This window comes from Taudactylus pleione, unplaced genomic scaffold (genome assembly GCF_031769625.1).
Source record: "Taudactylus pleione unplaced genomic scaffold, aTauple2 ptg000380l, whole genome shotgun sequence".
NCBI classification, from domain to species: domain Eukaryota; kingdom Metazoa; phylum Chordata; class Amphibia; order Anura; family Myobatrachidae; genus Taudactylus; species Taudactylus pleione.
In genome coordinates, this window is record NW_028284781.1 from 261034 (window position 1) to 405212 (window position 144179).

The 144179-nt window shown below is 43.0% G+C and overlaps 1 protein-coding gene and 1 long non-coding RNA gene across 3 annotated transcripts; one reads left to right on the forward strand and one right to left on the reverse strand.

The window, feature by feature from the left end:
• Positions 1–2554: 2554 nt before the first annotated feature.
• Positions 2555–89858, forward strand: DNAJB6 (DnaJ heat shock protein family (Hsp40) member B6). Of its 2 annotated transcripts, none has more exons than XM_088445424.1 (10): positions 2555–2730; positions 40105–40195; positions 40988–41097; positions 43901–43966; positions 44175–44285; positions 45299–45433; positions 45564–45708; positions 47707–47777; positions 82390–82587; positions 89197–89858. In XM_088445424.1, exons 2-10 carry the CDS (start codon positions 40131–40133, stop codon positions 89277–89279), a joined length of 984 nt encoding a protein of 327 aa, XP_088301550.1. In that variant the 5' UTR covers positions 2555–2730; positions 40105–40130; the 3' UTR covers positions 89280–89858. The 2 variants fall into 2 exon arrangements, with proteins under 2 accessions (XP_088301550.1, XP_088301549.1); XM_088445423.1 differs by having other exon boundaries at positions 2560–2730; positions 45296–45433.
• LOC148507875 (uncharacterized) lies at positions 73789–109439 on the reverse strand. Its single transcript, XR_015869656.1, has 3 exons — positions 109170–109439; positions 108511–108580; positions 73789–77263 (listed from the first exon to the last, which is right to left on the reverse strand). It is a non-coding gene; the product is annotated as an uncharacterized LOC148507875 (long non-coding RNA).
• Between the last annotated feature and the right edge of the window lie 34740 nt (positions 109440–144179).

Genomic DNA, 144179 nt, shown 5'->3' on the forward strand with positions numbered 1-144179 from the left:
CCAGTATACAGTCATCAATCCAGACGTCTGCAGTTGCAAGAAGATACCTTTACACTGAGGTCAGGACACAGCCTATATACCTTACAGGTTTCACAGTTGGTTCTTGCTTCTGGTCAATCTGGTCATTGGTCGGTTCATATGCTATCATCAGGGGTATGCCTCAATCATCCAACGGTCACATTGTGTAGTTTCCCGCCGAACAACTGGTTAAAACTGTCTACAACACTGCATGCAAGTTATAACATTCTATTCAATAACTCCCCATCATCCATAACTAGCAGACACATGATGCAACTTCTTTGCCGATAGAAACGGATGTATGCAAATAAACAGGGATTTAGTATGATTCCAAACATGACATGTCCACTATATTCTGAACCTTAGATCTCTTTTAAGTACATCTTACATCATAATTATTAGCTAACAAAACCTTTAATAAATCTGGTTATTAACTATAATGTGTGGGAACCATTTTATACATATGCGTTCGCATATGTGCGTCTGTGTATTGAAATAGAAAATAGTATGTGACTATACAGATGAGCGTCCATGTGTAAGTATGTGAATACGCATATGAGCGTGTGTGTATATATATATGTGTGCATTATGAGCATCAGCGTATGTGTTGTGAATACGCAGTTTAGCGCATCGGATTGCATGTTTGTTATTGAGAAATTCAGAAAAAAATGTAGTAAAAAAGTGAAATTATACTTACCTGTCATCCTTAGATTCAGTTATGTGGTGGTGGACAGGTTTGCGCTTCTGTTTGTCCACTTATTTACATTACATTGACCATAAATAATTCTATTTTGTGCTAGACCACCAACGTGAGGCACCCCAGGGTGCCTATGCACACAGTTTGGGAACCACTGCACTAGGGTTTACTGTTTTATCTCAACAGCAAATTTGGGGGTCTATTCATGTAGATGCAATATATAGTGATGTTTTGTAGCAGTTCATGTAATCTTACCTATCTGGTGTCTTCCTGCTGTTAACAGCCACTCTGCGATCCTTGAAAGCAGTGGAAAGACAGACATATCGGGAGCCCGATATGTCTGCTTCCCACTTCGCATACGATGGCCTTTGAGAGTAGCAGGTCACGTCATACCTGCTGCAAAGGACATTGGGTAACAGAGGGCAGAGCCAGTGCCAGGCAGAGAGCAGGTAAGTATTCAACTTCCCTGCTCCTTTGTTTCTCATGTACAGATTACGCCAATCAGAGATAGCGTAATCTGTACACTGCAGAGGAACGGAAAGCTGAGCGTTCAGTTCTTCTATGAATTGCACTCACCATACAATAGCAAGGTGATGCGATTCATCCACGGAGCAGGGGTGCAGCTGGAGAGGTAATGAACTTCTCTACATAAATCCGTTCTGGGAATAGGTGTAAGCAGAGAAAAGCCCTGTTTGCCACAAAACAGGGCTATTATCTGATCTAAGAATAGACCCCCAAGCCATTTACCACCTACAGCAGACTAGCTGTGTCCCTAGCAGAGCCTGGTATATTGTAACACTGTAGTAAGCTTTGGGGCGTATTGCTGCTGTACCATAGGAGATGTCAGAGATAATAAAGGTGCCTACAGACATAGCGATGTGCTCACGATCAGCCGATGTGTACGATTTCCCTTGAAACTCTCCCCGGCAGCTCTGCACATGATTTGGTGTCCAATCTTCATACAATCTCTCCTGCATCCAGACTTTTTACAGACCATCGCATCTTAGATTGTCAGATCTGCCCTACAGCACGGCAGATCTGACGATGCAATGTGCGACCAGCGGGTAAGCGCATCGCATCGTGAGTGGGGACTCACGATTTGGGCAGTTTTTACACGATCTGTCATTCTGATGCATTGGAATCGGCCAGATCGGTTAAAAAAGTCAGTGTGTAGGCACCTTTACAACTACACTATATTCTGCCTCACTTAGGGGAATATTCATAATCTGAGTCGTATGGCCCCCAATGATTAAGTATCCACCTCGCCACGGGGGGGGATACTTATTACCTGAGCAGTGAACATTTCATCATTGCTCCGGAGTGGGGACAGCTGCTCCAAAAAGCAGCTATAGCGATTAGTAGCGTAGCTACAGAAGTAACGTTATTTACCTCTTCCCATTGCCGACTTCGACTTGGGGGTCATGCATGCGCAAAGCCACCGAACAGGAAGAGAGGAGGCGGCTGAGGTATCTGCTTGGATCCCTCTTCGTATCCTCGAAACTCCGTCCCATAGGAAGGAGCGGGGCTACAAGAACAAGCGCATTTGTTCTATCAGGCAAACTCCAAAAACTTTGGTGAATATCAGGTGAATTGCCCGTTACCTTAAATAGAGTATTCGCATGGTTAACGGGCCATTTTAGTTATGAAGCATAGGCCTCTCTGGGTTTATTCCAGATACACCCAGCACATGATATCTTATAGGGCAATATCAGTGTGATATATCAGAGGACACTCGGGGGAGATTCCTCCTGTGAAGAGCGCGGTGACAGACAGGGACTCGGAGGCGCTATCACGCCTGCCGGAGCCCGATCCAGCTCACAGCGCCCCGGGGACAGACCTTTCCAGAAACTTCCCCCCTCCGTCACCCGGGGCAACTGCACAGGCCGGAAGTGACGTGTCCCCAGACATCGCGTTAGTACGGGACGCTTCCGCTTAGCACTGGGCTGTAAGCTGCGTCGCAGAAACAGCAGAAGAATCAGACAAGCAGCAGAGAGAGATAGCAGCCGCCGGGCGAGGTAAGGAGCGTCCCTGGGGCACCGTGTGATCTAATAGCCGCGGCCTTATGCCCATAGATGCCGGGGGCAGGGAGCGCATTGCGGGATCAGTGATGTGGTGGAAGCTGCGTCTGCCTGGTGCGGACATCTTAGCGCTGCTCTGTGTCTGATCACCATTGTGTGTGCAGCAGCCTGTGGCCTTCCTGCAGGTGGGGTGGGATCGTAGGGAGCAGGGTGCTGGCATTGTAAATTGGGGTGTAATGGAGACACATATGGTCTCCTCTCACTGCTGCTCCATATATAATTACTGCTGCTCCATATATAATTACTGCTGCTATAAAATATATATATAATCTGATTAGTGGCAGAACTAGAAGATAATGGTGGGCCAGGTACAACAATATAAAGCTTTGTCCTCTGATATCTGTGTGTTCCAGTGACTGACACACAATACCAAGCACATTCTAATGAAAACTGTACAAAACAAATACCCTACAAATTGCCATACAGTATAGGAAACATATATAGGGAATGCGGTACCATGCAGAAATAATAAGTGACATGTAATGCAAAGTAATTGTGCTGGAACATCCCCCAGCACCACAGATTGGCCATGGATGAAAATTCCCATTGGAGCCCATCTGCCCCTTGTGGGTATGTGAAACAACTTGAACTATTACAAATAACATATACAGCAGAGCTGGGTGCATTTGCATATTCAAACCTTGTAGTCTGTTAAGGAAAAGACGAGAAGAATATGCCAGTCTATAGATGAATAACCTATGATGATAAATATATTTAGTGAATACTTACAGTCAAACATGTCGTCATAATGTACATAACACAAAAATCTATATATTGCATAGTCGCATTATGGCTGTAGCGTACACATACGAATTGGTGGTGCCCATGCAGAAAAAGTAGCATCCTTTCCTGTACCTCTTTGTGAATAGTTGTTAGTGCCTTTATAGAGCGTTGGTGTTTTGACTTGGAGGACAGATTATTGCCAGCGCCTGCACTCGGACCATTGCTAAAGCCATTTTGTCCATGTCTGCTAGCAAGCTGTAAGTCGCCACCAGCTCAGTTCTCTACCTGCAAACATCTCGATAGACTAATGCATTCAGCACAGTCCGAAAATTTCATTTGACCTAACTACAGTACAGATGCCGTATATAGGCACCCAGATACCAGAGGAGAATGCTGCTTTCGGCTTCCCTCAGCACCACACAGTGGTTTGCCAGCTCCGTTTGTGAAGGTCGGCAGCAAGTGAGGGAGGGATGTGCGGGACCCAGTATAGCTGCAATGTATTGTGAGGCTATAGAGAATCCTGATGCTCTGTCCCTCTTGTATGGAATTTGGCAGGTCGGTAACAACCCTATCAACTAATTATTGACTTGGTGTGCATGGGAGTAACTTCAGTCAGTTTAAAACTCTAAAGCTTGGTACACACTGGCAGATATATTGGCCAATCAACGGCCAATATATTGTATGTGTGCTTCGACCAATGTTTACCAACGATATGTCTGTGAACTACTTTGTTCACAGACATATTGGGTTGGTTGTGCTGCACAGCTGATGGCAGATATGTCTGCTAATCGTGCTGCGTGTGTACACCCGCAGCAGTGGCCGCGAGGAGGGGGGTGCGGCGTAATCCCCGGGCAGCAGAACTGCGGGCAGATGACAGATGATAGTAGTTCATTGTGTGTGAACAATCATCAGTCGATCTGCAGATATATATATTTTAGGTGTGTACCCAGCTTAAGATTGTGAATGACGTCGTTCACCGACATATCGCATTGGCTGTGCTGCATAGCTGATAGACAGATATTTCTGCAGACATATCTGTCCATCGGCAATTGTGCTGCCCGTACACATGCAGCTGCGGGGAGGGGGACGACACGCCCCCGACCCACCCCCGGCAGGCTGGACCCGCCCCCTCTTACACACTAAACACAGATGATGGTTGCTCAGTGTGTACAAACAATCATCATCTGCAGATCACTCGATCTGCAGATATATCTGTCTAGTGTGTACCCAGCATTACTCCACCACGCGCCCGCTACTGACAGCTGCCAATGCTAACAATTGAATCGCCCCCTTAGAGTTGTGTTGATGATCTGCAGCACCTTCACCAATGTCTGTATAGTGCTGAGCATTTCCTGTGATACAGCTGCCTTTGTTTTTGTCTTGTGATAAATCGGTGCATAATATGTCAGCAACATTAATTATCAGGTTATATTTGCATCTTGGCACGCAGCACAGCATTTGTCACTGATACCTTTTTGTCTGATCTACTTTGTTAAATATGCAAAAGCGCTTTCAAATGTTCCTGGTTGCTTTCTGCTGTAAATTTTAGTGGACATACCAATTTTCTGTTAGACCTCTTTAAAGGGCCCCATGCATCTGTCTGCCGTTTCCCTGATCCACGGGTTGGAAATACCGATCGGCGGCCATTAATGTTTGCCGATCCTTTGAGGAATCGGTGAAATTCTTCATGTTAAAAATCCCTTATTAGCTGATCCCAATCATATTTTAGTAAGGATTGGTATACCAGGGAAATCTGACTGGGGAATTGCTCCAATACATTGCAGATGTATGGGGGCATTTTGTTGTTCAAACATTCCTATTTGTTTACTGATTGTTTTAATGGGTGTTCTCATAACTGTGTGTTTGTGTAATAATTATGCCAGAAATTATTGCTACCAAGCTGCAAGGCAATGCTGCCCATCCACTAGAAGACAGGCAAAAGACTGCACGATTACGACATTGTAATCGTGCAGTCGTTTGTCAGTCTGTGATGAGCCTACACTGAACCAGCAGTCGTTCAGTGTAGGAACATCAATCATCTGCAAACATGCTGAACCTGACGTTATCGTCAGGTTGTCCAGTATGTTTGCCCGATGATAGATGTCTAAACGACCAGCGGGACTGCGCATCGCTGGTTGTATTAGACATTTTTGCAAGCAATTGAACAATAACGATATTGTTATCGTTCAATCGCTCAATTAAATCTTCTAGTGGATGGGCACCATTAGTCTGAAATATGAGTGATTCTTGGGGATGGTTTGGCCTAAGCATCGGTGACCATGGCAGCTTAACGTGCTAATATTTCAGGAGCAACGCTGGGTGCTGTCAAGAGTGGGCTGCCAAGGGAAACGAGCATCTGTAAAGGTGGAAGCAAACACTTGAGGAATGCCAAATCTGCATTCATTTGAAAAACAAGACAAAACCAGTGACCTGTATATCAGTTGAAGGGGCAGATTTCAACATTGAGCAATCACTGTTAAAAATGGTTAGAGAGCCACAGGAAATGGGTACTGAGCCATGGTGGAAGGTGATATAGGCAGATTAATTATTCTTGTTCTTGACAAATTGAAGTGTTAATGGACCATAGTAAGTACAACTACAGCACTGAATGTTTGTTTACAACAGGACATGTTTCTGGTGGTTCCATAATTTCATGGAGCACATTTTCCTGGCATGGTTTGGGTGCAGTCATTCTCTAGAAGCGGTCTTCATTATCCCATATTGCAGCATTTCTTTCATAATGAGAGCAGTCTATTCCAGGATAATGCCCACATCCACAGAGCCAATTTGCTAACCCAATGATTTTGGCATGACACTGTTGTACAGCATATATCATGGCCTTCTCAGATCTGTCACAAGTTTCAGGAATGTAGTGATGTTTTACATATAATGGGTACAAAGTCGTTGGTTATGTAAAGTTACTAGATGCCTTTTGAATGGATTTTGTGGGCACTTTTTGAATTAAATCATGAACATTATTGGGCTACTACTCTAATAAATACTGAAACATTCATGCTTTTCTAATTTTATATTAATAGCCTGTTGTTCAGTGTATTTATAATATTTGTGTGTGTGGCTGGCTGCTTTAGTGTCCATCCTATCTGATTACTTATTGCTGGTGGAGTGTATGACATTCCTGGACACTCTAACTCCTAGGCTACTGTATGTTTTGTGTGGATTATATGACACTATTTATTATTTCCTCGTACCATGGGAGTGGGAGAATCCAGTCAGCTGGTTCATGGCTCATTCTGCATTCTTATTGGCACAGAAGGCTCTTGCTACTATCTGCATCAAGAAGGGAATTTTACTTAATTCAAATTGGAATCTCACCCAGTGTTTTGCCTGTCTTCCTGTCTCTGCTTACTACAGTGTCTTGTTGTCAGCGGTAAATGGCAGTAGTTGATACCTGGTATGTTTATGCAGAATATTACCCCTTTTACACCAGAGCTAAAACCCGGGTTATTGGGGGGTTGCTTCTAGATGTAAAAGGGGCCAGGGATGGATTCCCAGGTAACTTGCGGGGTAGTGAACGACCCGTGAAACCCTGCAGTGTAAACTGGTAACCTGGGTCGTCTGACAGCATGGAGAGAAGTGTTCCACTGTACCTATGTGCAGTGTGAATGGAGCAACCGGGAATAACCCATAGTGAAAAAGGAGTATGTCCAAGGTCTGACCCGTTTTGGCACTGTGTTCCAAATCTCGATTCAGACCCTGGACTTGGGTGGAAAAGCAGTATTAGTAAGTTAAAACGTGTGTGTAATAAACACTGATAATTAGGGGACCGCTTTGGAGCTGGTTGCGTGTGCCTGGTGCAACAGAATTGCAGCCCGCCCGGCACTTAGTATGGGAAAAGCTGCTCAACGTGGTTAATCCCATTCATTAGGGCACGAAAAAGGGGGCATCACAGGAAAGGGGGTAATTCAATTGGTTGCGCAAAACAATTGAATAGCTTCCGGGCTCTTTAGATGTGAGCTGTAATGTCCACAAATGATTGAATCGCTATAATCATAGTAAGACAAACACAAATGTATTAATGGTGTCGTTTTAATAAACAGACTTTGACTTTCTTTGGCCATAACCGAGGTGGACAAAATAATGTAGAAATTCATAGGGGTATATCGCTAACCTTGTTCCTGATCCCCGCATACACTACACTACCCCTAACCCTGCTCCCTAACCCTTGTCACACTACACCTTACTACCCCTAACTCTGCTCCCGCACACTCTACTACACTACACTATCCCTAGCCTGCTCTCGCTACCTGCACACACTATACTCCACTACCACTAACCCTGCTCCAGCTCCCTGCACACACTACTACACTACCACTAACCCTGCTCCAGCTCCCTGCACACACTACTACACTACCACTAACCCTGCTCTCGCTACCTGCACACACTACTACACTACCACTAACCCTGCTCTCGCTACCTGCACACACTACTACACTACCACTAACCCTGCTCTCGCTACCTGCACACACTACTACACTACCACTAACCCTGCTCCAGCTCTCTGCACAGACTATACTACACTACCACTAACCCTGCTCTCGCTACCTGCACAGACTATACTACACTACCACTAACCCTGCTCCAGCTACCTGCACACACTATACTACACTACCACTAACCCTGCTCCAGCTCCCTGCACAAACTATACTACACTACCACTAACCCTGCTCCAGCTCCCTCCACACACTATACTACACTACCACTAACCCTGCTCTCGCTACCTACACTCACTATACTACACTACCACTAACCCTGCTCCAGCTCTCTGCACAGACTATACTACACTACCACTAACCCTGCTCTCGCTACCTGCACAGACTATACTACACTACCACTAACCCTGCTCCAGCTCTCTGCACACACTATACTACACTACCACTAACCCTGCTCTCGCTACCTACACTCACTATACTACACTACCACTAACCCTGCTCCAGCTCCCTGCACACAGTATACTACACTACCACTAACCCTGCTCTCGCTACCTGCACAGACTATACTACACTACCACTAACCCTGCTCCAGCTCCCTGCACACACTACTACACTACCACTAACCCTGCTCTCGCTACCTGCACAGACTATACTACACTACCACTAACCCTGCTCCAGCTCCTTGCACACACTATACTACACTACCACTAACCCTGCTCCAGCTCCCTCCACACACTATACTACACTACCACTAACCCTGCTCCAGCTCCCTCCACACACTATACTACACTACCACTAACCCTGCTCCAGCTCTCTGCACAGACTATACTACACTACCACTAACCCTGCTCCAGCTACCTGCACACACTATACTACACTACCACTAACCCTGCTCCAGCTCCCTGCACAAACTATACTACACTACCACTAACCCTGCTCCAGCTCCCTCCACACACTATACTACACTACCACTAACCCTGCTCTCGCTACCTACACTCACTATACTACACTACCACTAACCCTGCTCCAGCTCTCTGCACAGACTATACTACACTACCACTAACCCTGCTCTCGCTACCTGCACAGACTATACTACACTACCACTAACCCTGCTCCAGCTCTCTGCACACACTATACTACACTACCACTAACCCTGCTCTCGCTACCTACACTCACTATACTACACTACCACTAACCCTGCTCCAGCTCCCTGCACACAGTATACTACACTACCACTAACCCTGCTCTCGCTACCTGCACAGACTATACTACACTACCACTAACCCTGCTCCAGCTCCCTGCACACACTACTACACTACCACTAACCCTGCTCTCGCTACCTGCACAGACTATACTACACTACCACTAACCCTGCTCCAGCTCCCTGCACACACTACTACACTACCACTAACCCTGCTCTCGCTACCTGCACAGACTATACTACACTACCACTAACCCTGCTCCAGCTCCTTGCACACACTATACTACACTACCACTAACCCTGCTCCAGCTCCCTCCACACACTATACTACACTACCACTAACCCTGCTCCAGCTCCCTCCACACACTATACTACACTACCACTAACCCTGCTCCAGCTCTCTGCACAGACTATACTACACTACCACTAACCCTGCTCCAGCTCTCTGCACAGACTATACTACACTACCACTAACCCTGCTCCAGCTCCCTGCACACACTATACTACACTACCACTAACCCTGCTCCAGCTCCCTGCACACACTACTACACTACCACTAACCCTGCTCCAGCTCTCTGCACAGACTATACTACACTACCACTAACCCTGCTCCAGCTCTCTGCACAGACTATACTACACTACCACTAACCCTGCTCCAGCTCCCTGCACACACTACTACACTACCACTAACCCTGCTCTCGCTACCTGCACAGACTATACTACACTACCACTAACCCTGCTCCAGCTCCCTGCACACACTATACTACACTACCACTAACCCTGCTCCAGCTCCCTCCACACACTATACTACACTACCACTAACCCTGCTCCAGCTCCCTCCACACACTATACTACACTACCACTAACCCTGCTCCAGCTCCCTCCACACACTATACTACACTACCACTAACCCTGCTCCAGCTCTCTGCACAGACTATACTACACTACCACTAACCCTGCTCTCGCTACCTGCACAGACTATACTACACTACCACTAACCCTGCTCTCGCTACCTGCACAGACTATAGTACACTACCACTAACTCTGCTCTCGCTACCTGCACACACTATACTACACTACTACTAATCCTGTTCTCACTACCTGTACACACTATACTACACTACCACTAACCCTGCTCCCTGCACGCAGCCTCAGCAGCTGTGGAAATTATTTTTTTTTCCCTCCCTCAGGATTTTGCCCGCAAACCATTTCTTTTAATTGTATACCACAGATATCGGGAGAGCACATACCCACGGTAATCCAGAATTGGTCACGAAGTCCGCATAATTTTTTGCAGGCAAAACCTCATAGCCAGTTGGATATGCCCCGTAAGCTAGTAAGTGTAAATTCATAGACAATAGTATGTTGCATATTTAGTTTATGGTCTCCTGAGAACTATTTACCAGTAATTTTAACCATGGTGTAATGTAGTGTTTTTACAATGGGTTTGGTTACTTTTTTCTTCCACCAACCCCAGTGAACAAGATGCTATATTTTTACACTTTCACTTTACAAAGGTCAATTAAGACATCCCTTTTTTTTTTTTCTTTCTTAAAAAATATTTATTTCTTAAATATAAATTATAGATATGGCTAATGGATGGATAAGAAAAACACACCTGGTGCCGTCTCCACCTGCTGGCCACAGTGGCCCGCGGGTGGGAAAAAAATTGTGGTGCTGGGATCACTGCTGGCGAATAGATGCTGGGCGCATGCGCCTGGCATTTATTCAGAGATGGAAGAGCTTGGGCGCAGCCTGGCATGTCCGTAAGTGCTGGACATGCCCCCAAGAGGGATAAAAAGGGGGAGAGTCTTAAAGACACCCCCCCCCCCAATATTTCAGACGAACTGCACCCTTCCCTTGCGCCGGACCTAGCATGGACACTAATGGTGTCAGTGGTAAATATATCCTCTATTAGATTGGGGTCATTCCATGTCAAGTGGACCAGTGCTCCCCACCTGACCATCTCTAATTTTGATTCAATTTTACAGTTTCGTTGGCATATATATCTAACTAACTTTGGGAAACATTTAGTTCACAACATGCAAAAGTAGTAACACGATTGCCCCGGGAGTTTGGGTAGATAAAAATGTAACGGACACCGGTGCACAATTCCTAATGTTTAGGTTACTGCTGTGGCGGATCTAGAGAAGTAAAAGTTGTGTAAGATGACATGCCTGTACAACTTTTGGCGCAGATTTCCAAAAGCAAAGCCACATGACTTAATTCAGTTAACTTCTTTTCACAGCATGAAGCCAAAGTAGGCAAAAAATCTGTTGTGTAAAATAATTTTTGAGTTCAGCTGCTTATATCTCCAAGGGAAAACATTGTTTTAGTATGACATCAATACAGTGCTGGTGGGTTAACTACTTTCACATTGCAATTGGCACTCAGCGCTTTTACAGTCTTGTATTTCCTTGTTTATGATTTTCTTTTCTTTTAACTGCATTATTCTTGCAATAATTAGTTGATAGAGCTGCACAAGTTTATTTATCCTAATTGTATATTACTGTTAACCTCAGGGAAGATTAAGTAAAATGTGTATATTCTACTTTTGTTTTATTATTTGGACAACAACGCAAAAAGCCTAACATTGGGCACGATTCAATTCAACGCAAATTGAATAGCGCCACGGAAACAGCATCGCGCCGGGCAGTTCACCCGGAGAATGCCGGTTCTCGAGACTAAACACCATGTTTAAGGTGCGAGAACAGTCATTCTCTGGCGCTATTCAGTTTGCGTTAATTGAATCGTGCCAATTGTTTGCTTGTGTAGGAGAGTTTACATTTTTTCAAGATGCTGGAAAAAGTTAAAAGCCCTGTTTCAACATATGTATAACTTATGCACGCTTTTGATGTTGGGTTTATTTTATTCCTTCATACTTTGAAATAAAAGGGTTTAATGGTAATTGTCAGTGACTATGAGCAAGAATTTATTAAATGCAGGAAGGGACCAGATGTAATTTTAAAGAGGAACAATCCCTTCCACATAGCCTTAGCACAATGATCTCAGAGATCCAGTAAGTGCATATTTTGTGATTAAGAGCATGCCTCCAGGGGGGGTGAGTGTGTGTGTATGTGTATATATATAAGTCCTTCGTTTAGGCGCCCCGAACCAGGACTTTAGACGCCCAAAGCAGGATTTTAGACAGGGTTAGCTGCTTTACGCGGTTAAACACCATCCGATTGGGCGTCTGATCAGAGCAACAATTGAGTTGCTCTGATAGATGCTCATAAGTTAGACACCCAGTGCTAAGAGTTGAATTCCCCCCCCCCCCCTTTGTGTGGAGTATGAAACATAGTGGGGGCATACAAACTTGGTCATCGGACAAGCCAAATACAGTATTAGATGTCAGTTGGGAGCAATAAGTTACAAAAAGTTTCTGGGTTGTTGGTATCCAGATCTTTGTGGTGTTAGAAGCTCTGGGGTTTAATCTGTAGTCTTCATTCTAGCACCCTGTACCTGTCGCAACCCGTGCAGTTCCTCTTTCCTGCCTGGGGTGTTGCTCTTTGCTTTGGTGCATTTAGCACACAAAGCAGCAATACACTGCTGAGATACAGACAAAGGGCTCGGCTCAATTCAACGCGAATGAAATCACTCCGGGAAGGAGCTCCCCTAGCGATTCAATTCTGCGCGCTGTTAGGTCGGGGAATGTTGGTTCTCCCATCCCTCATGCCTTAAACAGGGTGTTTAGTCGCGAGAATGGGCATTCTCTGACTAAACTTTCCGCCGCGCTAAGGGCAGAAAACAACATTGCGCCTGTACTTTTGTCGGATTTCCCCAGGTGGGATGCGAGAAGAAATCCTTAGTCAGGGTTAACAGCGCACTTAATTGAATAGCTCTGGGAGCTCCTTCCCAGCGCTTTTCAATTCGCGTTTAATTTAATGGAGCCCAAAGTGTGCTAGAAGGACCAAAGCAGAGAGCTACACCCCAGGCAGGAAAGAGGAACTGCACTGGTTGTGCCGGGTGCTAGAATGAACACTAGTCTTGTGACTGCTTGCAGTAGAGATGTGCCTGATGTGTCAGTGGAAGGAATCTAACACTATCGCAGCGAGTTGCCCATTTCAGTTAGCGCATTGCAGTTCTTTTTGTGTTTGCTCTTTAGTTGTGTGTGTTTGTGTAAGTGAAGTTTGTTTTATATTTGTCTGTGTGTGGAAAACACTGAATTTGGGAGCACATAGAACTAACAAATAGCCAATCGGAGCTATTTTCCCAGAATAAAGCAATGCTATACAGGGCTGAGTTCAGTTACCTGCAGCACTTGTAGCTCCCAGGTTAAATGCCTGGCGCTTTACAATTACAGCCTGCATGCTGCACTTCACACAGATTTCTGTTTGTACCCCCATTAGGTGTGATCAGAAATTTGCGGTAAGTAGGTAATTTGGGGCTTACTTGGCTGCCCGTGGCCAGTTAAACCATAGCTCTGGGCACTTAGCCCAGAATCTATGGGTTACCATGTGAGAAAACAGGCTGCTAATTGAATAGCTCCGGGCATCAGTCTGGGAGCTGCAGCCGCAGCACGATATGTCCTATAGCTAACGGATTACCTTCCTCCATCTCCCTTATAGTTATGATGACTAAAGTGACCTGCAGACCAGGGTGTGTCCTTTTCTGCGTTCAACATTTTGGAGTTGAGCTATGAATGACTGCCCTCACTGAGGCATTTTGCGGCAGTCATTGGTGCTTGTACCTGCAGAGCTGTCATACACAGTGGCATAGTGCACTGCTTTAACATGTTTCTCCATAGTCGTGCTCCATTGGCCTGGTAACTGTTGTTCACTGTAGCAGTAAGTGCAGCTGTAGCAGCGGAGGACAGCCAGAAAGGACAATGAATCTGTGTGTAGTGTAGTGACTTTGTAAAATTTCATAAATCTAAAAACTTTATCAACCCTGTCACTACTTGTAAGTGACATGACATGTAAGTCAGATAAGGAAATGATTTCTAATACAATTCTATTTTGTGATCTTTTGAGGCGCAAGTCCCTGGTTGGTTGGTTTGTTCATTTTTTTTTTTATGCAGAATTTAGGTGCATGACCTTTCAGGAGCTAGTTGTGGTTGTAATGTACACAGCACATATGTCTATTTTACTGTCCGTTTGTCATGTTGAGAATGCTTGAAGCTTCTTATGCTTTTTGAGAGATTAGTGACACTTAATATGTACCTGGAAGAGCTTACTGCCACAGTTAAAATAGCTTCCTATGAATATCACTTAATACCGCAGAGATTTCTGGTATGTTTGTATTCTTTGGCGTAGAAGCTGCTGGATATGTTCTAGTGATCTGGTGTCGTACACTGCTCTCATAAATGGTAAATTTACTCCCCGCCCCCCCCCATTTTTTTTTCATATATATAAATCATAGTGGGGAATTAAATTCAAAGTGAATTGAATAGTGCTGGAAGGGAGCTCCCGGAGCTATTCAATTCAGCGTGCTGTTATGTTGGAGAATGCTGGTTCTCGCGACCTAACATGGGTGATTAGGCGTGGTAACCGGCATTCTCTGACTAAAGTGCCAGGCGCATGGCTGTTAGCGCCGCACCAAGCAGGAAAACAGCTGCGTGTCCGGCACATTTGTCGGATTTCTCCTTGCATCCCAAGGGGGGGGGGGGGGGGAAATTAAATTTCTCTGCGCGCCCGATTGCTCGTCTAAACTGACGGGGCAATATTCAATTGTTGCAAGTTTTCACGCAAGTCGCGCCAAAATAGAACAGGTTTAAAGTGACAAACCAGTCATAAGTCCTGCTTAGAAGCGTTTGGGCATCCGAACTTTTTTTTCCAATATTTGCTTGCCACTTCAGGAGCGTGTGAGCAGAAATCAAGCATTCGCGTCTGTTGCAAATACAATTGAATTTCCCCCCTTAGTGAGGTCACATAGTACTTAGACTCAGTTATGCACATTTTTTCATGCTTTGCTCTGTTTTATGTAACAGCACTGATCTCAGACAGCTCCCAGAAACTGATGTCATTTGTCTGACTGTTACTACTTTGGGACTTTTTACATAAGCTCTCTTAGGGCTCGATTCATTTCACCACGCTGTTTAGTCCAACTAAAGGATTTCTTCTCACACCCCCAAAAGTGCCAGCTGCGATTCTGTTTTCTGGCTTAGCACGGAAACAGCCATGCGGATGGCACTTTAGTCTGAGAATGCCCGTTCTCGCGTCTGAACACCCATGTTAAGTCGCGAGAACTGGCGCACTCCAACTTAACAGCGCACTGAATTGAATAGCCCCGGGAGCTCCCTCCTGGGGCTATTCAGCATCACGCTGAATTGAATCGAGCCCATAGAGCAACATTCCCAGTTATTCCCTAGTGAATCATGAAGAACTACAAACCCTTTTTCCTGGTGCTCCTCCATTTTAGGTACGGTTTGATCCTTGCTGTATTATAACCGCAGAGAAGGTTGCTAGTGACAGTAGTAGTGAGTAGTTGCAGCCTATCTGATAGTTTCTTATTCTGCACGAGCCCCATCTTTTGTCAGGGTTGTGACAAACTATGAAGCAGTCTGTATCCAGGTGAGGGGACCCCAGGGTAGGTTCTTTTTAAATGTATTTATTTTTCCATATTCTGCTAGGAAATGCAGATCTGGAGGTTGTGATACATCCACTTTACTTACATTGTTAAATTGATTTTGACATGTTCGAACTGGGTCGATAGTCAACTATAAAGCACATATTGATCTGTGTTTTTAAATATGTTGCAATACCTCATTATACATTATACCCTTCAATCGACCAGGGAATTTCCTGGCACTTAAGTCCCGGGAAATGACCCTGCTTATGTCTGAATGGTGCTACCTGGGAATTTACTCCCGGGCTGCACCAAGCAGCTTTTACATTGAGTTGGCAGTGCAGAGCGTCCTATAGGTCGGCTGCCTGCTGCATGATGATGACGGCAGCCGGAGAGGGGATAGGCTAGGAATGGCAGAGGAGAGGCATGTAATATTAAAAACTAAAAAACCCAGCTTATGTCTGAAAGGGTTCTATCTGGGAATTTCCCGGGTAGAAGCTGTAGTGTGAAAGGGGGGTCTCGACCAAATGCCCGGGAATTTGCACGGGAGAAATTCCCGGGTCTGAGCAGGAAATTTCACGGGTCTTATATCTGAAAGGGGTATAAGTGAATAGTGCAGTTTTAGGGATTTGGTTGTCTTGATCATTTGGGAAAACTTAAAATATATGCAGCCCTTTGTCATTGGCTGTTCTTCAGAACATGTTCCTCTGGCAAGTGCTTCATTTTGTGCCTTCCTGCTATTCAACTAAATGTTCTAGTGTCTAACAGTGTCACTACATATGGAGACATTTTTTTATATGAGGCTTTGTTATCTTGCCTTGCTTTGTCAGGACAATAATTGTACCAAAACTACCCAACCTCAGGATATACTCATTTATTGTGTGGTGTTATTTTTATTTTTTTAACACTCCACTTTTGTTCAGTATCTTACTATAGTATATTTTTGTTTTTCTCCTTTTTGAAACCTTTTTTTTTACCTGGGGGTAGATGATATAATGATTTTGTGCTTTTATACTCTCTGCATTGGATAGATATGTATACAATATCTTCCCTGTGGATACATTCTGGTCTCTGCATAGGATACATATGTATACAGGGGATGCCATGTGATACGGGACAATTCAGGTCATCTCCTTGCAATGGATACATGTATACAGGGGGTGCCCTGTGATACTGCATAGTTCTGGTCTTTGTATTGGATACATATGTATACAGGGGATGTCCTGTGATACGGGACCGTTTTGGTGGTCTCCCTGCAATGGATACATATATACAGGGGATGCTCTGTGATACTGGTCAGTTCTGGTCTCTGCATTGGATACATATACATACAGGGGATGCCCTGTGATACGGGACAGTTCTGGTCTCTGCATTGGATACATATACATACAGGGGATTCTCTGTGATACGGGACAGTTCTCGTGGTCTCTCTGTGTTGGATTTGCATGTGTACAGAGGGTATGTTATATTCCAGAGCATCAGAATATAATATTCTAAATACATTGCTTTAAAAACACAGGAGCTGGCTAGAAGGATAAAGCAATGTATTGCAGGCTATAGTTTAATTTTCCCAAAAGCAGCATATAAGTAGGAAGTTAGAAGTCCCTATAAGGACATTTATATTGGTTTTGTTTGGTCTCCCCCTTTTAATTTCCAGAGAACTTTTAACTTCTTGCAGTAAATACCTATTTAAATATGCTTATCTTGCCAAGTTAATGAACATTTCTATCTTTAGAGATTTTATATGCCCATTTTTGGATGTTGTGATGTCTGACATCTGCAGGCAGCACCTAATAAAGGGCTCTGCTCCTTTAGACATTGTTGTGGTTAACCATTCTGCTTCTTCCATGATCCGGGAAAGTCAAGCTGTGGGGCGTGAACGCTGCCCCTGTAAGGGTGACAAATCTTACACGGTCATTGCAGGTGGCATATAGCTATTGTTTATAAAACGACGTCCATGGAACTGGAGATATAATCTATTTGTGATTGATCACCGTGCTTGTTCCCATTTTAAGCCTCTGTAACCTCAAACATTTTCTTTGCTTATTAGTGTATGGGACAGATTTATCGTCTCTATTCAAACATAGGGGTCATGTCAGTCTCTTGCCTGCCTCTTACTAGTCTGCACCACTAGATTGTGGTGCTGCCAGATGATTATCACACAGGTAAGCTTATTGACAGTGCTTTGGGAAGAGAAAAGGGGAATATTTGTAAAAGGTGACTTATGATATGTTGACATTAATCATATAGACACTTATGAAATACTGACATGTTAGAATGTCAAAATATTGTCCATGTTGGCCTAGCCGTCACTTATCTGCTTCTAACTGCTGCAGCGGCATCCGGGTCCTGGAGGTCGTGTGGCCTTCACTTCTGGGTCAGACCTGTGATCCTCCAGTGTTCTGGTATCTTTTCTTCTGCTACTCCTAATCCCTACTGCTAATTCTCTCTCTAGTGCCTAACCCTATGTCGACATTTCACATGTCAACATTCTGAGACTGTCAACAATGCCGACATCATAACTGATATTTAATGGGTGCCCATTGGAGCTATTCAATTGCGTCTTTGGTCGGAGTGCCGCAGGGGCTAAGATCTCTGCTCGCACTGTCCTGAGGTGGTAAGCGGATATACCTGAAATGTCGGCAGTTTGAGCACGCTACACAGTACTTTAGTGCATTTGGGCACGGCACTCGTTCCTGATCGCAGCAACAATTCAATATCTCCTTCTGGCAATGGTAAATGTCCACTTACTGACTGCATACCCAAAGAAAAAGCTAGGTTACTCTAAGAAAGCTGAGTTGTGCTTGCACTTTTATCAACCCCATTATAGAAGCTAAACAAATTCTTGCAACAGGACCTATTATGAATAGTCATTCTGGGCCTGATTCTGAGTTGTACACTATTGGCTGTAGCGATGCTAAAATATGCTAATGATGCAGGAGGCCTCTTGTGTAACTACACGCCTCCTGCAAGCTTCTGTGATCCGCTGCTGCATCTTCAGACACTGCATCGGATGACTCTGGTCATCTGGCCAGTGTTTTCACGCAGCTGAAGCCAGTGAAGCTGCGCACAGGGACACAGCCACTGTCTTCCGTACGCCGACACACCGCTGTTTTCTGGAACTCTGCCTGACTTCGCCCCTGCTCTGCCCCCAGATGTCCTCAGCCTGTCAATCAGGTTGAGGTGTTCGTGCATGCACAGTGCAGATCCTGGGAATGCGCAGAACTTCAAACATCAGAGTTGTACGTTAACCATCGGGTTTGTGTACAACTCTGAATCAGTCCTACCGACAAAATAACGAAAAGGGTAATTGAACGGGACAACATTGTTCCCAGTACTCTTTAATTGCGCCTGAGCAGGCTTCCTCTATACTTCATAGTGCTGAGCTGTTTGGGGAAGCTTGCTAGGGGGAGAGAGAGTACATTGGATGCGTTGTGCTCTCCTGCTTTAACAACACAATAGGTAAGACAAAACAACATTGTTTTGCCTTTTAATTCATTGCCGGATTAAGCCTACAGCAGAGCTTCTGGCACTACATAGAACTTGCAACCAATTACATATGATTAGCAGCTAAAGATGTATCCAAAATATCAGACAGTGTAATTTATTTGGGTTGTAATGTGCTTCTGTCAATGGATTCAATCTGTCAGTTATAACCCAACGTTCCACTTAGAGACATGAAAAAGACTGCACGATTACGACATTGTAATCATGCTGTCGTTTGTCAGACTGTGATGTGCCTACACTGAACCAGCAGTCGTTCAGTGTAGGAACATCAATCATCTGCAAACATGCTGAACCTGATGTTATCGTCAGGTTGACCAGCATGTTTGCCCGGTGATGGATGTCTAAATGACCAGCAGGAGCGCACATCGCTGGTCGTTTTAGACATTTTTGCAAACGATTTACGAACGATTGAACGATAACAATATTGTTATAGTTCAATCGCTCAGCTTAATCGTCTAGTGGATGGGGCACCTTTAGGCGGCGTACACACCTATATCTGTCCAATCTGTCTGGTGGAAAGGAAAATCTGATAATGTATGGGAGCAAATAACAATAGAAATATGCTCCCAAACACTGATGCACATGGGGTGCAAAGGCTAGCTCGCTTAGTCCAATCTCACAGAAAAGCTACAGTAGCACAAATTGCTGAAAACCGTTAATGCTAGCTTTAATCGAAAGGTGTCAGAACACAGTACATCACAACTTGTTGCCTATGGGACAAGCTGCGTATGCCGTCGCAGTGGCTAATGTATGCACGCCCATGCAACTGCGTTCAAACTGATTGGCACGCCTGTGTTTCTCCGCTCCCCCGTCGCCACCACCAAGTGATCGTAGTGCGATCGCAATGCTAAATCGTGTAGACTCACTGCGGAGAATAAGTATGCACAGTACACACCATCAACCAATCTGCGTACGCAGTCGCAATTGCGATCCATGATGACCCTTGTCCACTGTCGAAAGGCCTACAATGGGCACGTGAGCATCAGAACTGGACCATGGATGAAATGGCCTGGTCTGCTGAATCATGTTTTCTTTTACATCATGTGAACAGACAAGTGCATGTGTGTTGTTTACCAGGATGCACTCTGGGAAGAGGGGAAGCCGAAAGGGGCAGTGTGGTGCTCGTGTCAATGTTCTGCTAGGAAACCTTGGGTCCTGGCATTCATGTGGATGTTACTTTGACATGTACCACCTACATAAACTTTGTTGCAGATCAATTGCACCCCTTCATGGCAATGGTGTTCCCTGATGGCAGTGGCCTCTTTCAGCAGGATAATGCTACACTGCAAAAATTATTCAGGAATGGGGAGAGGAACATGACAGAGTTCAAGGTGTTCACTTGGCCTCCAAATTCCCCTGATGTCAATCTGATCGAGTATCTGTGGGATGTGCTGGAGAAACAAGTCTGAGCCATACAGACGGGAATTCTATTATGACTGATGGGTGTATGCCATATCTGTAGAATGATTGTCTGGCACTACAGAATCTGTGGCACCCTATAAATAAGATGGTGATGATGAAAGCGTTAAACCCTTCAGCATACGTTTCCTGATGTTTCTATTAAACACAGTGATGTTTCCTCTATTGTGGCGTCAGCCTATTGGAGATAAAACTCTTCTTCATTTAATGGTAGCTTACTATATGCAGCTATTATATTGAAATAACACCTTGATTTATTAAGTTGGCAGTGGATTTCCACAACTATAGGGTTTCCCTAAAATGTTACTAATTACTATTTTCATTGTATCATTTTAAAATAAATATTAAAAAAAGCCCACAGGAGCAATATATGCTCTCTGCCTCCTAATGTGCTGCAGTCACTAACCCTGTACTGAGGCCCGGGGATGCAGCCATAAGTAAAATCAGCTCTCTGATGTGCACTTGGCAAGCGCCATTATATTCCCGAGGCTTAGCGCTTCTAACCAGGCTGGGGGGAACTGCACCTAACTGCCCACCACCCCCTGCTAATCAAGGGTGGTGGGAATACCTACCGCTGTCTAAGCCGTGCGGTGGGCCTGTTGGGACCCGGACACAAGCCGCAGGCTGCTGTGGCGACCCCCCAGAGCCTGATGACCCTGTGGCCAGAAACCCCATGATGCTGCGGCTTTACCACGTTGCAGATAGACTGCAGCAGCATGCAGTCTGCCTGTGACGATCATTGTAGATAGGAAAAAAAAAAGGTAAACTAAATTTGGCTGTTGACAGCCCTAACATGCATCCGGCTCATCTCTGCACTAATCTAAAACGGAGTTCGGGTGGGGTATAGAGGGGGAGGAGCCATCGACACTTGTGAAGAAATGTAAAGTGCCAAGCTCCTCTCAACAGCCGTCTATACCCCATTGTGTATCCTCCAGTGTCCCCTAGTGGATGAAGGAGAAATGTGACATTTTATGTGGTTAATCTGCTTGTAGAGTTACCATGGTATTATCTTTTGAATCGGATGGTGTTCTGCCAATCCTGTTTTAAAATTTTATCTCTACTCACCTTTTAGTTACTTTTGGCCCAAAGTATTTTGGGTAGATTTATGAAAAGGAAAACTTCCATTATATATGAAAAAAGTGTGGTAGCCTTGGGATTTAACGCCCAGGATTATTTAAATAGAGCCGCATTTTCCCATCCCGTAAGTCAACACACAGAATGCGGGATAAGTTTCCGGACCTATGTGTTAACATGATCGCGGCGCCTGAAAACAGGCTATTTATCTGGAGTTTTTTTCGAGCCAGCCCATCCTTGAAAAAAAATCCGGGCTTACTTTGGGGCTAATCCAATATCCCCGGGGGATCCATTAGCCCGGAGTAAATTACCAAGGCGAATTGAATTCCCCTCTAACCTGAAAATGTCACAGTTGAATAATACATATATAATCTTAATCCTGACCAAAGAAATGTTGCGAATCTCTCCAGTGTACAATAGACTAATTTACAAGTAACCGTATTTTACTTCCTGCATATAGTGGACAAGCCTTCGTGCTAGCTTTATTTGTGTACTGTACATAGTTTTTAGCAAATGAAAGTGCTTTATACCCCATTAATATTAGATTGTGTGTTGCTTCCTCTTGTGCCATCTAACTAGCCAGTCTTCTGCTGGCTGTTCTACCTCTGTTCCCAAGTTCCATCATGAGGCTGTAGTTCACCATGTTCTGTTCTCATAAAATGTTAAGCTAGACTTGGCTAAGGAAATGCTATTACCCATCAGGTTCCCACGATTGTTATTGTTCTGTCATCAATTTAAGCTATGATGTGTTGGAATGAAGTCTAGAGTGTGTAAGAGCAATTATCACCCATTATAAACATAGCCATCTTTCATTATGTGAAGCTCCCCAAACCTCTGAATATGCAAATAACACTCGCTCGCATTAAGACAGGAGTAATTTCTACCGATGTCAACGGACACATATTTCCCCTGGCTTCTGCAATGTGCCTGCAGGCTCCTGAATTGTCTGTCCCTGTTATATATTAATTTTTAAGATATATTTCCACTTTTATATAAAACCTAAAAACACAGGCAGAAACTAGCGTTACGATGAGGGTGATATATAAATTCAGTTAATATATATCAGAGGTTCCCAGACTCCAACGTTACAGTCCATGTTTTAAGGCTCTCTCTGCTTGAGCACAGATGACTTAATTGGTACCTAAGTCAATTTTGGTTAAACCATCTGAGCTCAAGCATGGATATCATTATAACCTGGACTCTAATTGCGGAGTTTGGAAACCTCTGATATCTATCATTTCTTACTAAGTGAATTGTATGTCTAGGGGGGAAATTAATTCAGAAAGATTTGCCCTGCTGCACTCATATCGAATTCAATTAATTTTTTGGGCCGTCTTAAGTAATGGGTGTCTATCTGAGCAATTCAATTGTTGCCCTGATCACGCGCCCATTAGTTGTGGCACGCATCTTTTTTTCTTGCAGCCTCCGGAGGTGTGAAAAAAGTGTGAAAAGTCCTTAGTTTAGATGCCCAAACGGTAGTTTGGATGCCTAAACCAGTATTTTAGACTGTTAGCCACTTTTGCGCGTCTAAATCCGGTCCTTTTGGGCGTATAAAATACAAATGGGCATCAGATCAGATCAACAATTGAATCGTTCCAATAGACGCTCAGGGCTAACAATTGAATTCCCCCCATTGACTGTAGTGCCTACGAGGGTAAACTTGCTACCCTGGCGGGTTGAATTGCATTCAGTGGTAAGTGCGTGGAACATTACAGTAACTGAAGGTATTTGAGATAAGTTAACATTGTGCAGGAGGATGTGCTCCTTTTTTTTTTTTTTTTTTTTTTTTAATACATTTCCTTATCCACACCAGATGTTTAGGGCACCTCAGTCACTTTCAGTTTATTGACCATTTAAAAAAATATATATATTTTTCAGTGTAACCAGTCCACAGAATATTACCACACTCTTTTTTAGAACATTTGTGAATTGCCATATACATTGATACCTAGAGGATAAATTGACTTACCCTGATTATTAACTTTCATACATAATCGGCTGCCTGGAAAAGCGTAGCCATTTTTGTACATAAACCTGAATCAAGAAACCGCACCTCAACAGCAAAATGATTCATCTGTAGACTATATTGAAATCCGACTTTACTGTTGCAATATTATTTTTTTAGACCAATTATTGAGTAGAGAAATATAATTTTTATACCTTTAATGATATATTGTGGGAGTGCACGTAAAACGTATTCACGAAGCTCCTGGATTATGTGCCTGATGCTATTCAGTTGACTGCATAGCATCGAGGCTTAGTTGCGGTAAACTGCATTTCCCAGACCCAATGCTGGGCATAAAACTGCTAAATCCGACCAAAGTGCTGGGCGCAATTGCGAAAAGTGCCATTTGGGCGCCCAAACAGGTCACTTTTTTGCGCATTTCAGCTCGCCACACTCATCTAGCCTCAATACACCATTCAGTGCCATAAGAGCCGCAAGATTCCAAAAATGTGTCTGCAACTAGGACGCACTAGGAGACTGTGCTGATTGATTGGGTATGCGACACTTGTATATCTGTGTACGACAATTTAGAAACTGAACTTGGTGTGGAAAAAAAAGCTGTGGCCGGTGCATCATAGCCCTTCGCATGCTGACTCAGAGACTCTGTGCCACACATCTATACAAGTGTCACATATCAATTTAGACAAGTCTCCTAGTGCGTCTTAGGTGCATGACATTGCGACTTAGACACATTTTCCCCAAAAAAGGCACTTGGCGCTAGCAGAGTCTAGTGTTCACTCTGTCTGGCGCCAGACCTAGATAAAGGGCACTTCTGTGCTCGACCGAAAAGGGGAGGTGTCTAACACACACCCCTTTTCATCACTCTTGGTGCCTGGCACTTACTGACATTTCGCCCGGCATCCATTCACTGGCGGTGATCGCTACACCACAGTTTTCCCCACCTGTTTTAGCCGGCTCCGCTAAGGAGGGCAGGGTACTTTCTGCCCTTTAGAAATGGGGCAGGGTGTGGTGCCCTGCATAAACAGCCTAGTGGAAATGTTAAGGGGTCAATCCAATTAGGGGAGAATTCGCAACTTTCCACTTGCACCTCCCTGAGGGTGATAGATGGATAGGAAAACCTTTATTTTAAGGTTAAAATGTCAGGACTCTGTGCTGAACCCCTTGGACACTCCCTCCCCCCCTCCCCCTAATGACTAGTTAGGCATTTGGAAGTTTAGAATTAGCTTAATCCAAAAATGACATGTAATTTTTTTGGAATTAAAAAAAAAAAAGTCCTCAAATTACCACAAAATCAACTTTTTCGTTAGTTTAGACACCCCAAAGTTAATTACAATATTTTTTTAGTTGAAAAATAATTGTTTTTTTAATTTTTTTTCAATGTGCCCTCAAAGTACCCTAAAATCACCCTTTTTCTTACTTTTTTTTTTTTTTTGCATTTTTCGTTAGTTTGAGATTAAACGAAAAAAGTTGTTGTTTTTTTATTTTGTTATTTTAAATCCTTTTTTTTTTATTTAAAAAATCCCCCACAAATCAGCCATTTGACATAATTTAAAAACATACAGTACCTTCCTAATACCCACAAACAGCCTTCTATACAGTCCTGCTAACAAAGTTATCCATTTTGGGGGGTCCAGGATGGTTTCCCCACATTTTCATGCATCTCTCGCAATTCTCATTTGGCAGTCAATTCACATCCCTCCGCTGCCAGTAGTGCGAATAGGTATTTTTAATTGGATTGGAGAATTCTCGGGAGCGCGCTTTGCGGCGAAGTGTGCGAGTTTAAAGAAACAAACTCGCAATTCACACCTAATTGGATTGAGCCCTTAGTGCAGGCCTGGCCAACCTGTGGCTCTCCAGCTGTTGTGAAACTACAAGTTCCAGCATGCCCTGCCACAGTTTTAGCATTCCCTAGTAGCAAAACTGTAGCAGGGCATGCTGGGAATTGTAGTTTCACAACAGCTGGAGAGCCACAGGTTGGCCAGGCCTGCCTTAGGACCTCATTTATCAACGAGTTTATAACTAAAACTAGTGATAAATATCACTTTTTATGATAAATGGTGCTCCAGCCAATCAGCTGTCAACTGTTAGAAAAATGACAGTTGGGAGCTGATTGGCTGGAGCACCATTTATCATAAAAAGTGATATTTATCACTAGTTTTAGTTATAAACTCGTTGATAAATGAGGCTTTTAGTGTCTTCCGGGACCAGGTGCCGAGAGGAGCTGTTTAACGCAACTGCAACAAAGACAAGTGAGGACACATCTGTACTGATGAATTCTGTGATCTGTGTAAATCGCTTATGTTGCCATACACTGGTGCTTTGCACAAAACTGCTTAAATTGACCTGTGCTAGCTATCTAAAGCAGAGGACAAAATGCAAGACTTATGTAACAGTATACCTCACTCAGCTGTCCAAATGTTTGCATGCAACAGAAAAATGCTTCTCTTCAATTGTCATATTTTATTCTTTATTTTTGTATGCTCACTGCATACAATAATATATGCAGTGCTTTTATATAGAGCGAATGTTAATCATTCACATCAGTCCCTGCTATGTTGGAACTTAAGCCGCCTCCTCATTATTGCTAACTGTCCTATTATGAATACTAGCATGATTTCTAAATGTGAAAGCTATGAACCATTGTTATTTTACATGCCTTTCATATGCTTATTTAGTGACGTGTGAAAAACATGGGAAGCTTTAGTACTAGAACTGAAGGCAAGAAAAATGACTCTGTATGGAAACACTACATAAAATGCTCTCTAGTGTCACACCTGTGTGTTCTCACAACCACTGTGAAAGACAAGCTAAAATAGAGGAGAGAAACATCTTCCATGGCTGTCTAGGGCTGCAGCTTTCAATCCTTTTGGGCTCCTTTTTAAAGTGGATCTATTCATGTTGCGTAACCAACCCAGCACTGGTAGTGACTGCTGCTTTCTCGAGCCCAAAATGCATGGGAATAGTCGCATAGAGTGGCTTCTCGCGTGTTAAGTGCTAGTTAAGATGCTCAAAAGCTGGGTGTGCAGCAGTTAAAAGCCCTACTTCTGAGATGCGGGCAAGAATCCGCAATGTGATTGGCACCCAAAACAATTTAATAGCTCCCTCATCACTTTAAAAGAGAGCTACAGGTGTGAGAAACAATTGAATTCTTTCATTTAAATGTAAAACTGAAAAGAGTGTTATTCCATTAGACAGCTGAATATAAATCTTTAGGACCTGCCCTAACACTAACTAATGCGGAGACTGTGGTGGTTTGCATTGGTGTGAGGTGACTGTCTCCCTATTAAATAAAGAAACAAGCAGGTTTCTTAGCAGGATAGGTTTGCAAGGCTGACCCTTTGCCTCAAAAAGAGGAGCATCTTGCTGCTAATGAGTGAAAGGCCGTATGTTGGGTGAAATGTTGTCTTGCTCAGTGTGTTAAAGCCTTGATGTACCTCAGAGTGAAACGGTGGCTTTCTTGCTTTTAGCCCTCCTTATCTCTGGAATTTCATCCATGATGGGCTTTGCTAAGCACATTGAGGCTGATGCTGAGCTTAACGTACACCTGTTTTGCAAACTGTATCTTGCATATTTTGACTCTATAGGCGAATGTGATTTACCGCCAGGCACATCGGCCATATACAGTAGGGTCAACATCGCAAGTTTTCCCTCACACCTTTATGTGCAAATGAAATCTTGTGATGCCGGCAGGTGCAATGCGCTGGTAAGGAACGGTACATCGCGTCCATTGCATTCCATTAAATTCCCCCCTTTGCATTCTCTGGCATTGTGCTCATGTATTTATATGCTATGCAACATATGCGGGCGCTCTGCCCCTCCCTTATAACTGGACAGGAGGGGCACAGTGGCTTGAGGGAGCTGAGTGGCTGAGGTGACCTGTCAAATGCATTTGCCACTGGAGCTGCAGCAATAAAACCTCTGACAGTGGATAGGGTAATGCAGCCATTCTGTAAAAGGACAGCAATTGGAAGTGATCCTTGTATCCGTGTGCTTTTTATGCTTCTAGCAGAGAGTGCAGGATCTTTATGGGAAAAGGTAGGTGTGTGTGTGTGTGTGTGTGTGTGTGTGTGTGTGTTTCTGTCTTGAATGGAGCACCTGTTTCCCTGGTGTTTAAAAATAAGTGCCAATATCTATCTGCACAAACAGATTCCTGACAACAGTAACCGCTCGCTGTAACATGACGCCATGCTGATTAGGATAAACCGTTAGACAGCAATATCTAGATTGTAGTGCCAGCATGCTTGTCCTCATTGTTTCTTTATAAATGGGAATAGTAACAGCCAAAAGTGAATGTAACAAAGATTCAAGTATTAATATTTTAATAACTAGCTCAAATAAAAGGGTTGATTTGAATTCTTACATGGGAAGTTACTTCCTGCGATTAGCCCCTTTAGCTGCACTTATCACGTATTTCTGCTTGCACCCTCCTAAGGTGCTAGCATTCACGTTTAGTAGAGTTTCTGGTCTACTCATGTGACCTGACAGCTGCATTGTGTCTGGCACTCGGCCAGTGAGCTGCAGCTTAATGAGCTAAACCCGGACATTATCGCGGGAAATGGTGGCTGGCGTGGGACTTAAGTTCATGGGGGCTAAATTCCCACGTAAGAATTGAATCGCCCCCAATGTGAGTAATGTGGGATATATTTTTTAAACCTTGGTGCCTTTCAATCACTCTAACTTTGTTTTTCTCTTTCATCCACTAGGGGACACTGGAGGTGCTTACGCTGGGGTATTGAGGCGTGGATAGCTGGAGCTGGCACTTTAAATAATTTAGAAGTGTGAAGCTCCTCCCCCTCTATTCCTCACCAGCCCTCAGTTTAGAAAATGTGCCTCATGGAGCTGGTCACAATCTGCTGTGCTCCAGCATTACATTTCATTTTTATTTTAATTTAGGTTAGTTTTTTTTACTACATCTTTTACACTATATTAGGTACCCTTCGCCACCTCTCTAAAGGTGGGGTCCGGGTACCTGGCGCCCTGTCTTTAGTAGAGCAGGAAGGAGTGCACAGTGCTTATCCTAAAAGCAACTGACACCTCCTTATCGCCACAGCACTTTTCTACACAGTGACAAGGTCACAAGAAGAAGAAGTGCTGAGCTGAACGAGAGAAGAGACCTCTGAGGGAGCGCAGTGAGTACACTCAGCTGCGCATCCCCCGTCTCCCTGCACTGCTTCCCGGCGCTGGTTTAGAGCAGCGCTACAGCGCTGCTTTTTGTCTACTAAGTCTCCCCTCTCCCCGCTAGTTTAGAACATCGCGGGCTGTAGAGGGACTGACAGGTGCTGCAGCCAGCGGTACACAGGCTCCCCTCTCCCCGCTAGTAGAGCGGCAAGTAGCGGGGAAGTTCATATATGACCAGCGTTAAGCAGCCATACTGCATGCCTCAGGTGGAGGAAGGGGGCGGAGTCTAATGAGCGGGCTCTCTCTTTATATGCGGCAAGCGGCTGTTACAACAGCGTGGCTGCCGTTTGTAACACACTACCTGCATCTCTCCACATTACAGGAGAGTGCAGAAGCCACACAGTGTGGGCAGAAGGATGATCTCCTGGCACACACCCCTTCTACAGGATCCTTTCCAAAAGGGTCTGTGAAGATAACACTGGGGTGTACAAGGTCCAGGGAATCTGAATTATTGGGAGGGAGTGGTGTGAACCTCCTCCTCTGTTTCCCACTAGCCTTCTGTCTCTGTACTGATTCTGTTTGAGTGGCTGTGTGTGTATACCAATTATCAGAAAATGTTTGGTTGTTCTAAATGTAACAACAAACTAAGCCAATTGCTGTTGACACCACACTATGTGATGCTTGTTTAGTAACACATGGGGCAGCACAGATGGTGTAATGGTTAGCATTGCTGCCTCACAGCGCTGAGATCGTGGGTCCCACTACGGCCCTTGGGTGTGGAGTTTGTATGTTCTCACTGTGCTTGCGTGGGTTTCTTCCGGGTGCTCCGGTTTCCTCCCACTATATATACCATTAAAAACCTCTGTGGCTATTACTGTATCGCCTACTCCTCCATGGGCCGCTGACATGGCAGGAGTTATGACGGCTGTAACGTCAGAATTGACGGCTAATAGGAGGGTTAACCAAATATCTGGACCGGTACAGATTGTGTACCGCTTCTACATTGTCCTCCACTGCCTATCATAAGCCAGCAGTGAGCGTCCTCTGCCGACTGTCCTCCAGTCGTAGGAGGAACCCCTCGCAGCTCCGCGCCGTCGGATTTAGAATCTGTCACTCGGGGTGGAGCCTTAAAATTCTAGCTGTCAGGCAGATCCTTAATCTAAAGTAGTTCCTGCAGCTCACACAACCGCTTCTAGACAAGCTCTCTGTGGCCTGGAAACAACTGGATAAGCGGTTCCAAATCCACATTGTTTCCCTTCTGGCTATCCATTTCCATTATCCATGATGGAACAGTGGAAAACACCTCCTCCAGTAGATGCATTTGTTTTTTGTTTTTTTTTAAGGAAACAAGGATTCCTTTGCCGGGCCACTCACGTAACCAGCGATGTGATTGGTTATAGTCTTGTGGCTGCCTATAGGCTGATTGCTGGACAAGTCGCAGCACTTCCTGCATCAGTCAGTAAAGGTTTGCAGCATTTTGACATAGTTGTGTGTGTGTGTGTGGCTGTTTGACCATATAATACTACTGTGGCTCTCCAACTCTTCTGCTCGCAGGTTGGAATAAACACCGCGATCCATTTACAGCAGCAGCCCAATTTAGGCCTACGCTTGTTAGCGCCTGGGTTAACAATGCTGTAATTGCTGGGTGGACCAGTTGATTATGGGCTTGGATACTTCCAGAGCAGAGTTACGATTACTAGCAGAACTCTCCGTGATAGACAAGATACGTTGTAGCCACCAGCGCCCCTGAACTGCTGCTCAGTCCACACTCTAGGTCACCAATCCTTTAAAGTACATATACATAAAATGAGTGGTCCACAAGCGCAAAGTTCCTCTAACACTTCCGGTCCTGATAATCCTCTTGTCTGGAATTCCTCACCGTCTCGGAAAGAGAAAAGAGAGGATGAAATAATCTATTATGTTCACATATCCTTCTAGAATATTCAATTTATGGAGGTGTTCTTCCCTTTGAAAACTCACCTCACACCAATGAGATGAGATACCCTTATGTTAACATCGATACCTGTTCCCAGGTAAGCTTTTATATAAGAGGGGTCTTGATGTATGTGGCTAATACCTATGCTGATCAGACCGGAAGGGATATAAAAGAAACCTTTATAGGCACTCATCTCATTGGTGTGAGGTGAGTTTTCAAAGGGAAGAACACCTCCATAAATTGAATATTCTAGAAGGATATGTGAACATAATAGATTATTTCATCCTCTCTTTTCTCTTTCTGAGACGGTGAGGAATTCCAGACAAGAGGATTATCAGGACCGGAAGTGTTAGAGGAACTTTGCGCTTGTGGACCACTCATTTTATGTATAAGAACTCTCCGTGAGTCAGCAGTTTACATGATATCAGTCAGATCAGTGCTCGTATGTCCGCTTCTGCTGTTTCTGCCCGCAGAGTTCTCTGCTTGCTCTCTTGGCAGGCGGATGCAGACTCCAAACGGGCTGTTGAGGGTCTATGGTTCACAGGTGATAAGCTTTTTAGTCCAGAACTGAAAAAATGGATATCCCAAGCCACTGGGGGTAAGTCTTCTTTCCTTCCTTAGAATGCTCCGTCACCCAGGAGGACTTACACTGGTCCCTTATTTCATTCCTTTCATGCATCCCTTTCGTTAAAGGGCCAGAGGTACCCCATCGCACATTAGGGGTGGCAGAGGTAGAGGTCGCCCACATACAGTTACACGTCGACCGGATCAAAGACGAGTCGACCAACAGGTGGCTGACTGTCTCCCATCCCACCTGGGATCTCCTGCGATGGGACCTTGCTTACAGACTTTTCAACAAGCTTGGAACCAGACCTCTTTAGATCTGTGGATTCGCAAGCTACTTTCCGTGCGGTTCCGAATAGATTTCGAGGTTTCCACTCCACATCTGTTCTTCTCTACGAGTCTGCCGGTGTCCACGGACAAGGCCCCTGTTAAACCTAAAGTCTTCAAACAGTATCTGAAGCTGTATCGTTTCACTATGGAGTCACTTCAGTCTGTCATTGCAAGCTTCCAACCGGCAGAGTTCCTCATTTCTCTGTATATAAAGGATGTGCATCACCATGTCCCAAATTGGGAACCGCATCAGGCTTTACTGCATTTTGCGATTTTGCAAACTCACGATCAGTTTCGAGCGTTGCCGTTCGGGTTATCCTCGGCTCCCCGTGTTTTCACTAAAATTATGTCTGTCATGTCGATCAGTTAATCAAGGCTCCATCGGACCACTTCTCTTGGACCATGCCTCACTGACATAATCAATTTCAAGAAACTTAATCCGAGTCCGTCCCAAAGACTCCAGTTCTGGGTATGATCCTAGATACAGCATTACAGAGGTTTTTCCTTTTGGAAGACTTGGCATCCGGCTGCTCTTTCAGCTAGCCCTCAGACCAAGGAGGGTGTCCTTGCTTCTTGGTCTTCGTCTGTTGGGGAAGATGGTAGCTGCTTTCAAGGCACTACAATTCGGACGATTCCACTCCCGAGTGTTCCAGCTGGCCCTGCTAACACAGGGATCAGGGTCTCACCTGCATCTAAATCAACTGATCCATTTGGCCCCGGCAACCAGGGTGGCACTCCTCTGGTGGATACGACAGACGCCAGCCTCCGAGGATGGTGAGCTATGGTCCTCGACTATTACTCTCATCGGTGGTCCCTACAGAAAAGACGGTGGCCCATAAATGTGTTGGAACTCGGAGCAGTTTCCCATGCTCGGCTAGAAGCAGCGCAGTTTCTAAGGTCTCGTCTGGTACGAGTTCTGTCAGACAACGCGACGGCTGTCGCTTACATTAACCGCCGGGCCGGCACTCGAAGTCGTGTGGCCATGTGAGAAGTATCTCATATTTTCTAGTGGGCCGAGAGTCAGTCAGTAATCCTGTCGGCAGCATTCATCCTGGGAGTGGACAACTGGGAAGCAGATTACCTAAGTCACCAGGATATCCATCCCGGGGAATGGAAGCTTCACCCACACGTGTTTCACGCACTGGGGTCGTCCTCAGGTGGACCTCATGGCATCTCGATTAAACATAAGTGACCAGGATACGTGTCAAGAACTCTGGATCCGCAGGCAGAGGCTGTCGACGCCCTAACAGTTCCATGGACTGACGACATGGTTTACCTGTTTTCTCCGATACTACTAATTCCTTGTCTACTAAATCGAATAAAACACTAGTCGGCCTTAGTCATTCTCGTGGCACCAAACTGGCCTTGGAGGAGTTGGTTCTTCGGTCCTTCTTGGCAGTCGATCCGGGTTACTTCCTCTTCATCCGGACCTTCTGCAGCAGGGTCCTTTAGTTCACCCCAACTTAGCACAACTGCGTGGAATGGGGTGATTCTTGAATCCGATATCTTAGATGGAAGGGCATCCCAGACTTGGTTATTCCCACCATGCTTCGCTCCAGGAAACTGGTTTCAGATGCACATTATCATTGCATCTGGCGCTCTTCTATCATATGGTGTTACAGTCGGGGCCTTCCGTCAAGGGTGTTTCGTTATCTCGTTTTTACTTCTCTCCGAACGGGATTAGATTCTAGTCTTCGCCTAGGATCATTAAAAGTGCAGATTTCTGCTCTTTCTATTTTATTTCAACGCAGGTTGGCCCTCCTACCTGTGACGCAGATTTTCTTCAAGGGGTGTTGCGGGTGCAGCCACCCTTTTGTACCACCTATGGCTCCTTAAGTCTTATACTTGGTACTTTTGTTTCTTCAGTCTTCCATGAACCTCCCAAGAGGTTAATATTAAGTATTTGTCTTGGAAGACTGTCCTCCTCCGGGCATTGGCTTTGGCTCGTAGGGGTTTGAATTGGGGACTCTGTTTTATAAGACTTGTGTTTCATGATGATAGGGTGGGGCTCAAGACGCAAGCTACTTTCCTTCCTATGGTTGTGTCTGTTATCTACATAAATCAGCCTATTGTGGTACCTTCTTTGGTAGGGGACTCCGGTATTTCTTCTACCCTGGATGTGGTTATAGCTCTCCACCTCTATGTTGCTTGGACGGTATCCTTACGTGAGTGAGTTTTTTTTTTTTTTTTTTGTCCTTTTATAAGGCTGTTCGGAAGGGTTGGCCAGCGTCCAAACAGGGTTGGCATGTTGGCTTATCTGACAATCTGTCAAGCTCATGTCAGCAATGATGGTCAGCCTCCTATGTCCGTGTCGGCTCATTCCACAAGTTCTGTGGGTACGTCGTGGGCGGCACGTAGGGGTGTGTCTACTTTACTATTGTGCCGTGCGCCCACTTGGTCTTCGGTGCTCACTTTTGTGAAGTTTTATAGAATTGATACATTTGCGGCTTCAGCATCATGTTTTGCTGCCTTGTACTGCAGGTTCTTCATAGCGCTCCCGCCCGTGGGGAAAACTTTGGGACGTCCCCAGCGTAAGCACCTAAAGTGTCCCCTAGTGGATGAAAGCGAAAATAGGATTTTGGTACTTACCGGTAAATCCTTTTCTCTGATTCCACAGGGGACACTGTGGACGCCCACCTCAGCGCTCTTCGCCTGCCTGTTCAGTTTGTTCTATATGTTGGATGGTTTTGTTGTTGTGTGATATCCTCTTCCTTTCACTCCGGTTGTTCTCCATCTCCTTTCGGTCTTCATTTTCTAAACTGAGGGCTGGTGGGGATTAGAGGGGGAGGAGCTTCACACTTCTAAATTATTTAAAGTGCCAGCTCCAGCTATCCACGCCTCTATACCCCAGCGTAAGCACCTCCAGTGTCCCCTGTGGAATCAGAGAAAAGGATTTACTGGTAAGTACCAAAATCCTATTTTTTTTGTTTTTTTGTCTTCTGTATTTCGGGGGCAGTTAAATAGATTTTTGCACATCCAAAAGTAATGGCCTCCGATGGAACTATTTAATTGTTACGTGGACGCGAGTGCTGAAGGTGCCCATTACCTATCCTGCCCAAATGCACCGGGCCATGGCACTCGCGCCCGATTCAAGCAACAATTGAATAGCTCCGTTGGGCGCTCATTAGTAACGGGTGCCCAAAAAACAATTGAATTTTCCTCTGACTGTGATAACCACATAGAAATCACTGCTTTCGGTTGAGAGACTCCAGTGTAGTGTAGCGTAGTGGCCATCTCCTCAGAGCTAATGACGGAACAGGTACAGGATAACTGCTCTGAGATCAGTGCTCTCTATGAGCTTCCAAACTGTTAAATAACACTTGTGTTAATAATTATATTGGGGTATTTTGACAGTATGTTCGGTTAATAGATACATTTTTCTTTGTTCCAGTTTAACCATTTTTGGAAACTGTTTAGGGAGCTTCTGTGAATTCTTCTGTAGTATTACAGAAACATTGCTGTATCGTCCAACAACAAGCTAATTTTACAGTTTGTCATGTTTTTGTTGTTGTATAAATTCTGTAAACTATTGGGGGTCAATTAAATTCAGCAGGAGATTGGGGGTGCTAATTAGTAACTTAAATACTGCAATTTTCATAAAGCGTGCTCCTGCACCTCTCACAATTCCATTGTTAATGCCTATACCTGGGAATTACACCTGTTATTTCTACAATGTGCGAGCAGGGAGAAGTAGATAAAAAGTGTTAACATCCCCCTAAAAGTACCAAATAACACATCAGGTGTTAGTGGCCTAAAGCAAAGTATTGTATGTTCTTAAAAGATTGATTTTTATATTTTTTAGTAATGGTGGATAAATGTGTTTTTCAGCAAAGTAAAGTCTGTACAGTATTTCGGGTTACATACATTATTTTTTTTTTTTTAAAGTCCCTTTTTCTGTGTTATAAGACATGTTTGCAAAATGTTGGGAAAAACTTTTTAACTTGCACCTGCAAGTTCAAAGCACTTTCCCATACATGCAACACCCCCACATTCCTGCCCCACATAATTTATTCCATTATTGAGCATTTTAGCTAAGTTTAACTGAAAACTGTTATTTCAGTATTGCCAATATTGTGCTATTTAAATGCCTCCGACTTCCTGATTATTCATTATCAGAAGTGTACCAGAGGTTCTGCACTGTGTCCCCTTCATTATTTTCTTTAAGGAGAAGATTTTCCTCACCTTTTCCCATACTCTGTGGAGTGCATGTGAAAATATTCCCGAAACATCGTGCGGAATTGAATCGCCTCTATGAATGTTCTGTCTCTATATTGTATTAGTTTTTTTGTGTTCCAGTATAAAGAAACGAGAACAAGAAAACTATTTCTGTACATTGATTTCTGTCTAAATTGACTGAACACATTTTACTGTGTACCTAATACTTCATGATATCGTATTAGGGAACTACTACTACTTGTGCCTTTTACTGTAACTGTCCTGCTCATGCATTGCGTAAGGATGTTATTGCTATCCAAACGTATAAGGTACAGGGCAATAAACTGCAGTCCCCTGCCATATACATAAAATATTTTTACTAAGGTACCTCTTCATCTAACGGAGGGGAAGTAGTCAGGATCCCGACAGTGACTCTCCAAACGGTCACAATACAGACGAATCCCGACAGTGACTAGCCCAACGGTCACAATACAGACAAATCCCGACAGTGAGTTTTATGGTAAGGCACTAGGGGGAGGGTTAAAGTTAGACAGGCGAAGGAGACGTTTCGGCTGCCGAAGATGATGGTTCGGGTTAGGCTGGGGGACGGGGTGGGTTAGGGCTAGAATACTCACTAAAATTCACCTGCATTTTCACCTCCCAGGTTTCCTCTGCCAGTATTGTGACCTCCGGTATGGTCACAGCTAGGATATTGTACCCAACCCATTCGGAGCCCTGTGAACTGCAAATCTTTTTCTTATAACTTCTTTTGTTTCTCTTGCATCCCCAGCCAAAAAAAATTAGGAATAATCTATATGTGGCAGTGCAGCTGTAAATGATTTGAATGACTACTAAACCTAGTATGTAAGTTGCCTTTGCATTGTATACTACCTACTCACTTTGCTAGTATATAATTGAGCTACATTTTGTTGTAAATACTGGCCACAGTCCAAACTCTGTTAAATGTTAGCACTACTTTAAGAGGCCTATCCATTACTCAACCTGAAGAACTGAACGTGTAGTGTTCAGTCCTTACAGTTCGTTGCGTGCGGTGCCCGCACTGAACAGCGTTCACTGAACGTCATTCATTCAGTGCAGGAGACCGACCTCCATATATGCTAACATGTGGAATCTGATGAGCGTCTTCAAGTTGACCGGCATGTTCGCCAGATAGTCTGGGTCAGCAATGACCCAGCATGCCCGTGCATCACTGGTCCTTGCCGGCTATCCATTACACGACTTTGTGAACAATGCGACCAAAATCTCCTGGTTTTGGTTGGATCGTTCAAAAAGTCGTGTAATGGATAGACCCCTTTAGACATAACATCCTGCATCCTACTTCAGCTGAGCTGATTGTGACAATAGGTGCATTGCAGTAGCAAGGTAACATGTATACAATGCAATGTGCTGACTTATTGCCCACTTGCTGGCTGGATACTGGATAAATGTGTCGAGCAATACACGCTGTGCAACAGTGCAGCACGCTGAGCGACAGTGCAGCACGTCTGCACTCTCCACCTAATTTCTCTGCAATGTTTCCGCCACCTAAACCACGTCTGCCTCTTAAAGACGGGGGAGGGATCTGTGTTTGTCACAGTAACTTGAGCACAGTGAGACTGATTTTGTCTGACAGATCCTTGGATCAGGACCGGGTAGCATGTAAAAAAGCTGGGTGGAGCGCCTGTGAAATTGATCCTGGGGATAACACTGGCGCTGTCCTGGTTAGTTGTTTGCTGGGACCTCTCCAAACTGTACTTGTTTGTATTGTACACTGATCTTTTTGTTTCACTGAGTCTGGCTCCTGTGTCCTCTCCTGATGGAAATGAAAATCTCTATGCAAACTGGAGCAGCAGTTCCGTGTATCTTTAAACTGATGCAATGAGAGCTATAAAAATAGCATGTGTGGGAGCGTTGTAGCTGTTGGAATCTCCATAGCATGACCTTCAGCTTTCCGCACACTTGTAGCTTGTGAAAGTGCTGCTAATGTACTGAATGGGTCTCTCTATCTTGACTGACTTTCTTTTTTAAGATTTCACAAAATGGGAAAACTTCAGCTATGTAATTCCTTGTTTCCTCCACATATTTTATTGCCCATCTGCTAGATGATGTTGAAGTCTGTATAAGTGTGACCTATTTTTTTTTTTGCTTCTATTCTGTGTTCGTATTTGATTACCGTGAGGCGTTTTGGATGTTGTGTGTTCCATTGAAAGCATGTAATTAGACTGTAAAACGTCCATTGATTTCTATGTCTTTATCTTACATAATTACCATCTAGGGGGTTTAACCAGTTTTGTGCTGTATTATTTCTAATCATCCATTCATCCCATCTGTCATTGATTATGTGCTACATGTAGAAATTCAATTGGAATGAATTGACTATAGCTATAAATGGACCATATATATCAGAGCTGCACAGCATAAGCAATAACCCCCAATCTGAGATTCATTTTAATTAATAATCTCTGCAAGTCATGGGGTGCCCGGCTGTGCACATATCGAGTGCCGACATCACAAGTTTTTCCCTTGTGCAAGGGTAAACTTATGATATCTGCACTACCATAAGTGCCCAATATTTGCGCAGACGGGCAGCTTTCTTCTTTTTTTTTTTTTGTTGTGTAGGGTTTTTTTTTCTCTTTAGTACAATGGGGATCTATAAAATCTCCCCTCTTCTGCAAAAGATGCAGCCACAGATATCTTATTCCAGATTTGCATCATAAAGAGAGGGGATGAGGTCATGTGATATGATAAACTAGAATTGGGGACATATAGGGGGCGATTCAATTCAGCGTAACGTGAATAACGCTGGCAAGTAGTTACCCGAACTATTCAAGTGACTGCGCTCTTAAGTCTGACTTAAACTACTTAAGTCGGAGAATACCGGTTACCGCTCCTTAAGCTGGGTGTTTACTCATGCTAACCAGCATTCTCCGACTAAAGTTCTGGCCACGGAGCTGTTAGCGCCACTCTAAGCCAGAAAACAGTATCGCGGCCAGCACTTAAGGTGTATTTATGCTCACACATCAGGAATGTGCGAGAGGAAATCCTGTAGTCTGATTTAACAGCGCGGTCAATTGAATAGCTCCGGGAGCTGAATTGAATAATCCCCTAGGCAGAAAAGCAATCTGCATCTTTTAGAACTGCCTTTTGTCAACAGCAACTTCATAAAAGTGCCCAAACATTATTTATTGAGAGAGCGATATGTGGGTCCCGCACTCCAAACAATAATTAAATCTGTGACTTTATTGTAGAAATAAACCACTCGAACAGTGCAGACTGCGTTCAACGTTTCAGTTTATAGTGGTCTTCAGGATCCTGTTCCAGACAGGCTGTTAGTTCTGTGCTCTTCCCCATGAAACTCTCATTCATATGCCTCTGGGAAGGACCCAGATAACACCACAGCAAGGCTGCTTTGGGCATTTGCAGAATTTGATGTACATTATACAGGAAATCTGCCTTAGACCCTAACTCCACACCACTAATTATGAGAAATACCTATGAAATGCAAAACACTTTATAATTCAGCATGCATAGATCCTTAGTGGGCTTGTGGGGAAAGGATTGAGTAATAGGGGGCCTTTTTAGTATTATGAGGTTTCGATGAATATAGCGGTTCCCTTAGACCGTTTCCCCAGCCGTAAATAATATAAAGAGTCACCACCGCTTTCCCAGAACACTGTAGATGCCACTTCCAAGCAGCGACATGTGGCGCGCAGTGCATAGTCCTTGGAACGTTGCTGTAAACATAATCACCTCTGTAGCATGTACTTATAATATTGTTTAGCATTTTAAATATAAAATATTTGAATAAATATTTAACTTATATGCCTCCTGTAAATGCAATAGATAATTAAACTTGCACTGAATACACTTAGCAGGAAGTAACAGGTGATAAACTGCACAGCGTAGTATTGGCAATAAGGAATAGGAGCCTGGCCAGGGACAGTCCCTGGAAATTCTGGCTTTTGCAGCTATGACTGTTTATCACTGACACTATCCAACACGGAGTGAGCTCATGATAGAACCTTAGGCAGTTCTGTTGTATGTGACAGGCACAGGGCTTTGCTTGTGGTTGGTGGTTGTGTCCTCAGTGTAATAGAGTGGTGCACACATGCTAAGCAGGTGACAGCATGACCTAATTACATTCTGCAGCACCGCCGTGGGGCTTCCTAGTCTACAGCCAGCTGCATCGGATCACTTTCACCCATTATTTGACACTTTGCAGTGAAGCTTATAAATGAGCCTAGTAGACCTATCTGCGTAACCCCTGGGCTAACTCCACTTCTCACATCCAGAAAGTCACACCCCTTTCCCCTCTGAGCACCATTGTTTTCATCATACTAAATGTTGACATTTCTTGCAGGTCTACAAGCTCATTCCTTCTAAATCATGGTGGAATATTATGAGGTCTTGGGAGTCCAGAGAAATGCTTCAGCAGAAGAAATTAAAAAGGCGTAAGTGCTGCCTGGGATGGTGTGAGCGAGATTCTTCATTGCGGGATGTCTCTGCTACACCTTGTTGTGTGATGTGCAGTAGAATTGTTAATGGCTGCCTCCTGGTAAAACCTTGTTTAAAGAAGATATTGCTAAATAATAGTATTTAACATATAATTTTTCTATTTTTTTATTTTTATTGCAATGCTAATTTTGAAAAGAGCTGGTATAGCTTAATTCGCATTCGGTATGATTTACCGCTGGCCGCATGGGCATGCCTAAAGGGCCCCCCGCCCGCCATCCCTTCGATCAGGATGCCGGGCGCCGGTCTCCCGGCGTCGTTAAAATGACCGGCGTCTAGATTTTAGATGCCTGTCATTTAACCCTCGCCGGGATTAAGTAGTCTGGAAGCCGGTGGACGGCATTGCGTCTGCCGGCTTCCTGAACATATACCCTTAATTCATGTCATATCTCGTGCTGGCATTTTGTATGCATGCTGCAAGCTTTACAAGATTCTACCTATTTTTTTTTTTTTTCTTAATGATGATTTCTGTCCTTTACCTGCATTCTCTGTGCAGAGAACCATTCCCTAGTGTTTTACATTATTTCTTAATATCTGCCTAGTGAGTACTATTTGGGGTACATGCATAAAAACTATTCTACAGTAAGTGTAAAAACAAAACCAAAAAACTCCTTTTATTTCCTATATAATAGATAAATGACGCCCACAATCTGATTGGTAAAATCGTGGAATAGATTTTCATAAATGTTTCATGTGTGCGAGTCCTTTGTAATGCAGCCTTTATGTTGCAGATACCGCAGATTAGCCCTGAAGTGGCATCCTGATAAAAATCCTGACAACAAAGAAGAAGCAGAGAGGAGGTTTAAAGAAGTTGCTGAGGCTTATGAAGTCTTATCAGATGGTAAATAACTTTTTGTGGTTGTGTCTTCTTAAAATGGCTCATCTGCGAGTTCTCCTGAGCTGTTTGATAGTCTGCAGGCATCAGCACTTCATATGAAAACCTAAATTTGTTAGGATCCTATGCTAGATTAGAGTGGCTCCTATTTTTCCCACTTATACCCCTTTCAGACATCTCGAGAATCCCGGGAATTTGGCCTGCCTCGGCCAAATTCCCGGGTACCCGAGTCTGTCTGAAAGGTGCCTACCCGGGAACATGTTCCCGGGTAGCCGCCCCTGCAATCGACCAGGGTTTTTCCCAGGACTTAAGTCCCGGGAAATTACCCTGCTTCTTTCTGAATGGTGCTACCCGGGAATTTACTACTCCCGGGCAGCACCAAGCAGCTTTTACATTGACTGCCGCGGGCAGTCTGTGTCACTGTGACACAGACTATGTCCGCGTGTGTAGCGCTGACCGGACGGAGTTCGGTCAGCGCTACAGAGCACAAACACACAGCCGCCGGAGCCGGCAGCTGTGTGTTTGCTGTAATCAGCAGCTGCTGAGAGTCTGTCAGACTCATCTGCTGCTGCTGCTCCCACTGCGGGAGCCATCTTCTGGCTCCCGCAGTGGGGGAGGAGACTACTGGGGGCACTACCAGGGGGGGGGATTACTATGGGGGCACTACCAGGGGGGGGGATTACTATGGGGGCACTACCAGGGGGGGGATTACTATGAGGGGACTACCAGGGGGGGGGGATTACTATGGGGGCACTACCAGGGGGGGGGATTACTATGAGGGCACTACCAGGGGGGGGATTACTACTGGGAGCACTACCAGGGGGGTGGATTACTACTGGGGGCACTACAAGGGGGGGGGGGAATACTACTACTTGGGGCACTACCAGGGGGGGACTACTACTACTGGGGGCACTACAAGGGGGGAGGACTACTACTAAAAAACCTGGCTTATGTCTGAAAGGGTCTACCTGGGAATTTCCTGGGTAGACACTGCAGTGTGAAAGGGGGGTCTTGACCAAATACCCGGGAATTTGCACAGGAGAAATTCCCGGGTCTGAGCAGGAAATTTCCAGGGTTGTATGTCTGAAAGGGGTATTAGTTTTGTTTATCCTGGTGCTACACTGTTGGGGCTTGAGAAGTGGGCATTAACCTGTCCAAAGTGGTTGCACAATATTGTAATGCCATCTTCTATATAGTGACATCAGAGCACCAGTGGAATGCATTTGCACAACCCAAGCAATAGACTTGTACTTATTTGTCTACTTATTATGGATTACCCACTGCTTTAGCTGTTTCAATGCATCGGGCTGGACAGCAGACAGATGTCCAGATTGGCTATTTAACTCTTTAGTCTCTAGTCTGAGACACCAGTTCACTTGGGCCTGTTAGAAGGTGACCATTTACACGCGAAACCTATGCAAATACTAGCTGAACATCAAGCATTGGGCCTGATTCAGACCCACTCGCGAGCGGCTGTCCGCTCGCAAGTGGGTCGATGGTGTGCACTGCGCATGCGCACGACGGAGGGAGCTCCGTCGTGTGCATGCGCGAGACGCGACGAGCTAAGGACTTTCCTTCGCTCGTTGTGTCTGATCAAAGGGGGCGTGCTGTTGATGTTGATTGACAGCACGCCCCCTTTGGTGGGCGTGCCAGGGGCGTGCCTCCCAGACGGGGGCGTTTCAAAGGGAACGCCTACCGTCAGAAGCCGGCCCCACTGACATCACTAGTGATGTCAGTGGGAGTGATTTTGGCTCTGATAGAGCCAAAATCACTCCGGGCCTTGCGGTTGAGAAACTCAACCGCAGGCTTCGGCTCGCAGTGGCGATGGTCGCGATGGTCAAGATCATCGCGACCATCATCCTGCACGCTCGTATATGCTGTGGGTGGTGACCCACAGCTATACGAGCGTCCAGGAGGACGCTCCATAATTATGGAGGTGGGCCCTGATTCAGAGCGAGCGCTCTGGTCAGAGCGTCCGGCTCTGAATCAGGGCCATTATTTTTCTTTAAGTTGGAATCCATATAGGAACCGTGTAGTTTGAGCTTCAGTCTACTCTTTGTTATGACTTTTCCGGAAACTTTCATTGCCATAAAACATTAACATAGTGTTTCACTAGATAATTAATTGTATGTATTCAAGTAGTGCAGCTGTGTAGGACCAAATACAGAACATAACTTTTCTTTTGGTGTCGTGCATTTGTATAAACTGCCCACAGTGCTATAGCTATTCTAATAATATTTGAGCGCAAGCTCTCTGAACAGCCTATAACAAATCCTATTGATATTACAATGTTTAGAAGAGTTCTGCTCTTTTGTAGTATTCAGTGTTGTGACTAATGGGGCCAATAATCTGCAATATTATTGCTCCCAATTTCCTATTCTGCCGCAGTTGGGGAAATTCCAACTGTTGGAAATCCTGATCCTGACCAAAAGAACTATTGAGATGGGCAAGTCAGGGATTTTTAACATGCTGCTTTTCCCCAATCCGCCGACTGAGCGCCCATAGTCTATGATCGGCTGCTTTCATCAGCAGAATAGGCAATTGGGGCCTTAGATGTATGGGCCCGCGTAACGCATGCTCTCTCCTCTCACAGCCAGTTAGAACATTATGTTCTGTAATTACAGGTAGCAACGATTATATTTAGTTTCCAGTCATTGATCCCTCTTTTTGTTGGATCAGGCTTGTTTTGGGGACGTTCCCTATAACAAATGTAACTGAGAATTTAAATAGTTTCAGGCAGAAATTCAGCTGTGAAAGTGCATAAACCGGTACGTAGATTAAATAAGCCTTTATTTTCTTTTTTTTCCAGTCAAGAAAAGAGATATCTATAATAAATTTGGAAAAGAGGGATTAACAGGTGGAGGAGGTGGTGGAGGTAAGTTTATCTTTACTGTCTGATTCAGTTACCTATTTTAGGTATTGCCTGTTACCAAGTACATTGTTTTTTTGGATGTGGCTTTGAATTGCACGTTGAATACAATTTAATATTTGAATTTCCTATGAGTCGTTTATACTTTGGCTCAAAAATGATTGCAGTGTAAACGTTAGTATTGTCTAATAATGATTTTGCCTCCCTTCTCTAGGCGGAAGTCACTATGACCATCCATTTGAACATAACTTTACATTCAGAAGTCCAGAGGATGTCTTCAGGGACTTCTTTGGAGGAAGAGATCCATTCTCATTTGACTTATTTGGTAAAGTATTTCATTGTTGTCTCTTCCCACTTGCTGCAAAGTTCTTGACTTAGGCCCAAATGTAATAGGCTCCGATTTGCTTTCCTGACGCGATATAGCAATATAACCGCTAGATTTAAAACTGTAATTAGTTTTGATGCAAAACCAGGTTGATATTGCCTTTAAAACGAATTGTCGCTTGAAATCTAGGGGCTATTTCAGCGCAATTGTGTTGGGACAATCTGCACGCTGTATCGTTCTGATTCGCGTTGGAAAGATATATCATAAGACTGATCGCATAGTATGTACCTGTCTTTAGTGTTTAAAACTAAATGCATCCTGTTCTGATTAACCTGAAAAAGTCTAGTGTTTGCTTGTCCTAAATTGCTGACACTGTGTTTGGAGTAGTTTTACTGTTAAGTGCCACTTTCACAACCAGGTCAGTCACTAGAATCTGTCTAATGCTGGCCATACACTAGTACGACCAGCATAAGATTAATCTTACGATTCCCCTTGAACTCCCTGGCAGTCCCTAACGCACTTTGGAGACACGATGTACATACGATCTTGCGTTACGTTGCCTGCTGAAAAACTGATCATTCTTCAAAATGTCACTGAAATGACAGCGGTCAGACACACGATGCATCGCATGTTGAAAAACACAGCACGATCAGCATACGAATACAACGGAGCACATCTGATCATATGATATGTTTTAGGAGCTGCGGGAGCGAGCATTGGATCGTATCCTACTTTAAAAAAAAAAAAAAAAACCTGGTTTCTAAACGATTCATCTTTTGACGTGTTGGAAATCGGGCAAATCGGCCCGAAATCGTGCTAGTGTATGGCCAGCATTAGTTTCTCTTCAGCAGCCTGGTGATCTCTGAAGCAGTTTATGTAAACTTGTATTAGTATTACAGCTATATTATCTTTGTGTCAAATGACCTGCTCTCCCTGATTACACACAGGTTTGTTAATGCTCTGTATAGATCTACAGGTTACATTTTTCTAGCTATACATTTGTCTTACAGCAGAAGATCCTTTTGATGACTTCTTTGGCAACAGGAGAGGCCACAGAGGAAACCGAAATAGGCCTGGAGGAGGTGCTTTCCTTTCAGGCTTTGGGGGATTTCCTAGCTTTGGTCCTAGCTTCTCTCCATTTGATCCAGGTAGGGGGAATGTATTATACATGACACCACCTTTGTCTCAGCAGCACCTATACAGGGTACAGTTGCCTGCCTGTATTATGTATCCTATAGCTGAAGACTTATGTTTTAATTCTGAATGACTTTCTTTTAGGTTTTACATCATCCTTTGGTTCCCTTGGACATGGTGGATTTACTTCCTTCTCCTCTTCTTCGTTTGGTGGCTCAGGAATGGGCAACTTCAAATCTGTATCAACCTCAACCAAAATGATGAATGGCAGGAAAATTACTACGAAGAGGTACAATTTATGATTTATGTTCATATAAGAAATTGACATCTTCTGGCATAGGGAACGATTCAATTCAACGCGAATTGAATAGCGCCGGGAAAGAGCTTCCAGGGCTATTCAATTCAGCGCGCTCTTATGTCGGAGAATGCTTGTTCCTTTAAACATGGTGTTTAGTCGCGAGAACGGGCATTCTCTGGCTAAACTCTCCTAGCGCGATGCTGCTTCCGCGCCCCTAACGTCAGAAAACGGCAACGCTCCAGGAGTTTTGTCGGATTTCTGCTCGCACTCCAGGAGGGGTACGATAAATCCTTAGTCGGGCTTAATAGCACGCTGAATTTAATAGCTCCGGGAGCTCCTTCCCGGCGCTATTCAATTTGTGTTAAATTGAATTGAGCCCATAAAGTGAAAAGTTGTATGCTTGAAGCTGCCATGAACAGGTCTTTAGGTTGTTTTTATGCTAGCAGCTGCTTACTTTTAGAGACCCTCATGGCAGCTCCTATTTAGTAACATTTAATATGGCACATGGTGAATGTTCATCGATTAATTTTAGATGACTCTTCCATAAAGTTTCCATAGAAGTTTCTCATCTTTGGTCTAGAACACAGGTTCTCAAACTCAGTCCTCAGGACCCCAAACAGTGCCTGTTTTCCAGGTGCCCTCACAGAATCGCAAGTGAAATGATTAGCTCCACCTGTGGATCTTTTAAAATGTGTCTGTGAGTATTGAATACACCTGTGCGCCTGCTGAGTGACATGGAAAACGTGAACTGTGTGGGGTCCTAATGGTCAAGTTTGAGAACCACGGGTCTAGAACATACTTTTAAAAGCATTTGTTTGTATAAATAGAAAAAAAATTTCAGCTGAAGCTGGGCCGTCTCACCTAAATGAGTGCATTGCACTAACATCCTTTAAGGTAGCATCGAAAGGCATTCTGGATCACGCCAATTCTCTCTCATATTATCATATGTGCTTTGTTTGCGTTGCTGGAAAGTATTTTACAACTGATCTCCCATAAACATTCCTAACGCATGTCCACCACAAGCGATTTAAGTCTTGGTTTAGTAACACCATTATTTATATGTTATATTAAATGTGTGGGTCATCTTGTGTGTGACCACCCCACCTTACACATACTTTTGCTATGGGAACATTATGTAACTTAATAAGTACTACCTGAGCTATATTTTGGTTTAGGCTGTCTGAAAACAACCTTTGTAGGTTTTCTAGGCAGACTAGGCCTTAGAAGACATGGGACCCTTCATTGGTATGTTGAATGACCCACCGGTCCTAAAACATGATGGATGCAGCTTGAAAAGGCCCAAGTGGGTAGAATTTTGATTTTGACTTATTTTGCCAGATCCAAAGCTAAATACGTTTCATTATTAAAAATATCTGAAACTGGAGACACAGCTGTGAGGTGAGAGCATGTTTTACATGCAGTGCTATTGAAGGACACAGCAGGCCAGTCACTTAGGACTTTGGCAAACAATGAGGCAGGAAAACCTAGCACTGGGGAAATACAGGTGACCCAAGTATTACGTTCAGAAAATGAACCCAACTTCTGGCACTATTATTTTAAGACGATGTTGCACTGTGCTAGTCGGAATCATTCAAGAAGCATGGGGCTGAGGTGTGTACAGTAGACCCAATTGACTGTAATATATTTTAGTAAAATAAACCCCTACTTTAATATTTGTTGTTGGCACAGGTCCTGTTAGAGCAGGGTCTGATCTCGAAGACTTTTGTACAACAGACTTGCCCATTTGGTGTTTTTCTCAGACGCCGTCTTCCATTGTTACCAATTTAAACACTTTTCACAACAGGAATCCATATAGCAATGTTTAAATTGCAAATGAGTAAACAAAATGAGCAATTAGAACTATCCTACACAGCATAAATGGTTCTTTCAGGCTTACTGGCTATATTTGCTTCACAAATATAATTTTTTTTTTTGTGTGTGTTTCTGCTAATCATTTTGCTCTTCTGACCTTTTGCTTTGTCCTTGCAGGATTGTTGAGAATGGACAAGAACGAGTTGAAATAGAAGAAGATGGACAGTTAAAGTCCTTAACAATAAATGGTAAGGAGCAGATGCTACGCTTGGATAGCAAGTAAATTCAACGCACGCATGTTTCAGAAATATTAACCTAAACAAGCAGCATTTGTGGATTATCAGGAACATTTTTTGAAGAATTCTAAAGAACTATTCAGAATATATCTGTACTTAATCTAAGGCATAATTAAACGAAGCTCGTGGAGAGTTTCTGGTATGTCATAGACTCTCAGTTCAATTTTTGGGACCACGTTCATAGGACCATATACTTTTGTTTTATTATTTGCGTCGTAATATCGTACGTATTCTGTATGCACTTTTAAAAGTTTACCTTCGAATTGCTCGTGGCATCACTGTAGCACAGTGCGTTGAAGGCCTCTCCAGCAGTGGAAGGGTAAAATGAGGAGTGAGCCGTAATATTTCATTTAGTGGTTGAACCGAAGGTTCACTAACCGCATGACGCGTTTTACTCCAATTTGTTTAAAATGTGAACAAAGTGTTAGCTGTCTGCCCTGCTATCCAACTTTCCCAGCAAAACATGTCCATCCTCCTAAACTATATATGATGTTAAACTACAATGCGTTTCTGGTTTCTCTAATTCAGTTTTGTTCTCTATTCGTGCATGTGTGCTGACCGTTTAGCACATTTTTGGAAGCTATTGTGTAATTTCACCAAGCAAGAAGACACTATTTTTTATTTTGTCATTTGCTAAAAGTTGGATATGAATAAATGCTGATGTTTTGTAGTGCATTCTTTCTTTTATTGTATTTGTAGCATTCTTGCTGTGTCTGTGCCTGCCAGTGGGTAATTTTGGTAATTCTCACAATCGAATCTTTGCTTGTCATGCAAACGTGTGAACACACTTGAGTATAAAAATAAATAAAAAGAGCAAATAGATATTGAAACACAATTCCCACCTGCACTGTTTGTAATCTGCTTATTGCTTCCTATATATGAATGTATTAGTGCCACATGGGCCACAAAATGAAGCAATCTTGATGCACTATAATCCTAAAGGTTTTTCTCTGGATTTTACCAGTAAAAATGAATAATTTAGACATTCTTGTTTAGTCTTCATGACTGAAGGAAAACCCACATTGGTACAAGTCTTGCCATCGGTGAAGTGTCAGACACAAAACTTATAGTGCAAAGTCATGACTACTGTGCAATCAAGATTGCTTCTATTTCACAACTGGTTGGATCACTTTACTGCACGCTGCACACTCACATTATAACGGTTTCTTGGCACTCATCAGTAGTTCTATAATTAGTATTGAAGAGTCCATGATAAACTTGCATTTGTAGATTACAGAAACCATTGACCCTTTAGTAGCTGGAGAAAGAAATCGCCGCGCTCCCAGTATATTGTTAATATCTAACCAAGCGAGCAATTTTCCTTAGTGGAGCCTCGACAAACTGTTTAGAAAATTGCAATCAAGCAACACTTCCACCTACTCTCCATTTTCCTGTTTCAAGGGGGGGATATACAGTGTGCTTTGAAATGTGAAAAGTTACCAGTGAATGCCCACAGTTTATCAAAGTTTCTCTGGTTTCTTCACACATTGAAATTAAGATGTTCTGTCTTTACATTCTCTTGAGTAATTTCCCAGAAAGGATTCGGTCAAATGCCTTATTTTAAAGTGCATCTGGAGCCCATGGATTCAGTAGCTGAACTGGTGGCATCACTGAGAAACAATATCTCCCCAGTTTGACTTTCTCCCTTGCATAAAGCTTACGGGTGCACGTTAAAATCTGTCTAGTCACTCAACTGGTTTAAATATAAGCCACTTTAATTATGCATCCAATATGTACCAAGTATTTCAATGTTTTGCAGCTTTGAACACTGGGCTAGTTCATGGATTGTATGTACACAGGCTTAACGATCCATGACACAATCACCTCAGAAATGATCTAAGTTTTAGCCTTTTCATTTCCTCTATTGATTGTATTTTAGCTGTTATTTAGCAGTATAACCTGCTGTCACTTTGGTAAATTATAATGCTAAAACCCCCTTTTTAAAGCCAAGTAATTTGCAAAGTAGATTAAAAAGTCTGTTTCAAAATTAGAACAGAAGTTGAAACAAATCCATGAATATATTGGGGGGGAGCTTTTTTTTTTTTTTTTTTTTTTTACAAATAAGCAGTAATCCCAAGAAAAAGGAATGTGACCCTTTTGTTTTAATGTATATTGGTAGTTTTTGTTTCTTCATAATTTGGAATTCTGCAGAGTGACTTCCATAGAAACCACACAAGGCCCATGATGTAGTGAGCAGAGATACTTTGCAATAGCTCACTGAGCTCTGTATACTGGAAGACCTTTCTGCCTTCACATGACAGAGTGTGAGAGAGTGGCAGCCATGCTGGACACCTCTAGAAAGTTTCTGTTAAGGATATATTGATTTGTAGTGAACCGCTAAGGAAAATGGCGATCAGATGTATGCTTATAAAGCGATTTGTATTTAAAGGAAAAATAACACCTACCTGGGACTGCTGCTTTAAGACACTGGCTTGCTTCTTTACATAATGACTCTCTGCTTTATACTAACACCACTAAGAAGAGTGTGACGTTCTATGTGCACAGTGTGGTAAAGACTTTGAGGGGTCTATTTATTAAGCAGTGTTAGGCGACAGCGTGTAAAGTGATAAGGTGCCAGGCAATCAGCTCCTAACTTTCATTTTTCAAACACAGCCTGTGAGAGGACAGTTAGGAGCTGATTGGCTGGCACCTTATCACTTTTCACTCTGTCTCCTAACACTGCTTAGTAAATAGACCCCTGAATTACCTAACTCTCCATACTTCTTAATTTTTAACACTTAGATTAAACTTGAATGTAACAAATCTAACCATTCTTATTCCTGTCTGGGTAAGAGTATCACTGTATTAAATGTTTATATATCCTTTAGCAAATGGTAACAAGCAACAAATACACTTGGGGGGGATTCAATTAAGTGCATGGTTTACCCTGTAGTTAATTCAACGACCTGTCCAATCAAATTAGCTGTGGGAACCCCGCACGCTACGCCCCAGATGGTGGATCATTCCTCGCAGCCCCATGTGCTGCAAGAAAGAGAATCTGTGTTAAGATGTAGGCTCTGCATTTTATTGTGCGGGGGAAATGCCAATTAATTGAATTCCCCTCTTGGACTCTGTACTCTGGAAATAGATGTTATATAAAGGTTTTCCAATTTTGGACAACAGTGTAAATTAGATCACACACAATTTGGGCAGATTGCTTATTTTGAAACCAAGACTCCCACAAAGGAGTGGGCTGGGCTGAATCACACCTGATTGAACCAGTTTAGTGTCCATACTGTCAGATGCCTCATTAAGGTCAACAGTTTAGTTAATATAAGACTTGTATCAGTTGCTCCAAAGAGCGCTTCAGTGCTGACGCTTGTCTTCTGTGCAGCTTTGTAAGCCATGTGGTTTGCTGCGACTATTGAACACTTCCCAATTGCTGCATAAAGGAGCCAGCATGACGCTCTCAGGGACTGCGCTGGTCCTGTGGCTGTAAAGTTTCCAGTGCATATTATAGAGTTTTCATTTAATAAGAAACTCAAATATCAGGTTAGAAAGTAGAGAAGAGAGCAACCTTTGTTATTTTCATTAGCACTTCTATGCATTTGTTTTAAATACCAGAGTTGTTTGCTTGTAATCTATTTGCGTTTGTTAAAATCTTTAACCTAATTTTATGACTTGGGGTGTGGTGTTTTTTTTTTTTTTTCTTGAACTTTCCAAGATTACCCACTTTCCACCAAGACCATGCTGTGCTACTATACAATTAAGTAAATGCATCTGCCTTTTTGATATTTTGTACCCTCTATATGTCCTAATCGGACAGTGTTTTTTTTTTTTTTTTCTTAATTTTTTGTTTGTTTATCATGAAAACCTGGCGAAAAAGTTACTATTTTTCCTGTATCATTATGGCTTGCTCTCAGTGTAAGGGGAATATTTATCAATTCTAGGAGAGAGCTAAAATGACAACCATTCAGCTTCTGTCATTTTGTATACAGGACGTCCGTGGCTACCTGTGGTCTTAGAAACTATTGCGTGAAGGTCACATGAGCAAATATTTTGCTTTTGACAGCTTGTACAGTGACACCCCGCTCCCCCAAATAATGCTAGGAACTGTAATATGTGGTATTCTTGTCCATTGTAATACTCCGTATACAGTGGAAGAAACTGCACTAGAGAAGTCAAGTGTTGGGCAACTCTGGATATTTTCCTCATCCGTCACACAAGCAGTTACTGACCGGGAACTGGCCCACTTGTTTGTGGAAGGGAAATGTTAATTCAATTAATTCTAATTTTGCCACAGGGCACCAGTGACTGTACACCATGATCCCACCTTCACTCCGACTGTTTTTATGTAGTTGCCACTGGTTTTATGAATGTTAAATATCTGGGACTTGGTTTCACCTTGGTTTATAAAACCCTAGTATAGCAAAGGAGTATTTAGAGCTACGGGTGCGAGTAAACACCTTTTTAATGTTTAAATAGCAAACCATTCACACAGTTCAGAGTCTGTTGGGGTTCCTTTGAGGCAAGGCACATGGCGTTCTATAGGAAGGTGTGTGTGTGTGTGTGTGGGGTGGGGGAGTGAAGCAGAAGTGAGTAAAGCCAGTAGGGACTAGTTGGTCAGGTTGAGAAGGGGATTTCTTGTTGTACAGTACAGAGTGCGCACCATTGCGGATTGTTTTGTGCATACTTGCCTACTTTTGAAAAAACATTTCAGGGAGATTGTGAAAGCGACTCCTATGAGCGCAGCGTTAAAATGGACGTGTACTGCTACATCTGAGAGGCGTGTCATAAAATTGATTTACAGCCAACTGTAAATGAGCCCCAAAGCATTTAGTAAGATCAATTTGTTGCTGAAAACACACTGATACTTTTCAGAAAATGCATGTAACCATAGGGATCATTGTGCCTTATAACCAATGCAGGGAAATTATACTAGTGATTCCAATTGAATCTCTGTTGTTTATATAGAACGGCTACATAATGGTGGTAAGGTGCAATCGGGGAGATTGCTAGACTCTTCAGGGAGACGGGGAGATTGCTACTATGTCAGGGAAACTCCCTGAAATAGTAGCAATCAGGGAGAGTTGGCAAGTATGGTTTTGTGGTCATTGCAGAAACTGTTATTGAAATGAGAGTTAATTGCTTGCTGTGTGGAGGTTTACGTGCATTTCCACTCCACATAGGCAGTTTGATGTTCATCCTATATATTTTCATGACACCATTTTTAGCCTCCAGGTTGCACTTTTACTAGACGTCCGTTTTTCCAGATGTACTTTGAGAAATGTAATAAAGCTTCTTTCACATGATGCAGACTGTCCTAACATCCACCTCTTTCATGGATAACTTAAGAGGCTTAGGGGTCTATTTACTAAGCAGTGTTAGGAGACAGAGTGACAAGTGATAAGGTGCCAGCCAATCTGCTCCCAACTGTCATCTCACAGGCTGTGTTTGAAAAATGACAGTTGGGAGCTGATTGGGTGGTACCTTATCATATTCTTATCACATTTTACTCTGTCTCCTAACACTGCTTAGTAAATAGACCCTTAAAGCTGGGTACACACTATGCGATCCGTCACACAAATATATTGTTCTGATGAGGATTGGAACGATAGTGTGTGGTTCGCATAGTGTGTACCCAGCTTAAACAGTACTTTAGTACCATCCTTTTCAATAAAAGAAATGTATAAAGTGATGAGGTTTTCACAAACCCAGGAGGTGTTTCCTGGCAGTAGGCATGCACACTAAGGTTCTCTGGTCAGGTAATCCCATCACATCAATGCAAAACCAAGTTGTTGAAGCACTTTGAATTACCTTTGGGATTTCTTTTACACGGCAAAAGAGGACATGCCATTTAACATATCTTTCCATATTGCCACCTTTTGTTGATTTGAAAAAATGCATTGTGGTTATTAAGAGATTGGACAATCTCAACTTAACATTTTTTTATAGGTGTGTGCTCTCGTAGTGCCTGTATTGTTGCAGGCACTCAGAGTCCTATGACCTTCCATTATAGTGTGGTTACTGTCCTCTTATATTCCAGATCTATGTGCATTTGTGAAATGTTTTGGTATATGATTCTGGAAATGTCTCTGTCAAAGCGCAATGAGGTTGCACAAAGAGGAGGCCCTAAAAGTATAGGATACTTTTTCTAGAAACCTTTTCATGCTGCCCAACGTCTGGAAATCTGTGGCCATCGTGCCTCATAATCCTATGGAAAACTAGTTGTACTTGTGCGAAGCGGGTGCAGTGTCTCTGTAAATAACTGCCTCTGTATATTCCTGCTCACTTGGTGACCTTTTAAGAGGCTAACAGGAACTTTCCTAAACCGCAAGTATTTCAGCACACTCAAACATGTAATATATACAACGGCTGCAAAAACATGTGGCCAGGGCATATTTTGCTCATTATCCTCCAAATCTCCCAAATGTTTTCCCCTTTTTCTTTGATTGCGGAAATGGAAAGCCGATGAGTCACTATTACTGTTTGGTCTCCTCTCCTGGGAGACTGGTACTGATAAGGCTCTGCCTGCATCTCACTAGTCACAAGCAGCTGGTTAGTCTTTATTTAACATTAGGGGGGAGATTCAGTTAGGCACTGGCATGTCTGAGCCTGCGACTGCAAAATTGTACACCGTGGTTATTTCCTACGGACATTCTGAACGACCATAGGGTTGCTCAGAACATCGATGGTGCATCTTTGTACGCAATCGGTGGACGAGATGCCGCTAGTGGGAGTTTCAATACAAATCCCGGCAACTGACATTAGCAAATTTCTGCTGAACTGCTGCGTAGGGGATTGCAGCTGCGATTCACCTCTGAATTGCTCATAGTTAAGTTGTTTGAGCTGAAATACTCTGTTCTGCTAATTGCACTACTGGCTATACTCTTCTTTGAGAAATGAAAATAGGAACTGTAACCTTGGTACATAAACTTCTCAACATTGTGCAACCAAATTTGTTTCCCGCCTTTTTTTTTTCTCTCCAAAATGGCAACAAACCTGTAAAGTTTTTTTTGTTTGTTTGTTTTTTTTTTTTTTGTAGTATACTCCTATTCATGAAGTAGTGATGATTATAACTATTAAGCTATACATAACCTTGAGGGCCATTAAATAGAAGTCAGATTTGCTGAAAATTTCTCCTAACTTCAGTGGCATCCCTCCCCGCAGTGACACCCGGTGCAGCGAGGGCTGTAGTGTGCGTGGCAGTAAAAGGGGACGTGGCCTTGTAGCCCGAACCCCCGTTGTAATCATTAAGGGAGTCTTGGGGTTGTGGACTGCCCCCTGAGGACAACTCTGTGTAGTGTCGGCTCCCTCACTGTGTCAGGAGCTGAGTGCTGCACATAATGCTACAGTACAGTACACGGCTCCTGTCACTGGAGGAGTCGGCACTTTGGTGTCACACCTCGGTGGGTGACACCCAGGTGTGGTGCGCACCCCCCTTGTGACGCCACTGCCTAACTTTAGAGAATGTATTTGTGAAGTTTCTAGTTAAATTACCTGTTTTGTAACTATAATCTTGCTAGCAAATTATGGGTAAATTACTTAATCTTCCATAACTCCTCTCCTTTGGCTGTAGAATGGGACTAGTGTGCATGGAACAGTATCTTCAGTCCAAAACACTGTAAACCATAAGTTATGCTTTTTTCCAAAACTGACCATTTCTGCTTTAGGGTGATTACACTAGGGGGTATATTTACTAACATGCTGCATTATAGAAGTGGAGATGTTGCCCATAGCAACCTAATAGATTCTAGCTATTTTCTAGAAGATGATATATAAATGTTAAGTAGAATCTGGTTGCTAGGGGCAGCATCTCCACTTCTAAAACCCGCACTTTAGTAAATATACCCCTAGTTGTTATCCTGTTGAGTGCAGTTATTGTGTCTTAAATGTCCAGATAATCTTAGATGCTTTGCTAAATCTGGAAAAAAATATATAATTATTTTTAGTTTTACAAACCCCAATTTGCCCGTCTGTATCGTGTACCCAGCCCATAGATGCAGCCCTCATTATGTTGTGTTTTTCCGTTAGACTATAGTCTGCTAAAGTTTAGACTTCCTCACTCAAATATGTTTGTGTTTACTCAGTTTACCGGACGGCTAATGAAACTTTAACATTGTTTGGAAAGGATACAGGGCTTAACTGTTCTCCACATATGTTCTGCAGTATTGGGAGCATTATTAAACATTTGCAGAAGCCTTTCAAGAATCACAGTAGTTCAGGGGTTCTCTACTTTTAAACTGCACGTGCACTGTCTGTATGGAGTACACTGTGAGATAGTAATAACTCTTCTGCTCACTGCTGTCCAGTTAATCACCAGGGCCTGATTCTTTCCTGGAATTTGCTGTTTGGAACCAAACACCGTTAAATGTCTTTTTTGTGTTCTCTCACCCACTCCCCTTCCAATGTTGTTGTATTAACACGATGGTTCCCAAACTGGGTGCTGTGGTGCACTTGTAGGGGTGCCATGGTTTTGGTGGCTAAATCAAATTATATATGGTCAATGTGCTAGGCAAAACTACTGCTGGTGGCTGCCTGCAGTAACTGAACCGAAGGATGACTGGTAAACACAATCTACTTATTGAGATATTCAGTAAAAATTATTAAATTAAGAAACTTTTGGCTAAGGGGGGCCATGAAAAAAATGCTGATAATCTAAGGCAGGGGTTCCTAAACTCAGTCCTCAAGGCACCCTGACTGTCCAGATTTTAAGGATATCCATAGTTGAGCACATATGATTAAATAATTGAGTCACATGTGCCCAAGTATGGTTATCCTTAAAACCTGGACCGTTAAAGTGCCTTGAGGACTGAGTTTGGGAACCTCTGTTCTAGGGTACCGTGATTTAAGAAAGTTTGGAAACCACACAGATTGTGTTGTAAAAAGGAAATATTGCTGTGACTGAGTGGTCACTATGCCTCGTCAGCTGTGGGTTATAGCTTACCTGTCATCCTTCGGATCAGTTATGTGGTGGTAGGGTTTGCTTTTGTGTGTCCACATTTATTATGATAGGCAAAACCAGTACAGGTGGCTGTCAATCACACGGACCATAAATAATTTGATGCCAACCTGTGGCACCCCTGAAGTGCTCTGGCACTCCAGTTTGGGTACCTCTGGGCTATAGGTGTTGCCTCTTACTGCTGGTAACTGACTGTGAAGGATTCCTTGTAATGAGTTGGATGAGGTGTCTCTTCCTCCACCATGTTCTGCTACTGCCTACTTTGTGTGTGGGGGAAGAGGGAGGATGACGACCACACTGCTGCAGAACCTCCTGGATAGTCACTGCAAATGTCCACTGCCCGATAGACCGGTTACTGTGCTAGGGAGCAGAGAGCAAGTTCGGAGACACTGGGCCCATACTTAGGACAGGCAGAAAACAGAATCATTTGTGCTTTTATAGTGGTCCCAGGATACAAACTAAATGCAGGTATCTTGGAAGCAAGTAGATGTGTAAGGAAATTGTATTGGAGTTATTAAAGGACCATATTCTCAAGTGCATTTACCAAGACTACACAGCATGCACACATCAATTTTAGATGATGTTTTTAAGATTATATATTTCATGGGCTCTACTCTTTAAATACAGTTGTAAAACCCATGTTGGCTTTTTAAACCAATAAGGTTAGTTTTAAAGTCTTGCAGGTTAATCAAGATGTTTGTACACATATTCCCATTGATGAGCTATCAGGAAATGATGCCCTCCAACACAGAACTTCATCTCAGTCTTTCAGTTTTGTCATCTGTGGGATATTTATCACGTAGAATACTGAAAATGATGGATGGCCCCATAAGAAGCTTATAGGCTAATTTATTCAAAGGTGTCAATACAGTTACAGGTCGAGTCTCCCATATCCAAAATGCTTGGAACCAGGGCTATATTGGATATCTAAATAGTCCGTATGTTGGAATATTCGCATAAGATAAAGAGGTCTTGGGAATGGGACCCAAATCTAAACACAGAATGCATTTTTGTTTTATACATACCTTTTATACACACAGCCTGAAGGTTATTTTATACTATAATTTTAATAATTTTGTTTCTTAAACGAAGTTTGTGTACATGGAACCATCAGAAAGTAAAGGTGTCGCTATCTCAGTCATGCTAAAAATATTCCGTATTTCGGAATATTTGGATATGGGAGACTCAACCTGTAGCTGCAAATCCATCACAGGTGCAAACCAGCGCTTTACCGCAGCCGGAAATCGCGCAAAACTGCTTGCAGCCCCATAGGACTGCAAGCAAAAAATGGCAAATTCGGGCTAAGAGCGGGCTGCATGGTGCGTTGCTGGCATTTTAATGAGTTTCCATTGGCAACTCGCACCCATCACGGCCAATTGGAATGATCCCACATTATCTATTTTGGACTTAAACAGTAATGGGATTACCCAACTAGATACTCACTCCAGAGGTTCCCAAACTCTGTCCTCAAGGCACCCTAGCTGTCCAGGTTTTAAGGATAACCATGCTTGGGCACGTGACTTTTTTTAGTACCTCAGTCAATTTGATTTAACCATCTGTGCAAGCAACCTTTTTTTTTTTTCCCCACCCCAAATTACCTGCTGTCTATTGACTAAATTCTGAACATTCAAAGTATATTTCTACTGCTGGTGCACAACAAAATAACTTATTTCCCTTCAGCGCTGGACCTAAATTATTTTGCTGTGAGTGCTGCCCATTAAATATAACATGTTATTAAAGATGCACATGTTTAAACATGCTTTGCATAACATTAGCAATATAATTAGTCCACATTAGGTAGCGCTGACCTTTTCCCTTGATGCTGCAGCATGAGAAATTCAGCTTTTTACGTGCTACAATAGACACATTAGCAGTGTAGCTTGAGTCCACAGCCACAATTACATGAAACCTTTTGTGCTTCAATGTGGGAGTTTGTAGCATTTGAGAAAATAGGCTGCTTACAAAAAAAATAAAAAGATGAGCTGATGGTTTTGAAAGGTCCTGGTGACTTGCTAAAACAAAGTGCGTGTCGGAAAGCACAAATAGAACCTGTTTCCAGCTATAACCACTGCTGCATGGTATTTACATGAGCTGTTGGTATATGTCACTTGATATTTGTAGCACATTTTAAGCAATTATTTTAAATACAAGCCTGTTCTTTCCTTTCTGTAAGATTAGTGTCTTGCTGGCATAATTCAATGTAGTCGATAACATTGCAAAGAGTTTTATTGCACATCCCCTGGAGAACATTCTGTGACTGACACCAATATTTTGTATGAGCATCATAGAATTATGTAGTTCAGCAATATTTAGCCATTACATGAGGTCATTAAGTTAAATACAAATACATTTATATGCAGCAGATAAATGTGTCACAGAGGAAATAGAGTAAATAAAGGTATATTTGTATTCCGGTTATTGACAGTTGACCTGATCTCCTTAACAATGAGGTAGATCATAGCATTAAACATGTTATTTAAATACAACAGTATTTATTTGTGAAGATCTTATAACCAATCACCTGCCTGGAGTAAAGTGCATATCTATCTGCCTGTGGATAAGGCTGGTGGAATAAAATGGAAGTGTGTTTGTTGTTTTTTTTTCAATATTTTTATTTTTTATCACTCGTTCTATTTGGTTAATATTTAAATGTAAATTTTAAGCTGTAGCCATTGCTAAAAAAAGTGTAGCTCTCACCCCTAGTGCAGTCTCTCTGCTATTTGCTTCAAGCAAATGTACCTCAATAGCGATAAGTGATGATGTTGCAGAATTTTATAGCGGAACAGGCTTTTTAAGACTGCATGGTCTGTACTTTGAACCCCTTTTTACAGTTATACATTGTATTTGTTAAGCTTGTATCTTGCGGAAATGATGGTCTCTAAATAGAGCAAACGGTGACTTGAATACTATTGCCAAATTTTCACTGTATAAAATTGCTAACTTCTGTGACAAATTTTCAGCTGCTCCAATTTTTTTTAAACCTTTTCTCGTTTCTACCAATTACTGTACTGGGTCACAAGTGCTTTATATCCCACACTGCAATAAATGGCACTAACAGTACCGTGTTTAGAGGAGGAGGAGGAGTTGCGATGGAACATTGCCCCATAGATGTACTTCCGCATGGAAGAAAAACTGAACCACTTTTATCTTCTGCAGCTTGGTACAAGAGTCTATTTCCTCTAGATCTAGCTATCATTTTATTGCCATTTTTATGCTACAGATTAATAACAGTTTCATTTAAATTGGTTCTTTTGCATCACCCAAGCAAAAGCTGTAGTTCTACATTTAGATGACCTTTAAGTGATTCAGCGTATTACATCTGGAATTTTATAAACTACATGTTGCAACACAGCTGTTTTCCCCGCATTCCGGACATCGCTTGTTCATGAGAACAGCTGCTTTTGGTTGAACTTTTCATTTTCTTTGACAAAAAAAAAAAAAATTCTCTTGCTAGTAGGAAAAAAAAGATTACCAAGAACATTACTACACATCAACCAATAAAACTGTACAACAAAGAAATACTTTTAATTTCTTTCCTTTCTAAAAATAGTCATACTTTTACTAATTTGAGGTCAAGAAAAACACTGACTTCAGAATGTTTTTATTAGCTCTAGTTTGTGAGCTACACTACTTGTTCTATATGTACTTCAGTAATATAGTCATAGTGAAAAGCAATTTTAAGATCTGATATTTTCTTGATACAACAGAAAAGTTGTTTCAATTCGATCATTTGCAAATAACAACACAAAACGAAACATACAACAACCGAAAGTACTATCGCAAATAGTGGCCTATTCATTAGGGTGCTTTCGCTTTGCTTTTCCTCCTCTTCAGGGGGACTCTCTTGTCACTGTCCAACAGTAGTTAGCAGGCATAGAAGCATTCTCCCCTACCCTGATATCTTTGTTCCATTGCTGAAATGTCTCGGTGGAATCGCTCTCTGAGCTCATCACTGCACAGTTGTCAGGGAAGAAGTTCAGATGAGAGTCGAGAAAGTGGATTTTGAGTGACATGTTGCAGCCTAATTGATACTTTTCTAGAAGGTTGATCAACATATTCAACATAGTTTCCAGCTCTTCTATTACACAAGAAGCCATGCACAACATCTCAAAAGGCTTCCCAAGCTGCTATCTCATTAAACCGGAGGAGTCTAAAGTAGGGCATCTACTATACAATTTTCTGTCCAATCTGGCTGGTTGGAATGAAAACCTGGTAATGTATGGGAGCAAATGACAGTCGATCATATGGTTTTAAACACTGAAAAAAGGACAAAAAAAATTGTTCAAATTGGTTCAATTCACGTGTTAACCAATTTGTCTGAACAACCATTTTTGTCTGTTTTCCAGTGTTTGTGAGCAAATGGACGATTGTCATTTGCTCCCATACATTACCAGGTTTTCATTCCAACCAGCCAGATTGGACAGATACCTGACAGATAATTGGATAGTGGATGCCCAGCATAAGTTTTCATCTTTTTTAAGACGTTGACAAATTTGGGGACCAACAAAGATTTCTTCCTTTAGCATCACTTAGAAGTGGCAATCTTCCTCCCAGGCCCTCGAAAGCTTCTCCCATCTTTGTTCATCAAAGGTCTCCCTAATTCCATGTTTGATGTGTAAAGAGAGCAGAAGAATTTGGCTTGGATTTAACCAGAGGACTGTGATGGACATTTTCTTCCATTGCCTACAATGACTCAGCAGTCCTGTATTCAGGTTTGCCAACCTATATATTCTCTAGATACCAAAGTCACTAGTATTTAACAAAATCCTCCTTACATCATCATCATCATAAATGGGGTATATCTCGGAACCGAGCGCTAACTGAAAGTTGTAAAATTCCTATTCGGTCTTCTCATGCTGAAATCAAATAGAAGTAACTATTTTCATGTCTGAAACATTTTCACTGTTGCGCAGCGTAAGTTATAAAGTTGTTTTGGAGTTTAGGTCACTGCCCATATTTTACACAGCAGATGCTTAATCTATTTCTCTCTAATATCTTATCATTTATTCTAATTCGTGAAATACAGGATATCTTATTGGAAGTATTAGTAAGGTCACTTTCTGTCATCTCATATTGGAGGCTGCCATTTTGCAGTCTGAAATGAGATTTCTGAGAAAACGGGTTAATAGTTAACAAGGGGTTTGAGACATCATTACTGCACCTCTGTCTGTCGCTGACTCCTGGGGGCTTTGGGGAGAGATATATCAAGCAGTGTAAAGAGTGGACCAAGTTTCCCATAGCAACCAATCTGCTTTGAGATACTGTAGTATTTATCAAGTACATTTTATGAAATGATAGGTAGCAGCTCATTGGTTGCTGTAGGCAACTTCTCCACTGGTCCACTTTGCCATGATTTTCAATGCTTGGTACAACTCCCCCTTTGTTCTGAATCATCATGGCTATTGGGTTAAGCCAACAAAATGGCTACTTCCAGCTAATGTGGACCTGAACTCTAGGGAGTTTTGAGTGTCCTATGAAAAAAGTCAGCATTATTTGAGTGTATTTTTCCTTAAATGGGCAGCAATAACAATTCAAAATGCTACATATAATAGGAGTGAATGTGGGTAAGTCTGGCCGTAGGACTGTTTTTATCCTTCCAATAAATCATGTGACTTGTGTCTTAACTGCGATATACCGTCTCCAGTATGTTTTGTTTAACAGTCACCTAGGCAGCAACCAACCCTTACCCATACAAAGTAAGAGATAATGGCCTGTTCTGTACTAACTATATGTTGCTCTGACATTTACTGAGCAATCAGTTTGTATGTGGTCATTGGGATTAATAAAAATAAAATAATGGTTATTTTCTCTTGGTACATGCACAGCTAGTTATATGTACACTTGCCATTTAAATGAATTAAACTTTTAATTGGTGAAAGTTTTGGTGGTCTACATACTAAGGATAATATAAAGGAAAGAGTAGTGCCTAGCCACTGTTTACTGTTCCTTGGTCTCTCTGTTATGGGGGTGTGCTTAGAGGTGTTGGGGCGGGGCTAGGAGAGCACTCATGGTAATAGGTGTAATCATTACCATGTGACTTGTGCACTATTACATGTACCAAAATCAACCAACAACTCTGCCCTATCTTTGGTACCAGACTATTGCATATGGTGCCATTTTACTCCAAAATCCTTTTGTTAGGAAAGGTTTAGAGTTTTATGTAGAGTTCCTTACATAGCTCATCCCTTTAATTTCTAATATTCATCTAATTTACAATAAGGACCCAGTTTGTGTCCATATATATTTGTCACAGTTCGAAACTAAATTATCCCACGTATATCTGAGATATATATCATCAGTAAGTGTTGTTATCCCTAATAATACATTTCATGTTTGTGTATAGGTGTCTCACCTAGAGCTCGTGTTTTATGCACTTCGTTGCTTACAGTATACAAATAATAAAGTGAGCGAATGGACATGTAGACACATTCTGATAGCAGGCCCCTCGCTTTGTGTAAACATCAATGATGCCTCTGGCAATAAGGCTTTACAAAACACAATGATATTCTTTTGGGTATGCACAATACATAATGTAAAAATATATGGGGCATGGAAGCTTTGAAATAATGAATAGGCTTCTCATTGGGGTGAGTTTAGCCAGCAGCACTTGGTGGTGGTGAGGTTTCTCGCCAACGGTAACACCCTTAATAAATCCACCATTAATAGATTGTGTTTAAAGTGTTTCCCACTTAAACACAATGTGCTAGTATCCAATCTGATAAGAGGCAGATTGTATAGTAATTGCTCTTATAGGAACCAAATGGGATGAAGCCTTCAACAAATATCTTTACAGCTTCTTTTAGAGAGGTCTCCATGTAACTTGTAAAGAATAATCATCTATTAAAGGAAAAAAAGGACATCTGGCAAAATACCCACATTTATTAACAGTTTTTATATAGCGCACACATTGCTTTACGGAGAATCCCAATCCTTCACATTAGTCCCTGGCCCAGTGGAGCTTACAATCTATACTCCCTACCACAGGGGTAGGCAACGTGTGGCATTACAGCTGCTGTGGAAGTACATACTAGTGGGTCCCGTCACAATTTTAGCATGCTCCTACCGCAAAATTGGTAGGGCATGCTGGGATGTATAGTTCCACAGCAAGTGCAGTACCCCACATGTTTGCTACTCCCTGCCTTATGACATGGACACACAAATACTCGCATTTATTGTCAGATGCTAATTAACCTACCATTATGTTTTTGGAGTGTGTGAGGAGGACTGAGTAGGCCCGATCTCTGGACTACTCAGTCCAGCGTCCTATTAGTGTGCTAGGCCAGTGATTTGTTCCCTGTTGCTGGATTTTTTTTTTGCATTTTATTCTGCTCTTTATGGAGGACATATTTTATTTTCTCTGTAAATGAGCCCCGCTGTATTCAAGCTTACTTTCATTACCTTGGTAAACGTTCATTCAAAACACAGCACGATTCCTGGAAGACTGAGACCGAAGTCCGGGGACGTCCTTGGATACTAGACCTGTTCTGGGGCTGGCGTATAATACAGTTAGTAAGCAAGTACACGCCGTGTGAAACACTGATCTGGCTCTCTACACTCCTGTTCAGTGGAACATTGCGTTCTGCATGTTGCCTCCAAAAGTATTACTTTTATAGAGAGCCAGCACATATAAATGAAATAATATCTTAGTACTTAAATGCAGTTAATTATTCACGGTTAGGTTTGTAATGTTAATAATGCGTCAGCATCTTGGGCAGTGCTATACATTAAAGGGGTGTATGTAGCAAATATATACACAGGCCAGAGTTGGAAGTCTATTTTGCCCAAACATGCTACTCCTAATAATACTACGGAGTTAAATAAACTTTCTCTTGCCATAAATTTCCTCTTTGTAATTCTTGTTTGTTTTGGGACGGTTGAATAAGACTAAAATGCATTATTTATTTTTTTTTTAATGACCTAGAGGATTATGAAAAGTAGCAGAGTATGAAAGCTTTGTCACATTGTATTTTGAATTCTTGCTCACTTAAGTCTAATGTGTCTCATATATTACACCTGCTGCAATATCCTGATCTGTCTGTCTCTATGTAGCCTAGAAACAGACCTTGTCCACCTGTGACATGTTCATTATTTTGGAAAATATTCAGCTTATTTACTTGTAGAGGGTGAAAATGTCAAACCCAATGTATGTAGAAAACTTCCTATACTCGCCAACATATATTACTATAAGCAGAAATTGCTTCTGAAACCCACATTTGCTATATAAATTTTTTTTTTTTTAAATGTAATATTCTATGTTTAAACTACAGGGTACATGCTTTTTCCACTGTTATGCACTCTAGTATCTGGCAGATCAGGAGTTAATGCTGAATGTTACCAGATTTTCTACATTTCTTCAAATGCCTTAACTTGCTTATAAAAGGCTAAAAGTATACGGCATGTAACATAAGAAAAATGTTGAACAGAATCTGGAGTAAATCTAAATCATCAGTCATCACTCTGGTGCAATAAATAGCATAATAGTTTTATAGCCATAATCAATCTTCAGTGAGAGAAACCCTGAAAACAGTATGTTCTGGACAGTGTTGAAATGATCTGTACGGTTGTAGACTGGAGATTGTAAGATGTGTAAATGTCAAGAAAAATCCCAGTAGCTTGTAGCAGGGGCACACTCCTATATAGAATTTAAAATATAACCTCTATAGTCTGCATTAAAATGGTATTCTGAATAATGAAGACGATTGGGGTAATTGCTGCAAATTAAAACAAAAAAATGGGTGAAACCATATTAATATAAAAATGACAATTAAATGTCTAAAGGTTCATACACACTGTCAGATTTTCTGTCAGTTCTGAACGATAATGATTTTAAAAATCGTTCATATCTGATAGAAAATCTGACGTGAGCCTGCAACGATGAACGATGCGTGTTCCCGCATGTCAGATAACGATATCTGATGTGTTTGCAGTCAGATTTGGACGATTACTTTCATTTTAATACAGTCTAAAATCATTCAAATCGTTCAATCGCTCATCTGACATATCTGACCGTGTGTATGCACCATAACTCAGTCAGCTGATAAGTAGAAAATAATCACACTTATGATATTTGCATGGATAGATATTGATTTAACCAGCAAACTTATTACTCACAGGGGAGAGCCCACCACTATTATAATTGCAATTGCAGGTAGGAGTAGAGATGATTGGCAAGAAAGAAATATCACTTTTACAGTGTCTCCAGTGTCGATGCTACTTTTACTTGTTTGTGATGAATGTGCAACTCCTGGCACTGTAAGGAGTAGTGGGTGCTTTTGCTGTTGCTCCAATGTGTGAGACAGGCACTTTGACGCGTAAACACAGGGTAAGTTGCTGCTCAAAGTGGAAGCAAGGAGAGCAGCCAGAGTCAGTCAGAGGCAGCACTGGGGTCAGTGACACCCAGTACGGCAAGTAAACTCCCTGTGTGTGTCTGAAAATGGGGCATGGCCTCACACCCCCCCAGTTTCATTCATTCAAGGGGAGTGCCCAGTATTCCTGTGGATGCCAGGCTGCCCCCAGAGACACTGGGTGCCACCCTTGGAGGGTAGCACCCGGTGCGGTTCACCCCCCCCCTAATGACGCCACTGGTGTGTGTGTGTGTGTGTATATATATATATATATTTATTTATTTTACACACACCTTTGCAGCAGTAGCGCCAACCCGGGAGTATTTTTCACACTCAAAAATGCGTCAGTCGCAATGTGACTAGGATGCACTAGGAGACTGTGCTGATTAAATTGATATGCAACACTTTTGTATCTGTGTGTGACAGACTCTGAATCTGTATACAAAGTGCTATGATGCAGCACCTACAACTTTTTTCCACACTAAGGGGCTGATTCAGGACGCTCGCAAGCGGGTCGATGGTGCCGAATTGTGCATGCGCACGACGGAGGGAGCTCCGTCGTGCGCATGCGCAAGACCCGAATAACGACGGCCAAGCCGTCGTTATGGGTCTCGCACCAAAGGGGGGGCGTGCTGTCGATGGTGAGTGACAGCACACCCCCTTTGGTGGGCATGCCGGGGGTGTGGCTGCCAGACGGAGGCGTTCCCATGGGAACGCCTACCGTCTGGGTCCGGCCCCACTGACATCACTAGTGCCAAAATCACTCCAGGGCTTGCGGTCACCGAGACCCTACCGCAGGGTCTCGTCGCAAGCCCGATGGTCGCGATGGTCTTGACCATCGCGACCATCATCATGGATGCTCGCTATAGCTGTGGGTGGTAACCCACAGCTATGCGAGCGTCCATGAGGCCGCTCCAAGTTGAGGGAGGAGGGCCCTGATTCAGAGCGAGCGCTCTGGTCAGAGTGTTCGGCTCTGAATCAGGCCCTAAGTTCCATTGTGCTTCGTACACAAACTCAGTATATATATATATATATTAGGGATGTGCAGGCTCGGATAGGTTTGAGTTTGCACGTGGAGTTCGGATTTTTCCCTCCCAAAAAACGGAACTCAGAAAGAGGCAATACGTCATCTTACATGGACGAACATCATCATTCCTGGACAAAAGTCCAGGAATGAAGATGTTCGTCCATGTAAGATGACGTTTTGCCTCTTTCTGAGTTCCGTTTTTTTTTGGAGGGAAAAATCCGAACTCCACGTGCAAACTCGAACCTATCCGAGCCTGCACATCCCTAATATATATATATATATATATATATATATGTGTGTGTGTGTGTGTGTGTGTGTGTGTGTGTGTGTATAATTTTGTTTTTTTAATATAGTCGCATTTAGCTAATCTACGGTTGAATTAGGAGTCTAGTGCCTTCGACCCAGTTCCAATACTTTAGTTGACATGTCTAAACATATCACTGGTTGTGTACATAAAATAAATTTGCATTCATACTTACCGTAATTAACCAATAAAAGTCAACAAATTTTTATGGATAAACCATAGTGATTAAATACAGTATATAATTGTCTGGCAAGGCCCTGATATTTTATTGCAGTTCCAATAAAATGTTTTGACGTTGCACTGCACTAGATACAGCTCCTTTAAGCTATTCCCATGTCTTTCAGCTTTGTCCTGACTGGAATTAATACAGGGCAAAAATTAGAGGGTGCTATAGTTTTGAGGTGCCATGACATCGTGCCACTTTGTACGAGTCTACACCATACATGTCTGCAAAGCAAGTCTTCCAGCCTGTCACTCACACTGCCAAGTTATAGAAGCATTTAACTGCTCACACAACACAATTTTTAGCCCTGCAATTCGGAGTGTAAAATACACAAAGCCTGAGTTGCGTTAATAAATTCTATCAGTACACACTTACATGCAGATGATGCTGTCATGTCATCTGCAAAATGTATTAGTAATCACATTATTTTGTAAACTGTGCTGATGTTTAACTGGTGCTCACTTAGAATTATTGTCTGCAGATAAAGACAATGCAGAGTCCCCAACTGAGCCTGATCACGTCCTCAGGAGTCCAGTAACGGAAAGAAGTCTGGTGTGCACTTCTCAGTGTTGATAGAGTTAAAAAAAAAAAAAAAAAAAAACAGATACTTAAAATGTATTTAATTCTTTTCAAACTTCCTGACATTTCTGTGCGTGTCCCCTTTTGGTGGTCTGCAAAGAATCATTACATAGAAGTAGTAACGTTACCCTCGACAAGACAATGGGCTAAATCTATTGGCCTGTGAATTGTGTCGAGTGCCGATTACCCAACGATTTAGCAGCAAGATTTAAAGCTGCAAATTTTATTTTATTGTTTTAAAGCCTTGCACTTGCCTTAATTCTCAGACTATTTCATTTTGCACAATATAGGAAAACAGTGATACATTAAACCTCATTCCATTTTGACATTTCAGATTGATTTGTGGTTCCCAGTAAAGAATTATTCCGGTTAAAAGTTGCAGAGAAAATCTTCCTTGTAATTGTGTTCATGCTTGAAAGATGAAATTGTCCTTTTAAAAAGGAAAACCTCCTCCAGCCCGCCCCCTAAGAGCTATAGGCCCCCATGCTTTTCTGCACATATCTCCCTTTCCACTATAGGCACAGGAGATGATAGACAGTGGACTGACTGTATCCCAGGTATTTAATCAACTAACAGACCTTCAGTTTCAGAACATTGTATGTTATTTACTTGTATCATGATCACAGGAAGATAGAGTGCTACGTAACATGTTTGCACTTTCTAAATAAAGGATAATAGCAAATGGTGAGATTACTGTATATAACAGTTGCGTGATATTTCCTGTCCAGTCACTTTACACCACAGGTTCACAAACTCTGTCTTCAGGACCCCAAACAGTGCATGTTTGCAAGGTCTACTCACAGAATCACAAATGAAATAATTACTCCACCTGTGGATCTTTTAAAATGTGTCAGCGAGTAATGAATACACCTGTGCGCCTGCGGGGTGACCTGGAAAACGTGACCTGTGTGTGATCCTGAGGACTGAGTTTGAGAACCACTGCTTTACACCAGAGATTCTTAAACACAGTCCTCAGGACTCCACACAGGTCTCATTTTCCAGGTTACCTAGTAGGTGCACAGCTGTATTTATTACTCAAAGACACATTTTAACAGATTCACAGGCGGAGCTAATTATTTCACTTGTGATTCCGTGAGGAGACCTGGAAAACATGCACTGTTGGTGTCCTGAGGATCGCATTTCAGAACCTGTGCTTTACACTATACATTTGCTATGGGGAATTTGAGCAACCCAGCCAGCGCCTCCCCTCTACCTGCTGTCAGTGTAGCTGGACTGGTACTGAAGGGCTTTAACGGTAGCTTTATATATCAGACTTGGATTCATTTACCTACATGCTAAATTTGTAGTTTTGTTGGATGTATTTTTGTTTTGTGGCCCTCATTATCTCCCTTCATTGCAGTATATTATAAACCAAATTAACAGACAGTGCTGTGTATAGCGAGCAAAGTACAGTAACCTTTTCTGTACACATTTAAATTACAAATAAATCTGAAGATAAAATTTACCTTAGTTTTTCAATCTTTATTACTTTCCATTTACCTTTTTTATTTTCATTACAGTCGTCTTTTTATTTCTTTTACCAGAAGTCGGATCTTTCTCACGTGATGCACGGAAAGGCTTGTTTGTAGAGATCAGGCTAGTATGTAAGTGTAAGGTGCTATAAGCACATGGACCTGGGACCTGAGCTAAGGTTACATTTCAGATGCTTATACAAGGAAGTTCTTAGGCACGTTTAAACATTTAACACAATGATGTAACATCCTCTTCATCTTTTGTATATAAACACTAGTTTGCATTTATGAAATAAGTAGAGTTTTCACCTCTTACACTTCATACAAGTTTTCCATGAAGCGTAACTTTTTGATTATCTTGGATATGACCACAAATTATAACCTTAATATAGAATGGATCTGTAATTATATTTAATTTAAAGGGTTGTGAAAATCTATGTAGCACATTTATGATTGCTAAGGTGTCCGTGGTATTAGACATCTTGTGCAATGGAGATGTTTAACTTAATGTTCCAACATGTAATTGCTGTAAATTCTTAGGTGTCTCTGATATCTTGTTCATAATAAGTGCCAAGATACAGGCGCATTAAGCTTACTTAAAAGATTTCCTGGGATTATAACCAATAGTAAATCACACAGAAGCTTAGATTATGGTTTAGCATATGTTTTGCTCTTTGCTGACTGCTGAGAATAGAGGAGTTACTACCAGTGTGGGTGCATGCTTCTGATTATATCCTCTTTGCCGGTGCTATCTGGAATTTTAGAGATTACCTTTACATTTCTATGGTAACCATACATCCAGATTATCTAGTCCTAGACCTGAAGTCCGATCTTGGTGTAGAATTGAAAACTCTGAAACCATTGCATCAAAATCACATTATCACATTATCACATTTAATTTATTTTATTTACTAAAACCCAGGAAATATAGGGATATATATTGACTATGAATCTCACGCTTTTATGTTTTAAAATGGGAATTTTAAAACTGAAGAGGAATGAGGGTCACATTCCTCTTCAAAGTAACAGTTGACCTCACAGTTATACCCCTTATACACCGGAGCTAAAACCCGGATTTTTGAAGGGTTAACCCGGGCAGCTCCCTGGTGTAAAAGGGGAGAGAGTTGGATCGCCGGGTCGAGTGACCCGGCAATCCAACCCAGGTAACTAGCAGGGTTTAACACGGGCGTAGCCCGTGAAACCCTGCTGTGAGAACAGCGCACTCCGGGTCACGATGACCTGGAGTGCGCTGCTAGCCGGCCGGTTGGTCCGGCTTCAGTGGCGCTTGGAGATGACGTCATCTCCAAGCGGCCACTTTCACTCCGCAAAAGCCGGGTCTATGCAGACCCGACTGCGGTGTGAGCGGCGCTGACTCGGGAATATCCCGAGTCGGCGCCGGCAAAATTCCGGGTCTGATCCGGATAGGAACTTTGTTCCAACTCCGGGTCAGACCCAGAATTTAGGTGGAAAAGGGGTATAATTTATATGATCATATGTTCTACGCGTCTGTAAACAGGGAGAGAGACTAATTTAGGCAATGTGGCTGGAGTTCCATATTTTACCTTTTTGGAAATGGACACATAATGTATTCATTTTGCAAGCCAATTAGCAACTATGAACCAGTCAGAGTGAATTTGCATGATTCCATTCACACCTCCCTGAGAGTGAGAGATGGAAAGGAAAATCTTTATATTAAGGTTATAAATGTCAGGACACGGTGCTGAACCCCTTTGACACCCCCTCTAATGACTAATTAGGCAATTGAAAGTTGCCAATTAACTTAGTCAAATAATTACATGCCATTTTTGCGGTTAAAAATGGCCTCAAATTACCCCAAAATAAACTTTAGTTTGTTTAGGCACTCCAACTTTAACTACAGTATTTTTTAATTGAAAAACATTTTTTATCAATTTTTTTTTTTTTGCAAAGTGCCCTCAAGGTAACCCAAAATCACTTTTTTTTTTTTGTTTAATTCATTTGAGATTAAACGAACAAAAAAAATGCATTTAAAAAAAAAAGAAAGCACAAATCAGCCATTTGACAGCATTAAAACACTTTCAATACTTTCCTTATGCCCACAAACAGCCTTCTGTACTGTCCTGCTAACAAAATTATAAATTTTGGGGGGTCCAGGATGGTCTCCACACTTTATTATGCACTTTTCTCACATCACATCACATTTGGCAGTCAATTTGCAAACCTCTGCTGCGAGTACCGCAAATAGGCATTTTTAATAGGGATGTATCTCCTTGTGTTTTGGATCTTGATTTGGTTTTGTCAACACTGCCCCTTGCGTGTTTTTGGTTTTGGATCTGTACTTTTTTTTTTTTTTTTAAACTCGATAAAATTCTGCTAAAATAATTTTTTTTATTTTATTTTTTTTTGTTCCTACAGTATTATAAACCTCAATAACATTAATTTCCACTCGTTTCCAGTCAATTTTAACCACCTCACAATATTGTTTTCATGCCCCAAAGGGCCACCATTATGGCTGTTAAGAGCCATTACCTCCCCCTCCACGCTACACCACGTGTATCAGCGGGGAGAGGGGAGAAGCAGGGAGCCGCATGTAGCATTGTTTCAACTGCGCTATAGTAATTAAACAGCGCCGACCTGTGCCAGCGCTGGACAGCGGGGAGAGGGGAGAAGCAGCAGGGAGCCGCTTGTAGCGCTGATTCACTGCGCTATGTATAAATAAACACAGCGCTGACATGTGCTAGCGCTGGACAGCGTGGAGAGGGGAGAAGCAGCAGGGAGCCGCTTGTAGCGCTGATTCACTGCGCTATGTATAAATAAACAGCGCTGACGTGCTAGCGCTGGACAGCGTGGAGAGGGGAGAAGCAGGAAGCCGCTTGTAGTGCTGTTACCACCGCGTTATGCATAATTAAACACAGTGCTGACATGTGCTCGCGCTGGACAGCAGGGAGAGGGGAGAAGCAGGGAGCTGCGTGTAGTGATTACACACAGCCTCCCTAACACAGCAGGAGAAGGAGCCGGGGGATGTGCAGTTTCTTACTCACTGCGTGTCCCCTGTAGTCTCTCTCTGGCAGGTCAGCACAGTCTTCTCTTCTGTGTGAAGACCTGCTGTGGCGGTAAGGAGCTGGCAGGAGCTCTTTGGAAATGAGCCCTGTGCACTCCTTCCTGATGTTTGTTAAAACATCAGGGCACCAGGTACCCGGACCCCACCTTTTAGATGGGTGGTGAAGGGTACCTATAGGAATGTAAAAGATGCTATAAAATTAAATAAAATAAATGTATTGCTGGAGCACAGCATGATGTGACCAGCTCCTAGAGGCACATTTTCTAAACTGAGGGCTGATGGGGCATAGAGGGGGAGGAGCTTCACACTTCTAAATTATTTAAAGTGCCAGCTCCAGCTATCCACGTCTCTATATTCCAGCGTAAGCACCTCCAGTATCCCCTGTGGAATCAGAGAAAAGGATTTACCGGTCGGTACCAAAATCCCATTTTCATCTGGTTTAGGCCCAAAATTTGCACCAAGCTAGCTGGCTGACTAAGCTAAGTGGCAGCCCACTGCTGCCGCTGAGCTTAGTCAGCCAGTTAGCTTGGTGCAAATTTTGGGCCTAAACTGGCACAAACACATGATAGTTCAACTTCCAGCATGGCACATAAGGAAACATATGTTTTCATTAATGAAGAGGCCTGAGGGAGTTGGAGTATGTATGTAGTTGAAGACAGGGACAGGAAGGGTTGACTGGTAGTACATTTAATTTCATTTTTTTATTTTGAAGCCAATTTATGAGGGAGGAGGGGAGAGCATGGGTAAACAATATGTCCCATGTTTTGCCCATAAAATCAACTTGGTGGTTCAGAATTTATTTATTTTTTTGTAATTAAAGGGACATGCAGGAGATGCTATCTGTGCCCATAAACATTTCTGGACATTTTTGGCATTCAACCGCATGTCAAAGATTGCAGTGACAGTTCAATTTCCAACGTGTCACATCAGGAAACAAATGTTTTTATTATTCAAGAGGCCTGTGGGAGTTGGAGTATGTATGTTCTGTAGTTGAAGGAAGGGAAAGAAAGATTTGATTAGTAGTCAATTTTATTTCATTTTTTTTATTCTGAAGCAAATTTATGAGGGAGGAGGGGAGGCATTTACAAAAAATATTTTACTCGTTCACATCAGTCCTTGCCCCAGAAGAATCCTTGAATGCGAAGCCTGCTGCTGGGAGTGGATTTTCATCCCAGAAGGGGACCAGGAATGCTCGCCATACACCTACACGACCAGCATAAGATCTGATTCATCATACGATTCCCTGGAGCTCCCTGGCAGTCCCGGCAGCATGTTTGTTGTTTTTCTTAGCACAGGATCTGTCGTAAGATCGATCCTGTCTCACAGGCTCATTAGGGAAATGGTAATTGAAATTACTTGAATTTCCACATAATGGATCACATAAACAAAATAAATGGCACGTTCTGCACACGATACGATGGGCAAGATGTGCTGCACATCTGATCATAAGATCCGATTACAGGAGTTGCGGGAGCGCGCATCGGATCGTATCTTGCTAAAAAGAAAATACATGATTTTCACAAGATCCATCTTATGACTCACTGAAAATCGGGCAATCTGCCCGAAATCATGCAGGTGTATGGCCAGCAGAAGACTACTAGTAGTGCTTAAAAAAAATAAATAAATTGACTGTTAAACAATCCTTTGCAAAGATTCCACTTCACTAGAAAAGCAATTCCCAACCTGTACAGGGACATTATAAAAAATCGTAATTAATGGCCTCCAAAATGCCGTTGTACCCACTATCCACTTAACCACAGATATGTGGACAAGCTGAACAGAGCAAATGCAGGATTTAAGGTTTAAGTCTTTCTTGAGAATCCTTGACCGCTCTGCCTGCTGGTGGGAGTGGATTTTCATCCCAGAAGGGATGAAGACGTTGTGTTTGTCTTCCCAATGGACACACTTCTGAAGAGATGCAAAGAGCTGTTGGTAAGCAAATTGTCAGGTCAAGTGGCACATGATGCAGCGGTGGCTTCTCCTTCAGTTTCTCCGGCAAGTGCATCTGCCGAGAAAAGACTAACCTCAACAGTCAACACAACCAAGTTTTTCTTTGTACTCCGGCATGACAATATGCTTTTCCTTATCATGGGCAACAACTGTTTCAATCACTGGTGCGTAATTTACACAACGTCCTCATCAACATCCTAATTAGCATCAGCTACACAAATATCCTGCTCATCCTGGTGCACTTCCACAGAAGCATCCTCAATGTTCACTTTTACTTACATCATCATAAGAGGTGATGTGGTGAAACTGGCATAGTGCCAATTCTATGTCTTTCTGCAGCAAACTTTCCCTTTGATGTTTTCTTCTTTATCACTGTAAAAGATTTTCTCGATTTTAGATGCCTTGACTTAAGCCCTGTAGGCCATTGGGCATCGGCTTTAGTAGATAATGTAGATGGACTAGTATCGTCATGACTGGTGGCACTGGCAGCAGCTCCAGCACTAGTATGTGGTTCCTGCTCTCTCAAGTCTCAACTGATCGTTCTCCATATCAACAAACACAAATGAAGTAGGGTACAGCACACACGTCACTTTGTACCAATTTTAAATATTACTCTGTGGTATCAATGACCTACAGTGTCGCAAGATTTTTTATGAATAAGAACACACTACAATGTCACAAGTTTATTTATGAATAAGAATAACACACTGCGCTATCACTTAGTGTCACGAGATTAAATTATGAATATGAATAACACACTGTGCTACCACTTAGTGTCACAAGAGTCATTATTTATGAATAAGAATAACACTGCGGTACCACTTACAGTGATGTCATTATGTTTTATATATAACGCATGTTATTTAGCACTTTGTTGTGGTCTGTGTAGACTAATCATTTATTCACAATTGAGGAAAGAAGTGAAAAGTTGAATATTAGACTGTGCTACCACTTAGTGTCACAAGATTATTTATGAATAAGAATAACACACTGCGCTATAACTCACAGTGTCACAATATGTGGATGATAAACTGCGGGCTGGCCGGCAGTGTCACCAAACAATAATAGTGCAGCTAAGTTGCTAATGCACACACACACCAAAAAAAGCACTTTTATTTTTGTTACACTGGGGATTAGCACCCCTGAATGAGGCAGCAGCCCCTTGATGAACAAAACAGACAGCACCCCTTTTTTATGGACAACAAAGCACCCCTGTCAAGTGCGGAGAGACTACCTGCAGTGCAGAGTCACACATACGTGGACGATAAACTGCGGTCTGGCCGGCAGTGTCACCAAATAATAGCGCAGCTAAGTTGCTAACACACAAAAAAAGCACTTTCATTTTTTTTACACAGGGGAAGAGCACCCCTGATTGACAGAGCACCCCCCCTGGAAAACACAGCACCCCTTTATAGACCGCAGCCTTAGCCCCTTGATGGACAGGACAACACAGCAGTCCTTATGCCCTTAATTGACAGGACAAGTGACACAGCAGCTACAGCACCCACTGAAGCCCCCCTTTATATACTGCAGCCCCAGCCTCTTTATGGACAACACAGCAGCAGCCTTCAGCCCCTGACCCCGACAGGACAAGTTGGTCAACACACTGACACAGACAGTGACAGCCAGAGCCATAGCTAATGCTCTGCCAGCCCGCCCCTTTTTGCGTATGACGTCGCGCACAAGGGGACGGGGCCGCCGATTAACTGAAGCTCAAGCAGTGGCCGGTGCTACAGGCAGCACTGCTGCAGTGATGCTGGCTGCAGGGCGCTGTTACAGTCTGAGGGATTATGTATTGTAGGGTTCATTTTAACAAGGCATGGCATCACCAAAACAACCATAACAGCAGGCTTCTCACAGAGCACTTACCTAACTTGTCGGGGAGACTGCTTAACCATGAAAAATAATAATAATAATAATAATTAGAAACAAACATACCTAAACTCATAATTGCCATAAAACGAAGGTATCTATTTCAAGTTACTGACAAAAGAAAAGATCCCAGATCTTCCAGTGTGGTGGATGTGCAGCACTATGTTCTAGACCTACCCCTCCCCGCTTCTTGGCTGTGGCTAAAACGAATGATCCCGAAAACCTTGTGCCGCCCCAATGCACTTGGCTGGTGTTATCCACTCTTTATCATACTGGCTGTGTAGTTATGCCCTTCAATTGTTTTTGTGCCTGTCACTCACATCAGAGTCTTCTGATCAGTACCATACACCTGGGAACACTAGTCATTAGAATAGCATTGTGTTTTCTATTTTTGTTTGAATTACAAGTACAAGTATAGCTGAGCTGTTACACTTCTGGATTTATGCAGTTTATGCCACTCATATGTTAGAAAAGCGGCATTAATTTTAGTTACTTCTTTTTATTGATCACAATTTTAACATTTTTGCACAATTTTAGCTGACACCCCAGTATGATGCCTTCTTGATCCCCAAGGGCCTTGTGACTAACGTTACCTGAGCCTGAACCTTTACAGGATGTTGTGTGAAATTTTGTTCTGTGCACATTTTTTGGAATGAAGTAAGCATGTCGTATCTTGCTGTTTGCTTAATATCGATATGGAAACTCAGACTTGGTAGACTCTTGAGCTGTGAAAGTCCAGAAATTAACAATTAGTTTTAAAGTAATTTTTTCTAAAACTACATTTTTTTTTTTGTACCAAACTCAGGGTTAAAATGAATTCACTAAAAGTAATGCAATTGCTTATGTATACACAACTGTGACTATAGCAAGAAGCGCACAGGGCGGCACCAATAGCATATGCAACCCGTATTACGCATGTCATATGTCAAACTCACTTGCACACATGTTTTTAAACATTTGTTTTTCTAGAGAAATACGAATTCTCTCTTGGGCATCAATCAAAAAAAAACCCTCCAAAAGCAACTCTCCGTCAGGATCGCAGGAAGAAAAATTGTTAAAACATGAACACGTATGCAATATAATGGGGGAATTCAATTAACACGTCCACACACACCAGGGAGGCGAGTTGCCATTGTGACGGCGTACAGACACCGGCAACAGCATTGGAACTTGCCCGCCTTGTACTTGAGCCGGACATGCACATGTTTGCTCATAGTCAAAAATCTGCGAGTCTGGAGGTACCGTAAGTGCGGCATCTTCTCGCGGTTTGAATCCCCCCCCAAGTGTCAGATTAGTGAGAAAAAAAAACCACCAGTCGATGGCAGTGCTGCCGTCACAATCAGTTCCCCCTAGTGCTGATCCTCTTTATCAGTGCTGTCATTCCTGCCCCTGACCGCCAAAAGAAAAACAGCTTCCAATGGCCTGTAGTTATGTGTATCCGCTCTGCACGTGCAATAGCACCAATAAGCCCTTACTGACCCACCCTACGTTAGACTGCCCCTTTCCTCCAATGCCCCCTCCTCTCCAGACGCAGAAGGGTGTGACTGCTAGAATCACAGTTATCTGTTACCTCTTTTGCAGTAATATATATATATATATATATATATATATATTTGGTTTCAAACAAGACAACGTACAAAATACAGAAGCATGAAAATATCAACGTATACGTTTCAAAAAGTATACAAATTGGAAACCAGTATTACAAATTTAAATAAAAACTAAAATATCTTGAGTAACAAAACAGAGATAAAAAAAGATAAATACAGAAGGAGTATCAAGTAGGGGGGACAGGGGAGAGGGTCATTTTGTATTGAAAGAATAAGTTTCGCCAAATATAAAGAAACCGACTTATATCTTACGGGATAAGGACGGTTGGACACACACAGTTTTTATACTCCACAGAGGCTTTGTACTCTAACCATGAAAACCATGTATTAGTGAAAGTACAAGATCTGTTGGTAGAAAGGATTAAGAGGTCCTCCATTGACATATAGTAATCGAGTCTCTGGAACCAATCCTTACGAGTGCGTGGGTTACAGGAGTTCCAATCCTTGCTGCATTACTTAAATGGCGCAGCAAGGAATGACAACCCTTGCTGCATTACTTAAATGGCGCAGCAAGGAATGACAACCCTTGCTGCATTACTTAAATGGCACAGCAAGGATTTCTTGTAGCATCCCAGTGAGGTATTGGAGTAATTAATTATGACCAGAATTTTAGATAACGGGACAATCCCACCATATGTGCAGTAATGATCCTGGGGCTTTTAGGCATCTTCAGCAAGAGCCGGATTTTGTTGGGAACATGGCATGTAGTAGAGTAGGGTGCCTATACCATCTCATTAAAATCTTATATTGAGTTTCCTTGATAGGTGAGCAAGTTGAGCTACAGTGTGTCTTGAGAAATATAGTTTGCCACTCTTGCTCAGTGAGGGAAATACCCAAATCTAATTCCCATTTTTTAGCTGAAGGAGGTATGGAAGAGGAAGGGTTGGTTAGGAGTATCTGGTAGATGGCAGAAATTGTGTGGGAGGGATGAGTTGGTGAGATGCAAAGTTTTTCAAAAGCAGGGAGACCTCAACTAGAAGTTTTCATTCTACCCATGGAGGACAGGTAATGGCAAACCTGTAGATATTCCCAGAAATCTCACTGAGGTATTGACCACTTTTCCTGGAGTTCAATAAATACTTTAATGTCTGACGTAGTCACCAGTTGGCCAGTCCGAAAAAAAAAGGCCTTCCCGCACCCAGTTAGGGAAATGGGTAAAATTAATACCAGGGGGAAATCAGGGTTAGCCAGAAATGAAGTAAGAAGGCCAAAGCGTGAAGAAATGTGGGGTAATTTTCTTAAAGCTTTCCAAACAGAGAGAGAAGGAGAAATTGTTGGATGACGGATGTCTAGTTTAGGAATAGAAGGAAGCCAAGGTGGCAGTATATATATATATATATATATATATATATATATATATATATTAAATATTAATTAATAATCTCTACACACTTCTAGCACAAGCAAGATTAACAAGTTGGATATAAGAACTTTGTTTTATTTAGCTGTGCATTTCACATGATGATCTCTCTCCAGTCTGTAGGGAGCTTCACATCACTACTTTGTGCTGTTGTAGATACCTGCTAATTCTACTTTCTAACTCAGGGGCCGCTGTACTAAGCATTGGAGAGAGATAAAATACCAACCAGTCAGCCCCTGTCACTTTACAGGCTGATGACGAGCTGATTGGTTGGTACTTAATTTCCATCCACTTTATTTCTCTCCCGAAGGCTTAGTACATAGACCCCCTACAGTTTATGACTTCCTGCTTGCCTCCATTTCCCTCCACATAACACTGCATAATGTGTAGCCCTGTGCTATTGGCCCAGTCATCACATGAGTGGACAGGTCACTGCCTATTACAGTCTTCCCTTTGCTGCACTGTATATTGTCTTGAACTAATTGACTACTGTTTGTTATAGCCCTGCCCACTTCAAAATGTCATGTACAAGTGGCCGGTGAACAGTGAATACAATAGGTACATTGACCACAGTAAGCTGCATGGTACAATATGTAATATTATACATGTCCCCTTTTAAACAATCAGTGGTTGTACTTATTATCCATATAAGTGCATATGTTCCACATAGTTTGACATGAATTTACCACAATCTGAATCAACTGTTAGTGAATCAGAAGTAGGAATAAGCCCTTATTTTATATACATTTTAGTTATCTAAAATTCTCATGTTAAAGAACGCCACATTATTCCCAATTTATTTAGGTACATTACACAGTGATGAACTATTATCCTTTGTACAACGCCAGGGGCGTAACTAGGTACTTGAAGGCCCCATAGCAAAAGCTTGTAAGGGACCTCATGTACCACTCAATGATGAATACATGTAACTATGACAAGAAAGCTGGGCCCCCTCAGCTCTGGGCCCCATAGCAGCTGCACCCCTTGCACCTATGGTAGTTACGCCCATGTACAACGCAGCTGCAGTGGCCATCTTTCTTTTCATACCACTAGTATATGCTGCTTGATCTGTCTCCTCCTGCTCATTGTCATGGTGAAGCTGCTGGCATTGTATAGGAAATACAAACAACAAAGGGTGGAAGTATTGTAATCATTTCTAAAACAAATGCCAGACATTGATATTCTAAACACTTCTATTCAAAAATGTTCATTCATTATGTCAGATGCACTTTAACAGTAGCTCATATCTTCGCTCCAGTTGGCATTAACAATACAAAGTGTGACTTATAGGAATATACAGCAGCTGAGAATACATGGTAAAGAGACAATATAAAACCGTGCAGTGGGTGAAAGGCAAATGACATGGTCTGTTTAGTTCTTTTATACCTTTTATCAGACATCAGGTTATGAAACATGATTAATTGTTTGCTCGTTATGATACCCCTTTCCTCTTTTCTATACAGCCTGCCTTCAATATTCAAGTTACATTGTATTTTCTTGTTCTTCCCGGTGGACTCTTATTTTGCATGAAAACAAGCCACCGTGAGCAGCCTCGTATAAATCATATTTTTAGTTCCATTTATCAGGCAAACACTTGACAACGTATCATACGCCTATCATATTTTTCATAACTTCAATATCGTATAAAATGGTGGAAATATTTGTAAATCAAGAACAAAACTCGGTTCCAGTTTAGACTTGCAAGAAAATAAAATGTTATCATTCCTGATATAAAATAGGTTTCATTAGAATATCATTGTCTTAAATAAAGAATGTGTTTGTGTTACTGCGGTAACATTATGGCTGCAAATGAAATTAGCTGAGATTGTTTAATCCTGTGACAATTTTTATGATTGAAATTAAAACGTATGCAATGTATATATAAATTATTATGGTCCTACATTTTTTTTTTCTTGCTATGGCGTTGGCAACGGTCATTCCTAGACAATGTGGGTCATCTTCTCTTTGTCACATCTGTCCAAGCTCTTCCTTCTGACTTTTAGTTGCGCTAGGCAGCAATAATACTTAAATCTGTATAAATGTCAATGCAGATTATCTGTGCAATTTGTTAGGCTTAACAGATCACCATTGATATCCATGCATCTATCAATTACCCATACTGCATAGCTGCACAACAGTTGGTACACATGGTAAAAACTCATGCAGCTAGCGTGTAAACGTACTGCGGTGCCACTATGCAGCAATTGTATTCACAAGGCACAGCTTATTCAGGAATTGATAGGCTGCAAGCTCACTGATTTTAGTGTCAGTAGGCCACAGGTGCACTTGAATAATAAACACCTTTGTTATAGTAATCCTTTGTTCTTCACTGGTACCTTCCATATTTTAGTGAAAGTCTAAGCCCACAAATCTGATCTTTAGGTCATAGTATGAAACCTTTCAACCTTATCTCACATTATTGTATATTAATTATTGATTTGATTTTTTTTTTTTTTATGCAATCATGAATACAGATGGACAAAGGATAACAATTAACGATCATTTAAACAATGTAGAGGTCAGATAAGTCTATAATCAGCCTGGATCAGTTGAGAACTAATTTCCATGAATGTCTACTTCAACCATCCATTGGCGAATATATCTTCTAGCCTTTCTCCGTGTGGCATCAGAGAAAAATGCACAATATTTTTAAGATAATAGTATTGAATGACACAGCTACTGTTTCTTTTCACTAATTTAATGTTATGTTAAGCTTTTGTTCATTTTTTTTTTACAGTGCTACCCTTTATTGGCTTTTATATCATATCTAAGCAGTCTTGGAAACGTGCCATTTAAATATATTCTGGTAAACTAAAAAGGTTGCATCACTTTAATGCTGTATTTAATGAAATGAATGCCCTTTATTTGCCCCATATCACAGGTATGGCCGATGAACTGGCCTTTGCAGAGGAATGCAGACGCCGTGGACAGAATGCTTTACCATCAAGCAGTAGGACCTCCAGACCCCACCGACCTGCCGGCCTCTCCAGGCACGGTCACAACTACATAAGTGATGAGGAGGAGGAAGATAGAATGAGGGGCTCAAGCAACTTTGGGGAATCCCATCTTTACTCAGCAGGTGTGCAAAGAGAGGATAGTAAGGGGGTTAATGATGATGTGTGCATCAGCCAATCAAGCAAGAGCACAACACTGCCAGAAAAACCTCACAAGCGCTGCTGCATACTGTTGTAATACTTTTGCAAAACATAATCCAATTTAACCATTTTTATATATACATAAACAAAAATCATACGCACATTATGCAATGATATTATTTACCGTTAAGTGTTCAGCAATCGGGTCTGAGTTGGGTATAGGCTTGCTTTTGCAATTATGTAGGTTATCATATAGAACTGAAGAGAAACTTATGATTTTATGGGGATTTTTTTTTTTTTTTGGTTGTCACAATGTGATTTGGTGACTTTCTGCATATCTTTTATCTTCCTAATGGTGCATACACACGGTCAGATTTTTCCTTCAGATATGAACGATAACGATTTAAAAATCGTTCAGTCGTTCATATCTGAAGGAAAATCTGACATATCTGACATGCCTGAACGATGGACAATCAACGATGCGCGTTCCCGTTTGTCAGATAACGATATCTGACATCTGATGTGTTTGCAGTCAGACTTGGATGATTCCATTCATTTTAATGCAGTCAAAAATCGTTCAATCGTTCAAAACTTTGGTAAAATCGTTCAAATCGTTCAGTCGTTCATCTGACAAATCTGACAAGTCTGACAAATCTGACCGTGTGTACGCTCCATTAGTGACAAACTGCAATGTCACACTGATATTGCAGGACCCAAACTGAGCGTTATGTTCCAATCTGTCGGATTGTCATATGAGAGGCCTTTGTGCATGTGGTCAACTTACAATCGCATTTAGAGGACCCAGTGGGTTTCTCAAGTGGGTCTTCAGCAAGTTGGATAGCTACGCTTGCATCTTTAGCGGCATAATGTATGGATACCATTAGCGGTTAGATAGAATTTTAGAAATGCCATCTTAATTCCATTTACAACTCATTAATGATTAAAGGCTTTTGACGTAACGTATACTGTGAAGATATCGACGGGGTATACAGAATGTTAAAGTTTTCTTAGAATTAGCATAGACCCTTTTAACTATTTTTACTACCGACTGCAGCCAAACAATATCACATTGCCTCACCAATGCTCTGGTTGAACCTCAAAACTGCCTGGTAATAGCATAGATTATTCACCGGACTTCGTGCCCTGCTGAGCCATCGGTCAGTCAGCGGCAACATTCGCACAGTAAACTAGAATTTATAAGATCGCCTCCCAACCGGTTTTGACTTATCCTTCACTGATACATGTGAATCAATCATAAGTCCTCTCCGACTCCTGAACAGAGACCTGGAAAGCTCGCTGTGTTACTTATAATGGTGCTTGCTACGGGGCTGCAGTAACTCTAAATTCTAGACAAACTAATGTATAATAAAGTGGGAAGCTGCGTTCTCACTCCCCGGCAGGTGATTTCCCAGGCTGCTGTGATTGATTGTTTAAACTTTTGCCCTATGGCATATAGTGCTTATGCAGGCTAAAACCCAATGCTTTACATTGTGAGGATGAACATTTATTGAGAAGAGAGTTTAGAAAAAAAAAAATATAAAAATAGCAGAACTGAGGAGACCGTTCCTTGAAAATTAAAGCAATTTGTAAACTATCATTTATAGCCATGCTTCACTGACCCAATCGGTTACTTCTGAATGTATGATGAAGACTTTGAACGCTGTATATAACAATACACCTTTTAAATATGCCAGTATATGTATTTTCGGGGCATATAATGGATGTTTAATTTCAACTGAAATACTAACTGCAAGACGACTTACAAATTGCTGCATTCACCTGTGTTTACCCTAAATCACAGTAATTGTTCCTGCATGACCTCTCCTAATGTTGTGTATTTCAAGAACACTATGGAAGTGGAGGAGTCCATTGCTAAAAAAGGAAAATGCCATCCAAACTATATAGGGTCAATTCAATTGGGGGCGGATCGCTTTCCCGAACGTGGCGCACAATCACATCATTTTACAGATTCTTGTTCACCCTTTAGGGGCGATTTTGCCACGATTCCAGGGTTACTGTATATGGCAAATTTACACATACCCCTATGACAGCTAATTAAACGCATTGCCAGAAAGTTAAAAAACAAAATGTCATTCTCAGTAAATGGAAATATATCTGTGTTTCTAAATTAATTACATGTTTAATTGTTGTCACGTTTCTGTATTACATAGGAATTATCCATAAAGTATAGGTAGTTCCTACATGAAATGGTGTCTGGTGAGACTTATGGGTCTATGTATCAATAATCGAGGTACTGCCACGATTATTATCGGTCCAACTTGCTGGGGATATTTTAATTTTTAATGAAACTTTCCCCGCAGGGACAGCGGTTGCGGTAATCGCTGTCTCTGCGAGTTATATCCCCAGCAAATTGTGAAAGTCTTTCACAGAAATGAAAGACTTCCCTGGGGGAAGCTGGCACTGTGCACAGTGCCAGCTTCCGGAGCCGGCCGGGGGCAGCGGGGGAGAGATCTAAAGATCTTTCTCCTGCACCTGGAGCCTCCATAAGCTTACAATACTGTAAACTACCGGGGCTAAACTCGCTTTTTTGGAGTATAGTACATAGGGGTCAGATCGTAGTTCCCATTGATAATAAGGACTGCGATCTGCAGCGCTAATTAGCACTTTGCCGGAGATTAGTACATAGGAACAATACATACAATTATGCAGAAACTGCAGTTTTTGCATAATTCAAACAGCTTGAGACATAGGCCCCTTAGTTATAAAGCAAAGTCATAGTTTGATGGAACCCAGCACACTCATTTGTTAACGTGTTGCACAAGTGTGCACTTGTGTATGCAGCAGTAGTTGCTGAGGGTATGCAGTCAGGAAGCCGTCGGTCGAAATGCCGACCGCCTGCTTCCCGACTGTCATATCCCGGCAAGGTACTAATGACAGGCGTCGAAATCCTGACACCTATCTTTAACCCTACGCTGCGAGACCAACGCCCGGCATACCGAACGAAGCGGACCGCCACGGGGGAGGAGGGTTAGGTTAGGGGCTCCTGGGTGGGACTTAGAGTTAGGCAACCCCTGGGAGGGATAGGCTAGGGGAAGGGGGGGTTAGGTTTAGGCACCCCCCCCCGGGAGAGTTAGGTTTAGGGTGCTGGGAGGTTAGGGTTAGGCACCCCTGGGGGGAGGTTAGGGTTAGGCAATTGGGGGGGAGATTAGGCACCCCTAAGGGAGGGTTAGGGGGGAGGGGAGAAAGGTTAGGGATAGATTAGATACTTACCCTGTCGGGACCTTGGTCCTTTCTAGCTTCCGGTGTCGGTAATACATCCGCCGGGCTGACGCCCGGCGGGATATAATACCGATTCCGTTGCTGAGAGCTCATTATACTTAATTGGTTAGAAATAGTATTGTGGGACACTCATTTCATGATTATTGGCGCATGTATTGGCTCCTCTGACTGAATAGTGAGCACTTTCTTTCTGCTCTGTTAGGTTGATGGCACTTTTGTGTTTCTGAGCGCTAGGTTTGTCCTGTTCAATAGATAATGATTGTTTCCCGATTGTCATCTGTAGCTTTTCTGAGCACCACGTTTCATTGACTGGAAAAAGATACAGCGATGACAAATCCCTGCTAATTCAGCCTTATATATTTATTCTTCTACAGAACAATTGTACAGTCCAATGATTTACATTGATGGCTAATATTAGGGTTAATATGAGCTTTGTATACATATACTATAGCTGCCAGCCATTTGTAAGAAAAACTGCAGAAATCTTAAATGTACTAATAGACAATATTTTTTTACTGACATATGGATGGCACATTTTACTGACCTCACGTTTTGCTTACTGCTGGATGAATTTCACTACTACGGACAGTAAATCTACTATTGACCACCACGCAACCATTTTTGTCAGATTTGTAACAGCAGTCTGGGGTGTTTATGAAAACATTAGAAATATTTACCAGTTAATTGCCCAGTGCTACTTCCTTTGTGATTGGTTGCTAGATGCATTTCCCAGTATGTTTTTCTAGATGCTACTTACACATACAGTAACTAAAAGTGTGTGACGCATGATTGCCAGTTTGTAGGGATACATTGTTGAACACTGGGCCGACGTATATACTCGAGTATAAGCCGACCCGAATATAAGCCGAGGTACCTACTTTTACCCCAAAAAACTGGGAAAACTTATTGACTCGAGTATAAGCCTAGTGTGGGAAATGGCAGCAGCTGGTAGTGCCCCCAGTAGTAATTCCCCCTGGTTGTGCCCCCAGTAGTAATCCCTCCTGGTAGTGCCCCCAGTGGTAATCCCCCCTTTCAGTGCCTCCAGTAGTAATCCCCCCCCCTGGTAGTACCCCCAGTGGTAATCCCCCCTTTTAGTGCCCCCTGTAGTAATCCCCCACTAGTAGTGCCCCCTGTAGTAATCCTCCCCTGGTAGTTCCCCCAGTGGTAATCCTCCCTGGTAGTGCCCCCTGTAGTAATCCCCCCCTGGTAGTGCCCCCTGTAGTAATCCCCCCCTGGTAGTTCCCCCAGTGGTAATCCCCCCTTTTAGTGCCCCCTGTAGTAATCGCCCCCTGTAGTAATCGCCCCCTGGTAGTGCCCCCTGTAGTCGTCCCCCCCACCTAGTAGAGAGAGACGTGGTAAGAATAAAAAAAAAATAATCACTTACCTGAAACTCCCGCTCCTGGTCCCACCGCTGTCTGCTCCTCCGGCTGCTTTGCATGGGAGAAACGTCGTCATGACGACTTGTCTCCCATCACCCACTGCGGGAGCCGGAAGATGGCTCCCGCAGTGGGAGCAGCAGCAGCCGATGAGAGTCTGACAGACTCTCAGCGGCTGCTGATTACAGCAAACACACAGCTGCCGGCTCCGGCGGCTGTGTGTTTGGCAGTGTGTAGCTCGGTCAGCGCTACACTTCACTCGAGTATAAGCCGAGGGGGTACTTTTTCAGCACATTTTTTGTGCTGAAAAACTCGGCTTATACTCGAGTATATACGGTAGGTGTACTTACTCAACTCATTAGAGAGATTTACACCCTGATAAACAGGATAACATATATAATTTCTCTGACATCTCTCGTCTCTAGTCCTCTGATTTAGAAGTCAGCCTTAACTATCTTCTGTAGAGCTCTGCTCGTGAGACCTAAAAATCTAAAGGAGAGGGGAGTACAACAGATAGTGTGCTAATAGGTGGGAGAGCATATGGTGGTTGGTGTAGTGTAGGGGATTGGGTATATGGACTATTGCTTGTATTGCTATTTATGCTGTACTAGAGAGTGATTATAGTAAACTTTATTTACCTGTCCTGCAGTCTTTGAGGTGCTGTCCGTTCTCTGTTAATCCCTAACTCTGGATGGGATGCAGTCAGGAAGCCGACGGTCAAAATGCAGACCGCCGGCTTCCCGACTGTCTAATCCCGGCAGGGGTCTAATGATTGGCGTCGAAATCCTGACGCCTATCATCCCTATGCCGGAAGCCCGACGCCCGGGATACCGAACAAAGGTAAGCCGGGCGGCAGGCACGGACAGCCGTGGGGGGAGGTTAGGGGCTCCCGGGGGGACTTAGGGTTAGGCACCCCCCCTGGAGGGTTAGGTTTAGGCACTTAGGGGGGGTTAGGGTTAAGCACCCCTAAGGGAGGGTTAGGGGGGGTGACAGGGTTAGTTTTACTTACCTAAATCCCCTGTTGGGATCCTCACTGCTGCCAGTCTTCCGGCGTCGGGATTTGAACCATGCTGCTGGCGGTCATACATACTGATTCCCTCTGGATAGGATATTTGCAAAACAGAGGCTCTAATTGTCACATTTAGCCACTGATATAGAAAAAGGAAACTAAAGTGCTCTTCGTTTTTAATTAAGAAAATAAAATACAGTACAATTGTATCATAATAATATATAATATATAATGTGTGTTTAGTAAGTGAATTTACCAACAGGCACAGAGTGTTGTGCACATTCGTACAAACTTTCCAGTCCAACAAAGTGACGCTGGTAATTGTTTTCACATGTGGTCAAGTATGCGGCCTTTCATCATGAGAATTCAGCATGAGAGCCTCTTATGTTCTAAGCTCACTTTAAACACCAGCACTGGTATTCTATCATGGTAAGATGTAAGATATGCAGGTGCAGAGAGCACTGCCGCAAACTGTTTGACTGTCGGGTTGCCGTTGTCTGTAATCTGACCGTCTGCATCCTGATCACCGAGATCCTGTACCCACCTCCCTGACACAGCCGTACCCCCTGCCACGGCAATGATCCTGCCACGTACTTTAATGACTGTAGCTATGAAATGTCTCTGTGATGTCACAGGTCATAGTGTGCTGACCATAGTGACTGCCTACAAGGTGTAGGTGACGAGTGCACTTACGTACTACCCACTTACTTTTATACTGTTATATAAAGCATTTTAGTTGCAGTTAATGGCTATTCCTTGTAGATCGTTCTAAATTATTTGCCACATAAATACCACAAAACTGCAACAGTGAACATAATATTTTGGTATAGGTTCTCTTAAAATCCATTGCCAGAATAATTGACATCAGGGGCAATAAGAACTAAAATCTCTTTAGTACATTACCATAATATTATATGTTCAAGATAAACATGACCTACAATCGTTGTTCATTGACGGTCTCTCCTCAGGACACAAGGAGGGTAGCAAGAGAAAGAGACAGAAGCATCGAGAAGAACAGAAGAAAATGAAGTCTTCTAAACCGTACCACTAACCTGAACTCAGAAGATCTACTTATCGTACACCAGAAAGCACCGCCGTTCCATGGCCGCAACATTACACCTTTGTTTTTGTATATATATCTTGCTTTTTTTTTTTTTTAAAGCTTTATCACCTTTATTAGACTGAACTAAATTGTGATAAATGCCTAATGGCTGTAATCGCCCATCTTTCTGCACACTGTGAACGAGTTTTCCTTTGCCAGTAGAATTGTCCTCGGCGAGTGAGTAACAATGCTGTCCAGTGCAGGGAAGCATCTTCACGGCATGTTGATTAGATTCCAGCAACCATGAATTTAGTAGAATGTTTTGTTATTACCCAACATTTAAGGGGTTTAAATTATATTGTTATTGCACTAGAACTATTTTATTTTGTTGTTTAGTGTTACAAACCAGTTCTTAGAGGTATCACATCCGTGCTGACTGAGGGTGTTCATTTTGGCAGTAGTTCAGGATTGCCAATGCGTGTTCAAATAAAAAAATTAATAATAAAAATAATAATAATGATGATGATGAATAAAGCAATGTACCCTCCTCTGGAAATAAATCTGCCGTACTGGTTCTTGTGGAATATTTTTTTGTGTTTTTATTGTGTCTAAGACTTGGTAAATGTGGACTTCATTATACTTCTGGAATGCTTTCAAAAACTTAAAAAATAGAATAAATCCCCAGCAACAATATTTTTTTTAAGTACAATTGCAGGGATTACAGTTAGCTAGTGGGTGCCATGTTTTAGTGTTAGCACATGGAGAAGACTGTAATCTCTGATCTGTTTTTATTCTACCTGTAGACAGAGCAGAAATTTCCCGGTGATGCCAGTGTACCAGGAGCCTTTGTTTCCTATGCAGTAAAATACATGTACGCGAGTTTCTTCACATAAGGCAGGACAGATGTGGCCGCAGGAACAAAAGAACATCATGTCCTGTTTTTCATGTTTTTGTGATGTGGAGAAGCCCATTTTCAGGGCCAATGTTTTCTTTTCTTGTAGGTGGAATGTCACCTGCTGTACAGGGAGGTCTAGAAATTATTTGCAATTTTGTTGTGAAGCTGGTAATAAGTTCTCTAATTTGTCATAGGAAATGTGTAGTGTACAAAGGTGTAATACTTATTAGGACAGGAGTAAGTGGACATCCTTTGCTAGTTGGTACCATAAGACTTCTGTATGCAAACTGGACACAGGTATACTACTGTGACTGTCTGGCACCTAGCATACGTTCATTTATTAAATTCAGTTTAATGTAGTTTGGTCCAGTGACTTCATGCAGACTCCCTGAGCATCGGGTGGTAGCTTTTATAACTTAAATGACCCTTATTCGAGACAACCCACAAAAAGACCGTCCACGTTTGCTGATTTAAAACATTCCTCCTCCAAAGAAGAATAAAGTAGCGAAAAAAAAAAACTTGTTCCAGGATTTTTTCTTCTGCTCTTGTGTTATTAATGACCAAGATTTTTAAAGCCAAAAGTCTGATATTTTATCATGATGGCATTGACAGAGGAAAACCATGACGTGCAATAAAGCAGCTTTCGCTGCACAAATGTGTGTAATTAATTATTCAAGTGCTTTAAGGGGAGCAATGAAAGTATCCATGGAACTGTATTTTCAGTGCCTGATAATACCACTTCCTTAGTGCTGACTAATATATTAATGACACCTGCATGCCAGTCTGCCTGTATTTACCTTACTCACTGCTCTGTCATAAGATCTCAGGGTGTTACACCTTATAATTATAATCTGATCCTTTTTCCTGTTTATGAGTAGTCTAATAGATTATTATTATCCTTTATTTATATAGCGCCACAAGTGTTCCGCAGCGCCTTACATAGTACTTAGAACTAATAAGTGAACAAGAAACAAGTAACTTACAGTACATTACAGTGCAGGACAAGGACACGATTTATATACATTGCTGCAATAGCGATTAAAGCACTCACAATAAGCAGTCGGGAGTTAGCAGTCACGTGTTAGGTGCCCTTATGGGGAGTAAGGAGTAGAAGAAAATGTAAAGAGAAGCACATGAGGGAAGAGATCCCTGCTCGTGAGAGATGACATTCTAAAGGGGATAGGAATAGGATAAAGTAGATAGGAATAAACCGCTTCCAGCGGAAAAGTGTAGGTGTGTTTTATAATAGGACATATTGCAAGTTCAGCCAGTATATACGGAATAATATGTTCAGGTTACTAGAAAACAGTGATGCTTCTAGTGCCTATTACTAGTTGCTGAATTCTTTGGCTGAATATTAAATCAGACCACAAAACAACTGACTACATGTTTGCAGATGACAGGTAGCCAGGCTTTAAGTGTTGTCTTGTTACAACATCAGGTTATATACCCTTGATTTAACTAAACCACTTCCACATGCACCCAAACCATATCCATTGCAGTGAGACCACACCCCTAAAGATATTGCATGTATGATATGATATATATATTTTTAACCTTTTTCCACTATATAAGCTCTGCCCTTTTAAATGCTCAAAATGATCTCTCCACGTAACTGGAAAGACACATACATTTTTTAATACTTCTGTGTATTAAACCCGAAAGTCCCTCTATCGCATAGGACAGCTTTTATCGGGAGGACACCTCTATACACTTATGTGTAGTGGTGTATTTTGTTAGCGAAAGCATTTAGAGCAGATTTACATAGTGAAACAGTTAGAATATAGTGCCAAATTTGTTTAAGGAGGAATTGCTTATTAGTTTAAGGACGAAATGTACTAAGCACCGGAATGCGGTGCATATCAAATTAATCAGCACAGTCTCCTGGTGCGTCCTAGTTGCATCACATTGTTACTAAAGGTGCCTACACACTTGGCGATATTTTACTCGATCTGGCCGATTCCGATGCATTGGAACGAAAGATCGTGAGTCCCTACTCACGATCATGATGCGATGCGCGTCCCCGCTGGTCGTACATCGCATCTTCAGATCTGCCGTGCTGTAGGCCGGTCTGCCAATCTGGGACACAATGCACTGGAAAAAGTCTGGATGCACGATAGATCGTTTGTAAATTGGACACTTTAAACACCAAATCGGTGCCCGGGAGGAGTTTCAAGGGAAATCGTACACATCGTGGGATCGTGTGCACATCGCCAAGTGTGTAGGCACCTTAAGACGCATTTAAGGCAAAATAAAAAAAAGACCCTGGCGCTAGCAGAGTAGCACAGGACCTGGCACACGGAGCGGAGCTGTTTGGCTCAACTGCAGCAATTAATTATTTTTTTTTTAATTTTCCTTTAAATGAATGCATGAAAAGTACATTATTGGTCAAGTTAGGATCAATAGTGCTGACCTTATTATTAGTTACATAATGTTATGGTATGAAATATGTCTTATGCGTTAACACACGCTACCGGTACAGTACAATAGACTTGACTGGTAAAAATGCAAAACACGATAAGCATGTGGGAAATGCGTGTCTAAACTGTATATTGTGTCCTACTCTCCAGTGTACAGTGCATCTTGAAAGTGTTCACAGTGCTTCACTTTTTCCACATTTTGTTATGTTACAGCCTTATTCCAAAATGGAATAAATTCATTTTTGTCCTCAAAATTCTACACACGATACCCCATAATGACAACGTATAAAAAGTTCTTTTATGATTTTTGCTAATTTACTAAAAAAAAAACAAACTAAGAAATCACATGTACATAAGTATTCACAGCCTTTGCTCAATACTTTGTTGATGCACCTTTGGCAGCAATTACAGCCACACGCCTTTTTGAATATGATGCCACAAGCTTGGCACACTTATCTTTGGGCAGTTTCGCCCATTCCTCTTTGCAGCACCTCTCATGCTCCATCAGGTTGGATGGGAAGAGTCGGTGCACAGCCATTTTCAGATCTCTCCAGAGATGTTCAATAGGTTTCAAGTCTGGGCTCTGGCTGGGCCACTCAAGGACTTTCACAGAGTTGTCCTGAAGCCACTCCTTTGATATCTTGGCTGTGTGCTTAGAGTTGTTGCCCTGCTGAAAGATGAACAGTTGCCCCAGTCTGAGGTCGAGTGCTCTGGAGCAGGTTTTCATCCAGGATGTCTCTGTACATTGTTGCATTCATCTTTCCCTCTATCCTGACTAGTCTCCAAGTTCCTGCACCTGAAAAACATCCCCACAGCATGATGCTGCCACCACCATGCTTCACTGTTTTGGATGGTATTGGCCTGGTGATGAGCAGTGCCTGGTTTCCTCCAAACATAATGCCTGGCATTCACGCCAAAGAGTTCAATCTTTGTTTCTCATGGTCTGAGAGTCCTTTAGGTGCATTTTGGAAAACTCGAGGCGGGCTGCCATGTGCTTTTTACTAAGGAGTGGCTTCTGTCTGGCCACTGTGATTGGTGGATTGCTGCAGAGATGGTTGTCCTTCTGGAAGGTTCTCCTCTCTTCACAGAGGAATGCTGTAGCTCTGACAGAGTGACCATCGGGTTCTTGGTCACCTCCCTGACTAGGGCCCTTCTTCCCCGATCACTCAGTTTAGACGGCTGGCCAACTCTAGGAAGAGTCCTGGTGGTTCCGAACTTCTTCCATTTACGGATGATGGAGGCCACTGTGCTCATTGGAACCTTCAAAGCCGCAAATATGTTTCTGTACCCTTCCCAAGATTTGTGCCTCAATACAATCCTGTCTCATAGGTCTACAGACAATTCCTTGGATTACATGCTTGGTTTGTGCTCTAACATGCACTGTCAAGTGTGGGACCTTATCTAGACAGGTGTATGCCTTTCAAAGTCATATCCAATCAACTGAATTTACCACAGGTGGACTCCAATAGGAACATCTCAAGGATGATCAGTTTCTTAGTGTTTTTTTGTTTATAAAATTTGCAAAAATCTAAAAAAAAACTTTTTACACGTTGTCATTATAGGGTATTGTGTGTAGAATTGAATGCATTCCATTTTGGAAAAAGGCTGTAACATAACAAAATGTGGAAAAAGTGAAGCGTTGTGAATACTTTCCGGATGCACTGTATATATGTGTGTATAAGCTCTGAGTGTCCAGATTAACATCACACACAATGTTACTCTGTGTCCACCCAACTTGACAGCACCTTTCTGAAAAAGTAAGAGTACAAGGCTGTAAAACTACTGGTAAACTGTTTATTTCTGTGTTGTTTTTTTTTGAGTTGTTTAAACTATATTTTCATTCTATATAATATAAATGTACTTGTATTTACAAAAATGATGTAAAGTATTTTCCAGACTAGGGTACCTTTATTTATGATTCAGTGTGAATAATACATAGCAATTATAATAAACATATAAACTAAAAACAACTTGTGCCACTTGTACACCTGCAAAAGAATGTTCTCAAATGTCTTTAGCAGAGCGCAGAAGTTGCGTGCTCTGCGTGGGTGTAATTACTGGGTGGGCAGATCATTTTACATCTGCACAGATTCACAAAAACTGCTTTAAAATGTTTTCTTGCTGAATTTCAAATATGATCACATCAGATCCAAGGCACTGGAGAGAATGCAGCATCATTTTAAATCTTGGTAATGTTGAGGTTACACTGATGGGGTGATTTACTAGCACTTTTCAATAGGGCTGTAACAGGCATCTGCTCTGTGTCATGCTTACTGTGTCAATCAAAGCCTATTGTTAATTGGTTGCTACGGGTTACTGCAAATTATAACAATATTAAAAGCTGTGAAGGTATCCAGTAGCCATGTTAAAGCAGCCAATCCATTAAAAAAAGATTTTATATATATATATATATATATATATACAGTCAGGTACATTGACAGAATTTTCATATTTTGGCCTCTATTCACCACCACAATGGCTTTGAAATGAAACAAACAAGATCTGCTTTAACTGCAGACTTTCAGATTTAATTTGAGGGTAATTGCATCCAAATCAGGTGAACGGTGTAGAAATTACAACGGTTTCTATATGTGTCTCCCACTTTTTAAGGGGCCAAAAGTAATGGGACAATCAACTCAAAAGCTATTTCATGGACAGGTGTGGGCTATTCCCTTGTTATTTCATTATCACTTAAGCAGGTAAAAGGTCTGGAGTTGATTCTAGGTGTGACATTTGCATTTGGAATCAGTTGCTGTCGACTCTCAATATGAGATCCAAAGAGCTGTCACTATCAGTGAAGCAAGCCATCATTAGGCTGAAAAATCAAAACAAACCCATCAGAGACATAGCAAAAACATTAGGTGTGGCCAAATCAACTGTTTGGAAAATTCTTAAAAAGAAAGAACGCACCGGAGAGCTCAGCAACACCAAAAGACCCGGAAGACCACGGAAAACAACTGTGGTAGATGACAGAAGAATTATTGTGGTAGATGACAGAAGAATTATTTCCCTGGTGAAGAAAAACCCCTTCACAACAGTTGGCCAAATCAAGAACACTCTCCAGGAGGTAGGTGTATATGTGTCAAAGTCAACAATCAAGAGAAGACTTCACAAGAGTGAATATAGAGGGTTCACCACAAGATGTAAACCCTTGGTGAGCCACAAAAACAGGAAGACCAGATTAGAGTTTGCCAAACAACATCTAAAAAAGCCATTACAGTTCTGGAACAACATCCTATGGACAGATGAGACAAAGATCAACTTGTACCAGAGTGATGGGAAGAGAAGAGTATGGAGAAGGAAAGGAACTGCTCATGATCCAAAACATATCACCTCATCAGTGAAGCATGGTGGTGGTAGTGTCATGGCGTGGGCATGTATGGCTGCCAATGGAACTAGTTCCCTTGTATTTATTGATGATGTGACTGCTGACAAAAGCAGCAGAATGAATACTGAAGTGTTTCGGGCAATATTATATGCTCATATTCAGTCAAATGCTTCAGAACTCATTGGACGGCGCTTCACAGTGCAGATGGACAATGACTCGAAGCATACTGCAAAACCAACCAAAGAGTTTTTTAAGGCTAAAAAGTGGAATGTTATGCAATGGCCAAGTCAATCCCCTGACCTGAATCCGATTGAGCATGCATTTCACTTGATGAAGACAAAACTGAAGGGAAAATGCTCCAAGAACAAGCAGGAACTGAAGACATTTGCAGTAGAGGCCTGGCAGAGCATCACCAGGGATGAAACCCAGTGTCTGGTGATGTCTATGCGTTCCAGACTGCAGGCTGTAATTGCCTGCAAAGGATTTGCAACAAAGTGTTAAAAAGTGAAAGTTAGATTTAGGATTGTTTATTTTGTCCCATTACTTTTGTCACTTAAAAAGTGGGAGGCACATATAGAAACCGTTGTAATTTCTACACCGTTCACATGATTTGGATGTAATCACCCTCAAATTAAATCTGAAAGTCTGCAGTTAAAGTACATCTTGTTTGTTTCATTTCAAAGCCATTGTGGTGGTGAATAGAGGCCAAAATATGAAAATTCTATCAATGTCCCAATATTTATGGACCTGACTGTATATATATAAATATATATATCTTTTTTTTTTGGGCAGTATCACCAGAGATGGCGCTGGTGAGCAGCAGATTCTGTGTGGGTTTGGAGAGATCCACACAGGGTAGAAATACTGAGTTGTGACACCTGTGTGCTGCCTTGTGGAGAGAGCTCAGGTGTGGGCTGATGAGAAGGCAGACCAGTCAGGCTGCTGTTGGAGACAGTCTATGTGGGACCGTGGCAGCCAGAGAGCCCAGTGAAGCTAAGCAAGCCATTGAGGACCAGGAGGCCTGTGTCTGGACCTTGCAGGGGGGAGGGGACCATAAACCTCTCAGACTGTGTGACATTGAAGCAGCTGGGCTGCAGGCTGAGGAAGCCAGGGCCTATAGCTGGAGGATATAGGGAAGGCCACCAAGACTGATGGTGTTTGTATAGCTGTGGCAGCCAAGCCAGGCTGGAGCCGGCAATAGACATGCAGAGAAGCAGGCAGAGACTTTATTGGCAGACTAGCTGCACCTTGATAGAGAGGGTTCAAGAAATGAGCTAGTGTCCTAAACAAGGGCTAGGTTGTTTGTTATTTTCTATTTCTGTTTCCTGATTTCCATGCTGGAAGTAAAGCACCATTTTTGTTTATTTTACTGGAATGCCATGTGTGGACTCTAATTCTGCACCTAATCACCGCACCACTTGACACCAATCTACCGAGCTAATTACCCAAGTTATCACTATAGGCTACTATTAATGATTTCTAGTTCTACACAGTGTCAAGGACTGCCAATAGTCATATAATGTAATGAGCAGAGATACTTTTGCACGCCCCTCTGAGCTCTGTCTGCTCTGTGTACTAAAATGATAGGTGGGTATTAAAACTTATTTTTTTCCAGTCATTCAGGTTTTTTAAGATAGTTTGCTCAGGTTAGGTAGATAATTTGTAGATTTGAGACCTGCTTCAGAATTTTTTTTACTGATATTCGACTGTGAGCAGAACTAATGACTGACCATCGGCCCAGGCTTCTGTAGGTATACAGGCCATGCTTGGGTTCTTCGGTCTGGAGAGATCTCAGCACGCCGATAAGATCTCTATTATAATTTCCTCTGTGAGGGAAGAAGGAGAGGAGCAGCGTTCCCAATATGATGGACTGACCCTGCAGGTGCCACATGCTGCCTACACCTGTGTTAGGGTATGTGTTATGCAATATACACGCTTTCTTCTACATGAACGCAATTGATAGATATATAGCTACAGTATGTCACATTGTACAGGAAATGTGTGAATATACAAAAAAGATTGTTAATTGTTTTACAAGAAGTCTACAGAAAAAACCATGGCAGCAAGCGATGACCTCAAATAGGGCTCAAAAAACTAGGATACCAATATAACATGAGGTACCCTGTCCTTACATACTTTCCTTTTAGTGTCCACTGCAGTAGGTAATTGACACATATTCTACACATATGAAAGTACTTCTAGGCACACTCTTAAAAGGAATTATGAGAAATGTACCAATGCAAGTTGCCAAATTACAGTGACAAAATATGGGATGTCTTTTAGTAAACTGGGGTTACAGTTATTACACTTTTTCTATTATTATGTTATAGCATTGTGTTTATGGCACTAACTTCAACCATTCTTTGTCAGATCATTATATGGGCTTGTCCTGTACTACCGTATGACCATTAATGTCTGTCCAACTTCAGCATCTCCTCAGTTCAAAAGACAAATCCAACAAAATGTTCATACACTTTATAAATCAGATATAAGGAAACATTAATAGTTGACAGTTTTACAGGCAAACAAGGAACATTCCTAAGAGAACACTGTGCCAGAGAGCAGCACAGAAAATAAATTGCATTCATTTACTTTTTTCTTTGGTTGTAGGACATACACATGCAGGTGTACATTCACTAATATAGGGTGTATTTACTTACAGTGCGTAGAGCGGTAACCACTTTTAGTACAGGCGAACCCCTTTTCAGAAACTCAGGTTGTATTCAAAGTAGTATGTATGGTGAGTATAAAGATGGTAAAGGTGTATTTTAATCCATATACCATACACCACACCTAACCGACCATGAGAAAGCAATGTCTCCCATATGTTTGTTGTCTGTGCACAGCACATGTGGTCCGGGATTGGAAGCAATAGACCAGCAGCTGGCATTTTACTGGCAGTATGTTTTTACTGTTATATATTTATCCCCAGAAATTGTGTCTGAGAAGTATGAGTGTGTGTGTGTATATATACATATATATATACATATAACGTCCAAACAGCCGGCGCTTTGACGTCACTATTGGTGAGTGCACTGGGAGTCGGGATTTCCGGTTTCTTCGATGCAGTCCACACATGGTGGGTCTACATCTTCTATTTAAGGTTAGTTTATTTGTGTTATCTGTTACATGCCTTGACAGTGACGAAGTAGTCCCGAAACGTTAGGGTGTCATATATGTATCTATTTTGAATACACTTTTTTGATGATATATATATATATATATATATATATATATATATATATATATTGAAAGGCGGCCCTCAACTCAGAGTCTTAGAAGTCGAAATATCCTCACCAGAGGGTTTTGTTAATGCAGGTCAACGTTTCAGAGTTTTTCAACCCTTCCTCAGGAGGGGGTGAAAGACCCCAAAGCGTTGACATGCATTAATAAATACCTCTGGTGAGAGTATTTGGATTTATAAAACTCTGAGTGCCGCCTTTCATTATGGATTATATGGATTAGGGGCACTGACCCCATACGGAGGGCACCAGAGCAAGTTATGCTATACGCCTTTTGTTATTGGAGTGCCGGAGGATTGTATGGTGTGTATATATATATTTATATTTATTATGTGTTTTTGCAGTTGAGCTGTAATCTGCACATGCGTCAAGGTACATTACAATTTTCGCTCGCAGCAACTTTTCCTCGCAGTGTGATTGCCAGTCAGGTAGCATTTCAGGGAGGTAACAGGTGGGGGTGGGTTGGCAAAAATCTAGGCTTGTCACAACCGGTTTTGGGGTGTGTCAACCTGCGTTTGCGATCCCGTACACAGTGAGAGTGGCTCTGGTGGTGACTCCGTACACGTGGCCATTCTGTGCAACCATAGGGTTATTCAGAACTGCGATAATCCAATGATCTGCGACCTGTGCTGTATCTATACGCAGGTACTTGGATTTGTAAAGCAACAGGTGGGCGTCTCAATACAAATCCCAATGGCTGCAAAATTTGCATATTTTTGCACAGCAGCTGCGTATACATACAGAGTAGCGGCGGCATTAGCGTCTGAATAAGGTCCTCAGTCACATTCCAGGCCCCTAAAAACACTCCTTCCATGTCATGCATGCCTATAGCTGCTACCTGCCAGTGGGTGAAAGACCTCCCAACTATCCCGGGATCAGACAACGGGACTGTCCCCACCTAAATCAAGACACTTGGGTGGTATTCATTGAGAAACCAAACCTGCTCACTGTCAGGTTAGCACCTGGTAGGTAAAATAACTTTTGCCATAACTTGCCCACAACGTCCACTCTCTCCCCATCTCCAAAACCTATATTGATGACGATTCGTAACAGAAATTATCCCGAAAATTCACAATGTGGGGGAAACGTTTAGGAAACCACAGCCTAATGATTGCTATTCCCTCAGGCCTAGAGGCGGCCAACCTGTGATTACATGATATCGAAATAATGCATCCAAGATCATGTGTCAAAAGTGATAGTTATAGCTATACATTTTAAAGGGAGTGTGGGGACATCTTTTGTCCATTTCTTCTTTTGAGTGGGCATTACAGAGGATGGGACAGGAAGTTACAAAAAGATAAACTACACCCACCTACACTAAAGCAATCACAATCACTACATTGTCCCAGTCCAAACTCTAACAGGGACCACTCCCACCACTGCCAAGATACTCACCAATACAGTGGATGCTATTTCAGTGTGATGCCTGTAAAAATAAACTCTTCTGCTACTGATGATCTGTTATCTGGAGTCATTCTGTATACTGTAGCTCACTGATGGGTAACCTGACATGCTTTAAGGGCCAGTTAATGCCAAAAGTAAAGGTAAAAAAAAATACATGCGTGCAATTAAGTTTATACATGTAAATAGAATAAAAATAAAGATAATACATTACATGATAAGTTTTCTTGTCCTTACTGAATACTCGCCTACTCTCCCAGAATGGCCTGGAGGCTCCCGAAAAGGCGGTCTGGGGGAGGGGGGCGATGACACAATTCGTATAGAATTGCATCATTGTAGCCCCCCCCCCTGCTAATCAATGCCCGTTTTCTCTGCACTGTATAGTGGCGGGCAGGGCCACGATGATGCAATCCTGCCACCAAGCCCTCTATACTGTACAGCCCACCTTTCCACCCGCTACGCTCTCTTTGTGTCGACCTGGCTGCCCCCTCCCAGAAGAGGGGTGGCAAAGTCGGTAAGTATGCTTTACAGTGCATCACAGTTTTGGCAGGGCCGAAACTAGGATATCTGTCACCCGGTGCAAGGCAGCAATTTTGCGCCCCCTCCCTTCCTGTACCTGGAGTTTGTCCTTGCTCCTCAATAAGGCAGTGCACTACTCAGACGTCCCTGGTATAGTGACTTACATTATTCCACACACCATAATGCCCATTACACATTATGCCACACACTGTAATTCGTATTACCAAAGTGCCACTTACATATTTGCCCGACACCATTTTATGCCCCACAGTAATGCTTCTAATTACTTTAAAATTACCTGCTCGTTGCCAGGGGGTTTATGTTCGTTGCCAGGGGGTTTATGCTCGTTGCCATGGGGTTTCATGCTCGTTGCCATGGGCTTTCATGCTCGTTGCCAGGGGTTACATGCTCGTTGCCAGGGGTTTCATGCTCGTTGCCAGGGGTTTCATGCTCGTTGCCAGGAGTTACATGCTCATTGCCATGGGGTTTATGCTCGGTGCCAGGGGGTGTCATGCTTGTTGTCAGGGGATTTATGCTTGTTACCAGTGGTTTCATGCTCGTTGCCAGGGGTTTCATGCTCGTTGCCAGGAGTTACATGCTCGTTGCCATGGGGTTTATGCTCATTGCCATGGGGTTTCATGCTTGTTGTCAGGGGGTTTCATGCTTGTTACTAGGGGTTTCATGCTCGTTGCCAGGGGTTTCATGCTCGTTGCCAGGAGTTACATGCTCGTTGCCATGGGGTTTATGCTCGTTTCCAGGGGGGTTTGAAGGGAGAAGATGCAGCTCTCAGCATCCTCTCCCTGCAGCGCCAGCGTTCCCGGCACTTCCGGGAACGCTGTGTGCATTGTGCACTGCTAACAGACACTAGAGGTCCAGTAGGACCTCTAGCATCTGTGTCTTCCTTGGCGGCGGCCATTTTTGGATGGCCGTTTTCAGCAGAGTCCATGCGGACTGTTAGTCCGCATGGAATCTGCTGAAAACGGCCATCCAAAAATGGCCGCCCCCAAGGAGGAGACAGACACTAGAGGTCCAGTAAAGACCTCTAGCATTTGTCTCCTCTTTGGCGGCGGCCATTTTCGGATGGCAGAGTCAGATTTTTCACCCCCCCGCAATCCCCACCCGGTGCACGTGCACCTCTAGCCCCCCCCTAGTTGCGGCCCTGGTTTTGGAAACTATTTTTGGATATCCCTGATTTGTATTGTATTGTTATATAGTCTTCAATTGGTATCAGTGGGCCGGATTCAGATTTGGGAATATAGTTAAGCCACGTATCCACTACACAATATAATGAATGATAACAACATCATTATAGATCAGTCGTCCACAATATGGTGCAGTGGATATGCTGTTCCCGCTGGTCGTTGATGCCGTCGCTCATTGCCCGAACCTGCTGTTCAACCTGATGATATCGTCAGGTTGTGCAGGCTCAGGGATGAGGGAGGATGCCGGCATTGAACAATATATAATATTCAGTGTGGGCTCAATGTCCACTTCCAGAACTACTGTAATGTTATTATAAATGCACTGTTGGCACCATACCATGGTGGGGACTACAGATGGAGGAAGGGAAGATGAGGGTCAATTGCAACTAAGTGTGTTCCTATTAAGCAAACAGCTGGTGGCTCTGTTCCAAATGCCTTTACCCGCTGGGTCTGAAATTCCTTAAACACTGAAAATCAAGTTTCCAGCAACTAAAGGGATTTTGACAGGTCAGCAGGGTTATGTAACCAGTTGGGGTAAGAGTTGATTGGACTGTAGCAGGGAGGGTGACAAGAAACGGATCAGATCAGGTAAGTGAGACTAAAGGTGCCTACACACTTGGCGATGTGCTCACGATCCGACATTGTGTCCGATTTCCCCTTGAACTCTCCCCAGCAGCTCCCTGGCAGTCGTGGGCGCGATTTGGTGTTAAAAACTGTCCAATGTGACAAACGATCTATCGTGCCTCCTAACTATTCCAGTGCATCGTGACTGAGATTGTCAGATCTGCCCTACAGCACGGCAGATCTGAAGATGCTATGTGCGACCTGCAGGGACACGCATCGGAATCCTGATTGTGAGTGGACACTCACGATTTGTCATCACGATGCATCGGAATCGGTCAAATCGTGTAAAATATCGCTAAGTGTGTAGGCACCCTGAGAGAGGTTGAGAAGCAAGGAAAAATAACACAGAAGGTGGAAAGTTACAATATTTTAATAGAAATTGTTTAATGTGTCATTTTAGATATTTTTTTTTTCTTCAAACAAATATGCTTATTTTTACAATGTAAAATCTAGATCTGCCCCTGCTGTGCCTGTAGTTAGACAATTTCCACATTTTGTAGCCTCAGGACTCACCCTAGTTTCCTCTGATAGTTCCACACCCGAGCTGTGAGTATCAGCGTAGCTGCAACAGGAGAATGGCTTTTGTCCCTCCCAAGATGGCCACTGTACACAGACCTGTCCAGTGATATAATTAGACCTAACCTTTGTGTAGGTTTCTTTGAACTGACTACCACACCCAGAGTCAATCTGTCAATCTAGGAGCCAGAGTCATGATTCCCCTCAATATAGGGAATGGTACTAAGAAAGGTGATCTGCTGTGGTATAAAAGCACAGAATCACACAGCCTTAAATTGGATGTTATCTACCTGTACCATTGTGTCACTGAAGGCAGAAGCTGCACCCGCAAAATGTGAAAACAGCTCTTGTTTGAATGTTCATAAATCCAGTGATAGTTAATAAATTACAGCATACTGTTTCTAGGAATCTACCTGTTACAGTATGTGCGTCATCAAATAAGTTGTTATCAAATGTAGTGTGGATGGAGTATATATTCTCATTATGAAACACAGACAATATTTAGTTGAGGCATACTACACTATTGGCCCATCTGTCATCTTGCTCCACCATACTGTATGACAGGTTCCCAACCACGGTCCTAAAGGCACAGTTCAGGTTTTAGAGATATCCATGGTTGTGCACAGGTGGTTAAATCAAATTGACTGAAGTACTAATTAAATCACCTGTGGTCAAGCATGGATATCCTTATAGCCGGTGCCATCTGCCCCCCAGGCCGGTACAATTTTAGCTTTCTAGGGCCGCCAGGCTGCGACAGGCAGAGGATGCTTCTGCTCCCCGGCCACTGCTCTGCAAGAGAGAGATCCGAGTAGCTATAGCAGTCTATAAGAAAATGGCTGCCCCCATATCAGGCTACACAAAGATGACCGCTGTCGACCAATGGGGAGCCAGGTTTCCCTACCCAGAAACCCTGGCTGGAGAAGGGAAAAGGGGGCGTGGCTTGTCGGGGGAGTTGGAAGAGGAGCTGAAAAAATAAATTGGCACCACACCCATGGAGGAGAGAGTCAGAGAGGGCAGAGATGAGGAGTACCACAGACTGGTAACTGGAGGGTAGATTGGATATAAATATATATATATATATATATATATATATATATATAATGTAACAATTGCACAAAGTTTGCAGGGAGAAGATGTTTAATTACTTAAAATATGTGTGTGCTTAGTGTGTCTGTATGTTGTGTGTGTGTGTATGTATGTACAGTATGCATGTGTAGAAGACCGAAGACCGACAGCGGCATCCCGATGCTGAGGTTCCCAACAGGGAATAAGTATGCTATCCCTGCCCCTTTTACACCCTAACCATAACCATCCTTTTCTTTACCCTAAACCTCACTACCCCACACCCTAATTCTCCCTACCCCACATTCTAACTCTAAGTGCCTAAACCTAACCATCCCCCCTTAGTGCCTAACCCTAACCTCCCTTCCCGGGGGAGGCCTAAACCTAATCCTCCCCTCCCCCTGCGGCTTACAGCTAAGGCGCCCATTGTACTTATGATCAGGATGCCGTCTGTTAGGATCCCAGTGTCAGGATCTCCACTCATGTCGGGATTCTGGCGCCGGTCTTCTGTCCGCAGTTCGGAATTATAGCACCGGGATTTAATTAGTCGGCATCCCGATCATAGGTTTTTTAACTACAGCTCATATATATATATATATATATATATATATATATATATTTTTTTTTTCGGGGGGAACGCTCCATAATGGCGTTCCTGGAGGTCTTCTGAAAGATCATGTCTTCAGGAATGGCGTTTCGGAACCTCCCGTCTCTGCAACTTGAAGTGCTGTTACTCTGGGGGCTGGCCCACAACACATGAAGCACAGTGGGGACGGTGATGACAGGTAAAAAAAGATCCTGTCATCATAACCAGAGATCCGGGGGGAGAGTGTCCGCTGCTTGTGCACACACTTCCAGGGACATAACGGCGGTGCGACCATGAGACGGTCACCTGGGGCTCAAGACCCCGCCACACACTATAGTCCTGCAGCCCGGTAGCAGCTGTACCTGGCTGCCGGAAGACAGCAACTTCGTATCCCTGCTGAGGCAGTGCACTTGCACTCATTACTGTTCGCAGACACGGCACCTAAATCAGCAAAGTCGCGAATGTGATGTTATGACATTGCGATGTTGTCTGTATGCCTACCAGGATCTAAGTGCTGACTACTACTATCTGTCACTGTCAGTCAGAGCCTGGAGACAGGAGAGGGATCCGGCGGCTGCAGAGGGTGAGATTGGACCTGGAGGAGGAGCTGAGCTGCCGAGTGGATAAAGACAATCGAGCGGAGCAGGTAAGTTAACCATTGGGGGAGGGAGCAGATGACAATTACTGGGGGGTGGGGACCACATAATAATGCATATATATACTAGGAGAAGAGAGGGACTCAATAATGCATATATGTGTGGGCGCCCTCACAATCTCAGTGCCCCCTGCTGTGGTCCTGCATTTTCACATAACAGGTGCTGCAAAACTCTGAGCCCTTGCATCCAACACACTGAAGGGGGGGTCTCTCATAACCTAGGCAGCATTGCCCCTCCATTCCTAATTTCCCTCCACTGGCATCATAAGAGGAGTGGATTTTGTTTATCTTGCCCCTTTATTAGGGACCTTAGCGCTGCTACCTGACTCTCCTCCTTTATTCTCCTCTTATACCTGCTTACACAGTAATAGAGGCACACAGGACCTTCCCATGTGTACCCATACCCACATTACACAAACCACACCCCCAACATTCCCACGCCCATTTTTAAAATTGCATTTGCTGTTAGAAAACCTGGGCCACTTGCTCTTGTTTGCCCCCCAGGCTGAAAGTTGCCAGCCAGCCCCTGCTTATAGCCTGGACTGTTAAGGCTCATACACACTAGACACGTGCTGTGTGAATGATATTGGTGAACGATTTCCCTTGAAGTTTCTGTAGTGCAGGACAACGATATTGGGTGTACACACTGATAGATATCTTTCAGTGAAGTCATCCTGCCACATCTCTGAACAGGGAATTCTTGCCGATATTGTCAGATTGTCCTGCAAGTATGGATGACAAAAGACATTGTTGGTCGTTCACTGCGTACACACTGAACGATATGAACAATATATAGTTGAAGATATTGTTAACGTCCATATCATTCATAAAGATCGTCTAGTGTGTATGCGGCTTTAGTGTGCCTTGAGGACCGAGTTTGAAAACCTCTGCTTTATGAGGATTTGTTGGTTGCCACTGACTTCTCCTAATATCACTTAGCCAAACCCGGTGCTCTCCAACTGGGATATATACTGGTTGTAGTCAGCTGAGTCACCCACCTATTATGCTACAGTAACAGAAATGTATATTTACACAAATGTTATTTTAGTGGTAGAGCTTTGCATGAGAATCATTTACATTTTACACCACGACTCCCCATTTTAAACACTTTATAATATATATGTCATGATTAGTAGTGGACATATCTACTGTAAAGGACATACATACAGTGGTGTATTCCTAATGTGTGTAGGGAGCGTGATGCACATGGCGCCTTTGGTCAAGGGCGCCTACACCACACACCCTGCACCCATTGCACTTACTTGCCCTGCATCCACTTTGCATCATTATTCTGATATTTCTTGGAAAATATGGCTCCATTTTTCAGTAGAAATCAGAGTAAATATGGTGCCAGCGCAGTATTTTCTAAGGCACTGTGTCATAGTCTCTACTATCTCCTGTGCATGCTCTGACAAGTGGGAAGGGGGCCATGGAAAGTTTGCACACAGACTCCCTCCTGTCTTTAAATGCCCTTGTATAAATTAATAATGCAAAGAATTAGCGGAATGGTTAGTTTCTCATACATACAGAATAAGAACTATCCCTAAGAAATGCAAACAGCTTACAAAATAAGACTTGTTCTGTAAATTGACAAGCCAGACATCAGATTAATAAATTGTGTCTTCTCGCTCTCACCTTGCTCTTCAGCCTCTCTCCTTAGCAAACTTTGAAACCATGGAAACAATCAGTGCAGTCCACAGTGTGTTTCCATGGTTACAGATGTTGCTGGGGAAAGTCACAACTTAGCTAAAAAAGTTCACCAACAGTGTCTGAGTTTTCAACCTCCAGTTTCAGTCAAATATGATTTATTTATGTAAATTGTGGTACTCACAAAACAATTTTAAGCACTCATAGTTTTTGTGTTTTGTTTTATTTTTGAGTGGAGTTACCCATTTACCTGGCAACGTTGTATGTAATGCGATCAGAGACAGCTGTGCGTCAGCTGGCAATGTCACATCACATACTGCCACGCCTCCCCGCTTTGTGCCCCAGCTGTAGAAGAGGAGATCCTTTTTGCACAAGGGCAGAACACATCTTCGGAACCCTAGGCAGTGATGTGGCGGTCTGTGACTGCCAGCATCACGCCTCAGAATGCTGTGCGGACGGCACTCTAGAGTGCATGCATCAGGGATCAAGGTGCTTAGTTCCTCTCCAAGCACTATTTGGCTGATCTTTGCATGTGCAAAGAGCAGCTGCAGCAGGGGGGACTGATCATTAGTGTCTCCCCCTGACAAACATTTTGCTGCCCACTGCATGTGGGGGAGGGGGGGGGGGGGTTGCCCACAGGGGTGGTAGGTTATTCCCCTAGAGGGGGAATCTAGCATAAGTGGGGGTGGGGAGGCATAAAATAAAGCCATATAATGCTGGAGGGGGGGAGGGGGGTAAAACAGTAATGAAAAAAAAAAAAAAGATTAAACTGGTGACAGTGTAGGAGGAGGGGGGAGTGCAAAAAAATAGAATTTTTACAGGAGGGGGGGATGTTTTATAAAATAATAATCTTTTAAAGGGGTGAGTGTGTGTGGAGGGGTAATGTTATTAGGATTTATAACCACCAGGGTTTCCATTGCCAATGGGGCTGGGAAGTTATTTTACAATGCAGGCCTATGGTCACGGGGGTGGGGGTGCAAAACATCTCCTAGATATATATATATATATATATATATATATATATTATTTTTTATAATTTTTTTTTAAATAAAATATTTACATATCATTAAAAATACCTTTTTGAAGAAAAAAAAAGTGATTAAGGGCAGTATGCAGAATGATTTTTAATTTACAATACAATACCTTAATTGTCCTTAGCAATTAGTTCTGCACACTGTCTTTGCTCTTCATTCGGCTGCTTACTTTTGAGAGCCTTGACATATGTAAGAAAGAGAAATGGCCAATGAGCAGCCTTTTTACCTGGCATTCTGCAATACCCATGTACACGAGATGTGTCTATGGGGTCTATTTACTAAGCAGTGTTAGGAGACAGAGTGAAAAGTGATAAGGTGCCAGCCAATCAGCTCCCAACTGTCATTTTTCAAACACAGCCTGTGATATGGCAGTTGGGAGCAGATTGGCTGGCACCTTATCACTTTTCACTCTGTCTCCTGCTTAGTAAACAGACCCCTATGTTCCAAGAATACTGAAACCCAGATGCTGCTCTTTCCATCAGACAATGCATAAATCTACACTGCCCCCTAGCCATCCAGGTGCTGGTGCACTACATGTATTACCCCTATTCCTAGCCTTACCATACCAGTTATACTTTTCCACAGCTCGTTAACACCACATCCCAACAAATTAAGAGCAATCTGGGGAGCAATTAATGCTCTATAGTTGAGTTTTCCCAGAGCAGTAACCTTCTTCCCACTAAACCTCTCACTATTTATTCACTGATAAGTTACCATTGGCAAAATGTATATTTGCCACAGATTATATAGTAAGACGGCTTTTCTTACCTTAGCAAACTGCAAGTCAATGTCCAATTCTTGGTTTCAAAATGATTGAAGCACTCTGCACATATTGTAGCTCTGTGATTATCATAATAACTTCATTTTTAGACATAAATGCAGTTTAGCCTCATATATAAATTAACTGAAATAAACAGGTTTTCTGCACCGTGTTCCTGTATTTCATCAGATCTTTACTCTAGTTATTTATTTAGACTGAGGTGGCAGACACAGCAGTAACAACTGGAAAGCTTCTAGTTCCCTCCTAGATTTTACTATTGGCTGCTAATGAAATATTAGTCACAGCCATAACCCTTTCAGCTCCGAGCCACAGCACGGCAGATGCTCTATGCGAAACAGACACATACTGTACACAGCTGCAGAGACAACCCCTCCTTTGCCCTCTAGACTTGTTCGTCATGATTCACTAATACAGTAAGAGAAGATAAGAGTCGTGCTGGGTTTTCACAGTCCTGGAAGTCTTTAAGGCTTGTCATGAACACACCAATGCATCTTGTTTCCAGCTGTTTCACTTCTGTACAATTGCATCGATACACAATGGAGCCAACTAATACCTCTTTTCCACCAAAAACCCAGGTCCGACCTGGGTTTTTGGACATGGTTCCAACCCTGGTCAGACCCAGGTCAGACCCATTTACACTGCACCTTTGGTCTGGGTTACTCCCAGGTCAGCCCTGTTCACACTGAACTCAGGTCTGCCCTGCTAAACCTGTGAGGTCATAAAAAGTGGGAGGTGAATGCTCGACAACCACCAATCCGCTCATTTTAGGCATGATCCAGGTCAGATAACCTGGGTTGCACCGTTTACACTGCACCATTACCTGGGTCCATCCTGGGTCCAACCCTTGTAGCTACCTGGGTTGGATTGCAGGGTCACTTCACCCAGGTTATTTTTCAGGGACCCTTTTACACTGAGCTGCGACCCGGGTAGACCCAGCAAAACCCAGGTTTTTGCTCTGGTGTAAAAGGGGTATAAGTTGCAGTCCTATCCGTTCTAACACAAGTTACAATCAACAGTTTTTAGTCTAATTGTATGTAAAATAATAATAATGAGACATTGCTTCATACATATTACTGTTTTAGGGGTCTATTTACTAAGCCTTGGCTGGAGATACAGTGAAAAGAGATAAGGTACCAGCCAGTCAGCTCCTAACTGTCATTTTTCAAACACAGCCTGTGACATGTTAGTTAGGAGCTGATTGGCTGGTACCTTATCTCCTTTCACTTTAACTCCATCCAAGGCTTAGTAAATAGACCCTTTAGTTTGGTGATTGCATCAGGTAGCTTAATACATGACTTACCCCTTACGTGGCTACCTGGTAGTGGTAATGCTGAGGATGTTTGTGACGCAGCAGTGAAAGTAGTAAAACCTATGACGTCCCTGCTAGTAATAAACTATCCTTCTTTTTCTATGCATTTATTCAGTAAAATACGAGATGTGGACTGTATTGCAAACAAAAAATGTTAATACCTCCGTATATGTAATTCCAGAAATGTCTTTTAAAACTTCACATGGTCATACCCATAAGACTGAGAATGTGTCACAACTTGTTATCTCTCTTCAAATCTTCACTGGAATAGATTGAACAGTGATTTTACAAGTGCTGAGGGCTGAAATTTGATCTTGCTTTTTCCTCACCTTTTAATAGATATGTATTTCCACATGAAACCCCATTCTCACACTTCTAGCAGTTTCCAGGCTTGTGATACTGTTTTTTTGTTATATCAGACAGACAGTGTAAATAGCTTTCAAGGCAACTATGGGCACAAAACAGGAACAATTTTCATTACATGTTTTGCTGTCAGTAATCTAAGAATATCTGTATCCACATATCCTGTCACTTTCCCATATCATGTTCCATTTGTAGCATCAAATAATTCCCACATTTTGTTAGTTTTGTTTTGATACAGTTCTGGTGATCTTTTCTTCACCGGTATATCAATTTTGCTGAAAAGACCCTGAATGGCCAGTGATGCAATAATTAGAGACCCTGACTGGCCTGTGATGCAATAATTAGGGACCCTGACTGGCCTGTGATGCAAAATAAAAAGGTGCCCTGACTGGCCAGTGATGAAGTAAGAAGGGACCCTAAATGCCATCAATGCAGTTAGAAGGGACCCTGACTGGCTGGCGATACAGTAAGAAAGGATCCTGACTGGTCTGCAATGCGGTAAGCAGGGATCCCAACTGGTTGGCGATTAAGAAAGAAGGGATTCTGACTGGCCAGAGATGTAGTAAGAAGGGATCCTGACTGGCCAGAGATGTAGTAAGAAGGGATCCTGACTGGCCAGAGATGTAGTAAGATGGGATCCTGACTGGCCAGAGATGTAGTAAGAAGGGATCCTGACTGGCCAGAGATGTAGTAAGAAGGGAATTGGTATGAAATACCGCCGGCCGCATGGCCGGCGGTTCGATTCCCGCCAGTGCCTGGTCGACAAAAGCAGAGTTCCCGGCAGTGGAAGCCCGACAGCGCTGGAAATCCCGATTGTTGATCGGTAAATACTTACTAACCTAACCTAACCCCAACCCTCCTTAGGGGTGCCTAACCCTAACCTCCCACCCAAGTGCCTAACCCTAATCCCCCCTCTAAGTGCCTAAACCTAACCCCCCCTTCCCTGCTGCCTAAACCTAAGTCCCCCAGGGGGGTGCCTAACCCTAAGTCCCCCCGGGGGTGCCTAACCCAAAGTCCCCCCCGGGGGTGCCTAACCCTCCCTCCCCCTAACCCTCCCGGGGTGGTGCCTAACCCTAAGTCCCCCCCGGGTGCCCTATACCTAACCCTCCCCCCCCGCAGCTGTCCGCTCGCGACGCCCGGCATCCCTTCGATCGGGATGCCGGATGCCTGTCTCCCGGCGTCTGGAAAATGTCAGGCGTCTACATCTAGATGCCCGGCATTTCACCCTCGCCGGCATATGACAGTCGGGAAGCCGGCTGTCGGTATTAAGGCAGCCAGCTTCCCGATTGTATACCAGTAAGAAGGGATCCTGACTGGCCAGAGATGTAGTAAGAAGGGATCCTGACTGGCCAGAGATGTAGTAAGAAGGGATTCTGACAGGCCAGAGATGTAGTAAGAAGGTATCCTGACTGGCCAGAGATGTAAAAATAAAAACCCATGCAGTAAGATGATACAGTAAGATGGGACATGCAATACAGTAAGACGGGATCCTAACTGGCCTGCAATGCGGTAAGGGATCCCAACTGGTTGGCTATTAAGTAAGAAGGGATCCTGACTGGCTGGTAATGCAGTAAGAAGGGATCCTGACTGGCCGGTAATGCAGTAGGAAGGGATCCTGTATATCTGACAATACAGTAAGAAGAGACACTGGTAATACAGTAAGAAGGGACCCTGACTGGCTAGTGATGTAATAAGAAGAGACCCTGACTGGGCAGCAATGCAGTTATGAGGGACACTGACTGGCTGGTGATGCAGTTATGTGGGACACTGGCTGGCTGGTGATGCAGTTATGTGGGACACTGGCTGGCTGGTGATGCATTATGAGGGACACTAACTGGCTGGTGATGCAGTAAGGAGGGACACTAACTGGCTGGTGATGCAGTTATGAGGGACACCTACTGGCTGGTGATGCAGTAAGAAGGAATCCTGAATAGCCGACGATACAGTAAGAAGGGACACTGGCAATAAAGTAAGAAGGGATCCTGACTGGCCAGCGATACAGTAAGAAGGGATCCTATCTGGCCTTCAATGCTGTTAGAAGGGATCCCAACTGGTTGGCGATTAAGTAAGAAGGGATCCTGACTGGCCAGTAATGCAGTAAGAAGGGATCCTGACTGGCCGGTAATGCAGTAAGAAGGGATCCTGACTGGCTGGTAATGCAGTAAGAAGGGATCCTGACTGGCCGGTAATGCAGTAAGAAGGGATCCTGACTGGCTGGTAATGCAGTAAGAAGGGATCCTGAATAGCGACAATACAGTATGAAGGGATCCTGACTGGCCAGTGATGTAATAAGAAGGGACACTGACTGGGCAGGGATGCAGTTATGAGGGACACTAACTGGCTGGTGATGCAGTAAGGAGGGACAATAACTGGCTGGTGATGCAGTAAGGAGGGATCCTGACTGGCTGGTAATGCAGTAAGGAGGGATGCTAACTGGCTGGTAATGCAGCAAGAAGGAGTCCTGACTGGCTGGTGATGCAGTAAGGAGGGACACTAACTGGCTGGTGATGCAGTAAGGAGGGGCACTAACAGGCTGGTGATGCAGTGAGGAGGGATCCTGACTGGCTGGTAATGCAATACAGAGGGACGCTAACTGGGTGGTGATGCAGTTAGGAGGGGCACTAACTGGCTGGTAATGCAGCAAGAAGGGATCCTGACTGGCCAGTAATGCAGTAAGGAGGGACGCTAACTGGCTGGTGATGCAGTAAGGAGGGGCACTAACTGGCTGGTAATGCAGCAAGAAGGGATCCTCACTCGCTGGTGCTGCAGTTATGAGGGGCACTAACTGGCTGGTGATGCAGTAAGAAGGGATCCTGAGTGGCTGGTGATGCAGTAAGGAGGGATCCTGACTGGCTGGTAATGCAGTAAGAAGGGATCCTGACTGGCCGGTAATGCAGTAAGAAGGGATCCTGACTGGCTGGTAATGCAGTAAGAAGGGATCCTGAATAGCGACAATACAGTATGAAGGGATCCTGACTGGCCAGTGATGTAATAAGAAGGGACACTGACTGGGCAGGGATGCAGTTATGAGGGACACTAACTGGCTGGTGATGCAGTAAGGAGGGACAATAACTGGCTGGTGATGCAGTAAGGAGGGATCCTGACTGGCTGGTAATGCAGTAAGGAGGGATGCTAACTGGCTGGTAATGCAGCAAGAAGGAGTCCTGACTGGCTGGTGATGCAGTAAGGAGGGACACTAACTGGCTGGTGATGCAGTAAGGAGGGGCACTAACAGGCTGGTGATGCAGTGAGGAGGGATCCTGACTGGCTGGTAATGCAATACAGAGGGACGCTAACTGGGTGGTGATGCAGTTAGGAGGGGCACTAACTGGCTGGTAATGCAGCAAGAAGGGATCCTGACTGGCCAGTAATGCAGTAAGGAGGGACGCTAACTGGCTGGTGATGCAGTAAGGAGGGGCACTAACTGGCTGGTAATGCAGCAAGAAGGGATCCTCACTCGCTGGTGCTGCAGTTATGAGGGGCACTAACTGGCTGGTGATGCAGTAAGAAGGGATCCTGAGTGGCTGGTGATGCAGTAAGGAGGGATCCTGACTGGCTGGTAATGCAGTAAGAAGGGATCCTGACTGGCCGGTAATGCAGTAAGAAGGGATCCTGACTGGCTGGTAATGCAGTAAGAAGGGATCCTGAATAGCGACAATACAGTATGAAGGGATCCTGACTGGCCAGTGATGTAATAAGAAGGGACACTGACTGGGCAGCGATGCAGTTATGAGGGACACTAACTGGCTGGTGATGCAGTAAGGAGGGACAATAACTGGCTGGTGATGCAGTAAGGAGGGATCCTGACTGGCTGGTAATGCAGTAAGGAGGGATGCTAACTGGCTGGTAATGCAGCAAGAAGGAGTCCTGACTGGCTGGTGATGCAGAAAGGAGGGACACTAACTGGCTGGTGATGCAGTAAGGAGGGGCACTAACAGGCTGGTGATGCAGTGAGGAGGGATCCTGACTGGCTGGTAATGCAATACAGAGGGACGCTAACTGGGTGGTGATGCAGTTAGGAGGGGCACTAACTGGCTGGTAATGCAGCAAGAAGGGATCCTGACTGGCCAGTAATGCAGTAAGGAGGGACGCTAACTGGCTGGTGATGCAGTAAGGAGGGGCACTAACTGGCTGGTAATGCAGCAAGAAGGGATCCTCACTCGCTGGTGCTGCAGTTATGAGGGGCACTAACTGGCTGGTGATGCAGTAAGAAGGGATCCTGAGTGGCTGGTGATGCAGTAAGGAGAGACACTAACTGGCTGGTGATGCAGTAAGGAGGGACGCTAACTGGCTGGTGATGCAGTAAGGAGGGACGCTAACTGGCTGGTGATGAAGTAAGGAGGGACGCTAACTGGCTGGTGATGCAGTAAGGAGGGATGCTAACTGGCTGTTGATGCAATAAGGAGGGACGCTAACTGGCTGGTGATGCAGTAAGGAGGGACACTAACTGGCTGGTGATGCAGTAAGGAGGGACACTAACTGGCTGGTGATGCAGTGAGGGGCACTAACTGGCTGGTGATGCAGTAAGGAGGGACACTAACTGGCTGGTGATGAAGTAAGGAGGGACACTAACTGGCTAGTGATTCAGTAAGGAGGGGCACTGGCTGGTAATGCAGTAAGGAGGGACACTAACTGGCTGGTGATGCAGTAAGGAGGGACACTAACTGGCTGGTCAGTGATGCAATTATGATGGACACTAACTGGCTGGTGATGCAGTAAGGAGGGACACTAACTGGCTGGTGCTGCAGTAAGGAGGGACACTAACTGGCTGGTGATGCAGTAAGGAGGGACACTAACTGGCTTGTGATGCAGTAAGGAGGGGTACTAACTGGCTGGTGATGCAGTAAGGAGGGGCACTGGCTGGTAATGCAGTAAGGAGGAACACTAACTGGCTTGTGATGCAGTTATGAGGGACACTAACTGGCTGGTGATGCAGTTATGAGTGACACTAACTGGCTGGTGATGCAGTTATGAGTGACACTAACTGGCTGGTGATGCAGTAAGAAGGAATCCTGAATAGCTGACGATACAGTAAGAAGGGACACTGGCAATAAAGTAAGAAGGGATCCTGACTAGCCAGCGATACAGTAAGAAGGGATCCTATCTGGCCTTCAATGCTGTAAGAAGGGATCCCAAATGGTTGGTGATTAAGTAAGAAGGGATCCTGACTGGCTGGTAATGCAGAAGGAAGGGATCCTAAATAGCCGACAATATTCGGAGGGGTTAGGTTACAGTGGGGTTAGGGTTAGGCACTTGGGGGGAGGTTAGGTTTAGGCACCCCTAAGGGAGGGTTAGGGTTAGGGGGGGTAAGGTTAGTTATAGTGCAAATACTTACCTGTCGGGATCTTCAGTTGCCGCTCTTCCGGCGTTGGAATTTCATACCGATCTCTCTAAATCACGAAACACGGTGTGTGAATGTGCCACACAATGGTACTTATCATGGGGCTGGTGCAAGTACCGATGCTAAAGATGATGTCTGCAGACACTAACACAGTTGGCGGGATAGACTTGCACTTTCAGAGGCACAGATTTTTCTTAAACATTTATTTTATTAATCAGAGCAATAATATAATATACATTTATCAAAAAAACAAAGTAAATAATAAATACGACAAAAACCCATTAAGGATAATAGTACACAAATAATACAATAGAAATACAGAAACATATTTCCGTCGAAAGACAAAACCAAGAAATGGCATATATTATTCAAAATAATCTAATCATGGCAGGCACCCCCCAAAAAATGTATAAAATAAAACAGAACAATGGAAAGGATATCCAAAAAGAAACAGATCCCGTCTCAGCTTGTAACAGTCAAAGAAATGGGCTGATCATTCAGTAAAATCTGGGTTTCATACCAAGAAGTACTTCGGAAACATAAATATATTTGGCGTCGTAAGGCCAACGTAAAGGACTCTATAAAACCTTCCCACAGCTGAAAAAAAGCAGCTATCTTAGTCTCCTTATGCAGTGTGATCTCTAACCAATCCATTTGAAAAGCAAAAAATAATTTAGCCCGAAATAAAGAAACGGATGGGGAATCTGCATGGGTCCACATCTGTAATATACATTTGCGAGCCACCGCTGATATAATCAATAATAATTTTTTACTATCACCTCTACCCGAAACAGACGGTGGCAGGATACCCAAAATCGCTCACTCCGCCGATAGCAGAAGATAACTATCTAGACACCTGGATGCAAATCTATTGACTGATGACCAGAATCTACGTATAAGGGGGTAATCCCACATACAATGTATAAAGGTTGCATCAGAAGCCCCACATTTAGCACAAAAACTATTATCAGACAATCCCATCAGGAACCTGCGGTGAAGGGAGAGATACCCATTGTGATCAATGTTATAGAACATTTCTCTATACATGCTGGATGAGAGCACTAATTGGGAATAGAGGAATGAGTGTTGTAGGCTTTCCATGGTAATAGAAAACAGTGCACCAGGTAGATAACCCTGTAGATATTTTAGAATGGTCTAAATAAATCTGAAGAGTTTTATAACAGAGAGAAGTGACCCCCTGTCCACGCATAGGTCTAGCTAACAATAGATCCAAAGAGTTGGACCAATCTACTGGGGAAAGAGTCCGTATCATGGAACTCACATATTGTTATGCCTGATATAACGCCAGAGAGTGGGATTGAGGTAATCCATATTTATCCGCTAATTCCGCCACCCGATAGGGCTGACAATTTGCAGTGTCAACCAATGCTCGAACATAAGGGATCCCCTTATCAGGCCACAATGAGAAAGGGGCAGAAGTTTCCCCATTTTGAAACTCCGGGTTTAAAAGTGATGGGAGGAAGAGAGAATGAAGACAACTTAAAATCCTTTGCTTTCTAGCAAAGTGCCAAACTCGCCATGCGACCATCAGTAGGGATCAGTAGGGATAACAGAGACACAGATATGCAACTGATAGTTCAGCCGACTGTCACATTAACATATGAAAGTGAGTGGCTGTAGCCATAGGGAAAAGCCACGTTTCTAGAGAAAAGCAGCCACAGAACAGTGCAACTCAGAATCAGGCCCTTTGTGTCCACATTGGAACCAGAGCCAGATTAAGACACCATGGAGAACTAGTCAAGATACTGGTTTAGAGTCCTTCTTTGATTCATTCATTACACTCTATTTACTTACTCTATACACACTGGGCCGATGCAGAGCTGAATGCTATTCCGATGTTCACGCAGTTGAGCGATTATCGGTGGTCTGCACATGCGTAACAACTGCAGTGCGCATGAGCTGCAAATGATTTGCGAACGCGCACGCTGTGAGGATTCACTTGCAATTGATTGACAAGAAGAAACCGTTATGTGGGTGGTTACGGGGATACACACGGATCACTACACACGTCACACTGATATCACACACCTGCTGCACACTGATTACTATACACAGTTATAAGGCGGTATGCAAAGATGATTCCCTGCCTGGCTTGCGTACCAGTCAGCTTTGTTGTCACAATACCTGAATCATGTTAGGCTGAGCCCTAGGGGTAAGAGAAGCATGATGCCTAGTGCTCAGCCTCATGTGATTGATCATTGATGTTGTTCAACAGAGCAGTACATTACGGACCAACCCTGCTGCACTGCAACGGTGAGTATAGCTGTTGGGGGGATGGAATCAAAATGCCGGCGGCTAACCTCCTGACAGCGGCTGCTCGACAGGATCAAGATCCCGGCGTCGGGATTATGATAGGCGTCGGTATTTTGACGCCTATCATAACTCCCTAGCTGGCATTCCGCTGTCGGGATTGAGACCGGCGCTCTTGCGGCCGCCAGTCACAAGACTACATCCTCTGTTGGGACTGCAAGTTACCAATAATTCTGCTGCTTCTCTGAAAGGAAACCATGTCTCCTAATTCAGGCAGCTGGGAAATCTGTCCCTGCATAGAAAACATACAGCACCGAGAGTAGAAGGACACAGCGATGGCACATGGTGAAAGCAATTATTCTTTGTGGCAGCCTTATAATCTTATTAATATAGGTAGAGATTCATATTAATAGATAAGGAAATTGTGCCTCCAGCCACTAGTTCTATGTTTTATTCTGATTAATACTCACTAGGCAGATGTACAGGTCATTAATAGATTGTCACATCATTTTTAATTCTCCTTTAACAATTGTAATATTTTTCCGACAAGTATAGGCAGGAGCAATCCACAATATAGGGACGTCAGTATAATATATAGTATTTAATATATAGGGATGCCAGTGTAATATGTAGTATTTAATATATAGGGACGTCAGTGTAATATATAGTACCTTATAAAGAAAATTCTGAAAAAAAATTACAGAAATCTGAAACATATTTAATTGTAGACAGGTATCAAATCCATCAATAGACTGATTTGTGGCAGACTAGAACGATAGATAGATAGATAGATAGATAGATAGATAGATAGATAGATAGATAGATAGATAGATAGATAGATAGATAGATAGATAGAACACCTCCACTTCTCTTCTAGTGTAACTGTGCCCTCTTCTTTGTTCTAAACTGTCAATTATAAACATTAGGAGGTGCTTCCATTTCTTTTACACTTTTTATTGGATTAGTCACTCAGCAGAGCTGCTAAAATATATAGCACATGCATTTCATTTTTGGTGGAGTATTGATTTTTTTTTTTAAATGTTGTTCACCTACTTGACCACAATGGTTGCTCCCAGTGAAACTCACATCACTGTTCTTCAGAAACCAGCCTCTCACTCCCTCTTGTGGGCATGTTTGGTCACTGTGATGGATGTAGTTTTGAATAAACACACTTACGACTGATGAATGTGTTGAAAAGCAATTTCTGAGCACATGCAAATAATAGTAAGGTGACAGTTGGACACATGATATAAAAACATTTCCCAGAACACACTCCTAACACCTGCCTCTGCAGAACTATAAAGAAGTCTGCATTTACAACACTCCTCCCTCCCTTCTTAGACAATAGACACTACATCATGCTCATACGACAAAACCGATTTATTACAAACATCTTCACTATATGAACACTTTACACTATAATTTGAGTAGTTAAGGAGGTCTCTGTTGCCTTCCAGGATAATGGTGGTGGTGGTAGCCAGAGACACAGGACTCTGTAAGATGTACTTCCTTTGTAGACACTGGGACTTTCTCAAGTTTGATTGCAGATTCACATTCTTGTTAGATAAATGGTGGAACAGCTGGAGTTACATGTTGATAAATAGACATTTCTGTACAAACAACCTGAGGTTGTTCAACAAATAATTTTGAAATGAGTCACCATGTCAGCTCTTTTGAATTGATTTGACTGTTGAGCTTCAACCTCCCTCACTCTCTACATGACAATGCCATAGGCCTCTTTAGTCTCCTTCTCCCTTTAAGTGACTCTAACACTGCCTGCTCACCCATAGGAATGATGCAGGATCATTGAGAGCTATTGGGTCTTCCCTTGAAACTCACCCTTGCCTGCTGAGTCAGTGACAGCGAATGGCCCTACCATTCCTCCAGTACTCAGCGTTTTATACTTATTTTTTCAATTGCTTGTTATGTACTTCTGTAGGTACATCTGGTTTCAATAAGTCCCAACAAAATTGGGGAACATCACTGCTGGTGTTTCCCCTCTAGTGGTATGTTGAATATTTCAATAAACAAGAAATTGTCGAGTTTGTGTTGTAATTTCCTTGTAGCTTGTGGCATTGGCATTGATAGCCTTCTTGAAAGTCTGAACAAATCTATCAGCTATTCCATTGGTGGCTGGGTGGTTTGGCCTGAAGTGAAGGTCTCTGTGCCATTATATTCAGGAATCTCTGGACTTCTTCTGAAACAAACTGACGCCCATTATCACTACAGATTTGTTCAGTGACCAATTTCAGGAGAATATATTTTTCTCAGACAACTTAAACTTCTTCTTGAAAACTTAAGGTCACTTGCAGTGTGCACAGTCAGAAACGTGATCCATGAATGGACCTGCAAATTCAATATGAACTCTTTGCCATTTCTTAGGGTATAATTGAGCTGGCATATAATTGAAAATTACATCCTTCTTAAATGTAATTGTTTCAATTAGATTCCATACCAACATACTGTACATAACCTCTAGTCAAGGCCTTCATTTACAATGTGCTAAAGTGGCATTCATGCAATTTTACCAATATTCTTGTGCAAAGCTTCAAAGCTTGGTATATACTTATTACTCTAGGCCATATTGCACATTCACAGTTCCACCAAATGTTCCACCACTCATGTTCACATCATTTGAGATAATTGCTACGTATCAGGATTTTCAATCCATTCTCTGCGTGTTGCTGGATCTGTCACATTCTCTGGCCCACACTAATAATTTCATCAACATTTCTCTTCCTACTCCCTCATTTCTTATCATCTGACATCTCCACCATCACCATCATGGATGACTTCAACACCCCCATTGATAATCCACATTCTACTTGAGTCTCCAAACTACTCACTGTAACTTACTGTCTTAGGACTCAATTTACTACAATCCGCATTTTGAATGCAGATTGTAGTGTGATATTACCGACTGAATTTGCATTGCAAAATCACAGGGATTTACTAAAATCCCTTGCAGGGACAAAGCTTGCGATAAAGCTCTGTCCCTGTGAATCCCCTCCTCAGCCTTATCATGGTATTTTCGCAAAAAATACTGTGACAAGTGCCCGAGCATGCGCCGACCGGCCGCTGCTAAGCCCCGCCCCGATGCTAAGCCCTGCCCCCGCGATCGCGACCCCCCCTCCCTTAATTACACTTACCTCTGTTGATCGGTGCTCTGGTGATGTCCTCCATGGCTCCGGTCAGCTGACATCCCATCCTACACTGGAACCCGGTCAGGTGACAACCGGGCCCCAGTGCAGGATGGGAGACCAGCTGACTGGAGGGAGGACATCACCGGAGCACCGATCACTGGCCCTGGACTCTGGTAAGTTGTTTGTTCTTTTTATAATTTTTTTACAAGTTTTTAGCAGTGATCAACGTGTGGTCTGTTTAGACCACACAGCTGATCACTGGGGCCAGCTCCGGGCTCTGCTCTGCCTGTTAGAGCGGAGCAGGAGTCCGGTAACTGGGGGAGACCATGGATAACCTCCAGGTGGCGTTATTATCACAGGGCTTTCCCCGGTATTTTTTCACAATTTATTTTTAGTAACTACTAGACAGATCGCATTTCCCATTACAATTATGGGAAATGTGATCTGATTACTAAAAATAAGTGATAACTAGGGATTGGAGTAGAATTTTACGAATTCTACTCCAATTGCCCCTTAGTAACTTTAGGTGATATTAAAATAATGTGAAAGGGTGTGAAAACACCCTTTTTCACTTTATTTTAGTAAAAATAATGTTAATAAATAGAGTCCCTAGCCTCTCCTAATGGACTGAGGGCCTGGTTCAGAGATGTACGGAATAACAGAGCCACACACAAGCAACTTTGCAATTCCGTCCATCTTAATGCAAATGTAGAAGGAGGTGTCAGACACTTCCTTGCTGTATTTGTGAGCACCAATGCAGGTTGCTCCTTTGGTCAGGCTGCGGAAGCTGAAGCTTCCGGCAGCCTGACAGGATGCTGGTCACTTCAGTGGTCAGGAACCTGCATCTGCGGACAAAGACCCTGGCCTCGTCCCTCCCGGAAAATGGGGTGACATGCCCCCATTTCCAGGAACGGTGACCATCCACGCAGCTGTTCTGCTACCCAAACGCCGCAGCATGTCAATATGGTGCAGCTTGGGGGGTCTGCGAGTGTAATCGCAGGACCCAATCTGCACATACGCAGAATGAGTCCTGCACAGGCGCAGAACCCTAACCATCAGAGATGTATGTTCTTCATTGGATGAATGTACATCTCTGAATCATGCCCTGAGTCTAATACTCTTGGACTCAAGGGGTGGTCACTACTTTTTCTCTAGAGAATGCTCAGTGTCTGATATTTTTAACACTCCTTTTCCCATCTCTGATCTTCACCTTATAACCTACAAGCTCTTCTCCATTACTTTAAACTCTCTGCTGACAATCTTCATCATACCCACAGTATTCTCATTTCTATTCATTATGAACCACTCTCCACTTCTCTGCAATAATTTATCTCCTCAATGTCCTGATATGGCAGTATGAGTTGGGTATGGGATTCCGGCCGTCAGAATCCTGACACTGGCATCCCAACAGGGTTAGTATACCAACACCTGTCGGTAAGTATCCTAACCCTGACCCTCCCTACCTGTACCCTAAACCTAACCCTCTCCCCCTAGTGCCCAACCCTAATCCTCCCCCTCTAGTGCCCAACCCTAACCCCCCCTCTAGTGCCTAACCCTAGCTCTCCCCCTAACCCCATTATTTATTGTTGGGATTCTGGGGCCAGCATCCCGACAGCCGGGATTTCAACTACATCCCGGCAGTACAACATTTTAGCCAAACACTAGCAACAGGCCTTGATAAAGTGTCTCCAGCTACTCTTCACCCGCTGCATCGGCCTTAATCTTAGCTGTAGCACAAGAAAGAAACACATCTTCAAAAACTTTTGAGCAAAGTAGAGCATCGTTGGCATAAATCTCATACTTCTCATAACTTCCTCACATATACTGGGACCCCTCTTATCGAAATGCTCTGGACTCTGATAAACACACATACTTCCAATCTCTCCTGTGTGCTCAGACTTCTATCCCCAAATGCCTTTTTAGTTTGTATTACATTTAAATCTCTTTTCGCTCGCACACCAATCCCACCAGCTGCCATCAGTGCCCAAGATCGTACTTCTCTCTTCAAAGAAGATTGATAAATTAGAACATGAAATTATATCTCCATCCTAAACCAACAACCTGTTCAACTTCTTTCCTGCACCCTTCTCATCTTTTCATCAGTTATTCCCACAAATCATAATGAGATATCTACTTTCTTCTTATCTTCCTGCTCTAGTGGATTCCTGTTTCCTGTGCATAACCCAAACTCCCATAACTACTGTATATAATATTTTTCTTTCTCTCTACTGGTATCTTTCCATCATTATTCAAGCATGCAGTGACTACTATTCTGAAACAAAAAAATTCTGTCTCAAATACTCTCTCAAATGACTGCTCCTTCTCTCATATACTGTACTTTGCCCCTCCAAGCTCTCAAGAGGCTTGTCTACACAGCCTCACACACTTTGTTGCCTCATACAAGATATTGCAATGACAACTGATAATCGGGAATCTGCGATAAGCAGTGCACTTACGTGCAATGCTGAATCAGGCCCTCCCTCCTATCTGGTTCTCATCCTACTTATGAAATCACTTTTTCAGTATTCAGTTCACTAGAACCCCTCCACTTCTATTACAAGTTGGAGTACCAGAAGGCTTAATCCTGGGTCCTCTGCTATTCTCTTTCTACACTCTCTCTTGGATAAAGAATATGCTGCTTTGGAGTTTAGTAATATATGTGGATGATACCAAAATTTTACTCGTTCTCTCCTGATGTGTCACAATTTGTATTTGCACATATTACTGGATATTTCTCTGCCAATTCATCATGGATATCATCTCACCAGCTCAAGCTCAACTTTCAATGATGGAATTAACAATATTCCCAACAGCCAACAGAAGCTACCAAACTGACATGTGACCAAACTGACATCTCTATGTCTGTTGACAACACAACAATCAGCCCTAACCATCAAGCCTGCTGCCTAGGTATTTTTGACTCCTATGCAACCCATATATAATCTGTTTAAAAATCAAACTATAGATTGTAAGCTTGCAAGCAGGACCCTCTTACCTCTCTGTCTGCCTGTATTATTATTGTTTTCCCAATTGTTAATTTTCTATATATAATTGTATTGGATTGTGTAATGCAGGTTCACTTTTTTAAAATAAGCACCCTGAGGACACCTCTCAAACACTTATTCTACTATATATATCCTTCCATCCCCCGGTTACTCATATCAACTCATACCTTCTGAACCATCCCTTATATTCTCTACATTTGAAGTTCATGCCATACACCTCTTCCAATCAGTACATCTCCAAATAGTTGTCATTTACCATCCCCCTGGCCCTCCCTCCAAGTTCCTTGACAACTTTGCTTCCTGGTTCCCTCACTTTCTCTCCTCAGTCCTTCCCTCCATCATCCTAGGTGACTTCAGTATTCCAATTGATATCCCCACAGAATGCCTCCAAACACCTCTTCATTTGGCCCTCCTCACCATCCCATGTGAGTGGGCATTTGCTTGATCTGGTCTTCACTCACCATTGTGATATTACTCCAATTCCCCATTTCCCCTCTCTGACCATCACCTTCTCTCTTTTAACTTATCCATCTCTCCTCCCCCTCCACTACCTCCTAAAGCCACCATCACTAAGCGTAACATTGAGGCTATCGACACTGCTTTCTTTTCTTCCTCGCTTGACTCACTTCTCTCCCCTATCCTCTCTCTCTCCTGCCCTGAAAAAGCTGCTTCCCTAAACAACGCCTCCCTTACTTTTGCTCTTGACTATGTTGCTCCGGCAGTCACTACTCACCCACGCAGATCCACACCTCAACCCTGGAATTCCAAATGCACCAGATACCTCCAAAGTGTTCGCGAACCGCCGAGTGACAGCGGAGAAGATCACGCTCTAAGGCAGATTTTCTCCATTTCAAATATATGCTGTCATCCTACAGTGCTGCCCTTTCCCTCTCTAAACAGTCATATTTTTAGAACTTCATCTCCCAGTCCTCAAATCCCCAGCATCTCTTCACCATCTTCAACTCCCTCCTCTGCCCACCCCCTCCCTGTTTCCCCTCCTCACTCTCTGACCTTGACTTTGCTATCTACTTCACATCTAAAATTGATTTGGGAGTTGCCGCACCGGCTGGCCTGACAGAGGAGTCTCCTGAGTCCTGAGGCTGAGACCGGGATGACGGATCTTCCAGTGCGGCACCAGACTACGTGGCAGGTGGCAGCAGCAGCTGAGCAGCACACATAGAAGGAGCCATCAGCAGCTGTCAAGGCAGGCAACACCCAAACTGCCTGGTCTGGGCGGAGCTGCTGAGGCTCACATATCAACCAGTCAGCAGTCGTCTCTCACACTCAGGGGTCTATTTACTAAGCAGTGTTAGGAGACAGAGTGAAAAGTGATAAGGAAGTGATAAGGTGCCAGCCAATCAGCTCCCAACTGTCATTTTTCAAACACAGCTTGTGAGGTGACAGTTGGGAGCTGATTGGCTGACACCTTATCACAGACTTATCACTTTTCCCTCTGTCTCCTAACACTGCTTAGTAAACAGACACCTTAGAGAGACTCTGTCTGACTGGCAGATGTAGTGAAACGGTGTGACTGAGGTGATAGGAGAGCCCACGTCAACTGCGGGCGGGGGCCGGGGGTGTGTGGTCGCTCATCACTGGGGGGGGGATTCGGAATACAGTGCTTTCAAGAATAACAAACATTTATCAACTGGCCGTGGCTGCAGGGGGGCTGTTTGGCCCCTTGAAGCTTTGGGCCCTTGGGCAGCTGCCCAACAAGCCCAATGGAAGAGACGGCCCTGGGATCAGTAAACTATTGTGGTTACCATGGCGAAACAGGAAGTACAGTTACTGGGGATGACACTGATTGGTCAGACACAGCAAAGGATCAAGAGACTTGTGGTTGAATTATGTTTAGCGATCAGCTGTGCCCGACCATATGGGATTCGACCAGGGGGATTTTTTTATGGTGCACCGGGATCAGGAGAGGCATTCACGTTTCAGATTGACCTTGAAAAAGACCCTAGCTGAGGGTCGAAATGCATAGGTATTTCTGGCGGGTGAACAAGGTGGAAATTGAACTACAGATATCGGCAAGGAAGGAGAAGCAGGACTGTGAGCAGTAAAGGACCCAGGACCAGCACTGCCATATTGGACTCTATCACAAGCGCTTTAAGAACTGGCCGTTGTCAGTTCTTTTTACTATCTGTTAATTATTGACCTTACCTTGGGATAACCTTGTTTATGTTGAATGCCTGATTGTGTTTTATATGATGTATTAAACTGTACTTCACTATATTAGTTTGTCTTCTCTCCTCTGTTTCTTCATTGGTCTGTTTGTTTGTGTGTCTGTCCAGTTATGCATTCGGACACCCCTGCACCGATTGGGATGAAACCAACGCGAGGTGGTCCAGCTGGATCCTGACCAGGTCTTAGGGGGCTTAGGGTCCCGGTCGGCACTCCCGCTGGTGTACGCTGAACAAAACTTTGATCCAGGGAGCCTGTTCTGGGCCTTCCACTGGATGGATTTGGATGAATACTTCACAGAGGGGTGGAAATTGGTATGGGGTGCCTAATAGAGTGCTTGGTGTCCTGGTTGGACCTCACGGCAGAGTGCGCTGGGCAGAACTTTGACCCAAGGAGCCTGTTCTGGGCCTTCCACTGGATGGATTTGGATGAATACTTCACAGAGGGCTGGAAATTGGTATGGGGTGCCTTATAGAGTGCTTGGTGTCCTGGTTGGACCTCACGGCAGAGTGTGCTGGGCAGAACTTTGACCCAAGGAGCCTGTTCTGGGCCTTCCACTGGATGGATTTGGATGACATCACATAATAAAACTTAATAACTTGAAGATTCAAACCTGGCAATGCTGGTTACCTCAGCTGTGTGTGTGTGTATAGCGGTCAGGTGAGGCAGGTTTGCAGAGCCTTTCCTGTCATACTTATGTATACTCTAACTTTTTCTTATCATTTTTATAGTCAAAACTTTGAAGAGAATATTTTAAATATCTTCTTTGTATTATTCTAATAATTTTTATGGTCAAAAGTTTGGAGTAAAAAGTCTATGGCGGGTGAGGCACTGCCTCCCCTGTCAATATTTTCTGCACATCCCTGATCAAAACTCACCAAATTTCCAGCACTATATACTGCTGCACCTTTGTATAATGCCCACATCAGTCCTCAGGTTCATATATGTATGTGTAAAGATGGCTCTCATACCAGCCAGTGTCTCCTCAGCCATTTACCTCACCGCACGTTACTGATATATATGACATCTTTTGATGTAAGTCTGTTCCTGTGCCTTTGTCTAATTTCAAGGCTGGATTTCTACCTCATCTAGATTATTCCATCTTTGTCTCCAGTGGAGTGTATTGTAAAAATATTGTAAATAGAATGGCTACATATAAACAGATAACTGAAGTATATTTTATATATATATATATATATATATATATATATATATATATATATATATATATATATATATATATATATATAAAGTTCACTGCTGTGTTATCGCAAGCAGCCACTTGGAGGAGCCCTTCACTGCAAATGAAAATGGAAGGCAGCTAAATACTGGACCGACAACTAACACTATATCACCTCAGCCTAATTATACCATATTAAATATTGTTTGCTTATATAGTAGCAGTTAATAATATTGATTAATGCATGCTCATGCATCTGTCTAGGTTAATTCCCTCTCCTAGCTAAGCAAAATAAATAAATAAACACAACTCCATTCAAATATATGGGAGTAGAGAAAAAAAACATTCTCAGTCTTTCAAGGCTATAAATTCTGTGCTATTATGTTTCTTTGTAGGAAATGCTCAAATGCAACAAGGTAATCAGATCTGATTTCTGCTTATTACTTTGGTGCAGTGTCCCTGAATATTGAATTCTGGCCTTGTTTTCAAAATAAAACGAAGAGATATATAATTAATGTATTTAATCTGTGCACATCTCTTTGTTGGTGGGAATGTTAATTCTTTTGAATCCTGTAGTATGTTAATATGGGTGAAGCATAAACTGCTAAATTGTCACAATTTGCAGATCACTTTGGGCAGTGTCATTTGCTGATTAAATAAGGGAGTGATGTACCAAGCAAGTGATAAGAATGGATAAGTGGAGAGTTTGTTTGTGAAATGTTGTTCTAGTCTGAGTTTCGACATTATGGTTAGGCTGCGGCTAGGAGTGTTAGGCTTAGGCTGGGGGGTGTTAGGGTTAGGCTGGGGGGGTGTTAGGGTTAGGCTGCTGGCACAAGTGATAGGCTTAGGCTGGGGGGGGTGTTAGGGTTAGGCTGCTGGCACAAGTGATAGGCTTAGGCTGGAGGGGGGGTGTTTGGGATAGACTGCAGGCACAAGTGATAGGCTTAGGCTGGGGGGGGTGTTTGGGATAGACTGCAGGCACAAGTGATAGGCTTAGGCTAGGGGGGGGGGTGTTAGGGTTAGGCTGTTGGCACAGGTGATAGGCTTAGGCTGGGGGGAGTTAAGGTTATGCTGGGGGGGTGTTAGGGTTAGGCTGCTGGCACAAGTGATAGGCTTAGGCTGGGGGGGGTGTTAGGGTTAGGCTGCTGGCACAAGTGTTAGGGTTAGGCTGGGGGGGGTGTTTGGGATAGACTGCAGGCACAAGTGATAGGCTTAGGCTAGGGGGGTGTTAGGGTTAGGCTGCTGGCACGAGTGATAGGGTTAGGCTGGGGGGTGTTAGGGTTAGGCTGCTGGCACGAGTGATAGGGTTAGGCTGGGGGGGGTGTTAGGGTTAGACTGCTGGCACGAGTGATAGGCTTAGGCTAGGGGGGGGTGTTAGGGTTAGGCTGTTGGCACAGGTGATAGGCTTAGGCTGGGGGGAGTTAGGGTTAGGCTGGGGGGGTGTTAGGGTTAGGCTGCCGGCACAAGTGATAGGCTTAGGCTGGGGGGGGTGTTAGGGTTCGGCTGCTGGTACAAGTGATAGGGTTAGGCTGGGGGGTGTTAGGGTTAGGCTGCTGGCACGAGTGATAGGGTTAGGCTGGGGGGTGTTAGGGTTAGGCTGCTGGCATGAGTGATAGGGTTAGGCTGGGGGGTGTTAGGGTTAGGCTGCTGGCGCGAGTGATAGGGTTAGGCTAGGGGCTGTTAGGGTTAGGCTGCTGGTACAAGTGATAGGGTTAGGCTGGGGGGGTTAGGGTTAGGCTGCGGGCAGGAGGGTTAGGCTGTGGGTGGGAGAGCTAGGCTGCGGGCAGAACTGTTAGGGTTTGGCTTCTGGCGTGAGTGACAAGGTTAGGCTTTGGGGGGAGGTTAGGGTTAGGTTGCTGGTGTGAGTGATAGGGTTAGGCTGTGCAGGGAGATTAGGATTATGCTGTGCAGGGAGATTAGGATTATACTGTGGGGCAAGGTTAGGGTTAGGCGTTGGGGGTAAATTATGGTTAGGCAGCTGGCGCAAGTGATTAGGTATGGTTTGGGGGGAGATTAGGGTTAGGCTGTGGGCGGGAGTGTTAGGGTTAGGCTGTGCACGGATTAGGCTGTGGGGGGAGATTAGGGTTAGACTGCTGGCACAAGTGATAGGATTAGGCTGTGGGAGAGGTTAGGGTTAGGCTGTGGGAGAGGTTAGGGTTAGGCTGTGGGAGAGAGGTTAGGGTTAGGCTGTAGGGGAGGTTAAGGTTAGGCTGTGGGAGAGATTAGGGTTAGGCTGTGGGAGAGAGGTTAGGCTGTAGGGGAGGTTAAGGTTAGGCTGTGGAAGAGGTTAGGGTTAGGCTGTGGGGGAGGCTAGGGTTAGGCTGCAGGGGAGGTTAAGGTTAGACTGTGGGAGAGGTTAGGGTTAGGCTGTGGGGGAGGTTAGGGTTAGGCTGTGGGAGAGAGGTTAGGGTTAGGCTGTAGGGGAGGTTAAGGTTAGGCTGTGGGAGAGGTTAGGGTTAGGCTGTGGGGGAGGTTAGGGTTAGGCTGTGGGAGAGGCTAGGGTTAGGCTGTAGGGGAGGTTAAGGTTAGGCTGTAGGGAAGGTTAGGGTTAGGCTGTGGGAGAGGTTAGGGTTAGGCTGTGGGAGAGGTTAAGGTTAGGCTGTGGGGGAGGTTAGGGTAAGGCTGTGGGGGGATTTTAAGATTAGGCTATGAGGGGAGGTTAGGGATAGACTGGGGGGGATTTGAGATAGGCTGTGGGAGAGGTTAGGGTTCGGGGGGAGTTTAGGGTTAGGCTGTGGGGGAAAATTAGAGTTAGGCTTTGTGGGGAGATTACAATTAGGGTGCTGGCGGGAGTGATAGGTTCAGGGGTAAATGCAGGATTTTTAGAGGGGGTTTCCAATTGCTTGATTTTAGAGTGAGTGTGGACAGTCCGTGAAGAGGGCATAATTAGCACTTAGCCAGCTATATTATGCATGATACAAAGTGCAGTGTATGTAATAATTCTGACATATACAGGGCCTGCAATCACAGTTAGGCATTATATGCTTCAGTAGAGCCAACCTGCCCTAGTCGAATGTTTTAAGTTTAGATGTGGCCACAATTCCAGAGCATTGGAGCAAGTCCAGGTGTCTGGGAGAGCGGCATAAGAACCTAGCACCAGCCCTGGACATACATTGGTCTCCTTATGCACTGGATAGTGTATGTTATACAGTATTAACCCTATAGATGGTCTATAATAGTGCACCCCTAGGGTTAGGCTTTGGGGAAAGATTAAGGTTAGGATGCTGGCGGGAGCGATAGGGTTAGGCTGTGAGGGGAGGTTAGGATTGATTAGTGGGGGAAGGTTAGGGTTAGGCTGTGGGGGGAGGTTAGGTACTAGAGGGAGGGTTCGGGGCAGGGATTAGGATGAGGCTAACAATACCAGAATGCTGAAAGATCACAGGTCTGACTCAGATGTGACTGTCACATGAGCATCGGGGCCTTGGAAGCTGCACTGGAGCCGCTGCAGCAGTCAAGAGCAAGTAAGTCACTGCTGGGCTACCAGGGATAATATGTCGACATTCTAACATATCAACATTTCATGGCTGTATACATGATGAATGTCGACATTATGACTGTTGACATATTATACCACACCCGGAACACTATTCATCATCCTACTACAATGATTCCACTCTCAAAGCATTGCATGCAACTATTTTGCATTCACTTAATTTATTACCAATTATTTTTAGAGCGCACACACATTATGCAGTGCTTTACAGAGAATATTTCATCCATTCACTACAATCCCTTCTCTATCAATCTATTACAATCTATTTTCCCTAGGCACACCACTACGGTTCTTTTTTTTTTTTTTTTTAATCAGCAGCCTACTCATGACCTCAGTGCTGTTAGGCAGTAATGCTAACCAGTTGGCAGTCACTAACCATGATACCCACTTTGACGGTATCCTGGGGGTGTAAAACCATGGAGCTCTTGGTCGCCTGCCACCAAACACTTCACAAAAATCCTGTTACTGCTAGGCCGGAAGCATGACTAAAGATGGCATTAGGTGGATAATGTTGACATTATCATAAAAAAGAATCAGACCGTTAAGGTTACCAGTTACCACCCATCCGGGATTCCTCCAAACTGTCTGGAAATGGCAAGATCTGTCCAGAGTCTGGCGACTTGCTCATCCCAGATGGGTGGTGTGCATCCACCTGTGTCTGTCTCGACCTTCCCCCAACATACCTCTGCCTGTCCTCAGCTAGTACTGCCCACAACCTGCCCCCTGCAAATTTGAATTAGGGATGGCTATTGGTGGGCTAACCATTGATGTTGCCATTGGTGACTAACATTAATGGCATGAAACCATAAATGGTGAACAACCAATGGTTTGCACCCATCGATAGCCATCCCTGCTGTGGGGCATGGCAGAATGCAGGCCAATGAGGTTCAGGGTGCGGAGCTTAGAGATAGATTTGGGGGCATAGATTGACAGTGCTTGAAAAAATCCCTAAACAATTGGCGACAGGCAGTCACCTATTGGCCATCTGATTTCCACCATTGATGTCAAACCATTAACTATCGGAGGATGTAATAATGTACTTGTGTTAGTCTCGGGGAGGGTGTAGTGTATAATGGGTGACATTACATAGTTGTAGGAGAGGGGGATTTTCAGGTAATATGGGGAATGTATTGTATGTAATCATGTACATGTCCTGTATCAGTCTAGGGGAGGACGTGGTGTAAATGAAGTGACATTACATCGGGGTAGGAGGGAAGTCTGTCAGGTAACATGGATGATGCAATCATGTACATGTCATGTGTCAATGTAATGTTAAGCACATGGTGAGGCGTGTTTTAAGGAAATGTGTTTGACTTATGGATATGTGGAAGGTATTTCTGCGAATAGGATGCCAAGTAATCCATATTACTATCTTGGTAAAAAGTCGCTTAAACTCTGAGAAATAAAATGGTTATAACCCTACTGTGGTTTAGGCCACACCCCCTGTCCTGGAATATGAAAATAAAAAGTTGGTATCTCTATAGAGACAGTACAATAAGATGGTATATTGTGTTTATGGTAGTAATATGCATTAAATTATAGCATTCAGATATTTGCTTTCATTTTTTAACTTGCATTGGATGAAATACAGATACTGATTGGCTGTTAGGTGTTTAGTGCAGATTCATAACTTTGATCCATTGTAGTATATAAACCCTTTGCTGTTCTATGTGATTTCATAGAACCTCCAAGATCAACAATATATAAAATCGTGCTTATCAACATCCCCTAATCTCAAAAAGCATCCTTTCTGTATTTAAAGTCGGTTCAAAATAATCCCTCCAAACAGGATTAGTAATCAAAGTCAACAAAAGAAGCCTAATCCTAATTTTACCCAATCTAAAAAAAACTACATTTCGGCCCATCTGAAGTGCGACCAACAGATATTTACTATGGTTTCTGGTTTTTTTCCTTCTAGATTTCCAATCTAAAGAAAATAACTGTGTAGCTATGTAACAGCATGGCTTTTGAATGATATACAGTACTTTGAGATAGACATGTAATACAAATAAAAATATAATAAACAATATTCTTTATTGTCTAGTTATTGTTTTTTTTTTCTTTGTGTAAAATAGAGAAACCTCTGAACTCCACATAGAAAAACAAAACGTTGTAAAAATACAAAGCACCGGCTGCCCTTGCTTGTCTGTAATGATATATATGCTACAAAAATAAAATCATTTGCATTGTTAGAATTTCAGGTTCCATGGTGTCAATAGTAATTGAGCATCTAATGCTCTCTGCTGTATGTGTACCCTTCCTCTATTTTCTGTAGTTATTGATATTCATGTAATACTGGGAAGGATTCTCGTGGGAATAGATGTGACCAGCATGTTAACTGTACTATCGTCTGGGTAATAATATACTCATGTTTGTACATAGAATACAATTTTAAATATATATGAATTACCACTAAAAACGTATTTTCTTTTCTGTGCTTTACATAATAGATGGATAATAAAATATTTGCAGTAATAAAGAACTAGAAGATTACAGTGTAGTGAAGTGGTATGTAATAGGCACAGGACACAATGAAACAGGGAGGGGGAAATAAATATATATATATATATATATATATATATATATATATATATTTGTAGCTAGACAGACAGACAGACAGACAGACAGATAGATAGATAGATAGATAGATAGATAGATAGATAGATAGATAGATAGATAGATAGATTGCTAGTTCTTAGTAAATGATTAACTAATAACCTAATTATTTATTCATGTATTGTCATAAGGATTGATAATTTCTATTATTATAATATTTGTTTTCTATGTGCAGTTTTTACTTTGTGCAGTTTAAAGATAGATTATACAATGTGACAGTATGATACAACTCCATTTCCTACCATACCTCCCACCTGTACACATCTGCACCTACTGTAATAGGCTCTGATTAATAACCAAGTGAAATGCAGGCTTGAAGTCAGCCAGCCACAGAACCTGTGTAATTCATGAGTATCCCAGATTAAAGGGAAAGTATGGTAAGTCTAGACATGCAGTAAACCCTTTCACTTTCAACTTTACAAAAAAAGTACAGAAAAAAATGTTTTGGTAGTGTTTTCTTTATTTCAAAATAAATGATGCAAAGTAGCTAATGCATTGTGTACTAACACGGTTGATTACATTTTGTTTTCATTCAATTATAAATATCACACAAATTATTTTACATCTCCAGAATATCACTCCAAAATGTTACAAAATGTTACTATAATCGTTAATTTTTAGGCCTCCACAAAGTTTACACAATGCCATATAGGGAATACTTAGTAACAGTGTAACTTGACATATCATAAGTACAGTGCAGTGTAGGACTATTCACTATCTGGTAGGGCAAGCGGTGGTAAGTCGCAGGAAGAGGAGGCAGTCTGGCACTCCATGAGCCAAATTTACACAAGGTAAGGGTTAGCAAACAGTATCAGGGTCACTGAATGGGACTTGGGGGTTTATGTACTAAGCCTTGGAGAGAGATAAAATGGATGGAGATAAAGTACCAACCAATCAGCTCCTGACTGTCACTTTACAGGCTGTGCTAAGCCTTGGAGAGAAATACAGTGCACGGAAATAAAGTACCAACCAATGAGCTCCTAACTGTCACTTTACAGGCTGTAGGGGTCTCTTTACTAAGCCTTGGATGGAGCTAAAGCGGATGGTAATAAAGTACAAGCCAACCAGCTCCTAACTGGCCTGTGACATGGCAGTTATTAGCTGATTGGTTGGTACTTTATCTCTGTTCCCTTTATCTATCTCCAAGGATTAGTAGATCTCCCCTTGTGTGTTAAAAATTACAGTTAGGAGCTGATTGGTTGGTTCTTTTATCTCCATCCACTTTATCTCTCTCCAAGGCTTAGTACATAGACACCTAAAAGACAAAAACACAAGGGGCAAAGGTGTCATGTAGAGTGCTAAGAGGAGAACAAGATGAAAGAGGGCCCTACCCATGAAAGCTTACATACTAAGCCCTCAAGGTTCTCCTGAATACGGGTATAGCAGATAAATGTCCTTTTTCAAACTACAGTAATGATGTAGTTTTAGAAGGAATAATTATATGATTTATATTTTTTATTTTTCATGGTTTTCTTAATTGGTGGCGTATCTATAATAGGTACACTCTGCATTCATATTCTTCAATTCTTACCTCTCCAGGCCACAAATCAGTGGGGAACTGACGATGCTGCCATTTTACCTGCGATTTCCGCATACGCAGTACAAAACTCACCGGGAAAATGTCAGCCACACCAATTTCAGCCAATCCTACACATGCGCAGTAGGCTCTAACACAGCACCATAGTCTACTCCCTTGCGACGCTGGTTAGAGAGGAGGGGGCCCAGAAGTAGTCCGCACACAGGCTCCCTCCTCTCTTAAAATGCCTCTGGTACCACATACTATATAACAGGGATGTCTATTCTGCAAGGGAATCCCTGTAACATCACTGTATTTCCTGTTAAAATATAAGAAAGAACTTTAGGTGTTCGCTTTGTAATGTAATAACGCAGCCCCCTCTCTTTATAGCTATCACTAAATATATGGTTACATTTACTGTGTATTGTAACTGCATGATGTGTTCTGTATGCACATTTTTCCATGTCAGTATGAAATTAACTGTCTTCTATGCTGCTATGAATTTTTGTGTGTATTAATGTGAATAGCTCCATGTGCTGGTAGGAGAATACTGTCTGTGAGATACCATATGACATCAGCCGCCTGCATTGGCTCTGAATGGTCACAAGATCAGTGTTACAGGAACTTCCGGCCACACTACAGCTCATTTAAATGACATTTATGAGATATTATTATTAGTATATACAGTATAATATACAGTAATCATTTTATAATTACCCATTCGTTTTAATAACTAAACATTTCAATGAGGCTTTTACTGACTATTTTTTAAACTGCAGTCCCGAATGTTAGGAGGTAATTACAATGTGCCATGGTGTGAGTTGGATTTTGTAGACAGAGAGTTTATTTTTCAAATCCCATAGTGCTTATGTTAGGATCTGTGTGACCTCTTACCTGTGGCTCCCATATGCCCTGACCTTTGGAAATCTTACAGTTGTAATCTGTATTTTACCCAGAACATTAATGATATTTTTAATAAGAACTTTAGTATATATTGATTTAACCTTGCTTGACCATATTTTTCTATATGCTCCCTTGTAGTGGACGTTGCTATAGTAATTGCTTCACAATAGTTAGCAGTAGAACAGTGAGAGCCAAGTCATGGAATACCATTATTTTACTAATGCATGTATTTATTTTCCAGTAGGTAATCATATGGAAAACTGCAATAAATACATGAATATATTTGTATACAAATAGCTTCATTTGGAGTTGCAGGCACTTTGCGCACCTGACATATGTGTAAAAATAAAAATTCTGTCTCAAAAAGAGCATACTTTAATGTGTAAGCTGCTGTGCACCCTTCTCAAGTTAGGTCCAACTGAAAAACACAGCAGTACTTCTGCATCATAGGAAGGTATGTGCACAATGCGTATACTTACACCTCATAATAGCATAGAGCATTAGTGGTAAACAATTTATTGTACTAAAGTGTCATACACAGGTAATAGAGTCTTAACAGTGTTATTATTAAATTAGTAGAGGGACCTGTCATATGCTGGTCACCTCAATATGCCCCCACTGTCTCCACCATGCCCCCTACTGTCCAGCCCTGCCCCCAGCTCTGACTGCTGCTTGTCTCGGCATTTCATCTCAACCCCCTGATCTGTCCTTAGCTCTACCCCTCCCACTCGGCTGCCTCCAGGCTCTGCCACCCCCGTGCTCCACTCATCTCCCATATGCAGCATATGAGAGCTGAATGGAGCGCAGGGGGCAGGGCCTGGGGGATACGCACCCTGTGCTCATTCTTTTCCTGCAGTCTGACTTGTCTTCCCTACAGTCACTGTCTTCCCTACAGTGGGAGCCACAGAAAGGGCGGTGCGTCCTGGCTGCCACTGCACACGCATTAAGGAGACTGGACAGACCTAAGGAAATTATTATTTAGATGTCAAAGTTACATTTCATGAAAATTGTAATAACATGAAAACTTCATCACATCTACCACTATATAACTCCATTGGGAATTGTCTGTCCTGTAGTAGTTCAAATGGAAATGACAATAAAATGACCTGAATAGAAAGCAGAGACTTGCTATAATATAGCCTTCATGCTAATGAACATAAGTACTATCAGCTAGGGAGGTTAATACAGATGCAGCCAATCAGAAGCAGCTAGATAGGTGTGCTGGTGTCATCATTATAATCATCTAGCTTTACACCAGGCTTTCAGTACCCACAAAGGTTATCACCGTTAGGAAGCGTATGTGGGGATCTGTCCAAGGGCCTGAATCAGGTCTGGATGCTGTGGTGCCTTATTATTGGAAAACTGGGCATGCGCAGGATGGGCCCAGCAATCTTGCTTTCTGATCCCCCAAACCGCAACGGCGTTAGGGGGGCGGAGGGAGGGTTTGCCTGGCCGGCATTACAGTAAACTGGTGTGTATCGCCCTCGTTTTCCAGGAGTGCGGAGGCCAGGGTCTGCATCGGTGGATGTAGATTTCCTGGACTCGCAGGCTGCCAGCCTGAGTAAGCTGAAGTTTACTTGGACTGGCAGTGCTGCCACCATCACGACCGATGGTCGTGATGGTGACCCGAAGCATCATCTATGGATGCTGCACTTGGATCGCTATTGCTGTCAAAAGATGTCTGCTTCCTATTGGCGCCTCCGGCAGTATTTTACTATTTCCTGGACGGCATTGTACAGCTGCTGCCTTGTGACTACAATACTGTCCGGACCTGAATCAGACCCCAGGGGCTAAATGTAACAGGGTGAGAGTTTAGAAAATGTGAGAGTTTAGCAGTAACTCACATTGGTTGAGATTTATCTTCAAAATGGAAAAACATCAGGATGAGAGTTTAAATTGTTATTGAGTCTAAAAACATGAGAGTTTGCCTGTTCCCGGACTCTATTACATTGGCCGAGTTTATAAAGTGTCAGACTTTACAGCTAAACTCTCACATTGTCTAAACTCTCACCCTATTACATTTGGCCCCAAGTCTCAATGAGTTGCATCGCTAGGAGGAATGTTACACTTCGGTGTACACATTGTTATTCTACTGTACACAATGTATATTTTCCTGCCCCAGTTGCGCCTATTCTGGTCTAATGTTCTGCAAGTCTAAGATATGCACAAATCTATTACTGCAGCATTTTGGCTCACATACCTAGTATGGACATGCATATATTTATTCCACAAAAATAAATATATTTGTAAGGTGCCACAATAATATTCCACATGTTTTTATAGAGTATTTTGCATGAGAAATAGCTAGAATAAATAAGTCTAAATGGTATATCCCTGTCCTCTATCAAGTGGCCCAGTAATAAGTATTTAGATGCGGATGGGGTTCTCTATCCGTGTAACTCACATGACTCACCGATCTGCACCAATAAGATTATCACAATGTTTCCATAGACATGAATGGGATTTGACATTTTGTGAAGTGTACCACTAAAGATTCAATGAATTGTTCCCTGCCTCTACCAATACAGAGAGTTTGGCTAGCAACACTCCATAAGCGAATCTTATCAATAAGCAAATATAACAAAATCAGATTTCACTGATTGCAGCCTCACAATGGTAGAAGTCTCAGATTTTTGTACCATCCTAAATAAAATGCAACATAGTATTTGCATCTGTTCTTTTAGACAATAAGATACAATTGCCACAACTATATATACGCAATCCTTTTATCCTTCTGTGATTTAACTATGAATTCTCACAGCTGGAGGAATAGCATAATATACAGTCACACTGTGTGGGCCTGTTGAGGCACATACTTTACTTTAGGTGCTTGGCGCATTATACTTTCAGATGCAGTAGCTATTCTATTGTCAGTGCTGGCAGCGGCTGGGTTAAGAATGGGAAGCATTTATTTGAAAAATGGCAACGTTTCATTGTGAAGACCACAAGTGTGAGCAATTATGTGAGATTAAAGGATACAGAATAGGCAACCAGAAAGGATGGGATTACATTTAATCTTACAAATTATTTTGTGTTTGTTTTCACCCAGGAGGAATAGCCTTGGAAGCATTGCCAGACTCCTGTCCTCCCCCCCCCCCCTCCACCCGTCCCCCCCAGTTGCCGGAAGCCAACTCCGAATATAGATACACAGTTTATAAAGAGTTCAGTGATGATGTTATCTGAGAATTACTTGGCATGGTCTGGCTGTAATTATGGATGGGTGCCGGAAGGTCAATTGACAGATTATTCACTGGAGATGTGATACAAATATCTCTTATATTGTCACGATGTATAAAAAGGGGGTAAAGATAATTCACTTTGGCTGGCACATAATATATACAAAGGGCACTGCATTGCTAAAGCACATCCAAGGGAGCAATGGAGACATTCAAAGTATGTTGCATAGAAACATAAAAGAGATTGAAGCCTGTTTTACAGTTTTGTTCAGCTCAGTTGTGCAGCACTTTTGATCACTATGGGGCTTAAGTAGAGTTGAAGGCAAGTCATCCATAATTGCTCACGCATTGCGGGCATGGACTAAATTAGCATATTTGCCCATTTGGAAAGTGGTATGCATCTATGCAGTTGCACCCCACTATTCGTTCACCTGGTTTTATAATCGACATCACCATCATTGTGCACTTGCAACAGTCCTATGGGTGCATAAATGCAGCAATACCACAGGGTTCACCACGCTGCAAATTACACACACTCCGATAGCTCAGCAGTGTCTTTGTCTCAGTCACTTCAATGTGCAATCCTGACTGCTGGGTCATACTGTTTGTCAGGCTCTGCTGTTGATTAACCTTGGTTGCGGGTACTGTGGCCAGTGGGCTTTTTGTGAGTTGATGGTAACAGACGAGGAGGCAATATAGAAGTCTTCCTCATAGGCTACTCTCAGATGTTGACGAGACCTTCTCTGAGGTGCGGAGTCTAAACCACTTGGTGGTATTCACCACTGACTCCTCCAAGCGGGATATGGGTTTCGCTGCACCAAGTGAACAGGTTGCTGCCACCAGAGTAGGTATCTGAGAGAAGCGAGAAGACAGCGGACAGAACTAGGAATGTAGGAAATGGTACTGGCAGAATCGAGGAGTAGTTGAGAAGTGATGGTGGAATGTACTGGAGGAATATCTGTAATTATGAATCAGACACTGTTTAGCGATGGGGAGAACTCCGGAGATCCAGATACTGTTTGGTCATGAGTAGCTGTCCTGGGAATCTAGATGCTGAATAGCGATGTGTAACAGCTCTTGTGATCCTGACGCTGTATAGCAAAGGATACAGTAGGTAACTGGCTATCCAGATGCTGAATAGCGATGGGTAACACAAGGAATGATTTCTAGATAGAGAACACTAAAGAATGGTGTAGAGCCTAGGATGAAGTTTCAGCAAATAATCACTAGAGAAGGGAAGTTGCACAGGCAATTTCCTGTTCATCAAGCCGGACTTAAATACCCTTAGGTAGCTGGTCACTGGATGCAGAGCTCAGCTGAGTGACTACAAGACTACCATTGGAGGGGCCAGATCAGATGACACAGACCAACATGGCTGTGCCCATGAACGTGATAGCTACACGGAGACGCAGCATGGAAATCCTAGCAGACCCTGCTCAGTCCACTATTCACCCACACGCCTGGCGTCTGACCGCCAGAGAGATCAAAGACGACGGTACATAGGTGAGAGGCGGCCGATCCCAGGCCGCAACCTGATACTGTTCCCTTCTTTTTCCACATGGTAGGGACTAAGGGCCCGATTCAGACCAGCTCGCTAAGAAGCGCTCGCACACAGCCGGCTGATTGTTTGCATTCCGTGCATGCGTACGCATCACAGTGTGCGTGCACGAACCAGTGCGAGTGATTGGGAACCGTTCGCTCGCTGCGCATAGACAGCCACGCTGACTGAGTGACAGGAGAAGCCGTTTGTGGGTGGTGTGAGGTGCAGGTCACTAGAAACGGGGGAGTGGAGGTGTGAAAAAAGGTGTGCCTGAGCGTCTTAATGCCGCATGCATAATTAAGAGGCAGCGTCATAGTACATGTCACTTGGTTCTATTTCACATTGAAGCACTCGCAGTGCTTGCGGTAGGGTATGGTCAGCCACAAGTGCTGCGGTCGCTTCCGATGGTGCTCGATGTACCGATGGTTGCATACACTGCCTGGAGATGACGTGCGCAAGTGGGCATCTTAAGACGGGCTGGTGGGCGTCTGCATACACAAAGTGATCACACACTAAGACATAGTGGCTGAAATTTGCATACGCATCTAGCGAGCGGGTCTGAATCACGCCCTAGTCAATGTCGTCCTGCTTTTGGCAGGTGCATAAATAGCAAAGTCCACTGTGACTTCCCAGTCCACTTCTCTCCGCTCTGTCTCTTTCTTGTGATACTGCATCCAGTCCAGCTGGAGCACCAATGAAATACTTCCAACAAATAATCACACATCTATGCTTCGACTGTCCATTTTATATTCCCCCTGGTCTTCCCTTCATCTGATTGTTCCTGAGACCTCACCAGCCTTTACCTAATTGTAGTCACCAAGTGCCATCTCTTCCAGAAGTAAGTCCAGACAGCATGGAACCCAGCGTTATACCAGATGAATGTGAATAGGCATATTTCGGTGACCCTGACTTGTGATATTTAAGAATACATACAATATATGACATAATATATACATAAACATATATATAACCTTTCTTTTGCTTTGTTTCGAGATTGAGGATTTGGAAACTTCCCTTTAATTATCCTGCGTTTGCCCCTGAATGGTGCTATATATATTGCTATAAGACAGTCATGGGTTGGCCCATGAGGAAGCCTCACATTTTTTACACAACATTATAACCAACCATACTCTTCATCAATGAGATATACCCCCTCCAATCAGGGACCTCAACACTGCTATTGTGACCTGCAAAGAACAACAAATTCATATAAGCTTTATATAGGCTTATGTCAGGCCTACAGAATAACAGAACAATAGACAAAGTAGCTAACATGTATGGAACTTTTTTGTTTGTATTATACTATACATGACCAAATATAAATGATCAATTAGACATCACATTCTTAAGTGCTTGATGAACTATTAATTCCAAAGCCGAGGGTATTAATATGGAGTTGGTCCACCCTTTACTGCTGTTATAGCCTCCACTCTCCTGGGAAGGATTTCCACTACATTTTGGAGCAAGGCTGCGGGGGTTTGTTTCCTTGCAGCATCAGGAGCATTACTGAGGGAGTGCATTGATATTGGGCGTTAAGGTCTGGCTGTCAGCCAGTGCTTCTCATGTGCTCCATGGGTTGAGGTCAGGGCTCTGTGTAGGGCAGATTATTTACATTAAACATGGCAATTCATTTTTTAATGGACTTTGTTTTACCATGCTGAAACATAAAAAGGCCTTCCCCAAACTGTTGGCACAAAGCACCCAGTTCTCTAGAATGTACTTACATACCTTAGTATTAAGATTTCCCTTTACTGGATTTAAGGGTCCCAGACCAAACCATAGAAACTTTACACTGGGCAGAAAGCTTTCAGGCAGGAAGCATTCTCCTTGCATCCACCAAACCCAGATTAATCTGTCAGTCTCATACTCAAAGACTCTCATGATAATGGAGAGGTGCTACCAACTACCAGAGTATATACAGTTTAGCACATGGGAAAGAAGTGGTGTATTGGTGCACTGGTCAACACAAGAGTACAGAACTTAAAACATAACTTTTATTCAACAATTTAACATACAAAACAACCCCTCTGCCCCCCCCCAAAAAATAAATAGGATTCAAATGGTGACATTTTTAAAATTAAGAAAGTAAAGTAGAATAGAAAAAGAATATAAGATTAAAATAACTGCCTCGGGCTATTTAGTATTATAGATTGGAGGCTATGGGGTCTATTTACTAAGCAGTGTTAGGAGACAGAGTGAAAAGTGATAAGGTGCCAGCCAATCAGCTCCCAATTGTCATCTCACAGGCTGTGTTTGAAAGATGACAGTTGGGAGCTGATTGGCTGGCACCTTATCACTTTTTACTCTGTCTCCTAACACTGCTTAGTAAATAGACCCCTATATCTATTAATATACACAATCACTCAGTTCAAACCTTGGCCCTCATTCAGAGCCGCTCGCTAGCGGCAGTACGCTCGTTCCGAGCGATGTTCGCACATCTGCGCATGCGTACGGTTTTTAGTACGCATGCGCGAACCAGTCAGTGCGGCCGAAAATCGTTTGTACGCTATATAGCGAGTGCCTGCTTTTTTGAGTGACAGAATGAGGCGTATGTGGGTGGTAACAGGGGAAGGTGCTTGAAAACGGGGAGTGGAGATCCGAACGCAGGCGTGCTTAAAGGTCAAAACGGGCGTTTTAAGGGAGTGCATAATTAATACATCAGCGTCATTGACCACTTCACTTGGTTTTTTTTAACTCAGAACTGCTCGCAAAATAGTGGTTGAAAACACCAACCACAAGAATAGCGAGCAGTTCATACGCTGTACTCGATTAATCTAATAAATAGCGGACATGACGTATGGTGCGTGCGGCCAGGGGGCGTTTTTATCAAATAAACGAGCGTATGTTTTGCTCGCTCGTTCAGACTTAGAGGTGTGAACAGACTGCAATTTGCGAACGGATCATTTGAATAGCCACCCCTTGTTTTTGAACGAACGACCGCAAATAGCGAACGGCTC

Excerpts from the sequence above, each read along its gene's own strand:
- DNAJB6 (XM_088445423.1), top strand. The coding sequence starts at position 40,131 with ATGGTGGAATATTATGAGGTCTTGGGAGTCCAGAGAAATGCTTCAGCA. Across the intron at positions 43,967-44,174 it reads AGGTGGAGGAGGTGGTGGAG|GCGGAAGTCACTATGACCAT; the intron begins GTAAGTTTATCT and ends TCCCTTCTCTAG. Across the intron at positions 44,286-45,295 it reads ATTCTCATTTGACTTATTTG|CAGAAGATCCTTTTGATGAC; the intron begins GTAAAGTATTTC and ends TTTGTCTTACAG.